The 130138-nt window shown below is 35.5% G+C and overlaps 7 protein-coding genes across 8 annotated transcripts; 3 read left to right on the top strand and 4 right to left on the bottom strand.

Annotated features, from left to right (window-relative positions):
* Nucleotides 1–5331: 5331 nt before the first annotated feature.
* On the bottom strand, nucleotides 5332–22338 carry LOC138315884 (type 2 phosphatidylinositol 4,5-bisphosphate 4-phosphatase-like). Its single transcript, XM_069257201.1, has 8 exons — nucleotides 22197–22338; nucleotides 16155–16336; nucleotides 15212–15318; nucleotides 14985–15084; nucleotides 14533–14585; nucleotides 13203–13293; nucleotides 9291–9345; nucleotides 5332–9030 (listed from the first exon to the last, which is right to left on the bottom strand). Exons 1-8 carry the CDS (start codon nucleotides 22279–22281, stop codon nucleotides 8942–8944), a joined length of 762 nt encoding a protein of 253 aa, XP_069113302.1. The 5' UTR covers nucleotides 22282–22338; the 3' UTR covers nucleotides 5332–8941.
* A 3280-nt stretch (nucleotides 22339–25618) lies between these two features.
* Nucleotides 25619–39149, top strand: LOC138315880 (CCR4-NOT transcription complex subunit 10-like). 2 transcript variants are annotated; one of them, XM_069257194.1, is made up of 17 exons: nucleotides 25619–25725; nucleotides 27676–27961; nucleotides 28347–28497; nucleotides 29079–29137; nucleotides 29661–29789; nucleotides 30246–30329; nucleotides 31174–31432; nucleotides 33502–33704; nucleotides 34218–34333; nucleotides 34509–34637; nucleotides 34744–34821; nucleotides 35071–35184; nucleotides 35573–35703; nucleotides 35969–36034; nucleotides 36254–36375; nucleotides 37248–37320; nucleotides 37541–39149. In XM_069257194.1, the coding sequence occupies exons 2-17, from the start codon at nucleotides 27689–27691 to the stop codon at nucleotides 37660–37662; spliced, it is 2109 nt and encodes a 702-aa protein (XP_069113295.1). In that variant the 5' UTR covers nucleotides 25619–25725; nucleotides 27676–27688; the 3' UTR covers nucleotides 37663–39149. The 2 variants fall into 2 exon arrangements, with proteins under 2 accessions (XP_069113295.1, XP_069113294.1); XM_069257193.1 differs by having other exon boundaries at nucleotides 29076–29137.
* A 14570-nt stretch (nucleotides 39150–53719) lies between these two features.
* LOC138315879 (E3 ubiquitin-protein ligase TRIM71-like) lies at nucleotides 53720–67583 on the bottom strand. Its single transcript, XM_069257192.1, has one exon. It carries the CDS (start codon nucleotides 67217–67219, stop codon nucleotides 64796–64798), a length of 2424 nt encoding a protein of 807 aa, XP_069113293.1. The 5' UTR covers nucleotides 67220–67583; the 3' UTR covers nucleotides 53720–64795.
* A 6162-nt stretch (nucleotides 67584–73745) lies between these two features.
* Nucleotides 73746–81687, bottom strand: LOC138315881 (glucose-fructose oxidoreductase domain-containing protein 1-like). Its single transcript, XM_069257196.1, has one exon. It carries the CDS (start codon nucleotides 81470–81472, stop codon nucleotides 80285–80287), a length of 1188 nt encoding a protein of 395 aa, XP_069113297.1. The 5' UTR covers nucleotides 81473–81687; the 3' UTR covers nucleotides 73746–80284.
* Nucleotides 81688–81855: 168 nt separating this feature from the next.
* On the top strand, nucleotides 81856–91040 carry LOC138315882 (peptide methionine sulfoxide reductase-like). The gene is made up of 5 exons (XM_069257197.1): nucleotides 81856–81976; nucleotides 87100–87260; nucleotides 88594–88845; nucleotides 89271–89415; nucleotides 90551–91040. The coding sequence occupies exons 3-5, from the start codon at nucleotides 88664–88666 to the stop codon at nucleotides 90623–90625; spliced, it is 402 nt and encodes a 133-aa protein (XP_069113298.1). The 5' UTR covers nucleotides 81856–81976; nucleotides 87100–87260; nucleotides 88594–88663; the 3' UTR covers nucleotides 90626–91040.
* An 8487-nt stretch (nucleotides 91041–99527) lies between these two features.
* Nucleotides 99528–116892, bottom strand: LOC138315878 (N-acetylgalactosamine-6-sulfatase-like). The gene is made up of 14 exons (XM_069257191.1): nucleotides 116746–116892; nucleotides 113366–113489; nucleotides 109624–109698; nucleotides 109289–109391; nucleotides 108544–108687; nucleotides 107997–108063; nucleotides 107587–107714; nucleotides 106084–106220; nucleotides 105676–105779; nucleotides 105101–105237; nucleotides 104597–104699; nucleotides 104322–104440; nucleotides 103367–103484; nucleotides 99528–102951 (listed from the first exon to the last, which is right to left on the bottom strand). Exons 1-14 carry the CDS (start codon nucleotides 116848–116850, stop codon nucleotides 102865–102867), a joined length of 1551 nt encoding a protein of 516 aa, XP_069113292.1. The 5' UTR covers nucleotides 116851–116892; the 3' UTR covers nucleotides 99528–102864.
* Nucleotides 116893–117151: 259 nt separating this feature from the next.
* LOC138315876 (zinc finger protein 341-like) lies at nucleotides 117152–129730 on the top strand. Its single transcript, XM_069257190.1, has 12 exons — nucleotides 117152–117240; nucleotides 119103–119177; nucleotides 119415–119617; nucleotides 120031–120135; nucleotides 120874–121135; nucleotides 122343–122605; nucleotides 122933–123199; nucleotides 124439–124570; nucleotides 125070–125269; nucleotides 125494–125654; nucleotides 126155–126355; nucleotides 126889–129730. Exons 1-12 carry the CDS (start codon nucleotides 117210–117212, stop codon nucleotides 128001–128003), a joined length of 3015 nt encoding a protein of 1004 aa, XP_069113291.1. The 5' UTR covers nucleotides 117152–117209; the 3' UTR covers nucleotides 128004–129730.
* Nucleotides 129731–130138: the final 408 nt, after the last annotated feature.

Raw genomic sequence — 130138 nt, 5'->3', positions numbered from 1 at the left:
GGGGGGGGGGCTCATTGGGTTAGAAGTATTTTGTAGTAGTGAGAGTTACGGATGGGGGGAGGGGGCACATTGGGATAGAAGTAATTAGAAGTGATGAGATTTATGAGTACAGATGGGGGGAGGGGGCACATTGGGTTAGAAGTGTTTAGTAGTGGTGAGAGTTATAGATTGGGGGAGGGGGCACACTGGGTTAGAAGTATTTTGTAGTATTGAGAGTTACGGATGGGGGAGGGGGCACATTGGGTTAGAAGTATTTTGTAGTGGGGAGATTTATGAGTGGAGGAAGGGGGCACACTGGGTTAGAAGTGTTTAGTAGTGGTGAGAGTTACAAAAGGGGAGGGGGGAGAGGGGACATGGGGTAAGAAGTATATAGTAGAGGTGAGAGTTACAGATGGGGGGGGGGGTCATTGGGTTAGAAGTATTTTGTAGTAGTGAGAGTTACGGATGGGGGGAGGGGGCACATTGGGATAGAAGTAATTAGAAGTGATGAGATTTATGAGTACAGATGGGGGGAGGGGGCACATTGGGTTAGAAGTGTTTAGTAGTGGTGAGAGTTATAGATTGGGGGAGGGGGCACACTGGGTTAGAAGTATTTTGTAGTATTGAGAGTTACGGATGGGGGGAGGGGGCACATTGGGTTAGAAGTATTTTGTAGTAGTGACAGTTACGGATGGGGGGAGGGGGCACATTGGGTTAGAAGTAACTAGAAGTGATGAAATTTATGAGTACAGATGGGGGTATTTAGTAGTGGTGAGATTTATGAGTATAGATGGGGGGAGTGGGCACATAGGGTTAGAAGTATTAGCGGTGAGAGTTATGAGTGGGGGTATCTTAGGGGAACTAATGTAGGTCAAGTTGGTGCTATATTAAAGTTAAGTAGAATAAGTGAGAACAGAATGACAGATGGAGGGGAGATTCTAGTAAAATACAAACAAAATATATATATTTATATATATATAGAAGTATTTTGTAGTAGTGAGAGTTACGGATGGGAGGAGGGGGCACATAGGGTTAGAAGTATTTAGTAGTGGTGAGACTTATGAGTACAGATGGGGGGGGGGGGGAGGGGGCACATTGGGTTAGAAGTATTTAGTAGTGGTGAGACTTATGAGTACAGATGGGAGGAGGGGGCACATAGGGTTAGAAGTATTTAGTAGTGGTGAGATTTATGAGTACAGATGGGAGGAGGGGGCACATAGGGTTAGAAGTATTTAGTAGTGGTGAGATTTATGAGTACGGATGGAGGGGAGGGAGCAGGTTGGGTTAGAAGTATTTAGTAGTGGTGAGACTTATGAGTACAGATGGGGGGAGTGGGCACATAGGGTTAGAAGTATTTAGTAGTGGTGAGATTTATGAGTATAGATGGGGGGAGTGGGCACATAGGGTTAGAAGTATTAGCGGAGAGAGTTATGAGTGGGGGTATCTTAGGGGAACTAATGTAGGTCAAGTTGGTGCTATATTAAAGTTAAGTAGAATAAGTGAGAACAGAATGACAGGTGGAGGGGAGATTCTAGTAAAATACAAACAAAATATATATATTTATTGTTTTAGGTCACCTGAGACGAAGATTTGGTAGAATTAAATACTCTTCATAGATAGATAGGCATCAAGGCCCTCTACAAAAATTGTGAATTATATGACTCTGGGGTCTCAGGTTTCCCCATAGGGAGGGGATTAAGTTTACTGTAGTTTATATAGTGAAAACACATTTTTAATAATTATTTGGTCATTTGTATTAGGAAATTAGTCAAGTGTTGTCAAAATTATCCCTATGGGATGACCATTGAATCCTATTAACAAATTTTTCATGACTGACCCCAGGGGCCTTAGGGGCGGGGCCAAAAGGAGTCAAATAGGCTAAAACTTAAAAAATCTTTTTTATGGAATTCTGGAACTGGTAGAATCCAGTACTCTTGATAGATGGAAAGGTCTTAAAGTCCTTCACAAGCTTTGTAAATTATATGACCCTGGGGTCTCAAGTTTCTCCCTGGGGAGGGAGTCAAGTTTACTAGTTTGTATAGGATAACACATTTATGAATATTGTTTGCTTAGTTTTCATAGGAAATTAGTCCAACTGGGTTAGAAATATTAGCCTGAAATAGCATATTAACTTCATATCCATTTTGGTCCAGGTCGACCCCCCAGAGGGGCGGGGCCAAAAGAGGTCAAAATGGCTAAAATTTCAAAAATCTTCTTCTGAATTCAGATTTGATTGAACCAAATAAATTCATAGATTAAAAAGTCAAATTTATAAAATCACTGACTGACTTCAAGGGCCTGATGGGCCAATACGTAGTGTTTAGATGTATCTGAACTCAGGTGACCGTTTAAGTCCATGTGCCTCTTGTTATATGAAATAACAGAGGGCAGGGGGTTGTGTCATTGCTGTGTGTAACCAAAAGGTAGTGCCACAGTAGTTTGTCAGTCATTGTTACCTTTCATTATTTTGTGATTTACCGATGTGATTAAACAGGTAAGAGGGAAAACTAAATGGCAAGAGAGGGTATACATGGAAGCTTTTGTTATGTAAAAGTAGAAGTTCTTGTTATATGTAAGAGTCCTGTATATATATAGATGTTTATCATTGTTAAAACTTGTAGTTTAGAATCTGATACAATATGAATATATAACACTCATTGGCAGAGACTCATGGTTGATTACACTATGCTAATGATAAATATAGCGTAGCATAGTGCAAGCAACCATTGGTCTCCAACAATGTATAACACTGTAGTATAGTTACATTGGTGCTTGTGGACGTGTTCAGATATACTACATAGGTTTATTACTATTTAGATATCAGTCTACATATCAGATTTTATGTGCAATAATAAAACAGTATTCTATATAGTATTGAAATTATAGTGACTCTATTTGCCAACCATAAGTATGTTAATATTCAAATTACATTAGGGCTAGACACTTAAGCGTAGGGAAGGGAATAATTTCAGACAGATTTTTTGCCCAAGTAGGATATGAAATTTCAAAACTTCATTACCGGTAAATGAATCTTTAATAGGATGTCCCTTATTTTGGTATCTGCCACTATTTTTTTATAGCAATAAGCACCGATTTGAGTCAGAACTTTGTCACCTCCTTATATAACGAAGGTCACAAGTTTTTTGACTTGGTCATTTTTTGACATTCAATTTTTTTTTTTAATCCCAATAAACTAAATGCCTAGGACGTCATAGCAAGAGCTATTGCGGATCACATTCCATTATAAAACTGAGTTGTTGGTTCTGCCAAATTGGTTGTGATAAAACTGCTCATTCCAGTCTGTTTAATTTTGTAGAAAAATAGCATACATTAAATTAGATGAGGATGACATAAGTGTATGGTGCTTAACTAAATACATTTCCTGTTTTTTGTTCTACTTGTAATAGTTTTCTGCCTAAATGAAGGGTTTGCTTATTGGCCTCCTTAACTTCTGTGTGTCAAAATCTTTTTTTTAAATTTGTGATTTCAATTTCTAAGTTTAATCCGATTTTGTTTCACTCTTGTCTTTTAGTCCCCAATAATATTGATGACATGTATCAGACTTTGATTAACTAGCTGACTATTCTATAGGAATAGGAAAATTGATGCTTATCATGCATTCTGTGTATTGATTGGGGTTTAGCTTTTAGAAATTATCAAAGCAAGGACATAAGTAATAAAGAAAAATACAGTTAATTTTCTTGACCATTTGGTAAAAAAGTAGTAGGAATATAAATAATTTGACATTAGGTTGAAACATAATTTGATTGAATTATCAGTAAGCTCTTAAATAATTGATTAAATAATATTTATTTGTTCATAATAGTTAATATCCAGTACTACTTGTACTGAAACACTGTCCTTGGTTGACATTATAATTATTTTTCCAAACTTTAAAACCATTTAATTTCAACTGCTTACAATTCAATAATGTCACTTTTATTTTTCTTGCCTGTCATGTTAACAACATTTCTATTGTTAAATAGGAAGTGTCAAAATAAAACTTGTTTCATTTTACACGTCTGACTTGTTTATTAGCCCACCTTCTGGCCGTTCACATTTCTTTTTACCGCAATTTCTCAGAAAATACTGAAGGGATCAGTCTCAAATTTCACCGGCAAGTTCACCGAGGGCCCTAGTTGTGCATATTGCATTTTGGGACCAATTTGTGGACAAGATGGCCGATAGGTCGCAATCTTGAATTTTGATAGTTGAAGTTTGTGACAGTTTTTTCTCAGAAAGCACTGAAGGGATCTGTCTCAAATTTCATGTGCAGGTTGCCTTACGTGAACAAGATGGCCAATAGGCCGCCATCTTGAATTTTGAAAGTTGAAGTTTGTTACTGCTATTTCACAGAAAGTACTAAAGGGATCTGTCTCAAATTTCAATTTCATGTGCAGGTTCCCCTAGGACCCTAGTTGTGCATATTGCATTTTGGGACCATTTGGTGAACAAGATGGCCGACAGGCTGCCGTCTTGGATTTTGATAGTTGGAAGTTTGTTTCCGCAATTTCTAGCACTTACTAAAATCAGTCATTATATTTTGCTGGTTCTTCAGAGAGCCATGCGTTGTTGTGTTGTTGATGTCTAATATCTTGTGTAATTTGGTGGCAGTGAATAAGCTTTTCTGACATTTGGCAAATGGCATTTTCTTTGATATTCAATGAAGTAGCCACCAGTTGCTTAGCCTTGAAATTCCCTGGAAGAATTACTTCGCAAACTGAACCATAATGAAGCCATACTGAAAATGAATTACTTACCATATGGTGCTCTGAGAAAGCTCTATCATGAATTTATATTGAGCATCATGCCTTATATGATTAACAACTGTTTACCTTAACGTATGTGTTATCTCCCTCATTGTGGACAGGGACTTGACACGAATGTCCAACCTCTGAACACTCTGGATGATTACATTTTGATCTACCGGCAGGGTTATTGATGATGGACCCAGTCCAATCCCACTACATTACTCCCGCCTTTTGACCTTGAAAACGCATGATACCCTTCTACCAACACTATTGTTATTTAGTCGAGAGCAAGTTTTGAATCAGGAGAAAATGTATTGGCCAGAGTCAGGTTCAAACCCAGAACCTATGAAGGCTAGTTAGACTGATGGATCACCCTGGTTAGTGATGATCAAGACAACCTTATGCTGTTGTACAATTATTGCAATGACTAAAGTACATTTAACTATTGTATTTGTCATCCTTTAAATTCGATGATGACATACACACGGTCCCCATCATTACTGTGAAGTTTCCTCTATATTTGTCCAGTAGTTTAGGAGGAGTTATCCGGACTAGATACGGAATGACATACAGACCAATAGAAATAATAAGCGCTTGATCATTTAGTCATATAAAAGCACTTTATTTAGGATATATAATGGTAAAACAGTTCACATGTGACAATTCCGGTCACAAACCACAACAAGCCTTTGTCATTGATTTAAATCTTCTAGAAGAAGATAAGATTAATTTTGCATATTCATCACTAGAAATCTGAAACAATATAATGTTATGCCTTAATTGGGGTCAACTGGAGCATTTAAATATCTTGTTCAAGAATGCAAAACAGTGGTAGGCCTAATCATGACCCATTGATTACTAGCCCATTATTGAACGTTGAAGACAACCATGCCTCAAAAAGATGAGACAGAAACAAATGGATTGAAATGCTGATCATTATAGACAACATCCCACAGATGTCATGTTCTTGACACTATGGGTTAAAAAGTTTCTAAAGAGGGGCGTTGGATATTTTGGTGACCATTATACATATGGGAGCCATTGCCATGACCTTTTGTCTCGATCTGCATTGAGGTTTCCTTGTGATCCTGATAGCAGGAGTAAATTCTAACCTAGCTGAACAGTATACGAAAGGCTCCTATATAAGTAGGAAGATCCTGTACTTTCTAACCTAGGAGACTGTAACTAAAAGGTCAAAATACAGGTCACAAAGACCTAGTTTTGATATGCAACACATCACCTCACCTAGAATTCATACTGTACGTTAAGTTTGAAGTTCAAGTCTTTTATAATATACAAGTCAAGACAAGCTTTAAAATGTAAATAAAACATTGATCACCTGCTTTTGAAATAAAGTAAAGTTCCTGTGTATTAAAATAGAAGAGATACAGTCGAATAAGCTTAATGCTTTAATGTGGGTCAAAGGTCAAAATATATGTCATAACAACATGATTTTGTTATGCGACACACTACCTCATCTTGGAAAACATCATAATGTAAACTCACGTAACATTAACAATCAACACCTGTGCTCAAGAAAGATAAACCAACATTGCTACAAGAGCTAAATTGACAGAGGCTAACTCGATTTGCCTTCTGAAAAGATCTTCTAGGTCACAGATGAAAGAGCTTAATTGATGCATGCAGTGCGAGAGCCCTCCTGTGCGAGGACATTATTGTTCGGGGAGTTGACCCCAGGGCACCCCAACCCTGGCAGCTCTCACCAAATTACCGATGTGTATATACATTTGTTGCAATGCCACAAATGTATATCATACACAGCTGGGGGAATAAAATATTTGTACTGTAAAAAAAAAAAAAAAAAAAAAAGATAAACCAACATTGCTACAAGAGCTAAATTGACAGAGGCCAACTCGATTTGCCTTCTGAAAAGATCTTCTAGGTCACAGATGAAAGAGCTTAATTCGAGAAGCAGAAGAGCTACAAATCGAGAATCGGAAGGTAGGTTCTAAAAGTAGAAGAGGGTAAATCGAGTTAGGCTCAGAACTGGACATAAGTGGATCTGATAGGTATCTTAGTAAACATATTAGTACACGGAATATTTCATATTCTGTACAATCACAGCCATAATGAGCCCACTACATAGTCTTCATCTCGCACAGTAAATCTTCCTCATAAATCATTGTCAACATAAATCTCTTTTGTTCTTTAATTTCAGTTATTTATCACATTGAACCCTATTTACAGTTAAAGCACTTGTATATTTTTACGTTTTTGATTTTCAAAACATTGTAAAATTCACTTCCACAGTCTTATTTGATTAATTTATTTGTATATTAGTGTTGTCCGCTGTTCTCATTATAAGGAAGATTTACACACAAATGATAAATTTGTAATAAATTTAATTATAACTTGCACACTATAATACAATAGCCACACTCGCGTTATTGTAGATACATCAACATTGAAGCGACTGATTTTGTATGAGGACATTTTATATTATATACATAACAACAGCAACAATAAGCCAAACACCATGACAACAACACTGTAAATCATGTGTGTACTTAGGAAATCATAGGAGTATTAGAATGGCAGGTTTTATGTAAAGTTTACAAGATGAACTGATCAAAATAAATTGTGCATCTCAAACATGATCATCTACCACGTGTACCTAAGTATATAACCGGATATAGCAAATATTTTCATTATCTTCTAATCAATGTATAAGTACATTTATCATAGCACTGATTCATGTTCAAAAATTTGTGACAAAAGTATTCTCCTTTTTGTAATGTTAGAACATTTTAATGGAGACAAAAGGCTTATGAAGACTTATACCACAGTAATACAAAGTTTTAACTCTACTTTCCTAAATAATACAAAGCAGTACATGATTTAGTGTTAAAATCAACCTTTAAATAAATAATATTTGCTCACATATACTTGAAGGACATATTCGATAATTTCAAAACAACAACAAACAAACAAATATGATGTCTCGGACATCAATCATATTGCACCAAAAACACAAAAAGCAACTACAGTATATTGTATACTTGCCATAGGCTAAACACACCACTTTGTTAGAATTACTAGATAAACATCTTCAAGTAACCTTTATTCCATTTTTGCATATTACATAGTTATCTGCCCTTGTGGTATCATAAATTAATTCAATCAATACATACTCCACAAGGGCAGATAACCCTGTAATATGCAAATGCACAATAACAAATAAGGCTTCTCACAAAGAGTTCTCTCTATCATTTAACTATATTTCAACAACTTACTTCTAGTATGTATTGTTAAATTAATGAAGACTAATTTCTGCACATTATAAATCATCAACCATCAAAAAATCCAGTACATGTATTGATGGACATTTACTAACATGTTCATCAAGGTTAGCGATTGACATTGTATTAACAATAATTATCTGAACATTTAAAATTTTGTTCTTATAAAACATTTACAGTTTGAGAGACATTTACAGGGAAAAAAAACCCAGATTTTATATCCACAGTAATTTTGACCGACACACAATGTACCTACACAATTCAGTTATTACCATAAACTCTCTTTGGCTCTTTACAACATTGACAAGATTTGTTTTTATGTACCGTGTATTGAATAGCAAATGTATTTCAAGAATAATAAGCAACTTCAGATTATCTGCTTAATGACACCTAAACACGGGGGTATAAATATCCGGGTGTGAAAAACAATAACTGTCCTCTTACTTCATCATTTTTCACCACAGAAGCATCACATGATTAGCATTTAGAACTTTTTTTCATTCTTCATTTCTATACAGAATCTTGTGAATGCACTAAATTTTGAAATTATGAACATGGGAAATTTAAGTATGAAATATGGTAGACATAGTATTTCATGATAAAAATGAAAAATTTCATATTTAAACTAGGTAATCCCTTGAGATACAGAAAAAAACACTGTGACACTTGTCTTGATTTCAATGCTTCTTATTTTTAACTGTAAAGACTTAAGAGACATTGTTTCTTGTCCTTGATCATAAATATCTGTTATCAAAAAACTTCATAGTGAAAAACACAATATCAAAATGGCATCCAAAGTAATTACCGCAAAAAAAAATGGTAAAAGATGTTTTTATAATAATAGAAAATTTTGAACATTGTTTATATATCACCATTCAAAGAGAAGATTTTTGATAATGGTATCTCTGTGACGTAGTCTTTTTCCTCCATGATCAGTATCGGGTAGGTGTTTTACGCGGCTGATTCCACAACATTGCTGACTTTCATAGCCGCGAAGTATATCCCCCTCATTATAAATATCAGACCAGTGAGGAATGCTCCTGAAAGTAAGATTCAACAGTTATACTAACAAGACACTAATTCACTGATATATTACATGTACAACCATAATAACATCATACAGGGCTAGAACTTCAAAAGCAAAATTACACATACTTTAACCAAGTGACCACTGAAGCTTGTCATTTCAGGATTGATGTCATTATTTTTTATTTTCATCAGGTTTTATTTTTTGTTTGTAAACTTGTTAAAATCCTCAGGGATTCTTCTGAACTCATTTTTACAAGGAGATAGCGCTTACCTATCCACACTGTGTAGATACCACCACTTTTACTCGCCAACTCATAGGTACCAACCTACAAATGAAATGATAAGGTGTTGTTAAATAATCATGATTTTTATTTTATGACATTTCCCTATAATGCCTCCTACTACCAAATTTGAATTGAAGATATCAGAGGTATATGACTTAACTATGTCAATTTTATATAGCTTTGCATTGGCTGGTTTAATGGGAACATAACAGTTGTTGCATGTCAAGAGGGCTGTTAGAAAGATCATTCTGACTTTGGACCATATTTTAGAGGTTGTTGGTCAGGTTGTGAAAGGTGTTTGTAAAAAGGTGGTAGTTTACTGTATAGTAATGTCAGTGCCTTAGAACACCAGTTGTCTGAGAGGCATTGGTCATTTGAATAAGGATGGTCATGTATGAAAGAGATTATTGTTCCGCAGTCATTAATTCCAACCCTTTCCCCATCCCCACTAAAAAAACTAGCTGATGAATTACAGTGACTCATTCTTCTTACATTAAAATCTCAATTTTACAAGAGTTAAGTAGAGGGGTAATTCCCCAATCACTTACAACAATGGAGACAAATCCATCTAATGTTAAGTAAACAAGAGGCCCAGAGGGTTCATTGTTTCTTTTCTGAAGGAATTTGAATATTTACCTCTAATTCCCCTATTTGGCCCCACTCTTTCTGCTCAAGGGGGTGAAAGCCAAAAATTATAGGAATTCTGTTAACCCCAAGGATGTTTCTGGGCCAAATTTGGTTAAAATCCAAGCAGAACTCTAAGACTAGTAGCGATTTATAGGATTTACCTAAATTTCCCTATTGGGCCCCGCCCCTCCTGCCCCCAGGGGGTCAGATCCAAAATTTATACAAGTTCTATTCCCCTTCCCCCAAGGATGTTTCTGGCCAAATTTGGTTTCAATCCATGCAGAACTCTAGGACAAGTAGCGATTTATAGGATTTACCTCTATTTCCCCTATTGGGCCCGCCCCTCCTGCCCCCGGGGGGTCAGAGCCAAAATTTATATAAGTTCTGTTCCTATTCCCCTAAGAATGTTTCTGGCTAAATTTGGTTACAATCCATGCAGAATTCTAGGACAAGTAGCGATTTATAGGATTTACCTCTATTTCCCCTATTGGGCCCCACGCCTCCTGTCCCCAGGGGGTCAGAGCAAAAATTTATACAAGTTCTGTTCCCCTTCCCCCTAGGATGTTCCTGGCCAAATTTGGTTACAATCCATGCAGAACTCTAGAACAAGTAGCGATTTATAGGATTTACCTAAATTTCCCCTATTGGGCCCCACCCCTCCTGTCCCCGGGGGGGTCAGAGCCAAAATTTATACAAGTTCTGTTCCCCTTCCCCCAAGGATGTTTCTGGCCAAATTTGGTTACAATCCATGCAGAACACTAGGACAAGTAGTGATTTATAGGATTTACCTCAATTTCCCTTATTGGGCCCCGCCCCTCCTGTCCCCGGGGGGTCAGAGCCAAAATTTATACAAGTTCTGTTCCCCTTCCCCCAAGGATGTTTCTGGCCAAATTTGGTTACAATCCATGCAGAACACTAGGACAAGTAGCGATTTATAGGATTTACCTCAATTTCCCTTATTGGGCCCCGCCCCTCCTGTCCCCGGGGGGTCAGAGCCAAAATTTATACAAGTTCTGTTCCCCTTCCCCCAAGGATGTTTCTGGCCAAATTTGGTTACAATCCATGCAGAACACTAGGACAAGTAGCGATTTATAGGATTTACCTCAATTTCCCCTATTGGGCCCCGCCCCTCCTGTCCCTGGGGGGTCAGAGCCAAAATTTATACAAGTTCTATTCCCCTTCCCCCAAGGATGTTTCTGGCCAAATTTGGTTTCAATCCATGCAGAACTCTAGGACAAGTAGCGATTTATAGGATTTACCTCAATTTCCCCTATTGGGCCCCGCCCCTCTTGTCCCCGGGGGGTCAGAGCCAAAATTTATACAAGTTCTGTTCCCCTCCCCCCAAGGATGTTTCTGGCCAAATTTGGTTAAAATCCATGCAGAACTCTATGACTAGTAGTAGTAGCGATTTAAAGGAAATGTTGACGGACAGACGGACGACGGACGCCGCGCCATGACATAAGCTCACCGGCCCTTCGGGCCAGGTGAGCTAAAAATCAAAGTGCCAAGGCCACTCATAGATGCTGTGAATGAAGGACTCAAACAAAGGAATAAAGAAATTGGTTTTTCATTTTAATACCGGTATAGAATTTAGTAAACTATACATAAGTGTGCAGTGTTGAATTTCGGAGTTTAATAAAAACTATTTACGATATACCATATTTATTTTATGTTATTTGAAGTTTTTCAAGAACAATAGGTTGAATAATTTATTATCCTGAGATAACTGTAATAAATTTTATTTCTAAATTATTTTTGAAATAACGATTATAACACCAATGAAACCGTTCAGAATCTGAGTATCATTTTTTTTATAAATCTTTATTTATTAAATTATCAATTTCATCAATGTCTCTTCAAAGACAAAAAAATAATAAGTAAACATTTTCGTCACTTAACATTGAAGAATATTTTTGGAAAACGATAACATTAGAAATATTACCATTTCAGGATATGTTTTTGTTTCCTTTTTAGAAAACTAACATGGGTTGCTTTGACGACTTTTGACTAATAAATCATGGCCAGATACTTTTGCCAAATAATAGATACATTATTTCATTACGTATATCACTCTGATTTCTTTTAAATTCACAAGAACGCTAGCCGTTAACATCAAGAAAACTTCATATAATGTATCGGACTTTAGCAAGTCTTCGTAAGCCTAATAGTAACTGGTTGGCGAGATATTATCGTGCAGAACATTTATCATGAGTTTTCCTTTGCCGCCTTTTGACTTATAATAAAACATGGCCATATACGTTTGTCAAGTAAAGGGTACATCATTTGGTTACTTATAACAGTCAAATTTCTTTTGAATTCATAAGAATGCTATCATCAAGAAAACTTCCTGCAATACATCTGACTTTAGCAAATCTTCATAAGGCTACTGTACATTACATGGCAATATAAATTCATTTGTCACTTTAAGTTGCTTGTACATAAATAGATCTATATTATCATTATATTTTGTAAGTTTATGTTGATAGATTTGGTACTTCTTCCCTTTCAATATACCGCAGTTGTCGATAAACAAAAGACAGAACTCCCAGTGAGAGACTATTAACTTTTACTGCGCAATAATATCTCAGATATAGTTCTTCAATACAACCAACACAAAAAACTTTATAAGCGTTATAAGAACTTTCTTTTGAAGTTACCTTCCTAACATTTGAGTAAAATAATCGATATTTAGCATGAATTACGTAAAATTAAGATAAACATACACAATCCAAAATCCACCGAAAGTCTGTCGTGGAGGAAGACAGCGAAGAAGGCGTTGTTCCTGATTTTTGGGAGACCAGTGTTCTCGGAGTAATACAAATATCATAGAGTCCCAACTGAACACTTAAAACACTCCATCCATGGTGTATACGTATGTACAAATTCTATGTCTGTGGTTTTGAATATTGGGGTTTTATTTTTTCATACCATCAAGTATTACGTGAAATGAACAAAACAACTTTTAAATTTCATCACGGAGTGGTTTTATTGTTTTGATGTGCACAGGCTCTCCGATTGTACCTAAGAATGCTGTTTCACAGCATCAAAAAGGTATGGAGGAACCTGCATGCTCTATGAATAATATGGAACTTATTGTTTCAACCTTGACATGTTACCTTGTAGTCTGACAAGCTTGATCAATATAGTAGTTGATATCATTTGATTTATTTCTGTATCTTTTCATGTAGATCAGGTATACCCGGTATCAGGTACAAAATAGCAATCTTGTCCATTCCTTCATTCAGAAGCTTTAATAACTAGACAATATTTACCGTAACTCCGATTCCAGCTCCCAAAAATATCAGTCCAATAACAAAGCAGATGGTTGCCCTTCTCCTGGCATACTCTGCTCCCACAGACGACCTGCAGATGTCAATACATAAACATAACAAAACTTTACAGATAAAGTAACATTCTTCTTATTTAAAACTTCAAACCACACTGTACTGTATTTTTCCATCAGCTCTATCTTTCTATCTTCTGTGAATTGTCAAGCACAGCATTATGAAACTGTAGTCATATGAAAGAGTTGTGTGCATGCAAGCAAATTAATTAAAAAGACCAAATGCACTCCCGTCTGAACAAATAAAGTTATTCTGATCGAATATGTGAATAATGATCATATTTAGCACTGAATCATGGAAATGAATAACTCTAGGCCAGAATCATATTATGATAAAGATGTGACAATAGATTACCAGGATTAAGATGTAGGCCAGAATCATATTGTGATAAAGATGTGACAATAGATTACCAGGATTAAGATGTAGGCCAGAATCATATTGTGATAAAGATGTGACAATAGATTACCAGGATTAAGATGTAGGCCAGAATCATATTGTGATAAAGATGTGACAATAGATTACCAGGATTAAGATGTAGGCCAGAATCATATTGTGATAAAGATGTGACAATAGATTACCAGGATTAAGATGTAGGCCAGAATCATATTGTGATAAAGATGTGACAATAGATTACCAGGATTAAGATGTAGGCCAGAATCATATTGTGATAAAGATGTGACAATAGATTACCAGGATTAAGATGTAGGCCAGAATCATATTGTGATAAAGATGTGACAATAGATTACCAGGATTAAGATGTAGGCCAGAATCACATTGTGATAAAGATGTGACAATAGATTACCAGGATTGTAGGCCAGAATCATATTGTGATAAAGATGTGACAATAGATTACCAGGATTAAGATGTAGGCCAGAATCATATTGTGATAAAGATGTGACAATAGATTACCAGGATTGTAGGCCAGAATCATATTGTGATAAAGATGTGACAATAGATTACCAGGATTGTAGGCCAGAATCATATTGTGATAAAGATGTGACAATAGATTACCAGGATTAAGATGTAGGCCAGAATCATATTGTGATAAAGATGTGACAATAGATTACCAGGATTAAGATGTAGGCCAGAATCATATTGTGATAAAGATGTGACAATAGATTACCAGGATTAAGATGTAGGCCAGAATCATATTATGATAAAGATGTGACAATAGATTACCAGGATTAAGATGTAGGTCAGAATCATATTGTGATAAAGATGTGACAATAGATTACCAGGATTAAGATGATCTACTTACACACTCCTACAGTGAGGACATCTGGCTAGAAGGCTGCTCCCCAAAGTGTTAAACTGTAAAACAGATGTTTAAGGTAAGTACCGTCATCATATCACAATGTAGTATAGATCTCTTATTACAACTATACAACCTAAACTAGAGTACTGATGATAATTCCAGACTTCCTCTTTCCTCAGTTTGGAATGTAATATCTGATCTTGATATCTTGGTATTTTGCACCCTCAGAAACCCGGTTTCTGGTGGTAGAGAAGGAGACTGACCGCCTGATGCCCTAACCTACAGGCGAGAGACTAGTGGTGTAATTATAAGTCACTTTTAACACAAATTTTCTAAGGAAAGAAAGGAAATATATTCAAAACCAATCTTGATAAAAATAATTACAGCAACAGAGACTTTTGTTGGGTGGATTTTTGTTTTATGGGTGTCATTTTTTAAATACTGAAAATACCTACCAAATATATGTCCCCACAATGGGCACACCGGATTCTCTGGGTCCCTGGTGACCGCACTGATACTGTGGAAATCATATTTCCAAGGGTGATGATTCTACGACTGAAAGGACAAACCCAAAATCATTCAGAAAGATTTACTGGTATCTAATTATCTATATGAATTGATTGCTTCCTACAATGTTATAAATCGAAAATAATGTATAAATGATGAAGATATTTTGACTCACCAGTTTGGCCTAGGACAAGCAATTCTTTGAGCTGTACTTCGACAAATCAGCAAACAATTGCATGGACATCGCACATACTTTTTACCAGGTGGAGGCGCTTTGATTGGCTGATAAAAAAATATTGACAAACATCAAAGTCATGAAGCTAAATTTACCGTACATGAAGTTACGCAATCAATCATCATCCTATATCTATAATGTAAAAAATGTGTAAAATTTCAGAATAAAAACAAATGTAAATTACTATAACTAACTTCCAGAACACACCTACCATCTTCAGCACAATCATCACCCAACAATGGAAGTAATGCTATGCTTTGCGGCTCCTTTTTGGGTATTGATATAGTTATTCCTTTACTTCCAAACAACTGCGGGCGCCGGAGATAATGCTATGCTTTGCGACTCATTGTTGGGTATTGATATAATTATTCCTTTATCCCCCCCTCCCCGCAGTTGGTATAAAAACCCAAATACATCACGGTCAAAGTATAACTTTAAATGTATCTGAGTATTTTAAAACTGAAAAAAAAATAACAGAAATAACAAAAATAAACTGTAATTTGGTTTTTTGGACTGAGTTCCCTTGGTAACAGAAATTTTTTCAAAAATGAAAGGTCCGCAATAGCAAAAGGCACAACTAGGACACATGTCTGAAATATACAGAAAGTTTCATGGAGCTGTGTTGAACGGTTTTTGAGTTATAGCCTGGAAAGAATCTCAGACCGACGGGCGGACGGACTCAATTTAATATCCCCCTCAAATGAGTTTCGCAGGGGATAACAATGAAAGAATAGGAATTGCTTTATTACATAAAAGTCTGTATCCAAAATCTTCCTTCTAACACACAAAACAAGTATGATCTTGTGTATTTATTTTGCAGTTTTTACCTATCTTCGAAATGAGAAATATAATGGAGCGAGTATGGAAAGGGGAGATAACTCACCGTGGCCTCTTTACACACTGTACATTTAACAACATGTTGGTTTGTTTTTCCCTCTATGTTTATGAGTGCCTGACACACCTTACAGTTCACCATGGGAATGCCCCCCTGGGCTGTGGGGGTATAAGGGGGAGGTAACTCATCAGGGCCTATCGGTGGAACAGTCACACTGTCTCCTGATGGACCTGAAACAGATAATTTTGCAGAATAATTGATATTCAAACAGAGACACTTGAAATTTGTAAGAAATATGTCGCACACTGAAAAGGATTTAAATCTATATGCATCATTTTGTTTCACATCAGTTATTTAAAATGACCAAAGAAAAAATAATTTAACTGATTCAGTTACAGCAAGTTTAAAATAGTCCTGCATGCCCAATACAGCATTACTTTAACTGAAATAAAAAAAAAAAATTACAACAAAATATAATATCAATCCCTTCAATGTTTTATTACTTCTTGCAATTTTTAGCTCACCTGGTCCAAAGGACCGAGGTGAGCTTATGGGATACCGCAGCGTCCGGCGTCCGTCGTCCGTCGTCTGGCGTCCGTCAACAATCGACTTCTTCTCCATAACCTCTGGTCGGATTTCAATAAAATTTGACTGGTAGCATCCTTATGGGCTACTAACTGAAAATTGTACAAATGATGGGGCTGACCCCCCAGGGGCCTGAGGGGCGGGGCCAAAAGGGGTCAATTTGGCTATTTCCATATAAACGACTTCTTCTCTGAAACCAAGCATGGGATAGCACCCATAATGCAATGGTAGCATCCTTACATGGTGGGGATTCAAAATTGTACAAATGATGGGGCTGACCCCCCGGGGGCCTGAGGGGCGGGGTCAAATGGGGTCAATTTGGCTATTTCCATATAAACGACTTCTTCTCTGAAACTAAGCATGAGATAGCACTCATAATGCAATTGTAGTATTGTTATAGGGTGGGGATTCAAAATTGTACAAATGATGGGGCTGACTCCCGGGGGGGCTGAGGGGCGGGGTCAAAAGGGGTCAATTTGGCTATTTCCATATAAACGACTTCTTCTCTGAAACCAAGCATGGGATAGCACCCATAATGCAATGATATCATCCTTATAGGGTGGGGATTCAAAATTGTACAAATAATGGGGCTGACCCCCTGGGGGCCTGAGGGGCGGGGTCAAAAGGGGCCAATTTGGCTATTTCCATATAAACAACTTCTTCTCTGAAACTAAGTATGGTATAGCACCCATAATGCAATGGTAGCATCCTTATAGGGTGGGGATTCAAGATTGTGCAAATGATAGGGCTGACCCCCCGGGGGCCTGAGGGGCGGGGTCAAAAGAGGTTAATTTGGCTATTTCCATATAAATGACTTCTTCTCTGCAACTAAGCATGGTATAGCACCCATAATGCAATGGTAGCATCCTTGTAGGCTGGGGATTCCAAATTGAGCAAATGATAGGGCTGACCCCCGGGGGCCTGAGGGGCGGGGTCAAAAGTGGTCAATTTCCATATAAATGACTTTTTCTCTGCAACTTAACATGGGATTGCGCTCATAATGCAATGGTTACATCCTTATAGGGTTTGGATTCAAAATTTTGCAAATGATGGGGCTGACCCCCCCGGGAGCCTGAAGGGTGGGGTCAAAAGGGGTCAATTTAGCTATTTCCATATAAACGACTTCTTCTCTGCAACTAAGAATGGAAGAGCACTTATAATGCAATGGTAGCATCCTTATAGAGTTGGGATTTGAAATTGTACAAATGATAGGGCTGACCCCCGGGGCCTTAAACGGCAATAGATGCGAGGTCAAAAAGGTCAATTAGGCTACTCTTTTTCTAATTGTCAGAGTCTTGTGATAATTACTAACAAAAAACCAGGTGAGCGATACAGGCCCTCTGGGCCTCTTGTTTATAAAACATTGTCATGTTATTCTAAATGGACAAAAATAGAGTCCAAATTTTTTTATTGAATTTTTTCAACATATAACATTATAGTAATATATAAGTGTATATGAACATACATTCTAACAGGTAATTAATTGACAACTCTATATAAAGATACATACATGACACTATAGATTAATATACCCCTACTTTATTTACGCTATATAAAAGTTACTTGGTTAAAATGACTAATTCACTACTTTTTCCCAAACCCTCGCTCAGCTGTGTGTTAGTTTCGAACTAACACACACCCAGAAGCTAGCACACACCAGGACTCGGCTATTTCTGTTTAATCAATCAGATTCGAGGTGGGCGGGTCATGTTTCCGATCACGTCATCTCCGTTAACGTAATCAAACGACATTAGTATCGATAGGAAACTGTTACCAAACACAATGTCATGTTTATCGTGTAAGTGAGAGGATTGTAAAAAATGTTAATGGGATCAGAGGACAATATCTTTTACATGTACATGTACGTACAGTTGTTATGTACATGTTTAGGCTACCTGTAAGTGGTTAACGTCTCAGAATTTCAACAATACATGTTTATAAATTAAGTATTATGCCTAGTGGAGAAATCATAGCAGAATCAAATTATATCCTTCAGTTTGAATAGAAGCAAAACAAAACACATATAAGAGAAATACATTTTAGTCTAATCATAGCTTTTATATACACCGGTATCATAGCTTTTATATACACCGGTATATTAAAACATTTAAAGTATGAGGTTGAGTGATATATCAAGTTTCTGGTTTCCCACGAACTTGCCTAATTCCCTCTGTTCCACCTCGGGAAATAGACAAGTATCGGGAAACCAGAGACTTGCTATATATCCCTCAACCCCATACTTTAACTGTATGCATGGCCACCAAGCCCTTAGCCTAAGTTCTTGATAAGATTTTTCAGCAGAGTTCTAATTCTAGATTATCTCCCCTTGTTTGAAACTTATCAAGCTTACCAGACTTTAGCAATGTTTTCGATACTCTACTAGAATCTAGTGACTCAACTGGTAACCAGTCAAACATGATACATGTCATATTCTCTTTAAAGGACATATTCATCAGAGGCAGTCGTTTTTAATGACCTTTACATTGACATTTCGTCATGTCTTTGGCATATGTATCCTTTATAATCAGTTTCTCACTGTCACTTCATTGCATTGTTCAAAAGAAAAAGAGAAATATGCTATGATAAAAATTAAATTTCACACATTATATATATATATATATATTCAGTGGTTATAAGCATCCAAACAAGTCTCTCTGCCAGTCAACATGTACTTAAGATTTAGACCATGGCCAGCTTCTATAAGAAGTTCCTGCATTTGGATGTAAGACTGATAAGACACTAAAAAGTTATGCATAACTCTCGCACATGTATGGAATATAATGACTATTCACCATCTAGTTCTGTTATCATTCTTTGGTAGCTGTTATAATACTTTTGAATTTTTGACCAAACATTGACAACATATCAAGATTCAGTAGCAGAAAGGGAAATCATTGCTATCAGAAACATATGTGGGAATATAGGTCACTCGCCTTATATATTGATGCTAATTATTTTAGTGTGTGTGCCATAATTGCTGTGGTCCCTTTCATTGTTTCTATCTGTTTGATATGACACCGGTAGGGTAGGGCTATGTATATGTGTATTGTGATAGCGGCTTTGGCTTTCGTTTGTATCCTTGAGCAGTCTAGGTTAACTTGGTGTTTACCCTCGAGACTACAGGCCAGGGGGAGACACCCCCCCTACCAGGCGCTGACAACAGTTGCCACACAGTGCTGATAACAGCACACGTACCTATGTACATACTTGCGTTAGGACACTTAGGGTGTTAAACGTAGATTTGGGAGTGGGGCTGTTGTGGAGTTAGCTGGGAGGAGGGAGGGAATAGGAAGGGGTGTTGGTCATCAGCTAGGCTCTCGGTAGGAACTTGTGGGGGCTAGTGTTATCGTTAGGTACTCTCTGTAAATACTTCTGTTCTCTATTATTACTTTGTTATTGTTTACCTGTATATTATCTATTACTTAGTATAATAAATCTCCATTTAACCTTATACAATGTGTTTGTTGACATGTAATTAAATTGCTCCGCCACATCCTTATGAACTTGGAATTGAGCTGTCTGTAATCAGCTCACCGTGTGTGCGTGTCTCTACTCTCGGGATTCGTCTGCTGACCGGTGCCGTGGGGATTGTAAATCAAAACTATACAATCACACCTTTTGGGAACTGACGTCCCCTTGACGCTGGTCCCGGGAGTGGGGACACGCTATTACAAAATCAAACATAGAAATTGGCAACTTCGCCATTTTTACGTTCGGCAGATGTACCTCTGTATGGGCTTCAGAGGTTTTAGATTAAAGATGCTCCACCGCCGACAAATGGTATTTTTTCACTATCAAAAACAGGTGCAAGCGATTTTGTATTTTTCTTCAGTTACAAAAATTTCTTACTTTACACCATTACCACCATTGAAAAGTTTGAGCTTCTAATTTTATGTCAAGTTAAAAATATAAAATATAATTAATTGCAACCCGAAAAAATTCTGACGCACTATATCCTATATGGAATTAAGTACTGTTTGCGCATGCACCAAAGGCAAAATGAAAAAAATATATATTATTTTTGTGTTAATTAGACCTACATAAACACGATTGAACACCAATTATTGTTCAAATAATGAATATCATTTATGCTCTGTCGGCGGTGGAGCATCTTTAACTTTCAAATAGTTAAATACAGCAGAATAACTTTGAAATGTTATAAAAGTTCAGTAATTTTCAGATGGTTTGAGTACAATTTTGGAAAGAAAAAATAACATTTTAACTTATATATTCATAAAACAAAATGCACTTCCGGTGTTGAATGTCTGATTTTCGAAAAAGCAGGTAAAATTGCCAATTTTTATGCTTTCAAAAATCATATTAAATAAAATCAATTGGAAAACCATGATATAATGTTTATTTTTTGTATTGATGCAAAAATATCATGTTTAAAAGAATACACTTAAATGTAGTTAGCCAAGGGAAAATGCCTATAAACTGGAGATCCCTCTGCCTGTCAACATAGACAAAGAAGGAGTCTGTTGCTATAGACGACCATTATCAGTTAATCTGCTTAAATTTTTTGGTTTCATATCCAATAAAAAAACCACTTGATGACGGAACTCTGATAGTGGAAAACTTAAAAAGATTACCTGTAATTCATTATGTTTCTCTAGATTACTTTTTACTGGTGCTGGTACATTGCAGATTACTCCGATATACATTGTCTATCTAATATTATGTATCTGACATTCTGCTTATGAGATTTTGAGTTATAAGACTAATAAACAAATTTGTGTTATTGTAACAACTCCGACAGTCCTTTCATTTTAAAATAATTAATTTTCTCGTTGTTTCTGGCTTTCTGATTGGCCTATTCATTTTTTTTCATTCCACGATGAAAAAAAATCTGAGAATGGCGCGGAAACCCGACGTTATCATGACGTCACAATAGAAACATTGAGGATGCGTATTGATTTTGAAAAAAATAATCCCTTGGAAAAAAATAAATTAAATCATACGTGTAAATGTATATCATTTTATACAGTAGCCTGGAAAATTAATTATAAACATTGAAGCCACTAATTTTTAATTTTATCGGTTATGAAATAAATTTTGTTTGCAAACTTTTGTGAGAATCTGCTACGCGGATTCACACAGTTTGCAAATAAAATTTCTTTCATACCCCGATGAAATAAAAAATAGTGACTTCAATGCTTAAATAATATACTAATTTTAGACCATAACAAAACATCAAGATTATAAACAGGTGTACATACATGTTAAAAATGTAATGAAAAGGTCATAAGATCTAGGCTACTATAATTATACAACCGTATGATGAGTGGGGTCTGGGCAGTTTTGATAACGATATAGGTACACTCTATGTCACTGTGCAGTAACGTTAAGCCTACACACATGTGAACAACAATCATGCAGTCATGTGCACACATTAAAATTAATAGGGCCTATCATGATCAATATTATCGTATCTTATACCCGTTCAAACTTGACATAATATTGTCATAAAAGTAATATAACATAAACACATTCATGTATCATTACCTGGTGTCGCCGAATATGCAGGCGGACTACCCAATCCGTGAGGATCCGGATTGTTTACAAGAAGAGGCTGTCTCTCGTCCGCCATCTTCCTGGTTTACTAAACTCATGTGATAAGTCATGTGACTATAATGAGCGTAAAACGTCATAGACTTGCGCAAGCCCCATATCATATTTTCAGAGTGAAATATAAGGTATATATGTGATATTTTCACCCGAGTGAAATTACTTTAGAATGAAGATGTTAAAAATGTTACATGTAGAATATTCCTTGTTTCTTGGCGAATAACAGTTATATTTCATCTCGTGGTGTGAAAACTGATATTCTCCACCCCAGTCAATGAAATATAACTGTCATCCGCCAAGAAACAATGAATATCCTCTGCCGTTATATTGGTCTCGTTACTTTCCGATCATTTCTCTACCTATTTTGATTTTTGTTCTTAATATTAGACCAGGGATTTTATCTACGTCCTTGATTAGGCCCAAAAAATATAATATGACTGTTTAGGGTTACTTATTGGTAAAAAAAAGTAAGGTCGGTAGGCCGGGAGTAGTTTTTTTCCCCCAGTGTTTTTCATTCTAAAATAATGGAGTCTGAGATCGAAATACCGACTTTTATTTTTTTCGTAGACAAGTGGGGTAAAAAATTAGGGTCGGTCGGGTTACCCTAAACAGACATATCATTATTTTTTTTTTTTTTTGCCTTATGTCCTCGGATAGACCCTAACTCGTACAAAGCTAATAAAAGTAATTTTACGAATTTTATAAGTTGCCATATCTGGGCGAAAAAATGTGACCTCGCCTATTTTTTCTTCAGTAATCTATTGAAACCCGTAAGGTTTGAAGAATTAACCCAGAAACACACATATATATATGTATATTTGTTTCTGATTAACCTGCGAAACTAATTTAAATTGATTAAAACAATCATGTACAATGATGCCGCATTAGAGATGTTACTTTATGCACTGTAAAATTCTTGGTTTTTGTATGCCATCCTGTATGTCTACCAATGTCCTGTATATGTAGAGGGACCTAATTAACCTCGTTCAATCATAGGACCCACTATATATAGACTAATATATAGAGAAAGGTAAGTACTCGTGGCTCCTTTATAGCCTTGTTTATGGGTCTGTTCTCGTGTGTGTGTTTTGTCTTTATTCCGTGAATATAATAATCCATGGTTAATCTGCAATATCTTTCAGAAGGTTCACGTTATCTCGTTGCATACACAAAGTATCTTCAATGATTATACTATAGTCATCCTAAATGTGTTAAAGTTCTTATTTCATCCATGTTGATATGTAATACACTGTGATTTCTTGGGTTCAATCTTGGATTGCAAGATCTGCTTGCAGCTCATATTATTTAGATAATTTAATCATTTGTTAAGTTCCGCTTATATTAGGATTAGCTATTTAAAATATTTCCTCAGTCCTCAGTAATTGTCGTGATTTGTTTAGCCATAGTCTAACAATATATATCGCTCCCCTCTCTCAGTTCGGTTTATTTTTCCGAAGTTGCCACACCCCTACTTATCTTCACCTATCTAGCTTTAAGCTTACTTACCGTAACCCGGGTAGGCTGGTGGGACGTCATCATTTACCTCCATAGTGGCCTAACTTAGTCAGTGTTTCACGGGATTTGTTGTCACCATCACCTATATCTAAAGGATGGCCAACTTTTATCAGTATATTATCAGTCGTATCATTGCTCATGTGTGATAAATGGCGGACCCATATATCTCTATTTCGAAATGACGATTTCTTACGCCATGGCATAGTTGTTTGATTGTTTGGTGTTTGTTGTTTTTTGTTTTTGTTTTCGGTCCCTTCCGAGTAAAAAAACCATCGAACATTTGTTTGGAAACTGTACAACTAAATGAGAGCAGGGAAAAACGTAAAATCTACAAAACATCTTCTATATTTGATCATTATATGTATGGATTCGAGATACCGAAACGACGTGGGTTAAGCAAGATTTTCCGTCGATTAATTTAACCCCACCCTCCAGTGATTATGACGTCATATTTTGATGTGATTTTGTGACGTCACAATCACTGAACTAATTAAGGATTAACTTGAATAGTTTTTTTATGTTATGGAACACAAAAATCTGTGTGTACACTAAACTAAACTGCAAAGCGGTTAATGGCGAGAGTACACTCAGACATCCTCGATACTCCAGGGGTTCCGATCACTTACGATCTCTACACCCCTGGACTATCTCATCGTAAAACTGGAGGCAACAGAACAGAACAGGTAATTTAGTCCTTTGATGTACATCAAAAGAACCGTATAACGGTACACTGTGGTTGATTATGTGGCTTTGAAGTTGGGCGTCGCTCTCTCTGTAGTCTTCAAAGGAAATCTTTGCTGGTCTGTGATTGGTCAAATATTTTCAGCTGAGTTGCCTTCAATTTCACAATGAGATAGTCCAGGGGTGTAGAGATCGTAAGTGATCGGAACCCCTGGAGTATCGAGGATGACACTCAGATGGAGGCGAGTGATTTTTTGAAATTTTCATTTTCATAATTTATAAATACTGTACTGGTATGAAATATTAACAGTTGCATACATTTTGATATTTGTTTATAGAAAACTTTTAAGTTCCAACTAAATGTATGAAAATAACTATGGCTAATTGTATAGTAATAACGCCGTTGAAAATGTCTGTAATATGATTAAATGATGGACGTAGGCTACAAGCCCCTATTGTCTATATCCATATAAAATACAGAATTAACAATAAATTCGGGTGTAAAACTGTTCATATATCAATGCTTATATTTAAATTATTATTTTTACAGTAATTATCCTGCATTATTTCGAATTCTTTCACATCTTGGGAAAGACTGTTCCATTTGTCAATTACACAAAAGCTAAAAGAAGTGTTTCCGTATCTTTACTTTGTATCCATGACCTCCGATTCTGCTGTCGACATCCTTTTTGTGTTACACGATTGTCACAAATATTGTTAATAATCTTGAAAGTCTTGAACTTTCTCGATGCTCCAGGGGCTACTATTACTGACATAATATCCACCTCTGGAGTAGATCTATCTTGAAGGCACCAGAAAACACATGCAGGTTTAATTTTTTCATTGACGTACAACAAAGAAGTTCTCGGTAACGGCACACTGTGGTTCATTGTGATGCTTTAAAGTTTGGCATCTCTCTCTCCCCCACCCCCCTCCCTCTCTCTCTCTCTCTCTCTCTCTCTCTCTCGCGTCTCCAAAAGAAGTCTCTGCAGACCTGCAATTGGTCTCTTTTCTCCTGAACTGCCTCCAGTTTTTTCTATAGGATATAACGTAAGTTATAGTAACCTTCGGTGTGTCGAGGATGGGTCTCGGGCAGTAAAGCGAAATATTAGAATTTTATGTAGGCCTACAGGCCCCTGTGTAATAACATATCGTCCGATAGGTGGCGCTCAACAATCGAAGAAAAAAACATGGCGGCGCCCATGTAAGCGTTGGCTCACTGCTGAAAAGTTTTATTTGCTGAACCGTATTTTATGCATTAAGCACAAAGGCAAGTACACGTTTCAGCATTTTATGTTTTATTAGAATTTTCACCAATATTTTCAAAATATTTTTTATGCTAAAGAAACGTTGAAATTATTCTTGTGTGACATGCAGAAACGCAGGTTTGTACAGTACTGTCAGTACTAAAGCATTCTGTAACTGTCGGCATTCTTAGAGCTATGACCACGCTCTTTGATCTGATAAAGCGATATGTTATTTTGTTAGTTGATCGAAAATCAAACGCATTCCAATTACTTCCCTACTGGACTGATGGTATGATTATTCGTTCTAAAATTCATAAACACCATCAAAATGCCAAGACTGCAAGAGAATGAAGCCTTTTGTTAATCAGTTATTAGAACAGAAAAAAATATGATAATGTTAAAGGAGAGAATCTGTTGATGCTATCCATAACCGCCTTGAAACTGAAACTTTGAAGGAAATGGCCAATTAAATTGTGTATAATTTAACTCATGGAGCTGATCCACTCAACCTTCATCAAAACTTTCCTGCAAATTAATGTATTAGCTCAGTTGTTAATGTACAATTGATGTAAGAGGAATACATGTTGATGTATATCTGAGATCTGTGGATCACCAGTGGTGGTGTGTATGGCCCTGGCATTACACAGTAAATAAACACTCTGGATACCTTGTGGATGTAGTCTTAGATGTCACAGTGTTCACTGATCAAACCTAGCCTTCCTCCTTTGATTGACAGGGATAATACCACTGTACTGCATGAAAATTGTAGTTTTTACTAGTGAACAAAATATACACCCTCTTAGATTACTCCATGGACTTTTCATGAACTTTCAGAAAGAAGTGATATTTCAATATGATAGATAAATATCTCAAATGGACCAAACTGCATAACATTAGATGTAGAGAAAATAAATCCAAATTTTTGAACTTAAATTGTAGCATCAATTTGTAAATCTGCTAATCTAAATTTATAAGATAAAAAAATGATAGAATCTATGATGGATCTACAAACATCCAATTTCACTTGATTCAGGTAGCAAGCTTAAAGTTGTATGGTCTATAACTTTTGCTCTTTTTGTCATATAGTGAAAACTGTTTAAGTGTTATACATATTTTTCTCCGTCTGTCTGAGTTTTAAACTTTCTAATTTTACTACTTTTTATACAGTTGCAACACTGGAAGTATTTTCAATTATAAAAAAAAAAAAATCTTTTTAACGTGTACACATGAAAAGTAGGCTCTAAAAGATGCTGAACCATTCCAAACTCTTCCGAACATTGTCTCGACAATTTCGAAGTAACACTAGAGTTGTGAAATGAAGAGAAATGTCAACATTTTTTTTACAAACAAAACATGCGATTGAAGGCGTCAATTATCCAATGTTTAAGTGACATATCGTTGCAGTGAAATTAGCATGCAATATAACTTAAATATTACATGTGTATACCCCTATCAGGAATAGGATGGCGACTTACTTCATGGTCATCAGCCCTTCTGTCTGTCCATCTGTCTTTTTATCATGCTGCACGTTATCATGTCTGGGCTCTAGCCTATAAGAATAAGGCATTTGAATCCAATCATACTTTGTATATTGGTTGACCACCTAGGTGTGAATGGTGTATCACTTACTAAAACAAGGTCACTGATTGTATATTGTGACCTTGGACTTCCATTTAAGAAAATATGTTAGGCTAAAAAGATAAATAGCCTTTAGGCTTAAAAGGATGAATTTGTAAGCGGTTATAAATTTACTTACCGGTACTAATATTCATCAGAAAAAAAAAAAAAATGAATTATGAAAATAGATATTAAAGTCCAAACTAATTGTGCAATTATTGTCAAAAATAACCATTTCTGTCTATATATTTAAATGTAAATTTGTTACCACATAAAAAATGTATGTGAAATTGTGAATAAGAAAATATTTGAAATTATTGAGGTCTACTTGCTGATTATATTGCCTTTTTGTTTAGATCTATAACAGAGATGACTGAGAACAAAGAGGATCCTGTGGAGGCTGTTGAAGCCCCGCCCCCAGTTCCATCAGTCACCGAGCAACAGAAGGAATTAGCCAATCAGGCGCTTCAGGAATTTAATCAAAAACAGTATGGTGCATGTTGTAACCTCATGCACAAATTGATAGCTCAGAGGAACATGGATCCAAAAGTGGTGCACAATAAAGCTGTGGCTGAATTCTACCAGAGTGGCTTTCTCACGACAGATGAGTTCCGTGATAGACTCTCGTCTGTTTGTGTTATGGTAAGTTTTGAAATTTGATCGCAAGTTTATCATTTATTTGTAGCTAGCATAATTATAATTTATACAAATTTAATCCAGATGATTTGCAAACTCACTGTACTACTGTAAAACACTGTCTTGTCTTGTTATCTTAAAGTTATGTTTCATGTATGGAAATAGCTCAATCTTAATTTGAAATTTTGACAAAACAATAACTGCAATAAGCTGTTCTTAATGTTCGCAGATTTTAAAAACAAATTCAATTCCCTTTTTAACAAAGATATTAATAGTAAACAATAATTCATTTAATGTTGGCTATGCTAACATCAAAAGCCTTGAGAGCCTGGATAATCTTGTTGGCATTAAAGAGTACAATGTAATTCTAAATATATAATATTTTGTGTAGGCTAATGTCAACATCAACAACAGTGAAAGTCTGGAGGATGTTGACCACAGTGTCATATACTATAACCAAGCAGTAGTTCTCTACCACCTCCGGCAGTACAAAGCTGCCCTCAACATCCTAGACAAGCTCTTTCAGTTCATTGAACCTCTCGGTAAGTAATGGTATCATTGACTTGAACACTCTCTCAACCATCATGCATTGTCAATTTATCAATAACGCACAATGAAGTCAATTAGAGTTGTGAATTATGCATTAAATTAAAAAATCTAAGATATGGTTGCATCAGTTATTCCTCAATCCTTATTGTTTGATAAAGTGAGGTACAGATTTCATTTTCATTGGTTTGCCATTTGAAAGTATATCAAATAATTCATACCTACTTTCACTATATAACTTATTCACAATGAAATTTTTCTCTCTTCCAAATTTCTGAGTTTCATAACCCTTCTAAGGTCTTTAATAAAACATCACTGAATTTCATGTTTATCAGCAGCTTGATACTTATTTGTTTAAATTGCCATTAGAAAAGTACAAACTTGATTGTATTTCATAGTTACCAAACTAAAATGTTTGATTTATTGATGGAACTGATAAGCAGAATCAAACTAGATCCTTGGTGACCTTTAATACCAAAATGCCTCTTGCGTATGTTATTAGTATATTGGTTATGTATTTTTTGAACTGTATTATAATCTATCCTGTTTGTCCTCTCTTCCTGGTCTCCTATAGAAGAAGCTTTAGCTAGAAAAGCCATGATGCTGCTTGTGGAACTGTACCTGTGTACTTTCCAGGTAAAGGTTAAAGAGTGATGAACTGCCAATATTGATTTTAACCTCTATACCAAGACTCCTCAATATATCTTAGTGGGAAAATGTTTTTTTAAAGAAGTCAATAATTACATGTATCGTGACAATCAATATTATCATTCTTAGTAATTTTGTTATAATATTTCATTGTGAAAAAGATATTGAAAGATAATTAACTTTTGCTTCCAGAAATATTTTATAATTTTGAATAAATTAACCGCAATGTGAGGGGGAAGACATATAACGTAGGTGCTGTTAAAGACTGGAGGAGCGCTGCTCATAGGAAGCATTGCATTGCTGTTAAAGACTGGAGGAGTGCTGCTCATAGGAAGCATTGCATTGCTGTTAAAGACTGGAGGAGTGCTGCTCATAGGAAGCATTGCATTGCTGTTAAAGACTGGAGGAGCGCTGCTCATAGGAATCATTGCATTTTCATTTTGTCAAGTCTTTTTCTATCCCCATGATAATTTTAAGATGACTTATATAATGTTTCACTGTGTATTTACAGCCAGAAAAAGCTATTGGAATGCTGAGCTATGCAGAAAAAACAATGTTCAATGGAAGCAAAGAAAAGACAGAGAAAGATAACAAGGAAGATTCTGAAGCTTCAGAACAATGGAAACCAAAAATTAGCATGGTACTGGAACTTTTAGCACATGAAGATCTGAGCCATAAATATATTGTCTGTCTAGTTCTGGTATGATACACCAGTTGTTAAGAGAGTTGACTGTTTGACAAGGGAGTAGACAGATGGTATGAATAGTGATAATATGCAGTTGTTTTATAACTTCATGTAAACAGTCGGTCAGAAAACATTTGGTATCAAACAATTGAAATTTGTGTACATTAAGGCAATTTTAGGTAATAGTTCACTGTAAACCTAAATTTAATGCCATTTTGAAGAATTTTTATTGTAATCTGAATTTAGGCTCAAAATAACAGCTATGTATATATATGGTATCATCACATTACTTCATATTTGTATGACTTCATATAAATTGGCCTATTGACAGATATTTTAAACCTTGGTTTAGAGTTTGTGTTGCTTCACTGCAAATTATTTATCAGCATTAAAATCAATTTCAAATTTCAGTTCAAAACAAGGTGCTTACTTATGATGAAATCCATGAAGTCGTGTAAGAGAGAGATTAAATCATTGATGACGACGCAGGCAGTGGTAAGGAGATCTCACAATATAATCTAATTAATTGGTATGAAATCACAGATATACAGACAATGATAATATTTAAGGATTAAAGTATCTTTCTGTTGGTTTTATGGAAGGATAAAGTTGAGTAGGGTATTGATATTTGGAATGGACCGCGAAATGGCGGGCATTCCTGCTAATTTATCAGTAAACATACAAATAAAATGAGTTCCGTCTGTTGAAGCATATATCTTGGGGTTCCCAATATGAAACTATATGTCATTTTATTTATCTGATGTTAAAAACTCCACAGTGCAAATCAATTTGATTTTAGGCATTTGCATAGATTACCCATGCTTACGCAATTTACAACATGGCAGGATATTTAACGTAGTTTTGATGCAGAGTCTGAATAAAAAAGCCTGCATCAAGGAGATGTGACAAATGCAATCACTGTAGATTACAAATAGTAATGTAATGTCCTGCTACAAGTTTTGGTAAAACTTGTCCTACACAAATACTGTTGTTTTTCTGACATATCTTCTCCAATTGCCTGCAACCAAAATGTTACAAATACAAATAGGATGTACATGTTGTAGCGAACAACACAATGTTACTGACACAAGATGTAAACATTGCGACGTCATCGGAATGTGCAAAACTGTACATTGCACAACATTGTATATTTATCATAAGCACAGAAACATTGCTCAAAGAGATACAGTAGTAACACGATTTCTGATTTGATAATGCAAAATTTGACTTTGCAAAATTGACCAAAGCTCGAAAGTTAGTCTGAAACTAAAATTTGAATGTACCTTAGTATTCTATATATCACAATGAATAATGTATGCTTTTTATGGTGATTTTACAGAATACATCAGTGATATTTCTGAAGAGTAACTTTGAATATCTACGGGGCAATTATCGAAAGACAATTAAAATGTTGGGTCCCCCCTCATTTGTGCAACTGTTCACAGAGTCAGGAGAGTGCTTGCCTGTCATGTACTATAACAATATGGGATGTGTGCATTTTCACATGCGAAAACATCACAATGGAGCATTTAACTTCAGAAAGGCAATTCAGGAAAATGAAAATGCAATCAAAGATTTAAGAAGAGGGGCAGAGCAGCGTAAGTTACTTCTTGTTACATTTAATGTAGCCATTAGTATTTAGATCTGATGTTTTTGTGCATTGGTAGGATCAACTCTTCTTAAATTATTCATATCTTGCACTGGGCTCACACTAACTTTCCAGTTTGCTTAGCAAAAGTTGCGAAAGTGATTTTTTCTCTTTAGCAAATAAGAATTTCATTTAGCAAATTGTGCATTCACAGCATTTCATAATGAAAAACAATCAATTACTAAGAAGCATCAAATAATGTATTTTATGCATCAAGTGAAAAGTACACACAAACAAAAGATTCTGATCATTCATTAACCATACTCCGTCGTGCGTATTGTTACTTTACATCCCTTTAGCATTAAAAAATATATATATGGTATATTAACTGAATAATTTATCAACTGTTTTAGACTTACTATGAAAGTAATGTGACTGACAAAACTATGCTTGAAGCTTGTGTCCGCGTGATTGGATATCAGATGTGTAAAGAAAACTTTAGCATTTTTTAGGAATTAGGAGGAATTTATTTTAGCAATTAGCCAGATCGATTCTTTATTAATGAAAATGCGAATGGGTAGCGTGAGCCCAGTTGCATTTTAAAGTTGGACTAAGGTCATGATGTTAACATTTATCAGAAATCAGTATGCTGCACATTTGGTCAAGGTAGCTACACAGTTCAGAAGTTGTGTTCAGAGCATAAATTATTTCAACATGTAGTAATGCAATGAATAAATGATATAATTATTTTACTTAAATATGATTTTATTCCCATTTAAATTATGTGCACTGCTATTTAGAAAGCATATACAACATGTGTACATGCATATATAACATATGTACATATACAACATGTGTACATGCATATAAAACATGTGTACATATATACAACATGTGTACATGCATAACATGCATATATAACATGTTTACATATACATCATGTGTACATGCATAACATGCATATATAACATATGTACATATACAACATGTGTACATGCATATAAGACATGTGTACATATATACAACATGTGTACATGCATATATAACATGTGTACATATACAATATGTGTACATGCATAACATGCATGTAAAACATGTGTACATATATACAACATGTGTACATGTATAACATGCATATATAACATGTGTACATATACAACATGTGTACATGTATAACATGCATATATAACATGTGTACATATATAGCATGTGTACATGCATAACATGCATATATAACATATGTACACACACAACATGTGTGCTTATATACATATATAGCATGTGTACGTATACAACATGTGTACATATATAACAAGTGTTCATATACAACATGTGTACATATACAACATGTGTACGCATCAACATGTGTACATATACACCATGTGAACATATATAACATGTTTATAAAATTTTATTCAGTTACATCCAACATAATGATTTATTGCAGACTTTGGATAAGTTTGTTCATTAGTTGCTTACTCACAGTATTATTCTGTATTTACTTATTACAGAATTATCTGCCCTTGTGGGTAGGTATTGATTGTGGCATCAAGTGTTTGCAAACATAACGATATACTTTTTGGAGAACACAATATGAATTGCACCCACAAAATCACAAGTCATAATAGATACCTACCTGCAAGAGAGCTAACTCTGTAATATGCAAAGACGGAATACAGAAATAATATGCTAGAGTTTCGTTGTGTTTTATGTACGGCAATTCGTTTTAATATACCTTTTACATACGCAGGTAAATGGCTATAGTCTGTTTCGCAGAAGCAGACATGTAACACCTTGTAAACACTTTATATGAGGAAAAATAAAACAATCGCCTGTTCCTGATAAATTAATCTCCAAGAGACTTGTTTTGAAAAGGAATTAACGAAATTATGCATCTGCGAATAAAAGTTGGTTAATTTCCCAAATGAAGATTTTACATCAACCTCTATTTCTAAGTCCAAAATTCTGTGAAGACTCTACAAATAATATTAAATATAATAAAATCATTATCTAGTCTTTGTAAATAAAGATACTACTCAAATGGCTAGAATGTTCACAAGTGAGTTATGTTTGCTACAGATAAAAACCTGAACGGAAAGCCGTTAAACATGATAGGTGTGAGTCGACATTACGAGCTGCTCTACAACATGGGGATACAGCTGTTGCATTGTGGGAATCCTCTGGGAGCGTTTGAGTGTTTGGTGGAGGCCGTACAGGTGTTCAGGGTCAACCCTCGACTGTGGTTACGTCTCGCTGAGTGTTGTATCATGGCAAACAGAGAGGTGGGTACAAAGGGTGTGGCAAAGAGTTTTCTCCCTTCAGTCATGGAACTTTGTCTTTACTGACAAAGATAGGTAAATTACCTCCCTCCATATTTTGTACTATAGAAATGAAAATCCTCTCCTATATTTTCACCAAAGAATTGGAGACTGGAGGGAATACATTGTTCCAACATCCATCCAGTCCAATCCAGTCTTGTCATAAGTTGCTTCATATATTAAGGAGGGCAATATATGTCAATCCACAAGATTATGATAACAACACTTCACTATTTGAAATGGCCTTTTATTTTTGGACAAATTAGAAAGGACTAAGACACATATCATCCACTTTCATATATGTCTTTAGTCATTTCTAGTGTGTCCAACATAAAAACTTTAAAAGACATTTCAGATAGAGAATAGGCGCTATCTTGTTTATATATAATTCTATCCTTGAAAGGTTGAAATCAAGATTGGATGTGGTTAAATTCATAAACAGTATGTTGTGTAGTAATGCTTCTGTGTTTTATTTAGAGTAATGATGATGACAGGAAACTGGAACGAAGACTCGAGGTCATACAAGGGTCAGATGGAAGTGGTATCCATAGGAAACTACGACTTGGCCCAGGTATTCACAAAAACCGGGCAAGGTAAGTCACCTTTAAAACACAGCCAGTCAGGCCACTTATACTTGTCTTCCTAACCATTACAAATAAATGGTAACTGTTTTAAAATCATTTGAGCTTCATTTAAGTAAGATATGCCATATATTATGCAACTGTACAAAATTGTGATGCAATTTTCCTTTTTATTTTTTTTATTCAGTCCTGGAACCCCAGCAATTCCTGCCCCAAACCTTGAGTTTGCCGCACTTTGCCTGAAAAATGCCCTGCTCTTGCTACGAGATGATCCCCTAAACACACAACCCACACAAACAGAGGATCAAGATGGAGTGTGAGTACATTTATTACAATATTGTTCCTGTAAACAGTCTTAGTTTAAATGGAAACTGTTGGTGTGTGATGTATCATTGATAAGTTTACTCTATCCTCCTCTTCAGTAAGACTCCCCCTGAAATGGTGCTAGTTCCTGCTCCCCCAGGTAACCCAATGAGAGCCATGGAGGTAGCCAATCTCAGGTAGGCTAACAAACACTTCTGATATTTTTGTTTCAGTCACAAAATTAATATACAATGTACATTTATTTGTTGGTTCTATATTTCTTAAACAGACTTTTAACCAGTATCACATAAAATTTCTCTTTGAACTTGTATCACAGGAATTTTTTTAAAAATTTTTTTATTATTTGTATCAAATAGATAGTCTTTATCTTGAATGTATTTATCGTTTAATGGCTATGAATCTGTACCTGATAATGTTTTTGACAGGTGTTCCATCCTTGCGTCAGCAGCTTATGTATCCCTGTGTTTATATGACTATGCTTTGGCTCTGCAACATGCAGAAAACCTACTACGCCAACCTAGACTATCAGGGGCCCAGAGGTATGTTATTGTATCATCAGGCATAAAAAATACTGAATGTTACATGGAAGTTTCTCTGTCTATTTCAAACTCAACTAGATTAATACATGTACATGTATATGTTGATGGAAGGATTTTCAATTAGATATTATAATCAAGTTTGACAGCTAATTGGGCTAAGGTGTCCGACATTCCACCACTAGCTCTTCTCCTCCTGGTCCTTAGTCACATCCTTACCTGTATTATGTTACTTTAGACTTAAGACTTATGATTTTTCTCTGCAACCTCCAGCTTTCTACCATAACCAAAACTTTAGTCATTTTAAAAATCATCATAGGTGTTAATTAAACATAAATCACACAGTCAAGCACACATATTTGTCTAAATGAGATCATCATTGTTTGTCTAGATACCTCGGCCACCTGTACATGGCAGAAGCCCTTGTTGCCATGGATAAGATAGCAGATGCAATTCAACATCTGAACCCGGAGACTGTGGTGGACATCAGTACAAATCCACCGGAACAGAAATCTGACCAAGGTAAACTTTGACTTCATCATTTGATGCTTTTCTTATTGTATTAAAGACCTTCCTAAATTTCTGGAAAATAAGTATTTCAAATGTTTGACTTAATTCTTCTCCAAAATTCCCTTTTTCCGAAATTCTTGATAAAAACAACTTTCTTATTTCATCCATGTGACTTTTCCCCCAACCAGAAGAGCCCCTGGTATCTTGTAAATTTGACACTTTACTAGAACTAGTAAACGATCATTGATATAAAACTTTTTTCCAAACTCTGCTTCAGATAAAAATGACAAGGGAGACAAATTGGACAAAGGAGAAAAAGACCAAGAATCCTCAGAAGCCAAAGGTTGGTGAACTGAACCTAATTGATACAAATGTGTTACTAAATTAATGTCTGTTCTCACTAATAAACAAATGATTTTCTTAGTAAAAGCCATGGTTCTCTTCAACTTTCTTTTCCCCAATAGAGGCTGTCCTGATGAAATCTGTTTAAGTTCTCTGTATCTCTGTATTGTATTTTTCGGGTAAAAAGTTGCACCTATGTGTAATCCTTGTTGAATTTCAGGTTCTCTGTATCCGTGGTCGCCAAAAGATCTGACGAAAGCTAAAGCCATCATGCAGTATAACCTGGCTACTGCTCACGCTATACGTGGAGAATATGATAAGGCAATGGCCAACCTAGGAGAAGTGAGTGGCGTGGTCTTTTATAATGTAGAACTTTAGTTTTTGTTTGTGTTCATTCTATACATGGATAGTGGCTATATCAATAGCAACAGTATATGATTATCAGAGTTATTTGAAGTGAACTGACTTACATTTAAGATTAAATCCTTCGATTTAGATACCATGAACAGCTGAATCAGATTGTATACCAAAGTGTGTATACTAAAGACAAAACAAATCGCCTAGTTAGGTCATCTGACCCAAAGGGCCAGGGTGACCTTATGTCATCAAGTTTCTACCGTCGCTGTCCGTAAACTATTCACATTTTGAACTCAAGTTCTACCTGTGCGTTTTAGCTAAAACTTGCATGAAATGATCCTGACATGATTCTGACAAGGTGTTGTTATTTTTCGGGTCAATCCGAAATCCAAGATTGCCGCCACAGCCGCCATCTTGAAAACACATTTAGAACTTCTTCACGAGTTCTACCTGTGGGATTTGGCTGAAACTTACATGAAATTATCCTAACATAGTCCCGACAAAGTGTCTTTATTTTTCGGGTCGATCCGAAATCCAAGATGCCATTGTGTTGACAATTTTCATAAAACACATTCATTGTATTTTAGGTATATAGACATGAATTTGGAGAATTACAGTACTTCCCCCTCTCTCCCTTACTTCACATCATTGATGTCTAATTTAAATGAAGTTTGCCAACTTATATATACCTCTATAGTGTGAATTATGTCAGGCTGCATGTTCTATAAAGGACAAAGTGGAAAGTATACACACATCATATTACAATCCTTGTTACCTGTTTGGAAAGCATATTGGAGGCTGTCTGATTGTTGGTGTCTATATATAAATACCTGTGTAACTGTGGTTGAATATTTCAGAGCTCAAACTATATCGGGACACCTCTTCCTGCCCAGATGTATTTCCTTAAGTTGTACTTGGACCTCATCGAAGGTAAATTTTCCCAACCTGACCATCCTTTTGTTAGTCTTTTTGGTCTCAATAAACTTCTCTAGGTAAAGACATGTTTATTTGTAAAAGAAAGTGCATCTTTATAAGGTTAGGATTTCTTTCTTTTAGTTATTTTCAGCAGTAAGTAGATGAATTTGTGGGGCAGATTTTACTGGAAAATACTTAACTAATTTACATAATTGTCTTTTTCTTCCATTTCAAGGTCGAAGGAAGATGGCACAGATTGTCATCAAAGACCACTTTGGTCATGTGACTCCAAATCGAGTTGAGATGAAGATCAACTCCAAACCTAACAACGTACGAAATGATGTGCCAATGCCATGATGACGGGAGAGTGTTACAGAGACAGACCAAAATGGCATGGCATCAAGGCTGTGTTACCATGGTTATTAGTGTTATAGAGGTGGATCCTTTAGATATAGCTTGAGTTGTCCCCCTTTATCAGAGGCACTCTGATTTTGCTGAACTGTTCATTGTTATTAAGCATCAGCTATACAGATTGTTAAATATCTAAATCCATTGCAATTTTGCAACAGGGTTCCACATTGTTGAAGAAAGATGCTTATACGAGAATGGATAGTCATCCGTTTAGGAACAAGGTCCTACCTTAAAGGGCAACTGTTTAAATGATGGATGTCATTTCATTCGACAGAGAGGCTACTGGAATATTGAGGATCACATTTATATCAGAGAAGGGGTAAAGGAAAACTATTAAGTCAGAAATGAGTCAATGTGGGTAAATTTGGTACACAGATTAGCAAGACGGATAATGGTGGTAGAAATAAATTTTAGGTAGGTCAGCAAGGTCATAGAGACCAAAGAGGTCAAGGTCAGCTATAAATACATGTGTTAAAAATCAACAGAGGTTCAACATTGGTTATTCTTGGTCACAGAGGTTTGTGTATGTCACTGAAAAAATTAAATCACATATGCAACTAAGTGTAATGTTTATGGAATCCTTTTTAATTTTGTCCCAACAGGTCAAAGTTCTATCAAAGTGCTAATGTTTGTTCTCTCCTGTATTGTTATGTATGTTATGATCTACTTTTTCCTTCTCAGTTAACATCGTTCCAGTGATCTTATTGTAGACCTCCTTGGTGGTTTTTGTGTCGCCTGCAATGCAAGTGCCAAACATAGGTATCACTATGTCGGCGTATGAAAATTGGGTTCTGTGTGAAAACTGAAGTATTTATTGTCCGAATTCAGCCAAGCTTGGTATATTGCTTTATATCAATGAGATCTCGGATAAGTTTGATACTGCTCAAAATCCGTCAATATTTGCAAGAGTTACAGGACTTTGAAATCGTCAAAACAGATAAATCCATGGTTTCTGCACGATAACTTTGATATTTATTGTCTGATTTTAACTAAATTTAAATTGTTATGCAGGCGACACATCCACTTCCATGGAATTCTTGTCTTATTTTAGGGTTTTATGTTGAAAAAATCTTAAATCTGACAATGAACAAACAATTGAATATATGAACTCTGTGATATGATTGCTTCATTAACAATTTATTTTAGTTGATTTGTATAGTGTTCAAGTCAAATGTGCTCATATTCTTATAACAATTTCTTTTATAAACCTCTAAAATGGAGCCTATCAAAAAAAACTAGCATGTCTAGAGCTTGCTGTCTGTGACACAGAGACCTGGCAACCAGTGATTTGAATTCTTCAGCATGAAATGACAGAGAGAATTTATCTTGAATGTCGGTTATAAATTATTTGAAATGATTATGTTGGTAATGAAAGCAATGGATCAGATTTGTGTATAAAATCTGAAAAGGCAATAAAAATACCAGGAACAATTTTTGAGCTTTGCCTTTGTATTACAACTAGACGATCTCATTATTTAGATATGTGTGACTCGATCTACCTGTATTTATTTTGCATTGAAAGACCACGTTATTGTGAAAAAACGTCATGTGCGTTGATAGATGGAGTTCCATCGCATTGATAATGTTAATCAAGGGGAAATTACTCGTCTTGGCTTATGGATATTTGTGTTCTCGTGTTGTTTCTCGCGTGGATGCGCGATCACGTGAATGAATTTAAATGGCAGTTTGTAAGAGTAAGAAAGATCACATGATAAAACAACTTCTGAAAAATACAGACGTGCCGTTCATTATACATGCCATGTTACGTTCTTTCTGTAATGGCCAAAATGGCGTTCTAATTTTGTTTAAATTTTCTATATTTTAAGTTCAGATTTAGCCACGCCGTACGTATTTAGAAGTAGAAGACATTGTTATAGGTGGTTTTATTTTCCAGTGATTATTATCTTATTGTTCTAACAAAGTTCGTTCCTGTGTATGTTATTGTTAGGAAACGTTCGGTACAAATATCTTCCAAGTCCACTTAACCAGGATTTTTTTATATAACAATACTAATAGTGTATTATTTGGTTATGAATTAGAAAACTATATTGCCGAAGAACTTTGACCTTAACTGCATTCCTGACATTTTTAAATATCGACCCCGTATTTCGCCTAGCTAGTACGCAAATGTTTGTTTCACTGTGGTCATAAATGGGGTCAACGCTCTGACCGATTTATCAAATGAACAATCAGCATTAAATGACGTCAGTACAATGTGTGTAAACATGCACAAATGCCACAGAAGAATGTTTCCATTAATTTAGAGACGGACATTTTGTGGCAAATGTTAATTTTCGTCAAAACACTTTTATATAAAAAGTTTAATTTTATTGTAAAAGAAAAACACCAAGTAATCTACGAAAGCAATATCATCCATTTTTGTTGTTTTGCTGAGGGTTTGTCGTTGGTAAGTACCTAGTAAGAAATTTTGCGTAATAAGGCCACGCTATATACATATGCTTGATCGGGGCCAAAAGTGGGCGTTACCTTACTGACCACCACCGCGTCATGTTGTGAGTTGTATAAAGTAGGGCACGCAAGAATTGCAACGAAGGACTTTGATATCACTGTTCTAAAATAGAGTTAAAAACAGTTTCTACAGATAGCAAAACACACCAGGTAAAAAAAATGCTAAATCATGTAATACATATCTGCATATATTAATTAGTTTTATTTTCCAAGGATTTATATTTGAATTATTTCTTTGCATATTAAATACAAGAAAAATACATAAAGTATATATAAATCAAGGTATAAGATTTTATGAATAATATCTAAAGATAATAATCTTTAAAATACACAACTTAGGGACATAAAGGTATTTATAGGTGTATGGGTCCAATTGATTTTATTGGTTATTTCTCCGCAGCGCCCATTTATATATACGTCCTTGGACCAAGCACAATATTCTGATGTCCAGGGAGCACGAATGCGTTCAACTTTCCCACGATCAGATTACGAGAAGGAAACGCCAATTAAATCATTAATTAGAAATTTTAGTCACTGCCCCATAATTCATTAAACCCCGGGGTATCTATAAACGATTTTATTCTTAGTCTGTTGGTGTCGCTGTATTTTCAGTGTAAGTTGTGAGCGCTCATCTTGTGAGACAACCTTTATAGAAACGATGTCTTAGTCAATATGGTTATGCTTCATTTGATGCCATAAACCGATTCTATGTTTGATAAAAGTTCGAAATTATTACCGTTACTTATACATACTATTGCACTAAGATGAAAGGTATAGACACATCATTTTCTATTGTTTTGATCAATTTACAAATTTTAGAATGAAATAATACTATTTATTTTCTAATTGTTGCTTCATCGTCCGTTTGTGTAAATTTAAAATAAAGCTTGTCATTTCTGCAATAAAATATAAAACATTTTTTGAGATAGAAGGCAATGACGAATGAATTTTGAAGCTTTTGTCATTTACATGTAAACATGTAAACCCGCCTGAAACTCATGTATAATTTAAAAGTTCCTATCAAGTATTTGATCTGTAAATTCGTTTGGAATATTTATAGACGAATATTGAAACTTCTGTTTAGCTTAGAAAGTATTAATTGATCGAAATCAGCGGCAAAACAATATAATAATGTGCTGCCTTGTCGAACACTCACACATAATCGACATATGAAATATCAAAGGTTGTGCCAACTTGTAATTAGTTATACTTAGATCCTAATTTCCACGAGTGGACGGGGCCATCTTGACCATAAATCAATGAAATAGACACTCTCCCATTATACATACAATGACCCTCTGTTACCTTGGTGTTTGACCACTATCCAAAACAGACCGCTTACGTAATAGATAATAACATGTTGTATGGAGTCTAATTAGAACGCGTAACAGGAAATGGGATCAGCTGGACGCTTATATATTGACCGTTGTACCTCACGTGCACGCATGTGTAAAGGATACACAAACTGGTCACCGCGGGAAACTGACCACCCAGAGGAAAAAAGAAATGACCGAAGTCCATCTGGGTGGTGATTAAGTTACACATGTGGTCAGTGCGCGAAGCTGAGATCATGGCTTGTTAAATATAGACTGACCACTAGTTTTTAGAAGAAAAATACAATTGCTCATCATGGTTGTTATCGTTATTGTTTCATATTTATTATAAGAATATTATAATTACATAGAAAACATGGCTTCATAAAGTCTTGTTCAAACTAGGGGGAGATAATCTAAAATAATAAACTTAGTGGTCGGTGAAATGTTGCATTCCTGTAATAATTTGTGTGCACAGAAAAGCTGTAATGTATGTTAGACTGGCTGTGTTGAGCCCGGGACCGTGTTATAGACAGGATCCAATACGGATCTTATATAACATGTAGGTATATGAAGAGTTGCCATAGGCAGCCGACAACTGTTACATTTTGAACCGTGTGGTCTGCTGCTGCACTCTTATTGAGGCGTACTTGGCCAATCACCCCGAATCACGACAGACCAACATAAGTTACGACGGCGCGAGTTCGATCTCGGATTCATCTTGGCCCAATCCTGCGGGATTCAAAAAGTAAAACCGACAAAATCAATTTAGATCTAAAATAAATTCGGCGCAGAGTTGGTGGAGGCTGGGGCAGAAGGGCTGAGGGTGTGTTTAACTATCGATTTTCCTGGAAATGGGTGTAGAAGGCCCTCCGTCAACGTGAAGCAAGAGGTGTTCACAGTAAAGGGAGAACACGTGAATTAGGTGTCAGAATAAACAGCAGTACCGTAGTAGATAAAAAATAATCAAAATAGTATTCTAGACTATACACGAAGATTGCAATCCACACACAAGATGTAAAATGGCTGTGTAGACTCAGAAAATGACGATTTAACTTTATAGACAAGTGCCTAACTATTATATTTACAGTTTCACGAACATTCATAAACTCAAAATTCTTCATTTCAAAGCACTGCAGATTTTAAGGAAGGATTCTTAATTAGTAAAGGGACTCTTAAGTTGAGTAATGCTCGCGACATTGAGCCCAGATGCAAAAGAGCACCAATGATATCCTTATAGACAAGGACGTATAAATCCTTGTTATAGAGAACAAACATAAAAGTTAGTTAACGCTGATATATATATAGCGATCGATATTCCCAAAAAAGAGTATGTTTCGTCCAAAATGCACCAAACGACTTTACCAATAATTTAACTATACTGCTCACAATTTTATTGTATGGTTTTTATTTATAGTTTTGTTTTTCATAGCTTAATTTCTTGTTATGTATATTTTATCAAATATTTGTCAAAATAAGTTTCTTTGTGCTCCAAAATTATATAGATACACCACTGAAATCACTTTTTATCCGTACTGCCCTGTTAACGTAAAATTGCCATACTTGCTGAGAATCCTATAAGGACATGAATAACACAGCCACTATGTCTGTAGATTTTTGATAAAATACTGACAGATTTCGAACCCAATATGTAGTGTTTGTTTCTCTACTCACAACAGCGTCATCACCGCACGCGAGACCGAGTGGTTAACTAGAATAACAATTCAATTTACTTAATTAAAGTGCATCCGTAACGGGAATTATATTTTGATATATTATTCGGTGAGATTTCATGACGAGAATGTTGAAAACCGCATGAAAATCGGCCGACTGGGGCTTTAGGTGCGCTTTCATGAAAAGTCACATTATCTCTAACAGCCGTAATCGCTATGAATATCGGACTTTCTCCAATCAATGACGTACTTATCAAGCCTTATAAAACTATTATCTGAAGAAAGTAAAAGTCGATTTTGAAAGATTTCTTACAGAACAATATATAATTGTCGAGATTTATTTTTTTATGTCAGGGTCATCAAACGATGTGTTAGTTATAGGTAGTTGAGGAAAACCGGAGTACCCGGAGAAAAACCAAAGTGTTGGTTCTAATGATTATGTCTCGCTGAGTGTCGGTATTATAGCAGAAATTCAGTGTTGTAATTCGTTTGTAACGTTAAAAAAATTCAGTAATCACATAAGTAGATATATTCAATTTACATGGAATTTGACGATTCTCATGTTCTTTAATGCGTTGTTGAAGACAGAGAAACGCACATGTGTCCTATCAATCTTGACCTTTACATGTTTGGCGAGGCAATACACCAATAGTGTAATATACAAGTACAGTACACCTATTGTGTAAATACAAATACAATACACAAATAGTACAATACACAAGTACAATTCACCAATAGCGTAATATACAAGTACAATACACCAATAGTGTAATATGCAAGTACAATACACCAATAGTGTAAAATGCAAGTACAATACACCAATAGTGTAATATACAAGTACAATACACCAATAGTGTAATATACAAGTACAATACACCAATAGTGTAATATACAAGTACAATACACCAATAGTGTAATATACAAGTACAATACACCAATAGTGTTATATACAAATACAATACACCAATAGTGCAATATACAAGAACAATACACCAATAGTTCAATATACAAGTACAATACACCAATATTGCAATACACCAATAGTGTAATATACAAGTACAATACACCAATAGTGTAATATACAAGTACAATACACCAATAGTGTAATATACAAGTACAATACACCAATAGTGTAATATACAAGTACAATACACCAATAGTGTAATATACAAGTACAATACACCAATAGTGTAATATACAAGTACAATACACCAATAGTGCAATATACAAGTACAATACACCAATAGTGTAATATACAAGTACAATACACCAATAGTGCAATATACAAGTACAATACACCAATAGTACAATATACAAGTACAATACACCAATAGTGTAATATACAACTACTATACACCAATAGTGTTATATACAATTACAATACACCAATAGTACAATATACAAATACAATACACCAATAGTGTAATATACAAGTACAATACACCAATAGTGTTATATACAATTACAATTACAATACACCAATAGTACAATATACAATACAATACAAACACCAATAGTGTAATATACAAGTACAATACACCAATAGTGTAATATACAAGTACAATACACCAATAGTGTAATATACAAGTACAATACACCAATAGTGCAATATACAAGTACAATACACCAATAGTACAATATACAAGTACAATACACCAATAGTGCAATATACAAGTACAATACACCAATAGTGCAATATACAAGTACAATACACCAATAGTGCAATATACAAGTACAATACACCAATAGTGTAATATACAAGTACAATACACCAATAGTAAATATACAAGTACAATACACCAATAGTGCAATATACAAATACAATACACCAATAGTGAATATACAATACAATACACCAATAGTACAAGTACAATACACCAATAGTGCAATATACAAGTAGAATACACCACAATAGTGCAATATACAAGTAGAATACACCAATAGTACAATATACAAATACAATGCACCAAAAGTGTAATATACATGTACAATACACCAATATTGTAATATACAAGTACTATACACCAATAGTATATTATACAAGTAAAAAAAAACCAATAGTGTAATATACAACTACAATACACCAATAGTGTAATATACAAGTACTATACACCAATAGTACAATATACAAGTACAATACACCAATAGTGCAATATACAAGTACAATACACCCCAATAGTGTAATATACAACTACAATACACCAATAGTGTAATATACAAGTACAATACACCAAAAGTGCAATACACCAATAGTGCAATATACAAGTACAATTCACCAATAGTGTAATATACAAGTACAATACACCAATAGTGTAATATACAAGTACAATACACCAATAGTGTAATATACAAGTACAATACACCAATAGTGTAATACACATACAAGTACAATACACAAATAGTACAATAAACCAATAGTGTAATATGCAGGTACAATTTACCAATAGTGTAATATATAAGTACAATACACCAATAGTGTAATATACAAGTACAATACACCAATAGTGTAATATACCAGTACAATACACCAATAGTGTAATATACCAGTACAATACACCAATAGTGTAATATACAAGAACAATAAACAAATAGTGTAAAATACTAGTACATTACACCAATAGTGTTATATATACAAATACAATACACCAATAGTGTAATATACATGTACAATACACCAATATTGTAATATACAAGTACTATACACCAATATTGTAATATACAAGTACATACACCAATAGTACAAGTACAATACACCAATAGTATAATATACAAGTACAATACACCAATAGTGTAATATACAAGTACAATACACCAATAGTGTAATATACAAGTACAATACACCAATAGTGTAATATACAAGTACAATACACCAATAGTGTAATATACAAGTACAATACACCAATAGTGTAATATACCAGTACAATACACCAATAGTGTAATATACAAGTACAATAAACAAATAGTGTAATATACTAGTACATTACACCAATAGTGTTATATATACAAATACAATACACCAATAGTGTAATATACATGTACAATACACCAATATTGTAATATACAAGTACTATACACCAATAGTGTAATATACAAGTACAATACACCAATAGTGTTATATATACAAATACAATACACCAATAGTGTAATATACATGTACAATACACCAATATTGTAATATACAAGTACAATACACCAATAGTACAATATACCAGTACAATACATCAATAGTACAATATACAAATACAATACACCAAAAGTGTAATATACAGGTACAATACACCAATATTGTAATATACAAGTACTATACACCAATAGTATAATATACAAGTACAAAACACCAATAGTGTAATATACAACTACAATACACCAATAGTGTAATATACAAGTACTATACACCAAAAGTGCAATACACCAATAGTGTAATATACAAGTACAATACACCAATAGTGTAATATACAACTACAATACACCAGTAGTGTAATATACAAGTACAATACACCAAAAGTGCAATACACCAATAGTGCAATATACAAGTACAATTCACCAATAGTGTAATATACAAGTACAATACACCAATAGTGTAATATACAAGTACAATACACCAATAGTGTAATATACAAGTACAATACACCAATAGTGCAATACACCAATAGTGTAATATACAAGTACAATACACCAATAGTGTAAGATACAAGTACAATACACCAATAGTGTAATATATAAGTACAATACACAAATAGTACAATAAACCAATAGTGCAATACACCAATAGTGTAATATGCAGGTACAATTTACCAATAGTGTAATATACAAATACAATACACCAATAGTGTAATATACAAGTACAATACACCAATAGTACAATATACAAGTATAATACACCAATAGTGTTATATACAAGTACAATTAACCAATAGTGTAATATACAAGTACAATACACCAATAGTGTAATACAAGTACAATACAATAGTGTATATACAAGTACAATTAACCAATAGTGTAATATACAAGTACAATACACCAATAGTGTAATATACAAGTACAATACACCAATAGTGTAATATACAAGTACAATACACCAATAGTGTAATATCATACAATCACAAGTACAATACAATACACCAATAGTGTAATATACAAGTACAATACACCAATAGTGTAATATACAAGTACAATAACCAATATGTAATATACAAGTACAATACACCAATAGTGTAATATACAAGTACAATACACCAATAGTGTAATATACAAGTACAATACACCAATAGTGTAATATACAAGTACAATACACCAATAGTGTAATATATACAAGTACAATACACCAATAGTGTAATATACAAGTACAATACACCAATAGTGTAATATACAAGTACAATACACCAATAGTGTTATATACAAGTACAATACACCAATAGTGTAATATACAAGTACAATACACCAATAGTGTAATATACAAGTACAATACACCAATAGTGTAATATACAAGTACAATACACCAATAGTGTAATATACAAGTACAATACACCAATAGTGTAATATACAAGTACTATACACCAATAGTGTAATATACAAGTACAATACACCAATAGTGTAATATACAAGTACAATACACCAATAGTGTAATATACAAGTACAATACACCAATAGTGTAATATACAAGTACAATACACCAATAGTGTAATATACAAGTACAATACACCAATAGTGTAATATACAAGTACAATACACCAATAGTGTAATATACAAGTACAATACACCAATAGTGTAATATACAAGTACAATACACCAATAGTGTAATATACAAGTACAATACACCAATAGTGTAATATACAAGTACAATACACCAATATTGTAATATACAAGTACTATACACCAATAGTGTAATATACAAGTACAATACACCAATAGTGTAATATACAAGTACAATACACCAATAGTGTAATATACAAGTAATACAAGTACAATACACCAATAGTGTAATATACAAGTACAATACACCAATAAATATACAGTACAATACACCAATAGTATATATACAATAATACACACAATAGTGTATATACACCACCAATAGTGTAATATACAAGTACAATACACCAATAGTGTAATATACAAGTACAATACACCAATATGTAATATACAAGTACAATACACCAATAGTGTAATATACAACAATACACCAATATGTAATATACAAGTACAATACACCAATAGTAATATACAAGTACAATACACCAATAGTGTAATATACAAGTACAATACACCAATAGTGTAATATACAAGTACAATACACCAATAGTGTAATATACAAGTACAATACACCAATAGTGTAATATACAAGTACAATACACCAATAGTGTAATATACAAGTACAATACACCAATAGTGTAATATACAAGTACAATACACCAATAGTGTAATATACAAGTACAATACACCAATAGTGTAATATACAAGTACAATACACCAATATGTAATATACAAGTACAATACACACAATAGTGTAATATACAAGTACAATACACCAATAGTGTAATATACAAGTACAATACACCAATAGTGTAATATACAAGTACAATACACCAATAGTGTAATATACAAGTACAATACACCAATAGTGTAATATACAAGTACAATACACCAATAGTGTAATATACAAGTACAATACACCAATAGTGTAATATACAAGTACAATACACCAATAGTGTAATATACAAGTACAATACACCAATAGTGTAATATACAAGTACAATACACCAATAGTGTAATATACAAGTACAATACACCAATAGTGTAATATACAAGTACAATACACCAATAGTGTAATATACAAGTACAATACACCAATAGTGTAATATACAAGTACAATACACCAATAGTGTAATATACAAGTACAATACACCAATAGTGTAATATACAGTACAATACACCAATATGTAATATACAAGTACATACACCAATAGTGTATACAAGTACAATACACCAATAGTGTACAATACAATAACCAATAGTGTAATATACAATACATACACATCAATAGTGATATACAAGTACAATACACCAATAGTGTAATATACAAGTACAAACACACCAATAGTGTAATATACAAGTACAATACACCAATAGTAAATATACAAGTACAATACACCAATAGTGTAATATACAAGTACAATACACCAATAGTGTAATATACAAGTACAATACACCAATAGTGTAATATACAAGTACAATACACCAATAGTGTTATATACAAGTACAATACACCAATAGTGTAATATACAAGTACAATACACCAATAGTGTAATATACAAGTACAATACACCAATAGTGTAATATACAAGTACAATACACCAATAGTGTAATATACAAGTACAATACACCAATAGTGTAATATACAAGTACAATACACCAATAGTACAATATACAAGTACAATACACCAATAGTGTAATATACAAGTACAATACACCAAATAGTGTAATATACAAGTACAATACACCAATAGTGTAATATACAAGTACAATACACCAATAGTGTAATATACAAGTACAATACACCAATAGTGCAATATACAAGTACAATTCACCAATAGTGTAATATACAAGTACAATACACCAATAGTGTAATATACAAGTATAATACACCAATAGTGTAATATACAAGTACAATACACCAATAGTACAATATACAAGTATAATACACCAATAGTGTAATATACAAGTACAATACACCAATAGTACAATATACAAGTATAATACACCAATAGTGTAATATACAAGTACAATACACCAATAGTATAATATACAACTACAATACACCAATAGTGTAATATACAAGTACAATACACCAATAGTGTAATATACAAGTACTATACACCAATAGTATAATATACAAGTACAATACACCAATAGTGTAATATACAAGTACAATACACCAATAGTGTAATATACAAGTACAATACACCAATAGTGGAATATACAAGTACAATACACCAAAAGTGTAATATACAAGTACAATACACCAATAGTACAATATACCAGTACAATACATCAATAGTGTTATATACAAGTACAATACATCAATAGTGTAATATACAAGAACAATACACCAATAGTGTAATATACAAGTACAATACACCAATAGTGCAATATACAAGTAGAATACACCAATAGTGTCATATACAAGTACAATACACCAATAGTGTAATATACAAGTACAATACACCAATATTGTAATATACAAGTACTATACACCAATAGTATAATATACAAGTACAATACACCAATAGTGTAATATACAAGTACAATACACCAATAGTGTAATATACAAGTACTATACACCAATAGTGTAATATACAAGTACAATACACCAATAGTGTAATATACAAGTACAATACACCAATAGTGTAATATACAAGTACAATACACCAATAGTGTAATATACAAGTACAATACACCAATAGTGTAATATACAAGTACAATACACCAATAGTGTAATATACAAGTACAATACACCAATAGTGTAATATACAAGTACAATACACCAATAGTGTTATATACAAGTACAATTAACCAATAGTGTAATATACAAGTACAATACACCAATAGTGTAATATACAAGTACTATACACCAATAGTGTAATATACAAGTACAATACACCAATAGTGTAATATACAAGTACAATACACCAATAGTGTAATATACAAGTACAATACACCAATAGTGTAATATACAAGTACAATACACCAATAGTGTAATATACAAGTACAATACACCAATAGTGTAATATACAAGTACAATTAACCAATAGTATAATATACAAGTATAATACACCAATAGTATAATATACAAGTATAATACACCAATAGTATAATATACAAGTACAATACACCAATAGTGTAATATACAAGTACAATTAACCAATAGTGTAATATACAAGTACAATACACCAATAGTATAATATACAAGTACTATACACCAATAGTGTAATATACAAGTACAATACACCAATAGTATAATATACAAGTACAATACACCAATAGTGTAATATACAAGTACAATTAACCAATAGTGTAATATACAAGTACAATACACCAATAGTGTTATATACAAGTACAATACACCAATAGTGTTATATATACAAATACAATACACCAATAGTACAATATATATGTACAATACACCAATAGTGTAATATACAAGTACAATACACCAATAGTGTAATATACAAGTACAATACACCAATAGCGTAATATACAAGTACAATACACCAATAGTGTAATGTACAAGTACAAAACACCAATAGTGTTATATATAAAAATACAATACACCATTATATTAGTACAAGGACATCGATATTGTAACACAGTATGACATTGTTGATGAATTGTGTATTGAACTTGGTTTATAACAATGTTGATGTACATATAAACAACGTGGCTGTATTGTGTATAACAATGTTGGTGTATAACATTGTTCGTGAAGTGTGTATCGGATACTCGATGTTATATCCACGACAAGTGATAGTGGCCCCTGAAATATCGTGGATGAACGTGAATTGGTGTTGTACAAAACGTTTAGTGTGGCAAAACATCATAGTGATTTATACACCGACATTGTAATATACATTACATCCACTGACTTTGCAATTAAAACACAATTCACTTTTGATTCTATATTCTATAGCTTCGTATTTCTGTATGTAGACATGGTGCAGGATTTCTCATAGGAAGTTGGCTCACAATTTCCACATATGACAAGGATAACTCGATCGGCCAGGTTTGTTATTTAACCGTTAATAATCATTTGCACACTGTTTGCCACGCCATTATTGTAAAGCATGTATCGAAATCGAGAGATTGACACACTTAAACATACATAGGCCACGGATGTTCAATAAATTACATGTACGTGTCACTTGAATTAAAGCATTCATCTCTCTTTTTCACACCAGCTCAGCGTGGCACGTTCGCGGACCAGAATCCATTCCAAGACTTGCTGCAGTGTGTATGGACACATTATAATACTGTGGCCCTGAGTGATACGTAGTCTAAACTTTAGGAAGATTTTGCCGAGGATAAAGTAGGTAGAAGGAATATGAAAACTTGTAGAATTTATGGAAGCTTGTTAAATCTGTACTGTTCATGTGATATAACATCGATGTCAATTTATACCAAATAAACCATCCTCGGTACTCCAGGGGTTCCGATCACTTACGATATCTCGGGTCGGAAACTTTGGGGTATCGAGGATGCAAATGAACTGACGTCTAATTATATCAAAATGAATATCTGTCAATTCAGGTCAATGTTAAGCATTTGTCCATTTAGAAGGTCAGACAAATCACTGATGTCAATTCAGGTTAGAACAAAACATTGATGTCTATTTAAGTCATACAAATCACTGACGTCATTTTAGGTTAGAACAAACATTGATGTCAATTATGGTTAGAACAAAAAATTGATGTCTATTTAGGTTAGAACGAATCACTAACGTCAATTTATGACAGACAAATCACTGTTGTCAATTTAGGTCAGACAAATCACTGACTTCAATTTAGGTCAGACAAATCAGTGTTGTCAATTTAGGTTAGAACAAAACATTGACGTGTATTTAGGTCAGACAAATCACTGACTTCAATTTAGGTTAGAACAAATCACTGACTTAAATTTAGGTCAGACAAATCACTGATGTCAATTTAGATTAGAACAAAACAAATCACTGACTTCAATTTAGGTCAGACAAATCACTGATGTCAATTTACGTCAAACAAATCACTGATGTCTATTTAGGTCAGACAAATCACTGATGTTAATTTAGTTTAGCTTTAACTTAGCTAATCAATGAAATTTTTACTTAGTCAGTGCTTTAAATTGTGGTCGGATAAAAATAGAGCACTTGAATGAATCCATCATGTAGGAATTTACTTTGACATCAGTTGTATTTGATTCCATCCACCATACACTGTGTACCAGGTATGTTCAAAACGATAATTACATGCACTGGAAAATTCTAAAACTCAAGATGAGATCAAATAGTGGGATCATCTGAAATTTTGCTATGAAAGTATTCAGCTGAATATCTATAAGAGACAAAAATTATCATTACGTAAAATGTACTATGGTTTCCCTTTTCATGTTTCAATTCATTGAGTTGATAAAATACAAGGTATACAGAACTCACTGGTAAAAGTGATTCAATTAGATGTTTTTTTTTACAAATATCATGGTAGGTTTATAATCCTTGTATCTCGGATAATTTTATTACACAACATGAATATTATATTATGGAAATTTATGGTAAAAGTAAAGCCTGTGTTTTGCAACCATATAAATATACAAAATCACACCTTTTGTCCCTAAATTCCTTTTGTCCCTAAATTTGTTTTGGAAGAAATAAGTGTTTAAGGTTTCTTTTTGTGGTCACTGTAAATGTGTGCTTTGGGGCTCATAGCTCATAAAAGTGACACCTGTTTGAAATGTTTTACCAGCGAGTTCTGTAGCCTATAAGTAAGGCACTTCATAAAGAGGCAACAATCAAAACAATGGTTCAGGAAAGAGGATTTATTTTCAAACATTTTTATGTGACAATTGCACAGTGACAGATATAGACAGACAAAACAGTGTTTAGAACAGTTTGGGATAAGGACTGAGAAAACACACACACTAAATAACATAGGTGTTCACGACCCCAACACAATGCATCCTGGTTTATGGTTTTTGCAACCTTACAAGTGATTCGCCCCTTCTCTTGTAGAGATGGCACCTCATAACAAAATCAAAACCAGCACCATTCACTGCTAATAGCTATCAGCCCAACATCTTCCTTACTAGAAAATAGTCTTTTTATAATTTTCCTTTCAATCTAAATGAAATAAAATGACAAAGATAAAATCAACTTTGAGAAATGTGTTTTCCTTTTTTGAAAATAATTTTGCACGATACAAAAAAATTAAAATTGGATTTGGTTTTTTCAAGGAAAAATTTATTTAAATAAATTAAAATCCTTAGAGAATATGGCATGTCTTTGCTTTGCAAAATACAGATGAGCACTCCATATTGTGTATTTCATATTCATGATAGCACATGCATTATACAAAAGCACATATCAATTTTTTAAAGTGATTTTTTCCACTTTTAGTTTTCTTTACCTATATGGATAAAAAATTATGACTTTAAAAATCCAACACAAAATTGTTGAGTTATATTTTAGTTTCCTTAATACCCAAATATTAAGTCAACAAGTTTACTTTTTACGTCTTTTCACACACAATCCAAATTATGGCATTATCTCTAAATTCTTTTGAAGATTTTTTCTTTGTAGCCATTTCAAACTTTCTATATTAAAGTGGTCTGAATATACGACAGAGATTAAGATTAAAGAATGATGAAATAAGAACATAATACTTTATCTGCAAGCTACTCACAAACAAATTACACATCAACTGTTCAACAAGCAAGTTCTCACTGGGTATAGAGTTTAGCTAAGCTTTTAGTACAAATACATGTACAATCAATGCTTTTCAAGCAAAATGAAGAACATTGGTGGTTTTTTTCGCAAAAAAAAAAAAAAAAAATGATGCTGTTTCTTTCTCCAAAATATTTCCAAATGGCAGTACACGCCGCTCTGAGCGGGGATATACACACTCCTCCACAAACATGCATGCAAAATGGTCTTTGACCAAACAAGAAACAGAACACTATAGAGTAAAAAGAAAAAATATGTATATAAAAAATCAATTCAAACACTATGGCATGTGACTGCAAAATGCAACCCTTGAAACATTTCACAAGCTATGGACATTAACTGAAATATACACAATTTTTGGCGATACCATCATCAACACACATCGCTGCCTGAGTTACAATTTGTTGAAATGCGCAATATGAAGTTATTTTTTAACAAGAAACTAGGTAACAATGTTTATATATATGATACACCTATCAGTGTTGACCGAGATAGCTATGGAGAGGTAATATGTTATCGTACTAGATACACGTAATAACAGTAGCTTGAAGCAAGTAGATTAACGATTATACATGCTTAAATAGGAGTAACATCAATGACCTGACTAATAATAGTAACATTCTTTAGTGTCTATACCCGTTTTAATGATAAAAACAAGAGGTTTCTAACATAATGCTGGATATCAAATTTTATCAGTTACCTAACTTTCCTTTTTCTACACAAGTTAAAAACAATAGACTTTTCCCAAAATTATGATTTGCCTTTCTAAAACTAATTTCTTTCCAGTTGTTTGAGAAATTTTGGCATTTTTAGGAATTTTGGTTTCTTGACATTGTTTCAACTCCAAAATTTAGACTAGTCTTATTATCAGGTTCTGAAATCTCAATCGTTCCCAATTGAAGAATGCAAAATTTAAGTCCAGAATCCAACTCATGTAATTAATATCAATTCAAACAATCAACAATATCCACAACTTTGCCAAAATATTTTCAAAACAAAATAAGCTGAACAGCTGCAATCAGTACAAACATTTTTTCTTCTTCCATCGATATTTAAAATATCTGTGGAAATTCAGAATTTCCCGACCGGGGAACATTGTGTAGCTGAGAACAGAAGTGATCAATAAAGCATACATAATCTATTGTTTCTACATATCATATACAGGTATACATCACTCAAAACAACATATCTGTCACTTAAAACAGCTCATTTAAAATACATACAGAGGCAACCTTAAATACATCTCTGGTAGTATTTATAATTCTATACAAGGTTAAAATGATACTTATATTTGTAAACTAGCAATCGAGGAAACAGTGTATAAAACCACGCCACAGTAAACATTTACTGAGATAGAACACAAACTAATGTATTAGTCTTGTTTTTAAACAGACAAGAGTAATTCTACATTTTATCTACAGTGTTTTACGACTTTTGAACAGACAATTGAACAAATTTTGAACAGACAGTGAAATTTCAGTCTGTCTTTCCGTTTTTAACGTTATCTCAATACCAAATAAGGGAAAGTGGTTTCTTATCATTATCCAATCAGAGGCCAGATATGCCTGCAGCTATGTGCTTATATACGTTTTTGGCTGGTAAATTTACATGTATACTGTGAGTAAGCGTTATAGATTTTTTTTTTCAATTCCAACCTCTACCCTCTGATTCCAATATTGACTCACTTTTCTTATTAGATTGGCAAGTCTATTATCAGTCTGGGGAGGAGCAGACTTCTTTCTACCTATAGATTGCTGGGGACATGGCCAAATTTTAACATATCTTGGGAAATGTCTGCAGCAATCTTATATTGTAGAAATAGTATCTGAACACAGCCACCAAAAACAAATTAGATACATTAGTGAAAATATTCAACTTGTTGGTGGTATTTTTTGCTACGTTAAATCAACTGAATAGTAATATTTTTTACATTTTAGTAAGTTCATATCATATTGAGTAATCCTCTTTCTAAAATGTTAAATTTACAAACACACAACTAAGAAATAAATGAAATGAAGTAAAAAGAAAATGTGCTTATTTATCTTAAAATACAAACATGTCAATACAAAGAAAAAATTGAATAGTATTAATTGGGCAAAGAAACAAATGCTAACATACTACTTAATTAAACATGGTACATCAAATGAAACATAATTATTCTACTCAGGTTTAAAAAGTGAGAAATCATACATGGTTCACATATAAAATCAAACAGACTAAGCAATGGTCTACATTCCACACATATTAATTATACAAAGGATCACAGCTGCTGTACATATCACCCTCATCAACGCTAGGTACCGGCTATACATTAGCATGACATAACATTACTGTCTTCAGTAACAATACTGAGGCAGTGAAACTAGAGGTGAACAGCAAATGATTTTTAAACTTCTAAATCCCAGGTAAATTAATAATAGGGTTTTAAATCCTGGTCGGTATGTTTTTCTTTTCTTTTCATAACACCTTTTTTTTAACCCTGATTTGAGTCCAAAGACTCACCTTGAAAGGCTTTGCTACTTTTCAGTAACAAGCATTTTGCTTCTTTATACATTATATAAAAGATTTTTTTAAATATTTTATCAACTTGCAATGTACATGATTTTAATTTTAATAGTAATTCTATACTTCCCATTATATAATAGACTAGAGAAACTGAAATGATGAAAGTATGATTTATTTCTAAAAAATTCTGTCTGCATTTTGCTAATTTGCCAGACTCTGATCATGAAATTGTTAGTTGCCAATAGCATGTCTGTTATCATCAGCATGTTCTGTCACTTTAATGGAAGCTTCAGTCAATCCGACTCGCCACTCCACCACAATTCTAGGGGTCTAATCGACCCTCAAACATTTTTTGGTCTCTCAACGCTAATGTTTTAAGTTACGACAAAAAAACATGCAGTAATTAAATGATAAAATTTGACATTAAGTTAACGCAGGTTGCGACATGCATGCTGCAAGCATGTCAGCTACAAGCAGTGAGGGGGAAGAAATGCAATTGTCATTTTAAATGAGCGGTTAATTTTTAGGGCATTACAGTGATATGACAGCAAACAAGCTTGCTAATAAATGACCTTGATCATCTTCAATTTTCACACCACTTAGCAGCCAAGCTGTGACTTTTCCTAACAAGTTTTTTTTTGTCAATATGCTAAAATGCATGTCCATTAATAAATGATGAGGCGATGTGCTCTTACTTCACAGACCAGACTAGAAAGACTTTAAATCTGTGTATCTGGTGATGTGAAATACATAGACATGGTATGATGATACATATATGTATTTGTGATCCTCTCCCACACGAGAACCCACATATGTATTTATTATATACAAAACATCCACTGGCAAACAATCTTGTTTCTGTACATCACCATAATGATAAACATTTATAATTGCAATATTAATGTAGCTTTAAGCTTATGATTTCTTACTAATAACGCTGCAGCAATTTACAGTTGCTGATGTAAAGACGTTTTAATTGATAAAACACATTATAACTGCTATATATATGCATTAATAACAGATGCTAACAATTACGATCAGATTCAATGTTCTCTTCAAACAGTTTGAGGTAAAAGTATCTTAGAGATCAGTCTGCTGTTTTGCATTGTTTTAGTCACCAATTTAAGAATGAATGACATTTGATTTTTGAAATATTGAAAACAAGGCTGCTGTTTTGCAGCAAAAATGTGAGAGCTCAATAAATCTTTTAGCCAAAATGTTGTTCTTGAATTATCATTTCATAACTCTTTAAGAGTTTTTTTTAAATGGTTTAAGTACTTAACAAGTAGGTTCATAATTTGTCCTATAGATACAATAATCTAATAATGATTTCACAGCTTCCCCTCCCCCATAACTATCTCATAGACTTCTTTATTACAAAACTTTAGTAAATTCACAAAATTGCTCAATATGTCAAACATAAGAAAATATCCAATAAATTTTGAATATTTTAGCAAGCTGTTTTATACCTGGTAACATTATCTAACTAGCTACTGAGGTTATAGTCACAACAATTTTATCCTCCCTTGTATTGCCTCGGAACATTTAAGGAAGATCAGAAATTGTGTAAATGTGGGGTAAGCTTTGCTTGTGAATAAACATGAATTCCAGGTATATAGGTACCAGTACAACACACCACTATTTACAAAAGTGGGCCCCTGGAATTACTGTATAACAGTAACAACGATCAGAGTTCACCAACTGACATCTTATATAAACTACACACACTATATATATAGTAATGCTACATACTCCAAAAATAAGGAAAGTGAAGAATCATCTGAGGTAGATTTTGGTTTTCACAGTTACTTGCAAGCCTGCCCAACATAACAACCAGCTATGTACAAAACTTTATATATTTACATCAACATATATATATATATGACCATGCATTCAAGTGTTTACTTTCCCTTCTATCAATTAACTTTCAATGCCTTTCCCACTTACAAATATTTTACTGTGTATTACAGATATATTCACACACCTACCAAAAACTTTTATTGAAAAATAAATATTCTTCAAATTTGTTGAATATATGGTACTGTAATTTCTTTTTCTAATTTCAACACCATAATAATTCCTTTTTTAACATCTGAGGAAAGAATATATATTACATTGCTTTTGAAGCAATTTCAATATGTAATATTTAGTTATTGTGTTTTGTATAAGTAAAACGTGTTAATGTGCACATGAATTTAATTAAACAATTTACACTGATGCAACATTAAAATGTGTTGAAGTAAAGTAATGTGACATTCTCTGTAAAATGGTTTACAATACAAATATATTCACTCCCTATCTTATTTATTCTTTTTATCTATTATTATTACATCCCAGTCCACAAGGTGTTGTTATATGTGAAAGTGTATCCTACATATGCTGCTTAAATGTTTCATTTTTATGTAATATATAGTGATGTGTTATAGTGGAAGTAAATTTCATGCTGTATTGTAGTGTGTTACATATTTTAATGTGTTATTGAGCTATATTTGTCATTGAAGGGTTATCCATTCTTGTTTGAAGGTAATTGATCTGATGTAGTCCCTTAGATCATTATCAAACTCATAACCTTCTTCACAAACAAATGGTGTTCTGATTATAAGAGCAGACAACTCCCCCAAAAAAAAGTTGTCACAGGGTAATATGTAACATTATCTGGCGTTATGTAACAACAAAACAAACTGAAGCTATGCTTTGTAATACAGGATACACATCATAGTATGGGGATGGCAGATCCCAGATCAGGAAGACGACAGATATCACATTACATACAGAACCCCCATCCAGCCACAGAGCCCTCCCCACAAGTTCTAATGCAGGTGACATATGTTTGAAATCCCTGTGGGCCATACACTAATTTACACAACTTTACATAAATTTTCATTCCTTAGTTTTTCATTCCATTTTGATTAAATTTTGACAAATCAATATAATTACCCAATGTTTCTATTGTGAATGTCTTTTTCTGTAACAAGTTAATTAGCAAACACTTCATCAGCAGGAGAGATGATGTCAAAATCTTCAGCTGTAAACTATCAGGAACAATTATTTTCAAAATTCATTGAGTACATATAAAAAAATGTGTGTGAAACTGTTATGAAAAATCTGTATAACATACTTAATGTAGTATAAATCTATGAGAAAATAGAGACACTATCATGCACTATTCCTTACTATGAGTGTCACTAATATTTACAAAGATTTTTTATACCAGGACTTTAAATTGTTTTTTGTTTGAGACCAATACTTACAACTTATCAAATTGTGACCACTTTTTAAGAGATTTTCATTTCAATTACATATCTAAACCTTATCACTAGCTCTGTCAAACTAATACATGTGGAACCATTTTACAGTCACAAAAGCTAATCAAATTTCCACTTGAAAATAAAGAAATTGATTACATCAAGAAATGTCTCCTGTGCCTAAGCAAAACAAAAATTTACCAATGTTTCCTCAAATGAAAAATCAATGAGATGAACACCTCAGCTAGGTTTATACAAGTACATGTACAAGTCGACATGTCTGTGAGGCTGTAACAGTCTCCAGGGTTAGACTATACATCTAAGTTAGGCACTGCCTTCATTGTATCGCTACTTAGTTTTGAACCCTCACAAAGACATATAATGCTCAATTCAACAGCCATTAGAGGAGGAAACAAAATCCACAAAGATCAATAACATTACTTACATATATATGAATATACTTGGTCACCACTCACATACAATATCTTACTCTCACCGGTGCATTTGCTTGATTTTAATCACAGAGCTGTGAAATCCAGGTTATGTTTGGGTAATAACAAGGGTACCACGACACGCATGCTCGACTGGTTTTGGGTACTTACAGCATATATACCAAGACTGTTTTCCTATTGGGAACTAGTCATTATCAATGACTAGATCAACTCAGTTATAATGCAATGTAGATTTCATCTACAAAATTTGACTATGTGATGCTGCAAGTTTGTTGCCCCAAGCTTTGATTTTGATAGAAATTATGATTCTTCTTTCTCTTCACAGTGTTCTCAATTTTTAGTCAGAAACAAGGATGACTTAATACATCATATGTAATATTACTAGCATGAAAACGTCATTACTTAAACTTTAAGTTTAAGACTTTCTATCTTTGATCATCAGGAATATTTTCCCTTTCTTTTATTTCTAGCTAAATTTGGCATTGGGTATATACTTTCAATCTATAATGCTCTGCTTGTAATCCCAGTGTCAACAATACTATGCCAAGCTAAAGTCAACAAACTATTAGATGGTGGAGTTAATGTCCAGTGTGGTGGTCAGTGCTGACCAGGCATGGTATGTGTACCCTACAGCAGTATTTAGCTGTGGAGGTCAACAACAGCTAGCTAGAGTGACCAATGTGACCTAGTACATACACTCACATCACAAGTATGTGTGTGTGTTTACCTACAGGTTTAGTACAAAGAGTACATGTTGGTGATATATGCTAGAGTGTTGCATACATTTTGTTGCATATCGCCTCCACGCCTCATGTATTGTAGTACCATATTCTATCCAATAAGCACAACTCTGACTTATTTTCAATGCCACTTACAATGACTTAAATACAGACTGAAACTGACACTGTGAAAACCATAAAGATTTCTCTATTTGATTTCTTTTGTAAATTGATTTCTGGCTTACGGACGGTGCAATAATTTTGTGAAATGTTACTCCAATTTTGGTCATAATAAGCATCCCTTCATTTTTCAATTTTTAACAGCCTTGGAAGCCTATTGGATGGAATATGGTAATAATAATCTATATCATTAAATCATATCATTAAATCAATGTATTTAGATGCTTGTTCTGTGAGTGTGGTATAGAAGTTCTGACAGAGATACATCTCAGAAAGATAAAACCATTAGGAAGACACTCCGATCATATCGACTTTCTAACTTATTGACTGTCTGACTATAAAAGTTTTACTTTTTCACATTATAACATAGATTTTTTTAAGACTACCAACATTTACCACAAGTGAAATCACAGTTATGCACTGTTTTCAACATTTCTTATTATTTCACATTGTAATTCCACATTCTGAAAACTAGCACAAGATACAAGTCAAGTAGAACAGTAAATGTAATACTTCAAATTAAAACATAACTCTAACAAATAGCTATTGTTATAAAATCAGAGGTCTTGTGTTGCTGACTGAAGGGAGGATGTATCAGCTAGTATTGGTGTAAAGTGTTCTGTCTTCACTCTCACATAGACCTAGCTATACATGGCTGTAGGTATACTATTGATTTTTACACACACACCCTGCACATCTTATTACAGATGACCTCCCTGCTCCATGGAATCAGTTTCCTAGGCTCTCCTATACTGGATTTTAAACAAAATTTTGGATATCGAAGGTTTCTTGAAAATTTTGCTATTCGTATATTTTTAGTTGAACATGTTTGCCATTAAATGAGGTAATTTTAAAAAGCTCATTTTCAATAAAAATATCCTTTGACAATAAATTCCAAATGCATAGCCTTATTTTTATATAAAGTACTGTTTCATAACATTTAAGTTTTTCGATGTTTACTTTTTTCAAATATTTATAATTAGCGGAACTGATTTTGTCTTAAAATTGAATTTAAGATATTGAGCATTTCATAAATTTTGGAATTATTTATTATAAAAGTATTTACCCTATTACTGTGTTATTTGTTTCACACACCTATCTAGTTATAAAATAGGTATACATAAATATATATAGCAGACAAAAAGCTTCAAAGAATGATGGAAATCTAACGGACTATGTTTGAAATGAAAATTTTAAAAGCACAGAACATGATAAACAATTTCTCTTATTTAAAACCGAAAGTGAACATGCGTTTAAAATACATATATATAAAATTAAGAATTAGCAAACATTTAAGCAATGACTGACATGATAATGAGGTAAAATTTATAAAATTGTTTCATTGAAAATTAACATTTGCTTATATATATATATATATATATATAGAATGAATGCTATATAGATCATCGATCATGGAAGTTGTCAAGGGAATATTGTTAAGCACATGAATGTTTGATAAGGGCAACATGTTTAGGGTACTGTGTAAATTTATATAAAGCACTGACCATTTTCATAAACATGGGTGGTCACCTGACCCAGCTACTAAGCCCTGAAACCATTGGTCAAACGTTATGTAAGAGGCTGCCTGCCAAGCCTGCCCACTACTCAGTCACCACTGGCCAGTGGCCTGGTACATAGGGCCCATTGTATACAAGTATATGTATTATCAGTATTGGTGTTACTACCACATGGCAGCACAAGAGTGAGGTCCCCAACAGGGAAACTCAAAATCAATTTCATATCATATGAATTACCCTTTATGCCATAATTTCAATTGTTAAGCACCTATTAATCTATTAATTTTTCCAAAGCAAATTAATTTCAATGTGTTAAAAGACATTTCATGAAAATTAATATGTTGATTACATGCAACTGTTGGTTTTTGATAGTATTTATGCAGGTGAAAAGCCTAACTACAATAAAATATATATACCTTAAAAATTTGTGACAAAATTGCAAAAATAATATAAAAATTGGTAAACATGCTGATTCTTAAACAACCCAATTGATCTTATTTTTTGATGTAGCTATTCTAATGTATATAAATGTCAACTAATTTTCTAACTTATAATCAATTTTTTATCTTAAAAGATTTTAAAAAATGTAGGGGAAATGGGATAATTTAGTAATAAATTTGAATTCTAATTATATATATAAATATTATATATATAAATATATGCCAATTTTTGCTCTATTCAATGAATGAAAAAAAAAACACTACTCTGAAATATTAATGCATGTGTTTGTAACATTCATAAGGCCTTTCGTTTCCATCACGGAGTTTACAACTCCAACATACACCAATGGCAAATCGTGTCAGAGATCTACTTGCCATATAAACTGTAGTAGATTGAAATGAATACAGTTAAAAATTTATGTAAACAACATATAAAATATCCCTCCTACTCCTGAAATGTTCGTGGCAATCCAAGGGCTCTATAATGTTCACCAAAGTACTGACTATCTCTATTTATCTTTAAAACAAATTTATTGCCACAAAATATGGAATTTTTCATGATAACGGAGCATGACAACATAATTCAAAACCAATGAGGTAGTAGTCAGAAAAAATGTAATAAGGGGAGGTAATTAGTTATAATTTTTCTCTCTTCAAAATATCCTGTAATAAAAAAATTGAGTTTTCTGGCATAGAGAGTTCGGTCAAGACATTCAATGCTAGGCATTACAAGGTCAGTATTGAAGAAAAAATGTGAAAATAAGAGGAAGAAAAAATGTGTAAAATATAAAACAGTTACTGGAAAAGTAAAATGTAAAACTGAAATATTTTTTCTTTTGAATAATCCAATAAATAATCTCCAGTTTCTGATATTAATAAACTATACAAAACACATAGAATGGCATGGTGACAAGGTTACTAGTAATACTACACTCTAATATTTTATCCCTGAGCTTAATGTTTGCCTTTGGCAGTACAAAACCTGAGTTAGCAAATAATGAAACGGTACATCTGAGCAGCAATGCAAAAAGCATACCCTTAAAGGGTAGAAGCTAGCTCCACGACACATACAATGTACCAAGTGTTTTTATAGTATTTCTTAAAATACCTGTAAGCGATTGTTTCCAAAGTCGACCACAATAATGTAGCCTTCTGGAGAGACACATAGACCAGAAGGACGATCGAGCTGCCCGGGGCCTGATCCAGGGGTTCCAAATTTACATAGGAAATTGCCATTTGGTTGGAACACCTGAATACGATGGTTCCTAGAATCAGCCACGATAATGTTCCCTTCCTGGTCCACCACCACACCTTGTGGTCGCAGAAACTGACCATTTGCACTGCCCTCAGTTCCTAGAAACCTAGCAGTTTGAAAGTCTGGGTGTATTACCAGAAGTCGGTGGTTGTTGAAATCGGTAACCACCATGTGACCCTCGTTGTTGAAACACACACCACGTGGTGAATCAAAGTGCTTCCAAAGAGATCCTTCAAACCCGTATTTGTTCACAAACTGTCCGTCAGGAGAAAACAGTTGAACTCGATGATTCCTAGTGTCGGACACCAGGATCTTACCTTCACTATTGACAGCTACATCCCAAGGGTAATTGAACTGGCCATTTTTATTCCCCTTTTCACCAAACTTCAACAGAAATGTTCCATCTATAGTGAAAATCTGTACTCTATGGTTGTCTTTGTCTGCCACGATTATTCGCCCTTGATTATCACATGCAACGCCTGCGGGGCGATCAAATTGTCCATTTCGCGTACCTGAAGTTCCGAACCTGTGACAAAATGTGCCGTCAGAGTTGAAGACCTGGATACGATTGTTACTTCGGTCTGCGATAACAACATTTCCATCACGATCACAACAAACACCCCAAGGTCGACACAGCTTTCCCTCTACCTCTCCCTCGCCTCCGAACTCGAACAGCATCGGTCCGATTGTTGCGTAGTTCCGTCCACTGCGTATATTGACCGTGAAAGGACTCTCTGCTATATGTTTGCCATGTATTGTCACTGATATGATATGCTGTCCTTCAAGTTGTGGACGATATGTGACTGCATATGTGCCATTTTGTCGATCTATGACCTCTGCGCGATAGAAAGCACCGTCTGAACTATGAATGATGCATTCCACTGGATCCCCGCCAATTACGCGAGGCTCACCGTGATGATCTTTAGTATGAATCATGAAAAGTGATACTTTTCCTTTCAAAGCCTTTTTTAGTCCGTCACCAGTCGCAATGCAGTTTGGTGCATATGCACTACTACTGATGATCCCCATTTTCCCTATAGCGTTGTAAAGTGCCAAATCTGGAGGTGTAAACATTATACAGTCATCTTCGTGTGGCTGTAAATGACCACGTAATTTTCGAACATTTTGCATTTCTGCAACCATTTGGTCTTTGGTTTTGAGTATATCAATCTGTGTACCCGTATTTAGAAGTTTTTCAACTTCGTTGACTGTTTGCATAAGTGAAGAAAGTCCTTGTTTAAGATCATCAACTTGTATATGTAGTGATTTTCCTTTGACCTGGCGAATTTTTTCCACGCGTCGTAGTAAATCGCGCTCCCTTTCCTCTAACGCTGCCATGTGTCTGCGAATGATAGTTCTCACTTCCGTCGTAACTGCCTGAGTTCTAACTTCCACACGCTCAGCCATTCCCTGAGTGAGCTCAATACTTTCTTCAAGAGCTTTGATCCCTGCTTTGGCATCTGCGAGAAGTTTCAATGTTATTGTTTTGGAATTATCAATTGCATCTTGAAGATATATGAAATTATGTCCAACATGTTCATTCATGGTGCAGTCACCACATATTGCCCTCGAACAGGTATCACAGTAAAGACGCAGAATTCCGTGCTCATGTCGCGTACAGTAACTATCCTGGTGATCGGGATGAGCAACCGCTTGTTGCTGATGTTTTTGTTGTTGATATTCCTGTTGATGCTGCTGCTGCTGTTGTTGCATGGATGGTGAGCTTAGTCGAGGCTGGCATGTTGTACCGAGGTTTAAAATGCTGCTTGATTGTAGATTTAACATCGAAAAACGTTCAATGAAGTGATCTTTAGTGAGCCTAACTCTTTGATGTGCTCGTACACAGTTATCACACAGGTACTCGCTACAGTTCTTACAAACGCAAGTTGCTTTGCTACCCTCGTCACACGAGTTACACCACTTTGTACCTGTTATGGGTCGTTGTCGTTCCAAATCTAGAGATGAGTCTTCTATATCATGTTGTGATGATACCATCACGTCAAAAATGTTTGACACGATTAAGTTGGAAGGCAAGCTGTCGATCCCGCCCGAGTTTAGGGGGACGACTTGGTGACATGTCGGACATTCTAGGGGTCCCGAAAACTCCTGTCCTGGTTGAGACGGGGAGGGACCCTGGTCCCGTGTGGCCTGTTCAAGGCATCGCTTGCAAAAGGAATGGAGACATGGCAAAATTCGAGGGTCGTCAAATCGGTTGTGGCAGAGAGGGCATCCCAACTGCTCCCCAATCGAGTCGGCATATGCGGCCATCGGCGAGGTAGAGCATGAGGTAGATTGGTTAAATCGAACGTAAAAAGTTTATCCTTACATTGCGTGTGTCTAGCGTACGTAACCGAGAGTATCAGAGCACCATTCGAAAGGGATCGAGGTTGGTAACCTGCCAACCACGGAGTTCTCCGGCTAAGAGTAGGTCATAGTCAACTTCTGATGTTTCTACACAGTTTTAGGAGGTCAGTGTGAATGAAAGTCATATAAAATGGTGTAAACTTACGTATCGATCACAAATTGGGCGAGTAATTCATAGCACAAACGCACCTCATCTCAAAACGAGCAATGTTGTCCTCGTTTCCTCTGTACGGCGCCATCTTCCAATATCATAAGTGGGCGTGCCTAACCTACTTTGCCACGCTGTCATTCATTTCCGACAGCCAATGAAATCGCTTGACACACCTGTTATCATTTTCATTCATGTGGTCACTTTCAAAATTACATAATGACCCCTACACTTTAGTGCTACAAATTAGATTCAAATGATACTTTTTACAAGGTTATGTTGAACTTCGTTCTTCTCTGTTTGAAGCGAAACTTTAGAAAACACTGATTATGTGACCCCAGTTGTGTTATGCAGTAAATAATGCAACGAAATACAGATTTCCCCGTACAACACAAATAAGGGGCGGGGTGGGGATCACTGGGGCATATGTTATGTAATAGGTATATGTGTGTCCATTACTTGATCCATGTCCATGGTGCGGGGCTGACCAGGTTCTGCTTGAGTAGCTACGCTATCTGGACATAGCCTTTGGCACTATATACATCTGTGTGTACAGCGTGTGAGCGCTAATAAATCCAGCGATCAGAAAACGAGGTCACTCTGGAACCTATTTACATTACCAGGGATGGTAATTTACAAAATTTTGGTTGAAGTCATAAATTATCTTTACCTTAAACATAAGATGATTGTACTACATCTAGATAGAAATATGACACTGGCTTCTGCATAACTTAATTATTCCTAAAATTTAGAATTTAGAACTTAGATCTTGACCACGGGCATCGATTAACTTTGTACACACTACTAGTTACATGTCTGCATGGCGAGAATCAAAAGATGATGTAGGCCTATCTAAACTTAAAGTAAAAAAATATCGAGGATCTTGATTTAAAATCATAAAACTTTCGATTAAAACTGAAAAAATGCTCATTTGATGTTCAATTCTAAAATCGACAATGAAACTAAATTCAAACAGGAATTAAATGAGAAAAAAAAATCTATATAATATAAAACCGGTATTTAATAATTTTAATCTTTTTCACGAAAATTATATATATATATAATATTTGACCATTGCTCTATTGTTTAAATATCTATCTGATCAAATGTTGCTCTGATATGTAAAATGCAGGCTCTATATAAATTGGAAATACTTATATTACTAGATATGTAATTTAAGATTTAAACAATTGTCCATCTTCACAAGACAAGTTGACAAATATTAACGATGTTGGTCAGTTCTCGTTGGAATATCAAATTCGCTGACTGCTAGCCGACTTTTAATAAAAACAAGGATTTAGTTGATAATCTACGTCCTTGATAGTAACTGTAACCACAATAATAAATCACAATATTAAAACTCAGATACATTTTTGTGCTTAGCTTTTGAAAGGATGGTCATCAGTAAAGAACTAAGATCAAATTATCGTAAAAATATCCAATGTAAAATCTTTTTGTAAAATACTTGTTTATATAACAACACACGATAAATTATATAGTATACCACATCAAGGACGTATATAAATCCTTGACCACATATACTATTTTTCAGTAATGAACAATATTATACATAATAGATATATATATGACAATGAAGAAGACAGTTAGCCGCATCTTTGGTTTATTCTGTTTCGGGTAAAATTTAGTAGAGGGAAGTTAGCGCACCAGACGAAAAACCATCGATCTACTATCAGTACATGTTTTCACAACTTCCCCACGTAAGTTTCGAACTCAATACACTTTATTAGTTGTTATCTTGCTCAAAAGTCAATTTGATAACAAAAAGTTCATGCTTTTATTTAACTTAATTTTCACTAGTATTATTGTATACAATTGATAAGATTTTTGAATTGAATCTTTATTCTATTATTTATCTTTTATGAGTATTCCATTTATGAATGCACATGTCACGGCAACACACAATAATTATTTATACAATTTTCTAAAGTATTAAAATATGGCTGATCATGTTTGTCTTTATCTACGAATTAATTTCAATTTCAGTATTGGTTTGCATCTTTTATATCAAAATTAAATGCTACGATATCATTTTAAAATTCAGATATGATAATATACATGATATTGTACTATGGTGCATCCTATGAAAATGTTTTGTTAAATTTACAATAAATACAAGAACCTTTTAATCAGTTGAACTGCCAGTATCTTATATCTATATCTTTTTGTCGTGTAATTGTATACACAGTGTATCTGGACAGCTGTCAATCAGTCGTTCGATTATCCTATTCACAAGATCCATCCACCCAGTAGTATGTCAGTACAGATAAAGATAATTAATTGTCGACGAGTACATTAATTACAATGGTTAACATAACCGTTATCGGGGGGGGGGGGGGGGTCGTAAAGGGTGGTCTAACTTTTATAATTAATTGATATAATATAATTCAAATTTCAATAATCGCATTTGTCGATCAGCCTGATCAGGGACGTGTGTGCACTTGATACACATGTACTCATCAGAGATGTTTATTCGTTAATGTCCAGGTTATATCATGATCTGTGTAAAAAACACTTTAATTGAAATAATATGTTCATTATTTTATAAATATCGAACGTTCTTTTGATTTGGGAGGATGACATAACTCAGTTTGTACAGAAACACACACATATATATATACATATCTAATCAACATGTGTGTTTCTGGTTTCTAAAAAGGGTATTTAAAATGCCTTTTGCCAGTTTGAATCGTTCAGGGATTGAAACGCTAAATATATGATGTACACGCGTACATACTGATACTATGTACGTGTGCACTGATACACGTGTGTATTATGTAAGTCTCAATATCTGCATTAAATATTGTGTGTGCAATTAATGTGTCTGCTTGAAATGTAGACATGGTTTGTAAAACTATACAGAAAGGAACCTTTTGTGTAAATTGCTCATTGTATTTTAAATAATGGCATTAAAAGCTTCATGTATTGCGTAGTTCCGTCAATGTGAGTTACGTCAAATGGATGACGTCATAATGTAAATATCGTGTAAAATTATGCATGTGCATGCTGAATATCTTTATAATCGTGTGTATGTACATGGTAAACCCCAACAAAGGCTTCAAAGAAACATCTGCTGCTACTGTGAAATATGATAGGATTTGTTCATTATTCAGAGATAATTTTTGCCTTTATATTTATGGTCCCCTGATGTAGGTGTAAGTATGACCCAGTTCTGAGTACCCAAGGACATGCTGGTATAAGCTCTGACGAGACAATGCGTTCGACTGAGCTGACGGATCGATACTGTAGACCACATTTCGTACCACTGATATAACGTTATCCGGGCCTCCGGTCCTCTCCCCTTCGTCTGGGTAACGTCACAGTATTTTACACTTCATGCAACTGTCAAGGCGCGAGATCGCCGAGTGTTCCGCTATTAATGACAGAAATCGTCATATTCTACATCACTGGCATAAACAGCAGGGACATGCCCAAATATGACTATATATAATCGCTATAGAATATACATATGTACATATTCTCGAAAGTGAACATTCCCTCCGAGTTAGGACAACAACAAAGCGTCAAATATTGGAACAAAGATAAAGCTGGGTTAATGAAATCTACATTTGTCTTGATCTATTTAATTTCTGAAAACTTTTAAAATCACTAACCTTTATAGTCTTTGCCATAATTAAATTATAGACCAATGTAATATCACTCAACGAAATTAACCGCAGCTATATAAAATCTCGTAGAAATCCATTTTGACGTCACGGAGCAGACAATGACGCTATACCTGCATTCCATGGAATCTTCGTAACATGAAGGCTAGACTGGCCTCCAGTCTGTAGAATATTAAAAAATCACTAACATTTGGCCAGACTATTGTTGTCTCTACTACATGTTTGATTCTAAGTTTCAAACTAGGGGGAGATACTGTAGAATTAGACTTAGAAAAAAATCTCATCAACAACCGAGTCTGGTGGCCAGTCTGAATTAAACAGCCAGTGGTACTATTTATTTACAGAATTTTAAATTTACATCATACCAAGGTTACAAAAATGGATATGATATAATCAATTTTAAAATTAGATCGTCAGGTATTTACTATTACGTCATTTTTAAGCATTGAAATGTTTCTAGTTGGCAGTAATTTAAATGATGAATGCCAACTGGACAAGGGTAATTCAATTAACCGCGCTTCATGTCGAATTTCCCGTTGTACAGTTGACATTCAATAAACAATTCACTGGAACCATTACAACAACATCCCCTGTTACTTGTTGGTAGGACAATACCACAGGCGTTTGGATCTATAGACATACTACAGTACTACATATATATATAGACAAAAATGTCTATAGAGCCAAACGCCTGTGACAATACGGCGATTTCGAGAGACCCAAAACGACGTGGGTGAAGTACAATTTACCGTCGATTTGTCCCAAGTTCCGCTGATTTTGACGTCACGAAACTCGCGTCAAATCATGATGTCATAACAACCGGATGGTGGGACTAATTAAGCATTAAACTATCTTCATAAGGCATCTATGGTCTATATAGATGCCAGAGCTTTGCAGACAATCTTCATAATGCGCGCTAGCGCATTGTGAGATGATTGTCCGAAAAGCTCTGGCATCTATATCTAGACCATAGCAGCGCGCATTATGAAGATTGTCTGCAAAACTCCGGCATCTGTATAGACCATAGATGCCATACCAAGATAGTTTAATGCTTATATTGACATAATCAACTCATTTTAGGGCCTCTGCATTAACATTGTTTAAGCTAGACCAGGAAAACTGTTTATCAACGACGATTTAATCCACAAGATAGAACAGCCATTTTACGGTGATCAGGTCAACATAAGTGACGTCATTATGGTCACGTTTTGGGTGTCAGTTATACCGTCATATACTTCACTTTGACTTAGTTAGTTTATATAGTAGAAGTGACAAGTAAATGTTAAAAGTTTTTGTTTTTAATTCACGCCGTTTTCCTTAAAAATACAACGTTATGTTAACAAAAACGTGCGCAGCAATTGATGCATTAATAAAAGCACATATATTATCCGGTAAACATATTCATGTTGCACTTTCAGAACATGATGTAAATCAAATTCATTGTTCCTAGAAAAAAGAAAAGACAAGTGCAATTTTCCAATCAAATTAACCGCCCAATTCCACAGTGATCAATCATGTCAGCATATCGACAATCACTTAGGTAAAAGGTGCAGGTATGTTTGGCTAGGCGGTGCCGTAGATCGCGAGTTCGTGGCCCAGATAGAACGCGAGTAAAAAAATAATAAATTGTCGTCCTTTGTTAAATTGTGTTTCTGTGATATATGTATATTTCTTCAAAATATTCCTAATCAAGTTTATTAATTTCTTTATTATCTTTGTATATTCAAACATACGATTCATCTTAACATTTTCTAAGTTAGAAAGAAGTTACTGATTTTCAACAAGTCTCGATAATACAAAATGTAAACGATCGCTTCCCCATGCTTCATCCTTTACGCATATACATAACTCAATTTGCCCCGAGATGGATCATTAGACCCCACGATGTTAGCGTTAATACACATAGCATTCAACTTTGTATGATTGGCAAGTCAACGTTTGTATATTCTCTTCAAAGTCAGATCGAAATAAGCAGGTTATGACATATTTTTTTAAAGGTTATGTCCTTGAGCCGTAAACTTCTTTTCTCGTTGAAGAGAAATTAACTCTTTCATCTCAAACCAGTTGTTCTTTATCCATGCATTGGCTGTTTTCTCTCTCTCAAAAACTCTAAATGTATTTGACCTCGATTAGGAAAGTAGGTCAAGGTCATTCCAAATGACCATCTTAGATTTTGGTAATTGAAGTTTATATCATCTATTTCTTGGAAGTTCCGTAACTACTGAAGGGATTTTTCTCAAATTCCATTTGTAGGTTCCCCTAGGTCCATAGTTATGTATATTGCATTTTGGGATTGATTAGTTAACAAGATGGCCGACAGGCAACCACCTTGGAATTTGATAGTTGAAGATTGTTACCACTCAAACCGCTATATTTCTCAAAAAGTACCAAAGGGAACTTCTCAAATTGTATTTGTAGTTCTGAGGTTGAAGTTTGAAAAGCAGAGAAAAGATCCCTCTTCCATTGTCAGACACATATCATTCTTTGATGGGCATCAAGATCCATTTTGGATCTCTTGATTAGTTGTAAACACCACAACCTCTCTTGGACTTTCAGTGATATATTACAGTTCCACCATATAATGAACTTGACAGACACCATCAAATAATGGTGGAAGAGAAAAGAATAAAAACACCTACAAGTTTTAGTAGATTTAATTCTCAACATACATTTCTATATAGGTAAGTTTAACAGTAAATACTGACAACAACGTGGTAACTAATGGCACAGTCCAATGGCATAACATGGAATTGTTGTAGTGTTGGTCCAACTTGGTCAACCTTAATGGTCAAAAACACTGGTTTTATATCATCATATTGGTGTGTATTAAAATGAATATCATTAACAGATAAACCAGATAATAGTTGTCTTTCAAGTTAAACCAGACAAAAAATATTACCATTTTACTAGGTACTGTTCATGTATTATTACAGTGCAATTAATTATCATATACAAATGTACATTGTACATAGTCTAATATCAACAGCTATAACATTGATTCCTGAAAATTTTCTCTTAATATTAGATTAAAACAAGAGGCCCAGAGGGCCTGTATCGCTCACCTGGTTTGTAATGCCAAGTAATGTTCTGAATACAGGTTCATTGTTTCTTTTCTGAAGGAACTTTAATATTAACCTCTAAATCCCCTATTGGGCCCCACCCGTCCTGCCCCCGGGAGGCCAGAGCCAAAATTTATACAAGTTCTGTTCCCCTTCCCCCAAGGATGTTTGTGGCCAAATTTGGTTACATTCCATGCAGAACTTTTTGACTAGTAGCGATTTAAAGGATTTACCTCTATTTTCTCTATTGGGCCCCACTTCTCCTGCCCACAGGGTGTCAGAGCCAAAATTTATACATGTTCTGTTCCCCTTTCCTCAAGGATGTTTATGGCCAAATTTGGTTACAATCCATGTAGAACTCTATGACTAGTAGCGATTTAAAGGATTTAACTCTATTTCCCCTATTGGGCCCCACCCCTCCTGTCCCCCGGGGGGTCAGAGCCAAAATTTATACAAGTTCTGTTCCCCTTCCAAAAAGGATGTTTGTGGTCAAATTTGGGTACATTCCATTCAGAACTCTATGACTAGTAGCGATTTAAAGGATTTACCTCTATTTCCCCTATTGGGCCCCGCCCCTCCTGCCCCCGGGGGACCAGAGCCAAAATTTATACAAGTTCTATTCCCCTTCCCCCAAGGATGTTTGTGGCCAAATTTGGTTACATTCCATTCAGAACTCTATGACAAGTAGCGATTTAAAGGATTTACCTCTATTTCCCCTATTGGGCCCCGTCCCTCCTGCCCCTGGGGGATCAGAGCCAAAATTTATACAAGTTCTGTTCCCCTTCCCCCAAGGATGTTTGTGGCTAATTTTGGTTACAATTCATGCAGAACTCTAAGACAAGTAGCGTTTTAAAGGATTTACCTCTATTTCCCCTCCTTAGGGCCAGGTGAGCTAAAAATGTTTACACTTTACAGTATTATTTTTTATTTTATTTTTTGTAAAAATAAACTATTTTTGTTCTTTTTACATTATAAATTTTGTCGCTCTATGAATGTTAACATCAACAAACCAGTGTTTTGATTGATCTGTTCATAGCATTTAAATATAATAAATTGTGAAAAATACAAAAGTGCTTCTTGTTATCAACGTCAATCAATACGTGGCTATTCAACAGGAAAATTTGGAAACAATAGATGATGACAAGATCAAGCTTATTATGTCTTTTTCTTCATCTCCTTATCAAAATTTTAAACATATAATTTATTTAAAGATTTGAAATTAATTTGTGTTTGTGTACACAGGCAAAACTCTTTAGATGTAAATGTTATTATTAAGAAATGTGTATTAGCTAAAGCAATTAGTGGTTTTCTTTAGACAACAAGTTTTTAAATATCAATTATTCATTATTTGTGAAAATTAAAATTACAATAAATTACATAATCCTAAACCTCTCCTTTATCCATTTTAAGTAAGGATCCCAAAACCACAATACAAAATGAGACAAATTTTTGTATGCAATATACGAAAATCAAAGCAACAATACACTATACAATACAATACAAATTGTAACTACATCCTTTACCATAATGATATTCATTTACATTCAACAAATTCTGTTTTTATGCTTTATTTAAACAAGCCCACAGAAAAAAGGTAACAAATATCCATGAAATCAAAGTCACTTGTCATGATGTTAATTCTGAACACAATCATTGTATTGCACTGTTACTTCAGGTAATCTGTAAACATGTAGAAATCTGTAGAAATGGTTGATGAAATCAGATTCTTTCTTCACACATATATGAACAAAATTATTATGTCTATATGCAATTATACAAAGTCAACATCGGACATCCGGAATTCTATAACTCTGACACTATACTTTTATCAAACAAACTAAATTTATTTGAAAATTTTATCTTCAAATAAGCCCATTTTTTCCCAGCTCTTTGAAAATGATAATTTTAGGGAGAGTTATTTGGTAGCATAATTTGAGCAAACATCTGTATTAAACATTGTGTAAAGTGGTGGGGACTGCAATGTTCTTTTTGATATGTAACATTTTTAGCTGATTGCCTTACCCAAACTGCAAGTCTTACAGGGACATATTTGTGTGCGAAAGCTTATTTATCAATTATAGATATAGTATGTTATATAGCACATGTATATACATACAGTGTATATACTTTGGTTCAGAAGCTGTAATGCAATTAGGATGTAAATATAAATCTAGGCTATCTAAATTTCATAAAAATTCCATAAAAATGTGTACAATAAATATGGGCTTATTTGCAAATAATTGGGTAAATAACATGCTTATTGCATTTCTTATTTTGTCATAATACCAAATTCTTAACTACTATTGCAAGTATATTTGAATAAGCATGTTACAATACATTACAACACAAAGCTAACCAAACATCTAATACCAGTAATTATAAATATAGTAGTTTGTGTCTCATGGCTGGCTGCTGTATGTCCATCACAGTTACTTCCCTTAGTATGACTATTTTTCCGACACAGCCGATCTGTATACTCTAGGTTCTTTCCCTGCCTGCTTCATGATTAACACTGTTGTACTGGTTACCTTAAAGGGCAGATTGTTCTAATGAAATAGCGGAATTTTGACAAAGCTTGTAACCAGTCACAGCAATGTCCCAGTACCTTACTTAAATTAACAGTTTACATCAATTTTAATATATATCCCGTAAGTGCATATCCACAAGGACATTTCATCAGAAAGCTATGAATGTTCAATCCATGAAACTGTCGGACTATTGTGCGACTACATTGTATATATAACAACACATCTAATTACAGCAGCCAACCATATATGAAATAATGCAGAGATTCATAATGTGTCTTAGTATAGTAACATAAGTACAATATGCCAGTGATATAACTTATAAAGTAAACATACAATCATATACAGCTACAGCAACATCATCAAATGGACATCAACAAAAAGTAACAAGTTACGAACACTGAAAGAAGAAACAATAGTTTTGTATAGGAATGTAGGTTTTAAGGATGTACCATCTGTAACTTTGTTCAGAATGTCAGAATCAAATTGATCATGCAGTTAAAGCAAAATTGTACAAGAAAAGAAATTAAATGGTCCATAATTTAATTTACTTGAAGATGCTGATATTCACTGTTACAAAAGATAGCCCACCATCTCATGGTGGTGGGCTAAAAAACATATAGTAATAACAGAATTACCTCACCTTGTCTAACAAGAATAGTCCATTCTATAGATTTAGTCACTATAAACAAGATCACATAATACCTCACCCTAAATACATATGGGTTGACACATTACAATATAGTACATACATATATCTAGTACACTATGATAATGGAAAATATCAACATTTCAGATCCATTTGTAGAGACATATCATGTTCATGTATTCAACATGTACATAAAAATTGGGACATTTCATTTCAGTTTTCCACCATTGAAACAATAAAGAATCTTAATCTACTTTTGGTGTGATGTTATTAGCTAACAAAATAAAATGACATAATATCTTTCTGTTGGACACAAAATCAAATAAACGTTAACTGCTTTACCACAGAAACTGTTCTTTAATGTTGATGTCCTCATACATTGGAAATAGGGATGTTTAGTTCTCTTTTTCTTGATAATGATTAGTTACTTTGTAGTGAAAATATTTAGTATCCATATTTAGTATCTTTATTCATACGGATGAGTAGTATCCTTGGGTATGTAGACAGTATTTAGTAAACTTGATTACATTGATGTTCATTTTGGAAATGTTTATATCAATGTATGAATCTTCTATGTTATTTAACTGTAGGTAGTATAAATAATGTCATGATAAGTTTAAAAGATTACTAGCTACAGAGAGAATGATCCTCACTACACCAGGGGTTACTATCATTGTCGTAATATCCACCCCTGGACAATGTCATAGTAAAACTGAAGGAACATAAGACACAGGTAAGTTTAGCTGAATTTGGTTCTTTGGTGTATATCAAAAGAATCAAATAACAGTACACTGTTTTTTCTCATAAGCTGCCTCCAGTGTAACTATGAGATAGTCCCGGGTTGGATATAATGTCATAGATGGTAACTCCTGGAGCATCAAGAATGAGAGAGAACATAAATGTTATAAATGTTTCTGACGAAAAACATTGATAATAATTATAATAAATCAGCTCTACTAAAAATAGCACTAACTCTTGTCAGAAGTTCACATAAAACTATAAAGGTCATGATAAACAACAATTTGTCCATTTAGTCAGTCATTAATTACATGTACATCATACTACATAATCAAATACATGTACTCAGTGCTCCAGTTAAGATGAGTACACGAGTAAAATACCCATTGAAAATCTGCCAATTACCCTTAAAAATTGTATGTATGTGTACAAATTACCCAAAATATTACTCATCCCAATTATTATGAGCGCTTACATCCAGAAATAAAATAAGAAGAAATGTAGTAGAATCAATTCCAGTCATTTTTCCAGTCTGCATCAACTGTGCTCTTGTTCTAGATAGATATTCCACAGTTGCTAGTTTATCATCGATTACTTTACACTATAACCGCATAGCTTTTATCGAAATGTCTCTGTTAAGTTTTGGGTTCACACAGAAACCAGAGTTTTAACCCTCTCCTTCAAAGTGCGAGCACAATTACCCATCCCTCTAAATTATATGGAACACTGCTGTACAAGGGAAATAAACATCCACATAGGATAATTTTTCACTAAGTCATAGCTATCAACAATTTGTTACCATCCATACTGAAAGACTGTCACCTTTACAAATATACCATTAAATGGACAGACTAGACATGGAGTCAAACACAGACTATATTAATCATACAAATAGATTTTAGCTATCAACTATGAACAAAGATTATCAACCATACAATCAGTGTTGCACCATCAATCAAACTATTAGACACAATTAATGAATTAAAATGTTCAATAAAGTATTTGTTTTTCATTTTGTAAATTCATTGCGTTTTTACTTTTCAGAAAATAGGTTAAAATGTTTTTTATAAAAAAATGTCAATATACATTTGCAATCTTTTGAGGAATTTTACAGTACCGGTCATGGTACATACTTTGGTCTTCAATTTGAAATATTATAAAAGTATTGCCAGAAATTTTTCTTGTGTTTAATATGTAGTATAACCACATCAATCTAATCACCAACCAATATCAGCATATTTTTACTTCAGTTTTCCTGACGTAAAGAATTTATTTATTTTTTAATGTGTTGTGTGTTGAAATAGTTGTTAAATTCAATGAGTAATACAATATTGGATCACATAAACTGCTACTCTAGACATGAGCTTGAGATGGCAATTAATATTGCTGCACAACTTCCTTTTCAATTTATAACATCTTAAATACAAGTGAGACTTAACCAGTGGAAAACAATAAATGATTACTTCAATTTTCAATTGTGAAAAAAATCAGAAGGTTAATTATCATCTACCTGATATATATAATAAAGATTAGTGACCAGTATCTTAAAGATGCTCCACCGCTGACAAATGGTAATTTTTCACTATTTTTCACAGGAGCAGACGATTTAGTATTTTTCTTCAGTTACAAAAGTTACTTACTTTACACCATTACCACCATTGAAAAGTTTGAGCTTCTAATTTTACTTAAAGTTTAAAATTATGAAAAATAATTAATCGCATCCCGAAAAAATTCCGTGGCACTATATCCTATATGGAATGAAGTACTGATTGCGCATGCACCAAAGGCGAAATAAATTATTACGTAATATTTTTTGTGTTAATTAGGCATATATATATACGATTGAACACCAATTATTGTTCAAATGATGAATATCATTTATGCTCTGTCGGCGGTGGAGCATCTTTAAAGCAAAACATTAATTAGAAGTTTCCCAGAAAAATACTGAATTTGTCTATGACACAGATTTTTATTAATTCAGTACCATACCTAAACCACAAAATTTGGAAGTTCTTTTCAATCAAACTACATGTATATCTCATACAATTAAATCTTTCAAAATATTTTCTTATATGTTTCATTGTTCTCATGACAATAACTTGATTTTTGTTACTGTATGCATGTGTACAATATCAACTTAATAAATAGTGATATGAGATTTTCTCTGGTAATATATACAGTGTTAATTCTGTAACTTCTTCAAAGTCTAGTGCAGTGAATATGTACTGCTACGGATAGAGGAGGACAAGAATGGATTAGGGTCTGGTTCTTCTTTCATCACATTAACCTTCATCCATTCTTTGGTTTTATTTGATTTCCTTATGGCATCAACAACAGTCTGAACATAAAGTGAGTCTTCAAAATTTGCTGCTTGCAAAACAGGATCCTGACAGTACCTTTGTCGTTCTTCTTCCTTTTCAAATGCATCTTTCACTGCTTCAATCATTCTTATGATGCCTTTTAAATATGGTGTTGCAATTTCTGCCCTTGTTTTATCAGAAACTCCATGTCTTTCCTCCTCTTTGAAATTGATAGGATCAAAATGTATGAGTCTCTCCTTCTTCTCTGAATGCTTCTGACCATAAAGGTCTGCACCTTTGGCAATCAAACGGCCCTTTGTGCCAACCATAAGTATTTCCTGGTGGAACACGCCAGGTATATGACTGTTAATGGTAACAGTAGCACAGGATCCTTTGTCAAGTTCCATTTGAAAAGAGCAGAAATCATCACTTGTTATTTCTCTGATTCCTTTAATTTTTTCAGTTTGTTTTGTGTATGTTTTCAACATTCCATGGACCTTTGTAGCCTTCTGTCCAGTGAGATAAGAAATAACGTCAATTACATTGCTTCCTATTGTATTTAGAACACCGCCTCCCATCATTTCGTCACACATCCAATCGAACTTTTCCTTTGGACTGGCTTCAAAGTGTATGTTAACTTCACAAATAGTCATTTCTCCAATGAAACATTCTTCCATCAATTGTTTCATCTTGCAGATTGTTGGTAAAAAGCGCAGTCCGAAAACAATGAATGACATTAATTTCGGATAGTATCTGGAGGCATTGACCATCCTCAAAGCATCTACCTGGCATGGTCCTGCTGGAGCCCCACACAGAACATGCTTTCCTATTCCCAACGCTTTCACAGCTATAGGGGATTGAAGATGAGGAGGACAGCTTATAACCAGGACATCTACGTCTCTGTTTAGCAAGACTTCGTCGACCCTATTTGTACTGAATGGTATGTGTAACTCTTTTGCAAGATCGTCTGCTTCCTCTTTCGTTCGACCCCATAGCGCGGCAACATGAAATCCGCATGATTTCAAGAGTGGGACGTACGACCGTATGGATGTTGTGGTACCGATCACGCCAATACCGGGAAGCATTTTCCGCATTCTGCTTCATTTACTAAGGCAGTCGACCATTCGTCCGAAATATCAAAAGCTCTTCTATCGTATACCGACCAGTTTTTCTAACTAAACAAAACACACATAGAACTAGCGGAACTTTTCCTCGTCCTCCTCGAACAAAATTTTCTTCCGAACTCTCTTGACAGGTAATCAAAGTCAATAAAATGCTTTCCTCCACTACCCCATACCTGTTAATTGAAAACGTTTCCGTGATGCTACCAACATCAGAGATGTCGTAAACTGCAGACATCATTTTATTCCAATAAGCTTTTTAAAAAGAATACTTCGATAAGGATAAAATTGATATTCAATATTTTATATCCGAAACATGTTTTGTCTTAAAAAAAATTTTTTTTATTGATTATCAGATATCTTCCTACCATTGACGACAATCACACAAGTCTCATATCATGTGATATGCTGTTTCATAATTTTCGTGTTGTGTGTCGGTTAAGAGACAGAATTATATCGAGGTTGTCGACATCTAAGGTATGAATTCGTTTTTTATGTAACAAATGTGTCACATAAACTGCTAATGTCAGCTCATTTTTAAAGTATGATATTATTTTCCCAACAATTGCCTCAATATTTAGATCTGTTTTGTTGGTTGTAAATTTTGGTTACGTAAACAGTCACAGTGTATGTCGTCCTTGTATAACCTAACTTTTTAGAGCTACAATAACTGTACTATCCTAAATATGTTTATTTTCAAATTTAATCCATGAAATAATCGATGTACAGCGCCATGACAAAAGTATTCGCGATTTTCCAAGATGGCGGACGTCATTTCATTAAGCATCGCTGACGGAAAACGTTATATAAACAACATTAAAATAATTGCACTTACCTAGTATTTTGTGAGGTGACCTTTGGACTTGACAACTGCCAACAAACGGCGAGGTATTGAATTATATGAAGATCTAACGTATTGCAGAGTGAATGAAACCCATATATCGGAAATCGCTAGAAACAGCTGGTCTGCAGATCCGATGTTCCGGGCGTTGTTTTGCAAAGTCCTTTTGATTCTAAGCCACAAATTTTCAATAATATTAATGTCTGGTGATTGTGCAGGCCATATAATGGTTGATATATTATTTTGCAGCTTAAATTCGTTTGTAACATGTGCCCGATGTACGGTGGCATTGTCGTCTTGGAATCTATATATTTTGTCGGCGAAATGCTGAGCGATAACAGGCCAAAGATTATCATCTAGTATATTTATGTATTTCTGGGCATTTATATTTCCGTCAACTTTACAAAGAGTTCCTACACCATAATATGTGATGCATCCCCACACCATAACAGATATCCGGCGCTGACGGGGAGGGCACATGCACTCTGGTAGAAAAGATTCACGGGCTGTTCTCCACACATATACACGGTGATTATCACCTATTACAACCTGACTTTCATCAGAAAATATTGTAGTTTTCCAATATTGTTCCACACTAAGTCGTCTTTTTTCTAAACACCAGCTTAAACGTTTTTTTACGATTTACTTCCGAAACAGCCATCTTTTTTCTGACAACTCTGCGCTTCAAATCCTTTTTATGAAGAAATCTTTGAACAGTTCGACTATTTACTGTATTTTGTATATCCAATCTTTCATTTAATTCATTAGTTATTTCCGTCAATACTTTGCCTCTGTTTGTTTTTGTGTAACGAAAAAGCCATGTTTTGTCTCTTGTTGACAACTTGGACGGCCTACCTGTTCTTGCTTTGTTTTCCAGAGTTCCACTTTCCAAATACCTTTTCCATATGGATCTAATCGTAGATTCTGGTATTCCTGTTGCCTTCACCAACTCTGAAGTTTTATGTCCGTATGACTTCATTTCTATTATAACTTTTTTCATATCAGACGAAACTTCCGCCGATTTCCTCCCCATCTTTACGTGGCTTTGTTTACGTTGGTATTTTAGTAAGCTGACATCTGTCTTTGACAAATGACGTCAGTTACATCATCTGCGATGTCATATAAAAAAATTAGCCAAAAAAATACATTTCTGTACGAGTTATACCCCTTTAATCGCCCGAAGCTCACAGCGCCGGAGCCGCCATTTTAAAAAATCTTGAATACTTTTGTCATGGTGCTGTAGTTGACGCATTCAGTATTTTTAGCTCACCTGGCCCGTCCTTCCGTCCGTCGTCCGTCCGTCCGTCAACATTTCCTTTAAATCGCTACTAGTCATAGAGTTCTGCATGGATTGTAACCAAATTTGGCCACAAACATCCTTTGGGAGGGGAAACAGAACTTGTATAAATTTTGGCTCTGTCCCCACCAGGGCAGGAATGGCGGGGCCCAATAGGGGAAATAGAGGTAAATCCTATAAATCGCTACTTGTCCTAGAGTTCTGCATGGATTGTAACCAAATTTGACCACAAACATCCTTGGGGGAGGGGGAACAGAACTTGTATAAATTTTGGCTCTGGTCCCCCAGGGGCAGGAGGGGCGGGGCCCAATAGGGGTAATAGAGGTAAATCCTTTAAATCGCTACAAGTCATAGAGTTCTGAATGGAATGTAACCAAATTTGGCCACAAGCATCCTTCAGGGAAGGGGAACAGAACTTGTATAAATTTTGACTCTGGTTCCCCTGGGGGCAGGAGGGGCGGGGCCCAATAGGGGAAATAGAGGTAAATCCTTTAAATCGCTACTAGTCATAGAGTTCTGAATGGAATGTAACCAAATTTGGCCATAAACATCCTTGGGGGAAAAGGAACAGAACTTGTATAAATTTTGGCTCTGGTCCCCAGGGGGCAGGAGGGGCGGGGCCCAATAGGGGAAATAGAGGTAAATCCTTTAAATCGCTACTAGTCATAGAGTTCTGAATGGAATGTAACCAAATTTGGCCACAAACATCCTTGGGGGAAGGGGAACAGAACTTGTATAAATTTTGGCTCTGATCCCCCAGGGGCAGGAGGGGCGGGGCCCAATAGGGGAAATAGAGGTAAATCCTTTAAATCGCTACTTGTCGTAGAGTTCTGAATGGAATGTAACTAAATTTGGCCACAAACATCCTTGGGGGAAGGGGAACAGAACTTGTATAAAATTTTGGCTCTGATCCCCCGGGGGCAGGAGGGGCGGGGCCCAATAGGGGTAATAGAGGTAAATCCTTTAAATCGCTTCTTGTCATAGAGCTCTGAATGGAATGTAACCAAATTTGGCCACAAACATCCTTTTGGGGAAGGGGAACAAAACATGTATAAATTTTGGCTCTGGTCCCTCGGGAGCAGGAGGGGCGGGGCCCAATAGGGGAATTATAGGTAAATCCTATAAATCGGTACTTGTCCTAGAGTTCTGCATGGATTGTAACCAAATTTGGCCACAAACATCCTTGGGGGAAGGGGAACAGAACTTGTGTAAATTTTGGCTCTGACCCCCCGGGGGCAGGAGGGGCGGGGCCCAATAGGGGAAATAGAGGTAAATCCTTTAAATCGCTACTAGTCATAGAGTTCTGAATGGAATGTAACCAAATTTGACCACAAACATCCTTGGGGGAAGGGGAACAGAACTTGTATAAATTTGGGCTCTGACCCCCCGTGGGCAGGAGGGGTGGGGCCCTATAGGGGAAATAGGTAAATCCTTTAAATCGATACTTGTCATAGAGTTCTACATGGATTGTAACCAAATTTGACCACAAACACCCTTGGGGGAAGGGGAACAGAAATTGTATAAATTTTGGCTCTGGCCCCCCGGGGGCTGGAGGGGTGGGGCCCAATAGGGGAAATAGAGGTAAATCCTTAAAATCGCTACTAGTCATAGAGTTCTGCATGGAATGTAACCAAATTTTGCCAGAAATATCCTTGGGAGAATAAGAACTGAGTTTGTATAAATTTTGGCACTGGTCTCGGGGGGCAGGAGGGGCGGGGCCCAATAGGGGAATTATAGGTAAATCCTATAAATCGGTACTTGTCCTAGAGTTCTGCATGGATTGTAACCAAATTTTGCCACAAACATCGATCCTTGGGGGAAGGGGAACAGAACTTGTATAAATTTTGGCTCTAATCCCCCAGGGGCAGGAGGGGCGGGGCCCAATAGGGGTAATAGAGGTTAATCCTTTAAATCGCTACTAGTCATAGAGTTCTGAATGGAATGTAACCAAATTTGGCCACAAACATCCTTGGGGTAAGGGGAACAGAACTTGTATAAATTTTGGCTTTGGTCCCCCGGGGGCAGGAGGGGGCGGGGCCCAATAGGGGAAATAGAGGTAAATCCTTTAAATCGCTACTAGTCATAGAGTTCTGAATGGAATGTAACCAAATTTGGCCACAAACTTCCTTTGGGGAAGGGGAACAGAACTTGTATAAATTTTGCTCTGGTTCCCCGGGGGCAGGAGGGGCGGGGCCCAATAGGGGAAATAGAGGTAAATCCTTTAAATCGCTACTAGTCATAGAGTTCTGCATGGTTTGTAACCGAATTTGGCCACAAACATCCTTGGGGGATGGGGAACAGAACTTGTAAATTTTGGCTCTGGCCCCCTGAGGACAGGACGGGTGGGGCCCAATAGGGGAAAAAGAGGTAAATCCTATAAATCACTTCTTGTCCTAGAGTTTTGCTTGGATTGTGACCAAATTTGGCCATAAACATCCTTGGGGGAAGGGGAACAGAACTTGTATAAATTTTGGCTCTGACCCCCTGGGGGCGGGAGAGGTGGGGCCCAATAGGGGATTTAGAGATTAATATTAAAATTCCTTCAGAAAATTACTTGGCATTACAAACCAGGTGAGCGATACAGGCCCTCTGGGCCTCTTGTTCTTTTTTTTCTGTAATTTGAAATGCTCACCTTTTTAACTTGTCTCTTTTAAGTATGGTTTATTAATGCATAAATGCATTAGTTGTACATTTTAAAAGAACTGTTGGAAATGCAAGATGACAGAAAACAATTGTATTGTATCGAAAATAATCGAAACTAGGGGTATGTATTTTGATACATATCGTATTGGAGTACTGGTGTATCGTTGCAGCCGTACTACATGTACATGTATTTATACTAGATGGTGTTGAAGAAAATCTGTGTGTATGAAGTAACAAATAGACAGCAGGAAGGAAGGTTGTATTAAAGGTCATGATTCATAAATGACATCAGGATACATAGCAACTTCCTAAATTGATTAAAGATGCTCCACCGCTGACAAATGGTATTTTTTCACTATCAAAAAATAGAACAGACGATTTGGTATTTTTCTTCAGTTACAAAAGTTACTTACTTTACAACAATGCCACTATTGAAAAGTTTGAAGTTCTAATTTTACTTAAATTTAAATTATAAAAGATAATTATTTGCACCCCGAAAAAAATCTGTGGCACTGTATCCTATATGTAATGAAGTGTTGATTGCATTTGCACCAAAGGCAAACTAAATTATTTTATATTATTGTTTGTGTTAATTAGACATATATATATACATGATTAAACACCAATTATCGTTTAAATGATGAATATCATTTATGCTCTGTCGGCGGTGGAGCATCTTTAACTACCAGTACTTCCAATTAAATATGAATGTTCCTGAAACAACTACCTGAATTATATGTGTAATCCTTTGTACATAGCTTACTTTCTAAGATAGCATTGTTATAGTACGATCATCATTATACAACATTTGATTTGTAGGGAATGTCTGAGGCTGTCAATGGAGATAGACTTGAGGAGGCCAGATTTGCCATGAGCTGATTCTGGTTCCCCGAGGCCCAGTTTGGGTGTGTCCCTGGTGTGGTTAAAACCCGCGTTGGATTCACAGGTGGATCAACAAAGGATGCAACCTACCGTAATATGTAAGTTATTAGCTCACCTGGCCCGAAGGGCCGGTGAGCTTATGTCATGGCGCGGCGTCCGTCGTCCGTCCGTCCGTCCGTCCGTCCGTTAACAATTCTTGTTACCGCTATTTTTCAGAAAGTACTGAAGGGATCTTTCTCAAATTTCATGTCGGTTCCCCTAGGACCCTAGTTGTGCATATTGCATTTTGGGACCGATCGGTCAACAAGATGGCCGACAGACGGCCATCTTGGATTTTGATAGTTAAAGTTTGTTACCGCTATTTCTCAAAAAGTGCTGAAGGGATCTTTCTCAAATTTCATATACAGGTTCCCCTAGGACCCTAGTTGTGCATATTACATTTTGGAACCGATCGATGAACAAGATGGCCGACAGGCGGCCATCTTTGATTTTGATAGTTAAAGTTTGTTACCGCAATTTCTCAAAAAGTACTGAAGGGATCTTTCTCAAATTTCATATATAGGGTCCCCTAGGGCCCTAGTTGTGCATGTTGCATTTTGGACGATCGTGAACAAGATGCCGACAGGCTGCATTTTTGGTTTGTTACCGCTATTCTCAAAAGTATCGAAGGATCTTCTCAAATTTCAATATGGCCCCTAGGACAGTTGTGCTGGACCATCTGAACAAGATGGATTTTTGAAAGTTAAAGTTTGTTACCGCTATTTCTCAAAAAGTACTGAAGGGATCTTTCTCAAATTTCATATATAGGTTCCCCTAGGACCCTAGTTGTGCATATAGCATTTTGGGACCGATCGGTAAACAAGATGACCGACTTACGGCCATCTTGGATTTTGATAGTTAAAGTCTGTTATCGCTATTTCTCAGAAACTACTGAAGGGATCTTTCTCAAATTCCATGCATAGTTTCCCCTTGTACCCTAGTTGTGCATAGTACATTTAAGGACTGATCTATAATGCCTTTCGGGACTGATCGGTAAACAAGATGGCAAACCGGCCGCCATCTTAGATTTCATTGTTGAAGTTTGTTACCACTATTTCTTAGAAAGTACTATAGGGATCTGTCTCAAATTTTATATGTAGTGTGTTTGAAAAAGTTTGAAAAGCAGGGAAAAGATCCCTCTTTCCATTGTCAGACATAGATCATTCTTTGGTGGGCGCCAAGATCCCTCTGGGATCTCTTGTTACATATATACATCTAAAATCTAATACTTGTGGATATGAAACATGAAACATGAAAATGAAACTTGAAAAATGTTTAAATGATTTTATAAGGCTTGAACATATCAATAAATTTCTAAATATCTGAAAGATCCTTTATTTATCGTAAAATGAAAATGATGTGAAGATGTTGTCAAATTATGGCATTTTTCAGAGGTGATCACACTGAGACTGTGGCCTTGAACTTTGACCCAGAAAAGGTCAGCTATGGTGAGCTACTGGACATGTTCTGGAAGTATCACTGTCCTTATACTCGAAACAACAATCAATACATGTCGGCTATCTTTTATCATGGCACAAAGCAAAAGATGATGGCAGAGGAATCTATGCAAAAACTTCAAAAGGAATCCTCAAGGCCAATAGCTACCAAAATCCTTCCTGCTAGTGTTTTTTACAATGCTGAGAAGTAAGTGTCAATGTAACATTCATTACAGATTATAAGTAATGAGAATTACGCTTAACACTTTCCTTTCATACCAAATAGGAGACGAAACAAATCAATTTTCTAATTATTTTGTATAATTAGAAAATTAAGTTCATTATTTATAAACGGTACCTTAACATTTTATGGTTGATAACATTTATCACTGTCTCCCCTACACTAAAATGTTCTTTATAGGTATGTAGTGTATTGTAGTTGTCTGCTTAGTTTGATATAGTTGAGACTCATAGCAAGTTACTTTGTGTAAATGACATGGTATGTAAATATATTGAAGTAAAGGTTTGCATGTGTTGATATGTTGTAGAGTTAGTGTTAAAAATCGAACAACAAACAGACAAATACATTTACAAACAGATGATCTAAAGCCTTTTCCTATTTTTAAATTGTAGCTATCACCAGAAGTACATCCTCAGACAACACTACCAGGTTTTAGACAAACTGAATCTTTCTGATAAAGCCATCATAACATCTCATGTGGCTGCTAGGCTCAACGGTTATCTGGGAGGCTATGGTTCTATGGAGCAGTTTGATCAGGTAATGATTTACAATTAATCTGATTGGGTGTCTTGTAACAAACAAAATACCTATTTTAACAAGAACTGAATTCATTTATCATATACATGTATCAGCAGTTAGTTACTGATAGATTCTCCCCAATTAAAAAAAAAAACAAAAGTCAGACAAAATATCAAAAAGAGGAAAAAAGAAATCTTTACTAAAGTAGGTATCTCTGAATATTTGAGTGGCTGCAATGCAATGTTCAGCCACTCAAATATTCAGAGATACCTACTTAAGTATTTTACAGGAAACTTATCATAAACTCGCTACATACTTCTGAAACTTAAATGATGATCAGATGTTACACATATAAGTAGGTAGGAGGCCTCAGATATATGAACACCTGGATATTCCGCAGGAACAACTACATGAACTCCAAGTGTTAAGAACACGCTTTCTATGCCATTGTATCCTATTGAAAAATGAATTTGATGCTTTATATCCCCACTATCTGCCTATTTAAATCATGTTACTCATGACTGGGAAGATTAATAATAAATATTTAGAAGTTTTTCTTTTATATTACTATATAATTATATAGAACCCATTCAGTTTGATTTCACAGACATTTTCCTAACTCTTGTTGAAGATTCTCGATTTTTAGAGCCTCTACTTAAACTAATGTCATATTCAAGTTAAAGTCTAACTATTCATGTTATATATTTGTTATACTGTCTTTCTATTGATGATTATTTGAAATTATTCTTGTGTTATGAATTAACATCATGATCGAGTCTCTATGCTATAGTAGTCAACTTGATACCATACATCAAGAACATATATATGTATATTACCAGTAAATTATAATATTATCTTGATAAAACCTGATAACTAGTACAATAATCCTCATAATGTAGATATGCAATTGTAAATGTATTAATTGCTGTAGCTTCAAATGTATATATATTACCTTGTATTTAATCTTTGCATCTCAGTTTTGAGGAATAAAAGAAATGATGATGATGATGATGATGATGATGCAATTAAAAAATAATATTTTCAAAACTGATAATAATATGGGATTATTGCACTTGAAAATTTCTTATGTTGCGATACATTTTCATTTTAATACAAATGTATTGCATATACAATGTATATTTTTTATTGCCAGGAATGCAGCAACTTTGGATTATCGGAAAAGACACTTTCAATCATCAGGACACAGATCCAGAAGAGGTGTATATGAAAAAATTCAAAACTTTGACAATTTAAACGCTACAAATATCAGAATAGTTTGACTTCTTGCCTAGCTTTACCCTTCAAGAATCAAGACAGCATTCCTGTTTTTCAACTCCAGATATTGAGTCAACATGCAATGATATTTTTTTCTTAATATGAAATTCTGTTTTGAAGATTTGTGCTTCATATTAACCTGTTAATGATTCGTCATACTGAATCTACTTTTTACACGACACCTGTATATTGTCTTATCAGCCATATAGCATAACCCATTCAGACCATTAAATGAAGGTCAAAGTTCAAATCATTAAGACTTTAACCTGATGTATCACATGGTTCATGTTTTAGAATATATAGCTGATATGACAGTATTTATGGTGCTATCTGTGATATTAATTGTCCAATAAATTTTATGATTTTAATCACTTTTTTCTTGTTCTCCTTCAAAAATGGGGATGAAGTGAAAGACATTATACAATGTACAGAAGATGGACCATCGGCTTAAAACATTCCAATACATGACATAAATCCTTCCATTTGATATACAATGCCAGGCTGCCACATATCAAAAGGCACAAGTTAACCATCCTCAATACTTCAGAGATTATTATCACTATCGCGACACCATTGGACAATGGCAGCAAAACTGAAGGCATTTCGGAGAAAAACTGACCAATCACAGTCCTACCTTTGAAGATTACAGAGACTGTGATGATTTATTTGATTCTTATCATGATCAACAAAGGACTAAACTACCTACCTCATCTGTTGTCATACACGGAGCCTTCAGTTTCACTATAACATAGTTCAAAGATGGACATAACAACTGTGATAGTAACTCATGGAACATCAATTAGTGTAAACAAGATATATAATAAAACCTCACCTTACGACTACCACAAAATTACGACCACTCCGCGATTACTGGCTCTTGTTTTCAGTCCCTATTTTATTTTTAGCTCACCTTGCCCTAAGGGCCGGTGAGCTTATGTCATGGCGCGGCGTCCGTCGTCCGTCCGTTCAACATTTCCTTTAAATCGCTACTAGTCATAGAGTTCTGCATGGATTGTAATCAAATTTGGCCACAAACATCCTTGGGGGAAGGGGAACAGAACTTGTATAAATTTTGGCTCTGACCCCCCGGGGGCAGGAGGGGCGCAGCCCAATAGGGAAAATAAAGGTAAATTCTATAAATCGCTACTTGTCCTAGAGTTCTGCATGGATTGTAACCAAATTTGGCCACAAACATCCTCGGGGGAAGGGGAACAGAACTTGTATATATATAAATTTTGGCTCTGACCCCCCGGGGGCAGGAGGGGCGGGGCCCAATAGGGGAAATAGAGGTAAATCCTATAAATCGCTACTTGTCCTAGAGTTCTGCATGGATTGTAACCAAATTTGGCCACAAACATCCTTGGGGGAAGGGGAACAGAACTTGTATAAATTTTGGCTCTGACCCCCCGGGGGCAGGAGGGGCGGGGCCCAATAGGGGAAATAGAGGTAAATCCTATAAATCGCTACTTGTCCTAGAGTTCTGCATGGATTGTAACCAAATTTGGCCACAAACATCCTTGGGGGAAGGGGGAAAGAACTTGTATAAATTTTGGCTCTGACCCCCCCGGGGCAGGAGGGGCGGGGCCCAATAGGGGAAATAGAGGTAAATCCTATAAATCGCTACTTGTCCTAGAGTTCTGCATGGATTGTAACCAAATTTGGCCACAAACATCCCTCGGGGAAGGGGAACAGAACTTGTATAAATTTTGGCTCTGACCCCCGGGGGCAGGAGGGGCGGGGCCCAATAGGGGAAATAGAGGTAAATCCTATAAATCGCTACTTGTCCTAGAGTTCTGCATGGATTGTAACCAAATTTGGCCACAAACAGCCTTGGGGCAAGGGGAACAGAACTTGTATAAATTTTGGCTCTGACCCCCCGGGGGCAGGAGGGGCGGGGCCCAATAGGGGAAATAGAGGTAAATCCTATAAATCGCTACTTGTCCCAGAGTTCTGCATGGATTGTAACCAAATTTGGCCACAAACATCCTTGGGGGAAGGGGGAAAGAACTTGTATAAAATTTGGCTCTGATCCCCCTGGGGGCAGGAGGGACGGGGCCCAATAGGGGAAATAGAGGTAAATCCTATAAAACGCTACTTGTCCTTGAGTTCTGCATGGATTGTAACCAAATTTGGCCACAAACATCCTTGGGGGAAGGGGAACAGAACTTGTATAAATTTTGGCTCTGACCCCCCGGGGGCAGGAGGGGCGGGGCCCAATAGGGGAAATAGAGGTAAATCCTATAAATCGCTACTTGTCCTAGAGTTCTGCATGGATTGTAACCAAATTTGGCCACAAACATCCTTGGGGGAAGGGGAACAGAACTTGTATAAATTTTGGCTCTGACCCCCCGGGGGCAGGAGGGGCGGGGCCCAATAGGGGAAATAGAGGTAAATCCTATAAATCGCTACTTGTCCTAGAGTTCTGCATGGATTGTAACCAAATTTGGCCACAAACATCCTTGGGGGAAGGGGGAAAGAACTTGTATAAATTTTGGCTCTGACCCCCTGGGGGCAGGAGGGGCGGGGCCCCCAATAGGGGAAATAGAGGTAAATCCTATAAATCGCTACTTGTCCTAGAGTTCTGCATGGATTGTAACCAAATTTGGCCACAAACATCCTTGGGGGAAGGGGAACAGAACTTGTATAAATTTTGGCTCTGACCCCCCGGGGGCAGGAGGGGCGGGGCCCAATAGGGGAAACAGAGGTAAATCCTATAAATCGCTACTTGTCCTAGAGTTCTGCATGGATTGTAACCAAATTTGGCCACAAACATCCTTGGGGGAAGGGGAACAGAACTTGTATAAATTTTGGCTCTGACCCCCCCCCCCCCCGGGGCAGGAGGGGCGGGGCCCAATAGGGGAAATAGAGGTAAATCCTATAAATCGCTACTTGTCCTAGAGTTCTGCATGGATTGTAACCAAATTTGGCCACAAACATCCTTGGGGGAAGGGGAACAGAACTTGTATAAATTTTGGCTCTGAACCCCCGGGGGCAGGAGGGGCGGGGCCCAATAGGGGAAATAGAGGTAAATCCTATAAATCGCTACTTGTCCTAGAGTTCTGCATGGATTGTAACCAAATTTGGCCACAAACATCCTTGGGGGAAGGGGAACAGAACTTGTATAAATTTTGGCTCTGACCCCCTGGGGGCAGGAGGGGCGGGGCCCAATAGGGGAAATAGAGGTAAATCCTATAAATCGCTACTTGTCCCAGAGTTCTGCATGGATTGTAACCAAATTTGGCCACAAACATCCTTGGGGGAAGGGGGAAAGAACTTGTATAAATTTTGGCTCTGACCCCCTGGGGGCAGGAGGGGCGGGGCCCAATAGGGGAAATAGAGGTAAATCCTATAAATCGCTACTTGTCCTAGAGTTCTGCATGGATTGTAACCAAATTTGGCCACAAACAGCCTTGGGGGAAGGGGAACAGAACTTGTATAAATTTTGGCTCTGACCCCCCGGGGGCAGGAGGGGCGGGGCCCAATAGGGGAAATAGAGGTAAATCCTATAAATCGCTACTTGTCCTAGAGTTCTGCATGGATTGTAACCAAATTTGGCCACAAACATCCTTGGGGGAAGGGGGAAAGAACTTGTATAAATTTTGGCTCTGACCCCCTGGGGGCAGGAGGGGCGGGGCCCAATAGGGGAAATAGAGGTAAATCCTATAAATCGCTACTTGTCCTAGAGTTCTGCATGGATTGTAACCAAATTTGGCCACAAACATCCTTGGGGGAAGGGGAACAGAACTTGTATAAATTTTGGCTCTGACCCCCCGGGGGCAGGAGGGGCGGGGCCCAATAGGGGAAATAGAGGTAAATCCTATAAATCGCTACTTGTCCTAGAGTTCTGCATGGATTGTAACCAAATTTGGCCACAAACATCCTTGGGGGAAGGGGAACAGAACTTGTATAAATTTTGGCTCTGACCCCCCGGGGGCAGGAGGGGCGGGGCCCAATAGGGGAAATAGAGGTAAATCCTATAAATCGCTACTTGTCCCAGAGTTCTGCATGGATTGTAACCAAATTTGGCCACAAACATCCTTGGGGGAAGGGGGAAAGAACTTGTATAAATTTTGGCTCTGATCCCCCTGGGGCAGGAGGGGCGGGGCCCAATAGGGGAAATAGAGGTAAATCCTATAAATCGCTACTTGTCCTAGAGTTCTGCATGGATTGTAACCAAATTTGGCCACAAACATCCTTGGGGGAAGGGGAACAGAACTTGTATAAATTTTGGCTCTGACCCCCCGGGGGCAGGAGGGGCGGGGCCCAATAGGGGAAATAGAGGTAAATCCTATAAATCGCTACTTGTCCTAGAGTTCTGCATGGATTGTAACCAAATTTGGCCACAAACATCCTTGGGGGAAGGGGAACAGAACTTGTATAAATTTTGGCTCTGACCCTTGGGGCAGGAGGGGCGGGGCCCAATAGGGGAAATAGAGGTAAATCCTATAAATCGCTACTTGTCCCAGAGTTCTGCATGGATTGTAACCAAATTTGGCCACAAACATCCTTGGGGGAAGGGGGAAAGAACTTGTATAAATTTTGGCTCTGACCCCCTGGGGGCAGGAGGGGCGGGGCCCAATAGGGGAAATAGAGGTAAATCCTATAAATCGCTACTTGTCCTAGAGTTCTGCATGGATTGTAACCAAATTTGGCCACAAACATCCTTGGGGGAAGGGGAACAGAACTTGTATAAATTTTGGCTCTGACCCCCCGGGGGCAGGAGGGGCGGGGCCCAATAGGGGAAATAGAGGTAAATCCTATAAATCGCTACTTGTCCTAGAGTTCTGCATGGATTGTAACCAAATTTGGCCACAAACATCCTTGGGGGAAGGGGAAAAGAACTTGTATAAATTTTGGCTCTGACCCCCCGGGGGCAGGAGGGGCGGGGCCCAATAGGGGAAATAGAGGTAAATCCTATAAATCGCTACTTGTCCTAGAGTTCTGCATGGATTGTAACCAAATTTGGCCACAAACATCCTTGGGGGAAGGGGAACAGAACTTGTATAAATTTTGGCTCTGACTCCCGGGGCAGGAGGGGCGGGGCCCAATAGGGGAAATAGAGGTAAATCCTTTAAATCACTACTAGTCATAGAGTTCTGCATGGATTGTAACCAAATTTGGCCACAAACATCCTTGGGGGAAAGGGGAACAGAACTTGTATAAATTTTGGCTCTGACCCCCCGGGGGCAGGAGGGGCGGGGCCCAATAGGGGAAATAGAGGTAAATCCTATAAATCGCTACTTGTCCTAGAGTTCTGCATGGATTGTAACCAAATTTGGCCACAAACATCCTTGGGGGAAGGGGAACAGAACTTGTATAAATTTTGGCTCTGATCCCCCTGGGGGCAGGAGGGGCTGGGCCCAATAGGGGAAATAGAGGTAAATCCTATAAAACGCTACTTGTCCTAGAGTTCTGCATGGATTGTAACCAAATTTGGCCACAAACATCCTTGGGGGAAGGGGAACAGAACTTGTATAAATTTTGGCTCTGACCCCCCGGGGGCAGGAGGGGCGGGGCCCAATAGGGGAAATAGAGGTAAATCCTATAAATCGCTACTTGTCCTAGAGTTCTGCATGGATTGTAACCAAATTTGGCCACAAACAGCCTTGGGGGAAGGGGAACAGAACTTGTATAAATTTTGGCTCTGACCCTTGGGGCAGGAGGGGCGGGGCCCAATAGGGGAAATAGAGGTAAATCCTATAAATCGCTACTTGTCCTAGAGTTCTGCATGGATTGTAACCAAATTTGGCCACAAACATCCTTGGGGGAAGGGGGAAAGAACTTGTATAAATTTTGGCTCTGACCCCCTGGGGGCAGGAGGGGCGGGGCCCAATAGGGGAAATAGAGGTAAATCCTATAAATCGCTACTTGTCCTAGAGTTCTGCATGGATTGTAACCAAATTTGGCCACAAACATCCTTGGGGGAAGGGGAACAGAACTTGTATAAATTTTGGCTCTGACCCCCCGGGGGCAGGAGGGGCGGGGCCCAATAGGGGAAATAGAGGTAAATCCTATAAATCGCTACTTGTCCTAGAGTTCTGCATGGATTGTAACCAAATTTGGCCACAAACATCCTTGAGGGAAGGGGGAAAGAACTTGTATAAATTTTGGCTCTGACCCCCCGGGGGCAGGAGGGGCGGGGCCCAATAGGGGAAATAGAGGTAAATCCTATAAATCGCTACTTGTCCTAGAGTTCTGCTTGGATTGTAACCAAATTTGGCCACAAACATCCTTGGGGGAAGGGGAACAGAACTTGTATAAATTTTGGCTCTGACTCCCCGGGGGCAGGAGGGGCGGGGCCCAATAGGGGAAATAGAGGTAAATCCTATAAATCGCTACTTGTCCTAGAGTTCTGCATGGATTGTAACCAAATTTGGCCACAAACATCCTTGGGGGAAGGGGAACAGAACTTGTATAAATTTTGGCTCTGACCCCCCGGGGGCAGGAGGGGCGGGGCCCAATAGGGGAAATAGAGGTAAATCCTATAAATCGCTACTTGTCCCAGAGTTCTGCATGGATTGTAACCAAATTTGGCCACAAACATCCGTGGGGGAAGGGGGAAAGAACTTGTATAAAATTTGGCTCTGATCCCCCTGGGGGCAGGAGGGACGGGGCCCAATAGGGGAAATAGAGGTAAATCCTATAAAACGCTACTTGTCCTAGAGTTCTGCATGGATTGTAACCAAATTTGGCCACAAACATCCTTGGGGGAAGGGGAAAGAACTTGTATAAATTTTGGCTCTGAACCCCCGGGAGCAGGAGGGGCGGGGCCCAATAGGGGAAATAGAGGTAAATCCTATAAATCGCTGATTGTCCTAGAGTTCTGCATGGATTGTAACCAAATTTGGCCACAAACATCCTTGGGGGAAGGGGAACAGAACTTGTATAAATTTTGGCTCAGACCCTTGGGGCAGGAGGGGCGGGGCCCAATAGGGGAAATAGAGGTAAATCCTATAAATCGCTACTTGTCCTAGAGTTCTGCATGGATTGTAACCAAATTTGGCCACAAACATCCTTGGGGGAAGGGGAACAGAACTTGTATAAATTTTGGCTCTGACCCCCCCCGGGGGCAGGAGGGGCGGGGCCCAATAGGGAAATAAGAGGTAAATATTCAAATTCCTTCAGAAAAGAAACAATGAACCTGTATTCAGAACATGACTTGACATTACAAACCAGGTGAGCGATACAGGCCCTCTGGGCCTCTTGTAGTTTCTTCTATATGTCTTTGTATTGGTCGTTACAGTATTACGACTACACCGCTATTCTGCATTATCACCAGTTTGCATTGTCCCCGCGACCACTCATGAACACTAATTGACCCCTTGAATATGACCATAGGCACATTTACTTCTGACTTCACACCTAGCGGTGCCTCACTTTCCAGCACACAACAACCCATGAACAACTGCCTGCAGGTACATCAGTCAGTCTTTTGTGTCAACACGATTTAAGTAAATGTTTCAGAAATACATGGTTTCTCATTTATCTAAGGTGATGAGACGTGATAATTAAACTGATATATTTTGAATTATAACACGACAGAAAGTAATGTCTATAAAAGTATTTTCATTTGGAGGTCAATTGATTGTCAACAATAACTTAATCAGTAGAATTTAGTTTTAGATTTAAATAAGCACACATCATAAAATTCATTTAATAAAAAAATATGGTTATGCTCTAGAAATAAAGGGTAAAGTCAATGTCTCTAATTTATCAAAATCGAAAAATTAGAAATATTTGTAAATTATAGGTTTTAATTAGCTACACATGCATTAAAATATGATACACATTTATATCATATATTTCATTATTTTTTTTATGTTGTAACAAAAACTCTGCTGTTTAGGAATTCAAATATTTGATATACATTATGTACCGGTCAGCTAGGATACAGAGAAACTGTTCTTGGTCATCAGAGAAATCTGGTCAACCTCAGAATTAAGACCACCTCGCTATTAATTAAGACCACTTTTACTCAGACCGCTGAGTGGTCTTAATGTAGCCTTAAATGGTTCAGGGGAAGTAACTCAATACTGTTCAGAAAATTGACAAACTTCACAAATCCTAATTGAAAGCAGAAAAAGATTCCCTTGATATGTGTAAAGGTTGATTTTTTAAAATAGTAAAACCAGTCATTGCATATGTCTGTACATCCAAATGTGTTTACTGTCAGTAATACGACCTTTAACATGATCAAAACACTGTTCAATCTCCATATAACCTGCCATTAACAGGAAGGTATTGATTGTGACATAATTACTGTGAGAGAAAAAAACATCATTCCTAAACACTGTTCAATCTCCATATAACCTGCCATTAACAGGAAGGTATTGATAGTGACATAATTACTGTGAGAGAAAAAAACATCATTCCTAAACACTGTTCAATCTATCCTAAACACTGTTCAATCTCCATATAACCTGCCATTAACAGGAAGGTATTGATTGTGACATAATTACTGTGAGAGAAAAAAACATCATTCCTAAACACTGTTCAATCTCCATATAACCTGCCATTAACAGGAAGGTATTGATAGTGACATAATTACTGTGAGAGAAAAAAACATCATTCCTAAACACTGTTCACCTGCCATTAACAGGAAGGTATTGATTGTGACATAATTACTGTGAGAGAAAAAAACATCATTCCTAAACACTGTTCAATCTCCATATAACCTGCCATTAACAGGAAGGTATTGATAGTGACATAATTACTGTGAGAGAAAAAAACATCATTCCTAAACACTGTTCAATCTCCATATAACCTGCCATTAACAGGAAGTATTGATAGGACATAATTACTGTGAGAGAAAAAAAAACATCATCTATAAATCCGATGATGTGTGGTGGAAAAAAATAATGTATGCTCTGAAAAATATGAGGTCAGAATCAACAACTTTCTGCAAGGGCAAAGAACTCTGTAACATGCAAATATAAAATATGGCACCATGATATTATATACAAGTTAAACTGAATAGCTGGGCAAAGAAAACCAGTCTAAATGTGTTCATTGGCCTTCCAAAAGTTATTACATATCAAAACGACTGTCTAGTTCTGTTTACGTTTTCCAGTTTTGATCATCGAAATGATGGAAAAGTCCCATGTAAATTTAACACATTTCAAAAATAACTCTTTGAAGTGAGGCTGCGTGGAAATGCCAACACGGACATAGCAAACAAGGAGGATATTATAGGACTTTTAGCTCGCCTATTCGAAGAATAGGGGGAGCTAATGTTGTCACCCCGGCGTCCCATTTCACGTTAAAGTTTTTGAGCAAGTTTCTGTTTCGTTAATTGTTTAAGCTTAATAGGCGAGCTTTGCTGTTCTCCAACAGCTCTTGTTATAATAAAAATTAAATTCCGCACATGCAGAGCAATTTTGACAGGAAATGCTATTTTTCTATTTCATCAGAAATGATATTGGATATATTACATGTAACACCATTTTTACCGACATTAGCCTTCCCACGCCCAACTATTCACTTTAAAAGGAATAAGTTATCATATAATCTAGGACACTAAAGCTTCAAATATAAGTAATGTAAAGATGGTCATATTTTTGCCATTTGTGAAAACTATCAATAATATCAAAATTGAATTATAACCAAACAGCAAGAGAAAACCCTCAAAACAAATTTATTCCTAACATTCGTTAAGACAAAAGTGTTGAACATATACAAATACAATAAAATTTATATCTAATTGAATTGTAAAACATATATATCGTAGTAAAAATAGAGTATCTTGTTCATAAGTTAAAGCACTTTTAGCTTGCATATAGATTTAAAGATGACCTTGACTTAAAGCCAGACTTCATCTGTCATGATAAATAAACTCAGTACCATCACGTTCATCAATATTAAAATTTTAACAATAAACATATATGCATTTGTTTATAGTATTTTGACATTGAAATTGATGATGGCTAACTTCTGTTTAAAAAAAATTCTGTACTATTCCAGCAGGTACACAACGTCTGTTAAACGTCGTAGCAACGTTAGATTTTGGTCATGACGTCAGTAACCTTTATACAACGACAAAATCTGACGTGTAGGCAACATCTAATTTGACATCATAATGTCAGATTTTAGTCACTGTTCAATTAAGTTTGATATATTTTATTTAAAAAAATGCACTTATATAGTTCATATTGATCACAGAAGGTCTTTATGTCAGAAAATATACCTGTACATTTACAACATCATGTCAAACCCTGACGTCTAAAAACTTTCACATCCAACTTGTATCTGACCAAATCCAAAAAGTCAAGTGCCTGCTGGGATCTGGTGCAAAGACAATTGTTTTGGCATAAAAGGCCAGTATGTTAAAATTTGAAGAAGAAAAAAAGAAAGAAAGTATAGTGCAATCAATGGTATCTATTATCAATTGATTGTGGGTGAGATTGTACCATGAACAACATGTAAAAATTAGACAGACCAAAAGACATTTTCATCTGTGTTCATTGGTTGAATACTCTGAAAAATTTTATCACTATTTTGCTTTAAATGTTTGAAGTCACCTTCACAAGAAATATTATAAAATTTGCACCTGATTGACCTTGACAAACATCTATACAGCAGTGGGTTTGGGTTTTATTAGTTTAATGTCTTATTAACAGCCAGGGTCATGTAAGAATGTGCCAGTTCTGTTAGTGGAGGATAGCCAGAGTACTCCGAAAAAAAACCCACTTACCAGTAGTCAGTACCTGGCAGCTGCCCAACATGGGATTCAAATTCGCGACCCATGGGTGGAGGACTTTTGGTAATATGTCGAGACATCTTAACCACTCGGTCCCCATACAGCAGTGGATATTATGGTCCAGACAACAAATAATACAACCAGGAGAACAGTGCCAATGCCAGTACAGGAATAGGGGTAATTTCCCAACCCGTGATTCTTAATACATGTATGCTATAGTTACCAAGATACACCTTAATATATAATCTGCTGAGTGGAAAGTCCCTGTGAAAATCATTTGTTTGTGTTTTACATTCTATCATTCATATGTAAGTGAAATAGGCCTCAACTTCCTGTTTGAAGATGGAAGACTACTTGGCCACTATCCCTTTGATGATGAAAAGGTATGGCACTAGTTGAGTTCGCCATAATAAATTTAAGAAGATATCAAAGAAAATAGGAATGTTCCATTCAATTTTGGAGAAAAAATCCTATTGTAAATGAATGTATGAAAATATATTTACACATGTCAACTTCTTATATTGGATAGGTTGAAATCTGAATCAATTTGAAGCAGCCCAGAAATTCACGTATATGCACAATGAGGTAAATTACACATGGAACCAAAGGTTTAGAGATTTCTAAAGAAAATGTGGAAATCACTTGCTCTCAAAATTGAAACCAATTTAGAAATTCTCTTACACAAATCATTATAGAAACATAACACATGTACACAATTCAGTAAGCTGACTCAAAAATCAATGCATCTACAAAATTCTATATGGCATTTATCGAAGCCAATTTTATCTGCGATATCTACCCGTAGTACATATAGGGTATATGTCACCTAAAGTCAAAGTTTATGAGAACTCTGTTACACTGCATTACATACAGAGCACCTTTCACCTAATGAAGGGACAATTCATCACCACAACCAAGAATTCCGCACTACCGGTACATTATTTTAAATTTTTCAAACTAAGGGGAGATAATCTAGTACCTATACATCTATTAGCATTCCGCTGAGAAATTTCTATACAAAAGCTTAGTGGCCAGAATAAGACCATGATGCTGACATTCCACATTAACAAAACCCTGAGACTTTAATGTCGATCTCTTAATGCAACATACACAAGTCTCTATCACAGTTCATATTTTAAAAAGTTATTATAAATAAACATAAACTTTATACACAATGAATACATAATAAAGTTTGATAACTTGTGCCCAATCCAGTTATAAATTTCAGATACACTAAAACATGTTTACATCAAATGTAATACCTACATCATTTCATTCAGATCCTGTTCCTCTTTACTATGGAGAAAGGTAAAATCCAGTTTCTTCTATTCTAAATGAGTTTTATGTTGCATTAATGAAATATTTTTAGAAGGAGATTATTGTCTGCTAGATACTGAGATTCTGCTCCATAAGAAATATCAGAATCCCCTACATTGTGTCCAGACTACAGGATCTATGTAATATCTTGTGATATCACAGCATTCTTTGATGATTCCCTAATGAGGCCATGTACACTTGTAAGGTTTTGAGGCAGGTGGTGTCAAACACTTGTTTAACCTTTCACAACCAGGAGGTGACCAGTTCTAGAAACATAAAAGAAATAACAGTAAAATAGATTATTTTAATTCATGTCATGCTTCAGAGTTTACCACTGATCCACTAGCATTCCAATGGTCATTAACCCTTACTTTAATCTTAAAATTCACAAGGGTGAGAACATGTACATAAGGCCTGCATCATGCTTGAATGGCGGATACCCGAATTCAATCAAAGTGAAAAAGTTTTTAAGAAGCTAGCACTTTCAATAAAAACTCTCAATAAAACTAAAGCTTATATTGGTCCTGCAGCATATACATACCATCAAGATGGTAAATGTATTATTAAAATTTAAACCATTGAACAAATGCAAATCCGTTAATGGTTACTTTCATTAACTTCTGAAAGACTTACCTATTTTTGATATACACACATGATACAAGCAATGACCTTTGACCTTACCATAACAGCTTCATCACACATGTTTAACTGTGGTGTGCCTGGTACTAGATGCTTGATATGTGTTGCTACAGCAGACTGTATCTCTGGCATCACACTCCGGTACTCCTCTGAATTAGGTCTGAAGTTCAAATTATCATCTTTTATTATTCAGAGTTTTCTCCTCAGAATTAATATTACATATGTGTCAATGAGAAAATTTTGTTTTGAAATCAATTGTGTTACTCTATAAGACAATTAAATGATTTCACAATTAATATACTTCATATATGTAAATCCCTCGCATCCAGTATCATGCAACACTACTATTTTCTCTTCAGTGTAATAGGAAAGCAGTATATGAGTGTGTGGCCCACATGATGTTAGATGTGGGGTACTGTACATGTGACTGTCACTCGGCGATAGTTGCTTTGACCCCTTCATGGTTTTTTTTTTTATATAAAACATTCAATTTGGAATTTGTTTGAACTTCTTTGTTGAATATTATAATAATTATACAGTATGGCAAAAGTGAAGGTACATAGAAGACGAATATGTTTGAGTGAGAGAAAGTTATGTGATGCACGATTGGTACATTAGTAACTGTCAGATAACTTTACGCTTTATACAAAACTATACACTACACACAATAAATGATACGATTAATATTATTGTGTTGTGTTTATTGTCGGAGGATGAGGTATTGGAGAGAAAGGATGTAAGGACAGACACAACTTTATTTCCTCAGATAGCACTAGCATAACAGTAGATCATTACTATGGCTGAAAATCCATTTCATAGAGTTACTTCCCTTGCATGTATCTATTATGACATTATTATTTTGTGAGTAAAACTGATGTTGTGTTCGCAAACACATGGCATCACAATCACTACCTATCTGTAAGGGCAGTTAACTGTAATACTGTATGCAATTACAGAACATCAGATAAAATCTATACAAAATGAAAAAATAAATTACTTGATGAAGTATTTCTCGCCTGGGTCTCTGTTGATATCAAACAGTAATGGCGGGTCATGCTGAGTCTGGTCATGTGTTGTGACATTCTGTATCTCCTGTCCTGGACAAAAGTTCACTCCCTATGAAAACAAATGACAACACTTAATAGGACATTAAGATGATTCCAGGTATAAGACAGCAAAAAGAAATCTTTAGTGATGAACAGAAACGTTTAGCAGTATCAACCTGTGTCCAGATCACTTAAACTGATATTTATGATGTATATACATACTGACCCTGTTAAATTCTTGTATAGAGTTTGTCCACGTCCAAAGATGAGCCTTATATTGACCCAGACGCACTGCCATTAATGTATTTCCTCGGTAATAAAACAGTGGCCTGAAATATAACATCACATATATGTATGTATACCCTGTATTAAACCTAAGAGATCCCAGAGGGATCTTGGTGCCCTCCATAGAATAACCTATGTCAGTCAATGGAAAAAGTATATTTTCCCTCTTCATTTCAAATAGGGTGAATACACATAGGGAAACTTCACAACTTCTGTAATCCGTTCAGTCACTAGTACCGTGGTAGGAGAAGTTTTAACATGAGGACTCACACTTTGTCATATTTGAAACCTGCCCATGTGTATGAGAAAAGAAGTTTAGCGAGAAAGTAGATTTCTAGTATAGAGCATTCTTTTCATTGTTGGCTAATCAGAAAAAACATGCTTGTCTTAGAAAATAATAAGAACATGATATTCCTTGATACATGGATTTAGAGATACAAGTTACCTTTGAACTCCAGTGTTTTGGAATAGTGTATCCTTGAGACTGATTCCATCAATAATTCGGTCAGAAGGAGGTTTGAGTCCAAGGAAGTCTAGTATAGTAGGAAATAGGTCCATTAGAGATCCTACCTGATGAGATACCTGTCAAATGTACAAGTTTTATTGTTTATTCCACACACGCATTATCTGCATATCAAGAATTCTATCATCAGCAACACATGAAAAATTCTACAGATTTATCATCAACATATATCACCTGATGGCATACAAGTCAAAATATAAACAACAGGTATATCACTTTTCCACCTGGCCTAGACACACCTGTTCATTTTCTAATGCTTAGTATTACCAACTCTCCATTGTTTTTGACAATTTTATTTCAAATATGTAATCTGATTAATCCCAATGGTTCATTATAAAGAGGTACTGTTTCAGTACCATGTAAAGAAATGAAACGAAAATTGTTATTTGATACACATATGACCCTAGTTTTGATACTTTATCTCAGATGGCCTTACAGCATTAACACTTACAGACTGAATGAAGATATAGGACATCTAGCTTGTGATTGGTCCTTACCTGGCCCGACGAGATCTTTCCCGGCCACCATGCTATAGCAGGTTCTCTCATACCACCCTCGAAGGTTGTCTCCTTTCCACAAAGATATGGACCATTACTACCCCCTGTTTGGAAATACGTTTAAAGTAGAAAGTAGAAAGATAAATAAAATGGCGCCCATTAGGGTGCCATGAACATTTTTCTTTCTGATTTAGTAGTATGTAAGTCAACACAATTAATTAATGTATCTTGCAGCATAGTCTAGTCCATTTTTCACTTCCCATAGAAATACGAATCACCAAGGTCAAACATCATACAACTATCATAAACAACATTTATCTTAGAGGAAGATGACATAAACAATAAATTTATCCAATGTTTTAAATCTCCTAAACAACAACTTATCTACCTGACAATTTTAACATTTACCTGATGTTTTTGCATATGTTGCTGCTCCATTGTCAGAGGAGAAGAATACAAATGTGTTCTTATCAAGCCCAAGAGTAACCAAAGTTTTCAGGATTTCCCCCACAGCATAGTCAAGTTCTCGAACTGCATCGCCATATCTGGTCAGAAAACAACAGTTCATATTCAAACCAATATCCTAATCTACAATTCTGATACCTCAAGGCCTTTATCATAATACATACATTCTAACTAAGTCAAATATGTCTCATGTGTGGGATATTTATCATAGACTTTCCAGTTCTCTAGGCCTCTTAGTTATTGAAAAGAAGTACATTGCGTACCACTACTTCAATGATTTTAGCCAATTTGACCCTTGTGGCCTTGAATGAAAGTCAAGGTCATCTATTTAAACGAACATGCAATTGATAGCCTTTCATCCAATCATGCTACAGGCCCAAAATCAGATCTCTAGTTATTGACAAGAAATCATTTAAAGATTTTAGCCCATTTGAACAAATTTGGTAGCTTTTCCCACCATGCTAAAGTTTCTATATCAGTGTACTGTGCCTTTCCGTTATTGAAGATGAACTTATTTGAATGAAATACCGTATTTTCTCTAATGAGGGCGCCGGGGCAGGGTAAATGGCTAAGGGGGCGCCGTTATTTGAGACCATTTTTAGATGTTTTTTTCTGAAACAGACTACAGTACTCTTGCTTTTAGTTTCGTATTTTTCTGAAACTTACTATAACCAACTTACGTTTTGAAGTCAAGTAAGTATTGAAATTACATAATTATGACAAAATGTATGCACCAGAAGTATTAAACATTGGTTAAATAAGTCTGTTTCATAAAATTTTGGCATTTCATGCTAGCCTGTTTGTTTAACATGCGTACACAAAATGGCGGACGGTTCTTTCGATCGCTACTTTCGTTTTGTGGCAGATGGGAAATACCGACAAGAGCACACAATAAAATGCTTAGAAATGATAACATTCCTGTTATTTTGGAACCTTTATCATACATATACAGTAAGTATTCATAAAACCTGTATAGACATCGCTAAAATGTTGTTGCCAGTTATTCTTCATCCATTCACGTGTGTGGAGCATTCAAGTGACACATTTTGTTTTGAACATGGCGTTCTCGCTGTTTCTATGTGTAAACACTTGGCAAAGATGTCCTAAGTTGCCCAATGCAATAAATTTATAGCTGATCGGATATCTGTTAAGCATCAGATTGATGTGAAACAGTATTATATTAGCGTCTACAAAGACAAATCGTCACAATCTGGCAAAAAAATTGTATGAAATTAGTTGATTTTTTTCAGCAAAAAAACTGGGGGCACCCTTATTAGAGGACAATAATAGGGACAATATGGAATTTACACATGTGCAGTTGACAGCTGATGAAGGATCATGGATGGCGACAGACCAAGTACAACGACTTTACATATACTACAACTACCATTTAATTAGACTTTAAAAACAGAAAAAACAGAACTAAACAGGTTTAACATTACTTACAGACCACGCTGGCTGGTGTTATAGAACTTCTCAGACACATACAAGGGCTCATGTGTGGCATCGGGAGTCCAGTACAAATAAAATGGCTGCTTCTTTAAATGTTGTTGTTTAATAAACTGAATAGCTTCCTGCAAAGATAACATATGTGATACTTACTTAGATACCACAAAGGTAGCCTATTAAACTTGTAACAGGAAAATATAATACATAAGACAGTACTCAAAGCCTGGTCATGATAACTCCCATATATTCAACTGAACCCCAAAAAGAGGGAAGAATGATAACTCCCATATATTCAACTGAACCCGAAAAAGAGGGAAGAATGTAGAAGTATCAGTATTTGCTTTAAATAATTAACACACCAATAAAATGTCTGATGAGACCTAGTACCAGAGCTTGGTCATACCTACATCTAAGTATAACATGGTCAGGTTAGATAATCCAGTCCTTTTGTCAATCTGAAACTCTTCATAGTATCTGTAATGTAAAGGTTTTCATTTCTTATAAGGTATCAGTTATCGTAACTAGTAACAATGTGACATATCAGTACCCATAACATATATTTTGATGTCAGAGTCACTACTCATGAGGTTACAATATTTATGCACCAAGTTAATAAGTACCTCAAATAATAATCAGGGTCATCGTAAGTATCAAATCAAGTAGTGTTAATAACTAAGACCACCATACAGAATCAAGTAGTATCAAGGTCACACAACGAAATCTGGTGATGTCAAGGTCACCAGAATTCCAGAATTCAGAATTCAGCAGAATAATTTTGTTAACGTCACATTCCCTTAATGTCAAGCACAGTCATACTACATAAACACTACCTAACCATGTTAGTTATGTCAAGATCATCATCCAAAGGTACCAGTCTTAGAATAAAAGTCACAATATAAATCATGCAAAATGAAGGTTGTCTGAAGACTGTTTTCCGACAGTCTAAGTACAAACCTGCCAGCCATGACAGCATCCCGGTAGACTGGAATATTAGGAGTATTGACATCATTGTACGGCCCAAAGTGACAATTCGGGGAACCAAACCATTCATCAAAGCCATGTCGTAGGGGATGATACTGAGGTTGCTGACCTAGATGCCTTGAACAAAGATTGTAGCTTTATTGAAAAAGATCAAGATATTTCCATGAAGCAATGAAAATAATTAACTTCTGATGTTTTTGATACCAGATATTGGTTTTGATTTAAAATTTCCAAATTAAACATGAGTTAAAATAAACAAAACTCTGCATCAAAGAAATTAAGCCTATACATTTTACCGGTATACATGATTTACAATGATCATGGACATTCAATCTCACAATTCTAATGAAAAGTCTGTGACAAAGACTGATTTTTAAATTTCAAGATTGCTTAGGCAACAAGTGATCATTGACCATTTTGCTTTACAATTGTTCAAAATGTTGAACACACACACAAGGATTCTGTGATAACAACATGTGAAGCTTCTGCTTTTGGGTATTTTCTTTAGGTGCAGTTCAAACTCCAAAGTTTTTCATTTTTTCTCCTACAGCTTTGTTGCCAGTGACCACTCCAAGGGTAAAAACTATAGAATGAGGTGACCATAAAGCCTCATAGATATAAAGCATTGGGACAGAGATTCTTTGAAGGGGAGACAAGCGAAATGGAAATTTGTCTAAGTTAGGTGACAACCTCAATATCAAAAGCTGAAGTTTCTTACCATTTACCAACAAGTTTAGTGTGGTATCCCGACTGTTTAAGAAGTTCTGGCAGAAGTATCTCAGAGTCAGGAATTCCTCCCATTATGTCTTGGGGTGTGTATGCTGGAAATTGAAAGGAAATAGTGAATAAAAATATAAATATTAAACATTAACTCTCTGCATAAAATAAAGATGAATACTCAACCTAGATCCAGGCATATGTCATCCAGTGCAAATAAGTTTAATTGACTGTTGGGTTTCAAAGATGTATACAACAAGTAACAACAACCACAACTGTATAAACAGTCCCTTTCTCAAAGTTCAAGAAAACTTCAACATTACGTTGCTGACTTACCATTTCTAGCATGGGCATTAGTGGAGTAGAACCCATTTCTGATAGGAAGTCTTCCTGTCATCATGGCTGCACGAGCTAGAACAAAGTTATCAGGGTGATAAGTCATCAATGCTTACAACTGTCATCATGGCTGCACGAGCTATAACAAAGTTAGTAGGGTAATAAGTCATCAATGCTTACAACTGTCATCATGGCTGCACGAGCTAGAACAAAGTTAGCAGGGTAATAAGTCATCAATGCTTACAACTGTCATCATGGCTGCACGAGCTATAACAAAGTTAGTAGGGTAATAAGTCATCAATGCTTACATGAGCTATAACAAAGTTAGCAGGGTAATAAGTCATCAATGCTTACAACTGTCACCATGGCTGCACGAGCTAGAACAAAGTACGCAGGGTAATAAGTCATCAATGCTTACAACTGTCATCATGGCTGCATGAGCTAGAACAAAGTTAACAGGGTAATAAGTCATCAATGCTTACAACTGTCATCATGGCTGCACGAGCTAGAACAAAGTTAGCAGGGTAATAAGTCATCAATGCTTACAACTGTCATCATGGCTGCACGAGCTATAACAAAGTTAGTAGGGTAATAAGTCATCAATGCTTACATGAGCTATAACAAAGTTAGCAGGGTAATAAGTCATCAATGCTTACAACTGTCACCATGGCTGCACGAGCTAGAACAAAGTACGCAGGGTAATAAGTCATCAATGCTTACAACTGTCATCATGGCTGCACGAGCTAGAACAAAATTAGCGCGGTAATAAGTCATCAATGCTTACAACTATCATCATGGCTGCACGAGCTATAACAAAGTTAGAGGGGTAATAAGTCATCAATGCTTACAACTGTCATCATGGCTGCACGAGCTATAACAAAGTTAGCAGGGTAATAAGTCATCAATGCTTACATGAGCTATAACAAAGTTAGCAGGGTAATAAGTCATCAATGCTTACAACTGTCACCATGGCTGCACGAGCTAGAACAAAGTACGCAGGGTAATAAGTCATCAATGCTTACAACTGTCACCATGGCTGCATGAGCTAGAACAAAGTACGCAGGGTAATAAGTCATCAATGCTTACAACTGTCATCATGGCTGCATGAGCTAGAACAAAGTTAACAGAGTAATAAGTCATCAATGCTTACAACTGTCATCATGGCTGCACGAGCTAGAACAAAGTTAGCGCGGTAATAAGTCATCAATGCTTACAACTGTCATCATGGCTGCACGACCTATAACAAAGTTAGTAGGGTAATAAGTCATCAATGCTTACATGAGCTATAACAAAGTTAGCAGGGTAATAAGTCATCAATGCTTACAACTGTCACCATGGCTGCACGAGCTAGAACAAAGTACGCAGCGTAAGTCATCAATGCTTACAACTGTCATCATGGCTGCACTAGCTAGAACAAAATTAGCGCGGTAATAAGTCATCAATGCTTACAACTGTCACCATGGCTGCACGAGCTATAACAAAGTTAGCGGGATAATAAGTCATCAATGCTTACAATGTCATCATGGCTGCATGAGCTATAACAAAGTTAGCAGGGTAATAAGTCATCAATGCTTACAACTGTCACCATGGCTGCACGAGCTATAACAAAGTTAGCGGGGTAATAAGTCACCAATGCTTACAACTGTTGAACATAAGATAGGGAGTTTTCCTGTCATCATGGCTGCATGAGCTATAACAAAGTTAGCAGGGTAATAAGTCATCAATGCTTACATGAGCTATAACAAAGTTAGCAGGGTAATAAGTCATCAATGCTTACAACTGTCATCATGGCTGCACGAGCTAGAACAAAGTTAACAGAGTAATAAGTCATCAATGCTTACAACTGTCATCATGGCTGCATGAGCTATAACAAAGTTAGCAGGGTAATAAGTCATCAATGCTTACAACTGTCACCATGGCTGCACGAGCTAGAACAAAGTACGCAGCGTAAGTCATCAATGCTTACAACTGTCATCATGGCTGCACGACCTTTAACAAAGTTAGCAGGGAAATAAGTCATCAATGCTTACAACTGTCATCATGGCTACACGAGCTATTACAAAGTTAGCGGGGTAATAAGTCATCGATGCTTACAACTGTCATCATGGCTGCACGAGCTATAACAAAGTTAGCGGGATAATAAGTCATCATGGCTGCATGAGCTATAACAAAGTTAGCAGGGTAATAAGTCATCAATGCTTATAACTGTCATCATGGCTGCATGAGCTAGAACAAAGTTAGCGGGGTAATAAGTCATCAAGTCATGGCTGCACGACCTTTAAGAAAGTTAGCAAGGAAATAAGTCATCATGGCTGTACAAGCTATAACAAAGTTAATAGGGTAATAGGTCATTAATGCTTACACAAGCTATAACAAAGTAAGCAGGGTAATAAGTCATCAATGCTTACAACTGTCATCATGGCTGCATGACCTTTAACAAAGTTAGCAGGGAAATAAGTCATCATGGCTGTAAGAGCTAGAACAAAGTTAGCAGGGTTATAAGACATCATGGCTGCAAGAGCTATAACAAAGTTTACGGGGTAATAAGTCATCAATGCTTACAACTGTCATCATGGCTGCACGACCTTTAACAAAGTTAGCAGGAAAATAAGTCATCATGGCTGTAAGAGCTATAACAAAATTAACGGGGTGATAAGTCTTCATGGCTGCATGACCTTTAAGAAAGTAAGCAGGGAAATAAGTCATCATGGCTGTACAAGCTATAACAAAGTTAATGGGGTTATAAGTCATTAATGCTTACACAAGCTATAACAAAGTAAGCATGGTAATAAGTCATCAATGCCTACAACTGTCATCATGTCACGAGCTAGAACAAAATTAGTAGGGTAATAAGTCATCATGGCTGCACAAGCTATAACAAAGTTAGCGGGGTAATAAGTCATCAATGCTTACAACTGTCATCATGGCTGCACGAGCTAAAACAAAACTAGCGGGATAATAAGTCATCAATGCTTACAACTGTCATCATGGCTGCACGACCTTTAACAAAGTTAGCAGGGAAATAAGTCATCATGGCTGTAAGAGCTATAACAAAATTAACGGGGTGATAAGTCTTCATGGCTGCACGACCTTTAAGAAAGTAAGCAGGGAAATAAGTCATCATGGCTGTACAAGCTATAACAAAGTTAACGGGGTTATAAGTCATTAATGCTTACACAAGCTATAACAAAGTAAGCAGGGTAATAAGTCATCAATGCCTACAACTGTCATCATGTCACGAGCTAGAACAAAATTAGTAGGGTAATAAGTCATCATGGCTGCACAAGCTATAACAAAGTTAGCGGGGTAATAAGTCATCAATGCTTACAACTGTCATCATGGCTGCACGAGCTAAAACAAAACTAGCGGGGTAATAAGTCATCAATGCTTACAACTGTCATCATGGCTGCACGACTTTTAACAAAGTTAGCAGGGTAATAAGTCATCATGGCTGCAAGAGCTATAACAAAATTAGCAGGGGAATAAGTCATCAATGCTTACAACTGTCATCATGGCTGCATGAGCTATAACAAAGTTAGTAGGGTAATAAGTCATCATGGCTGCACGAGCTATAACAAATTTAGTGGGATAATAAGTCATCAATGCTTACAACTGTGGAACATAATATTATTTACTGGCTTGATTACAAATGTCTACATGATATTACCAGAACCAAATACAAGTTCAGATATATAATTATTCTGTATGTATACATATATTTGTATTATGCAGGTATACTTACATGGTGAGCACAGAGGATTTGCGGAATAGAAGTCTGTTAACAGCATTCCTTCACTAGCCATCCTGTCCAGGTTTGGTGTCTCCTTGCTGGGCTCACCAAACACTCCAAGGTCTCCCCATCCCATCTGTTCAAATAACAGAATGCTATTACCAGTTCGTTAAAATTAAACCACTTCCTATAGTCAACAAAATCCGTTTGATATCCATATGTTACAGAAATAGGCAAATTGTGGTTTTAGGTGACAGTTTGCAGTATTCAATCTGTCGGTCACAAAATCTGCCTATATATTAGGCCTTCTATTTTTTTTTTAAAGATATTGTATCGGCAGGATTAATTAATTTCATTTAAGCAAAATTTAATAATATAGTATTAAGCATGCTTGGCTTGTGAACAACAAGATTTTATATAACACAACTGATTTTATAGTATGATGTTTATATCTTCGTGTAGTTTCGTAGGTTAATTGTTGTGGTGTGTATAGATGTAGAACTCCAACACAGATTCAGTGGATGGTACGATACGTTTATTGGAGTCTTAGGAATCAACTCTGTACAGAGATTATTGGCGAGTTAATATAGCAGTACATCGGGATATGTCAATATTTGGGTATGAAAGCCAATACCTGGAACAGTTGACCCAACGTAGATGCTGTATTACATAGGGAAACATGTTTACTCATTAGAACTTATCATGTATCATAAAATAAACAAGGACATAGTCATTCAGATCCCCCGCCAATGGAGATATCAAAGCTGAAGTAAGTTTGATTGTAGAGACTTATGTGTATGAAAAAAAAACAGGAAAAAGGAAGTTGAGCTAAAGAAAGATGGAGTATAATTCAAGTAGAGTGGGGCTGCAATTGTTGAATCAGGTATACAGCCTTGACATTAATTTATATTAAGACTATATACACAAAGATGGGTGGAGTTTTGCAAAGTAACATTTACCATTTACCATGATATTTTCAGCAATGTTTCCATGGTAACGGAAAAAGTGCAAAAAATGAAAACCTGAAAATAGCAAAAGGTACTACTAGACCATAAAAAGAAAGTGTCTATGAAGTTTCGTGGAAATATCTCTGCTGGTTTTAGAGTTATGCTCCGGAAATGAACCTGCTACAAAAATATGATATTTTCAGCAATGTTTCTATGGTTACAGAAAAAAGCACAAAAAGTGAAAACCTAAAAATAGCAAAAGGCACTACTAGACCATAAGAACAATGTGTCTATGAAGTTTCATGGAAATATCTCTGCTGGTTTTAGAGTTGTGCTCCGGAAACGATTCTTACACAAAAATCTGCCATTTTCAGCAATGTTTCCATGGTTACAGAAAAAAGTACAAAAAGTGAAAACCTTAAAATAGCAAAAGGCACTACTAGACCATAAGACCAATGTGTCTATGAAGTTTCGTGGAAATATCTCTTCTGGTTTTAGAGTTATGCTCCGGAAACGAACCTGGTACAAAAATCTGCTATTTTCAGCAATGTTTCCATGGTTACAGAAAAAAGTACAAAACGTGAAAACCTTAAAATAGCAAAAGGCACTACTAGACCATAAGACCAATGTGTGTATGAAGTTTCGTGGAAATATCTCTACTGGTTTTAGAGTTATGCTCCGGAAACCATTCGTACGGACGGACGGACGGACGGACGGACGGACGGACGGACGGACGACGGACGGACGGACGACGGACGGACGGACGGACGGACGGACGGACGGACGGACGGACGGACAGTTATATATATTACACCACATTCGTCACCATGTTATACATTATATCAAATTAGATATAATTTGATATAATAAATTATAAAATTTCTAAAATTCTTATCATTGATCATTATACTATATAAGCTATATTTTTCTTTTTTCATTATGCAGTATGTATATATATTATTTATTTACTCATTATCAAATCACATTTTTATGTCCGGAGGTCTGAAGAAAAATAATAAAAATTTATAATAAATGTGTAGCTACCATGCATATAAGACATATATTTGCCTATATGTATGTACCTCATTTTGATTCTTGCTAGGCCCATATATAGCTACATTGTATATCATGCAGTACATGTATACTTTTGCTCACATATATATGTAGCGGGGTTGTATTTTATTAAATTTAACATATATTGTTTGGTATATGCGTTTTGTATATCTGCGAATATGATGTCATGTGTAACCAATTTTTATTGGTTATGTATATTTGGTATGCTTTCTGGCCGCTTGACTGACCAGACAATGACCAGACGTTTGGAATGGTGGTCAGAGAGAGAGGTATGTCAAATCTATTTGTATTAACCTGCTTATATCTATCATTTTCTCCATTTCTCTAATGTCATGTATCTCCTCGGCGTGTCGTTTTTACAATCAGTATAATTATTATTATGTTTACGTTTTTTGATAAAAATAATGTTTATGTGTACGCGGGTTACCCGAGTGGTCGCAATTATACCGGCCGTTCTGATTGTATTTTTATTCATTTACTATTCCAGGTGTTGTGAACGCATTAGTCAAACACTAGTTAGCGTTGTGGCTGGGTCACTTTCTTGAATGCCTTCTGCCACACAGAGATGATTATTATGTTTTTAATATATTTGCTAATTGTGTGTGTCCATTGCGATGGTGACAATGTACTTGCCTTAGCCATATATTATTACGTTATCGTTAGCTTTAGTAAATTATAGTGGTATAGCGCATCGTCTATCCCTAGACCGGATGTTTTTAGTGTGTAACTTATTTCCTGTTGATTGTACATATTTAAATAATCTTAAATGTCAGATCTTTTAGTTTGTCTTGTTTGTGTGATGTATCGCCTGATGTAATGTTATCGTAACGTTAGTAATGTTTGTGTTGTTGCAGGGTATATTTTCCTGTCATAAATATAATAAACACTACTCCTGAACTTGACGAGTTGGGTCATCTTTCTAACCCATACACCATCCGTTTCAATAATGTACACTGCCCTCCAAAATTTCTGTTACACATGCATTTTTACATATATACATAAAGTAAAGACAAATGTAAATCTTGTTAATACAGACATCAGTATATCATTTATCTTCTCTAACTTATTAGAGTTTTCACATAGATAAACTGTCTGCAACTTACTTTTACATATGCAAACAGAACTTTTGGAGGGCTAGATGCCTCTTCTATTTCATCAGGATATTGGAAATAGGCATATTAGGGTATATCAGAAACATACAATGCATATGTAATCTTAATGAGCACATATAAACATGGACATTTATTTTGTTTTGTTGTAGGCCTATATAAGTATTGTCAAAATGGTCAATGTCAGAATGTGATTTTCTGATGTTTCTGATGATAACCATTGTCTGTGGTTTTGTTATATCCTGTAAATTCTGAAACTCACATCGTCCATCAACATGACTATGAAATTTGGTATTTCTTTTGTGTGACCGCCGTTCGCGGATAATGCAGCAAATAGCAACACGATGCACATAATACACCGGTCCATGATACCGCTGGCAGGACTGCAGGCCTAGATGACTACAAATAACAAATCACATGGCTGAAATCACATGACTAATCATGTGATCATACGGATAGTAAGGTCCGTAAAGGGTGACAATCAAATTTCGTTGAATGGATTTTAAGAAATAATGCTTCAAAGAAATACAAGTAATTTTTTGTCATTTTATTACATAATTTCAACATAATAAAAATGGAGAAATATGCCAAATTTAACTTTTCACTTTATCTGAAAAATATATTAGCACATTACTTAAGAAAACCCTTTTGGGCCTCTCTTTCGCTGTTTGTAGATGGCGCTATTGATGGAACAGCAGATCTGAAGGCGAAAACACTAAAGAAATTATGGCGCAAACGTTTTTGGAGCCATTCTCAGGTCATTCACATTTCCAAACTATTCGAAAAATAGTTTCTATCTTAATTTCGCTTACTGTTATCGTTATTTAACTTTACTCCAATCGTTCAAACACGAATCTTGAAATTTGCATGTTGTCGGTGTTCCGCCATTTTGATTTCCTCTCAAAAATATAAAGATAGCTATAGTGAAAACGGCAAATAAAAAAATCCTTCCAGTCATTTGAAAATGTTTCCTCCTAACAGATGGTCTACATATTTTATCAATATTGAGATTAGAATGTTTGTATCGCATTCGAGATGTACCAGAACGTAAATTTATGAAATGTCTTGTTGTCATGAATGGGTGTAAATAACATTTCTGGAATGGCCAACTTACTAGGTTTCAGGGGGGTTACGGTATACAGAATAGCCTCACCTCACTGGGTCACACACAATTTTGTAGGTGTTAGTTACAACAGCTGATTAAAAGGGGCATTAATGACGTCGATTATTACTAAAAAAAACCTGAGCAGCTTGTCCTTATATAGACCTAGATCACTTGTACATATGAATTAGAATTCAATGTCAAAGAAAAAAATAACAAAAAACTTGTCATATTAAGAATCTGGCTGTGAAGAATACTAGGGGTTGATTGATTTGGCCAATAATTTGCTAAGATAAGTGTAAGCTGGCTCAAGTAAATTTAATCAACCTCTTTTACAGAGGAATTAGCTAAAATTTGACAAAATAAAACAATAGTAAACATTTTAAAAAAGGTTAATTTGTGGAGATCAAAGTGGGTCAGTAGGTCAACTCCATAGTGTACTGCCTTTAAAACTGGTCAAAAGAACCTGCACATTACCAAATAGATTTTAGGTCATCAAATGATTTGCAGATGACTTAATGTCATTGTGCTTCATGCACTATACCTGTTGTCAGTGAACTTTTTCATTCAAATTGCTTCTTCTAAATAACCAATAGGCCAGAGTACTGATATGAGACCAGCTAGATGTTACTGGGCATGCTCAGGGATGAAGGACTAACAATTGCTTGTTGAAATGAATGACCTTGACCTTCATTCAAAGTCATGGGTCAATATTGGTCTAAAATATTAAAACACTTCTTGTCAGTATTTACTCGGAGACCCGAAAGAGACCTCACTGTTATTGTTCCTGTAACAATGCTGGAATAAAGGACTTTCATACTTTCGAGGTCCCAGAGGTCAAATGCATGTAGATGAAATCTTTGAATAAGTTGTCAGTAAGTTATAAAGACCTTCAGTATTCAGAAACTGGACCTTTAGACCTTTATGGTGTGGTGGACGAAGCACTTCAAATTTGTTCACTTAAGAATGATCATGACCTCACATGGTAAAATACAATGTATCATCATTAACAGATAAATTTCATCTTTAGAATATTGTCGAAGAAAAGGAAAGACTTTTTAACCCATTTAGTGTTTTGTATTCTATCCATATTTTTCTATTACTGTGTACTTCTACTATATATTGAATTGTATCAATAGGAAGATCATTCTTAAGGCCTCTTGTTTATTAAATCCTTTTTGGTTACAACTTGCAGAGGGAATAAAACAAAACATTCATTTATAAAAGGAAAAAGAGAAATAGCTAAGTGGAGCTTTTAATAAGCTATGATGAAAATATCATCATTTCAATGGGGTTGTGGTTCATGAGTAGCTAAGGTATTTCCACCTATTAATTCAATTAATTCAAGAAAAATATTAATTACCTATTCCTGCTAAAATGATACTAAAATAGGAAATCAGTTTAATGTTTTAGAGAATACCTGTAAATTAAACTATTTCAAGAAATATACTGAAAAGAGAAAAAGATTTTAAAGATTGTTGAGCAGAATGTTTTAATTGCTATGTTGTATTTTACAGTGTCTGGGATGGATTGTCAGACCGCGGTGGCAGTCCAGTCTCTGTTGGAGTCTACAGTTACTGAAGCTTCACCAAGTAAGTGGCCTGGGGACATTTATACATTGTAATAATTGATTCTAGGGTATAGTATGGTAATATATTACATGTAAATGATAAGGTAGAAAGATAAATGAGAATCAACCAGTATAAATTTGTATATTTGTAGTGTTTGTATTTTGTTTAGTTATAATCACAGCCTTGGACTACATGTTTACATTATCCATTTTATACTTTTGATTGTTCATCTTTTATTTAATTTGTTTACATTTGTAGTTGATGAAGATGATGTCTTTCAATGTGGGAAGTGTAAAAAGCAGTTCACTTCTCTTGGTGCCTTTGTAAACCACAAGCAGAGCCGATGTATAGCTCAGAAAACTCTACAACAGATGACAAACGCTATAGGAAGTGCTGTCAATACCGTACCAGTATCATCAAACTTAATTCAAAATGTCAATAAAGGGCCACAACTCATACAGGTATAGAGGCAAATCTTGATTCACTTAATCTTTTTAAAGCCTGGTATACTTATTAATAAAGGATATTAATTGATTCCTCTACACCTTAATGTAGACTATAATGCCTGGTATAATTATTAATAACAAATTTCAATTGATATCTTTATACCTAATTGTAGGCTCTGCCTCCCTGGGGCTTTGATCAGATTGAAATCTAAATCTTAATATCTATCCTTAGTTTCAAACTTAAAAATCATTAAGCCAAATTTTATTAGAAATTTTTATTTGCTATATTATTGATTCAACATATCAATTATGTACTTAACATGGTATTATTAATGACAATTAAGCATATGATTTTAGATGCATCACAAGAAGATATCAATTTTCATTTCTATTATGGTTTGACTCAATGCTGTTACCATGTGTTGTAGACCTCCTATACACCTCAGACCTCCATCACCCAGCTGCCACAGAACATGGTCCTTACTGATGATCTCATGTCTTTTGCTAATGTGGACACATCAGCTATTCAACTGGTAAGACTTCATTATGTCTTCAAGATGTTTAGTTAGATGTAAAACGTCCAAGTATAGTCATACTTAAGCAATTTTTTGTGGCTATTGGTGGCCCTAAAAAGGACCGTTTGTATATTTGAAGACGGAACAGATTTGTCTTCACAATCTTTGAAGGGGTCATAGATACTATCAGCAACATCTTCTCCGCAAAAGCCATAAATTTAGTGGTTTTCGTCAGTGGCATCCAGGATGGCGTTAATCTCGGAGCTGTTGTGGATCAAGTGGTCCTCATGCCCACCGAAAGCAAAATGATAAAAATTGTCAGTAGAGAAGATGTTGAAAGCTTACTTTGATGATGCTTGAAATTATTGCATTATCTTCATTCCTTAGCCTCCTTTAGAGAATTTTAAATTAAAGAATTATCATTTAGGAACATTAATGAAAAGAATTTCCTTACAACATTGATGATATTGGGACCAGGTGACCGTCTCTGTACAACATCAAGAAAATACTGGTAGTACACTGCTTCTTACATTCAGGGAGAAACTGTCAGCCAAAGACCTATGTTTAATGACACAGTTTTTACAAAGAATTACCTACCTTGATGTTCTATAAAGTCCCAACATTAAGAAACAACAAGCTCTGTACACTTGGTATTCTTTCAATTCTTGTAGTATTCTTTCTTGTTAATTTTATGCTTTGATCATAAATCATCAATCAGAACAGATTTCATGCTATGCTCATCTTTTGTTTTTATAGCAAGCCTCAACTTTACAGTCAGCTGGTCCATTCCTGTCTCAAGTGGCAAATTTTACTTCAAGGTCACCAAACAATGTCACCATCCTAAGCCCTGTGACAACATCACTGCCTTCCAGTGGCTCTGCATTCACCAGCACCGTTCATTCGACCAATCAAATTCACCTACAGCCTGTACAACAACAAATTACCTTGACAACACTTCCTGAGAAACCTATAGCTCCTAATATGGGCAACATAGCCAAACCTAGTCCAACAAAGGCAGGTGAGTCGACCAAATGCTTGTATGGTGTCACTATTTGATTTGATTAACTATTCATAAGAAGAATTTTGTTCAAATATGACTACGTGTATTCCAGTTCACTATATACATATCCTCTTTTGAATATGTCTACTGAAATCTAGTTTTACTGATTAAATGTATCCTAAACTTATATCTTCTGAATATACAGTGGAACCTCCCGAAACCGATCATGGTCGGTGCATATAATTTCGGCCGGTTTAGAGAGGGTTAGGTTTGGAGAAGTGAACCGAATACCGATCATCACGATCCGGATTTAATCGATCAGAAGTCGTTTTTTTACATTAGTGCACAGCATGTATGCCTAGTGTTCGTTAAAACCGACCAATATTGATTGTTAATGTGAATGTTATCACAAAAGAGAGAATCATACGTTTAAAAGGAATGGATTACAGCAAACTTGACTTTGTTACCGCTTATAAACGTAGTTTAGTTAGTTAGTTGCGTGAATGTTCTTGGGGATGTTCTCGTCTGCAACCTACATACGACCGATCGATTCCGGTTACGTCAAGAATCAAATTATATGGTCTAATTACACGATCATTATATGACATAGTCATTTTCTAAAACAATACATGGCTTCGGCTTCTTCATACAGATAATTTACGTTATCCGACAACTACATATGTAAATAAAACAAAGTGTGATTTGAATACGAAACTTTCTCTTTATTACTAGCTCTGCTTGTTTTCCTACATTAAACAAACCGCGTGCACATGGTAGACCTTCGTTAGATATCTAAACAATAGGCATGATTAAATAATTACACCACCATCTCAGGTATAATTACTGTGTACCTATAGCCTTCCAATCGGTATACATGCCCAAGGACATGACATGCATTAACTATGGTACAGGTATGTGTGTATTTCACGGTCGGTTGATCAGACCTCAATGCAATCTATCGGTGTCGCTCAGGGTAGGCCGGTTTTCAGAAGTGTATTTTAGTTACATTTGACTATTCCGATCTCAAAATCGGTCCGGTATTCAGAATTGGGAGGGATCGGTTTTGGGAAGTTTTATATACTATTAATAAAGAGGAATTCATTCCGTACATGACATCAATGTTCGGTTTCTAGAGGTGATCGGTTTTGAGAAGGTTCGGTTTTGGGAGGTTCCACTGTACATAAGATTTTGTTGAAAATACATAGCATACATTTCACTCTTACAGGAAGAAAATCTGCCCAAGCTAGTCTGGTCACAGTTGTGTCAGCAGACTCTCTAGTGAAGCTAAAACGTAGTAAAAATGGTAACATGGTATTGGACGAGAAGAAAAAACTTCGCTGTAACTACTGTGATAAAACATTTTCTAAAAACTTTGACCTTAACCAGCATATACGGGCACACACAGGAGAAAAACCTTTTCAGTGCATTGTTTGTGGACGAGCATTTGCACAGAAATCTAATGTCAAAAAACATATGGCAACACACAAGGTAAATACAATATTGTAAAATACTAGAATTTCTATTACTCTATTGATAAACCAGCCACATTCAAGTCTGGTTAATGTGTTATATTTTATATAATTCATCCACCTTTTGAAAGAAGCTTTAAAGAAAGATCAGTTGGGCAGTATGAGCATAAGAATACAATGTACATGTATTTGATTCAAAGGAAAAGATGTCGGTTTTCACTTCTGTGATAATTATCTGTAAGTTCTTAACTTAATTTACCTTAATATCAAGTTGTGTTCTTTTTGCTTCTTTTTTATTTTATTAAGTTAATTACATTGTATTCATCAAATTCTTTTGCTGTTTTAGGTATGGCCTGCGGGTGCGGGGTCAACCTTACCAAGTCAGCCCTCACCCCTTTTGATTGAGGAAGATGAGCCTCCTTTGGACTCCACCCTGGATCCTCCTCCATCTCAGGATCTGAACCATAACCAACTGCTGGCTCATGAAGATTCTCTAGCTCATGTTACTGATGTCCCACAAGTGGTTGTCATGGATAATAATCCTATGGTGGATCCGACCGTTGTTGATCCGTGTGGATTACAGGAACCTGGGGGGCAGATGTTGGAGGAAAAGGTAACCAGTAGCATCATTAACGTACAGTACTTCATGAAATATTTATATACATGTCACATGAGAAAAACCACAAACAATTTACTTGTTGGTTTGTTTTACATGTTTATTAACCAGATGACGCAGACGTGGAGATGGACGACACAAAAACCCTTGAAAAATATAATGGCCTGTATGAGAACAATGATATGTATACATACATGTATGTAGCTTACAAGTATTTGGTATATGTCAAACGAACAAAACTGTCAAACCGTCATATATTTACAGTTTGCACTGACATGGACTCAATAACCATGCTTTCTAGTTTTATCATTATCAGTGTATAATGATAACAAAACACGCGCTGCGATTCTGTTGTTACGGGAATAGTTGATGGTGTAGCAACGCAGGGTCATGACCCCACTTTTGGTGGGAACATATGAATGACTCGATTCCAATCAGCTGTTCAATCGAATTCTTTGACTAGACGGGAGAGAAAAAGATATTGGTATTTTAAAAAAAAATATACAACTGCTGCAAGAATAAATAATATTCATTTACTTGAAAAACTGTAAATATAAGGAATATATTTTTATTTTGTTGAGGTTATGAGGGTATAATGATAATGGAGCATGTGTAAATTATGTAACCCCGGCAAAGAATTCCTTAAATAACTATAAGTCATATACATACATGTATATATATATATACATACCATATATAGATGTTACTTCAATGAATATGACCTTCCAAGACCTTTCAGAGTCTGGTAAAAATGGCTACGACTACTTGTCACCTTCCGTTCTGGACTCCAGAGGATTCGTCCTACAGAACGGTCATCGTAGGTTTGCTAGATACAGTGTTACATTTGCTAAAACATTTCAATAGCAAGTATCAATAGTATCTTCATTGTTAAAAGTTATATTTAGATCTATTCTTATAGAGCATGGACAGTAGGAATGGAATTTTCTGTACCATGAAAACTTCTTTGCATACTATACAAATGTACATCGCACTTGTCTTATTTGTTAATTTTTAACGTAGCTTAATTTGATTCAGCCGATTCCAGTTACTTACAAGATAGCCTTATTGATAGGAAAATTCAAAAATGATATTTGTTACACAGCAAGTGTGACATTTTTCGATAACTAGTACAATGTGTACATTGTTGCCTTCTTCAGACAAATGACCAGGCAGACCTATAAAACAAATAATCAGACAAAACCATATTTCACATATTTAGTTTTGTTGTATTTTTAGCCACCAGATGATGCAGAGAACACGAAGGTGAAGGTCGTTGTAGACAACTCGTACCTGTGTCAGTACTGTAATGCAAAGTTTAGGACATATTTCCAGCTCAAGACACACATGGTCCATCACAAGGACCAGCAGGTAGGATAGACCATGTAATGGTGCATTCTGTAGCTTCTGAAAGGATCATTGTCCCCATGGAGATGACTAAAGTTGAACTTTTAAAATAAATGGGGATTGATATGATATTATTTGTATCGACCAGTAGATAAGTGGCCTAATTATGCTAAACATTAATACGAACATATCCTGTCAATCATATAGAGATTGAAATTTTGACTTCCAAAAAAGCCAATATGTTTAAACAAATATTGTATTTTACTTTCAACAATAGCATTAAAATTAAAAGCACACAAGGTGAAACAAGCTAATTAGGTGACACCTACAATCTAAAATAAGATATTTATATCGCTCCTTATAGATGGTCCACTGGTGGACTTTGTTAGACCATCAACCGTCTTCTATGAGTGGACAGTTAACAAGGAGCGATAGAGATCTAATTTTAGATTGTAGGTATCACCTCATGGCCACATAGCAACTAGCTAGGAAGACATGTACAATATGTGAATTTTATGTGTAGGTATACAAGTGTGTGGTAAAGGAATGCCATGATACCTTTAAAGATCTCGACTCTTTCCTGGAGCATATTAAATCACATGAAGAAGACATGACCTACAGATGTCATATGTGTAACAAGTTCTTCTCTACCTTGTATGACCTTGGGGTCCATCAGTACACACATAGTCTTTACCCTAATCAGGGGATTAAGCCTGGCCCAAGGTGAGTGTAAAGCACTGATTTAGTGATTGGAACTTCTTGCCAGCTTCATGCCATTGAAGTTTGGTTGGATTTTGTTCTATAAATAATAGCCAAAACATTTAAAGGATATCAATATGCTATGTTTAGTTGGTGTAGGAAAGCTGAATTACCTGGGACAAAACATCAAACTATGACAAGTATGGGACAACTGTATAATAAATTTTTGTACATTTTGTTACTTTCAGACATTTTCAGTGCACTAAATGTATGAACAAGTACTCTACTCCAGAGGCCCTGGAGCACCACTTAGCAACCTCGACCCACAACCACTCCTGTCCACACTGTGAGAAAACATTCACATGCGAGAGATATCTTAGACGCCATCTTCCCTCCCATGGATCTGAGGGTAGGTCGCTAAATAATATTTTTTACAGGAATTCATAGGAACAAACCTGTGATAATGTACCGTCTAAAGGCCCTTTGAAAACCAGCAGTATTGTAATCAGATCTATACAATTGCTCCACTTATAGAACTGATGAAAAAGGCAGAAATGATCCACTCTCCATGGTATACATTTTGTTTCCAGTATGTGATCTGAAAATTGACACCACGAGTCCCACACAGTAATAACTCCTACATAGCTACCTTTTAGGCAACTTCTGAAAAAAATCATGTTAAAATCAGCAATTCATTTATTAATTTAGAAACAACTGCAAATCATTATCACAACATTATATAGGAACTAAATTAAAAGTCCATTTTCATTCTACCCCTTAATCATATTTGAGGTTAAATTGAAATACATGTATCTTCGGCCAAAGAATAAATATACCTGTTTTATTACTCTAACTAATTAAGAATTTATTTTATCTACATCATGTCACCCAAAAAATTTTTCCGTGCAGGTCAGTTTCAGTGTCCGACATGTAGCAAGAGATTCAAGGGAGAGCACTACCTTAAAATGCACATGTTAATACACAGTGGGGAGAAACCATTCCAGTGTGAAGTCTGTTCTGCTTCTTTTAACCGGAAAGACAAACTGAAACGACACATGCTGATACATGACTCTAATAAACGTTACAGGTGTCCATTCAAAGCTCTTACAGGTACGCTATTTTATCATTATGTATTATTTTTGTATTTATTCCTTTCTGTAAATATTTTTATTTAGTCTTATTTTGGCTACATTCAAGCTGAAAAAGAATGAACTAAAACATACAGTTGAAATTAATCCTAACTCATTTAATTATTCTGTAGCCAGAGTATTCAATACTGTTCAGTACTGAATATCCTTGGCTCATATTGGATCAATTATATATCAAAATCTGTATATATATTTATATGTCTGTAATATACAGGTAGAGGAATTATTACACAAGCGGTAGTCACACTGTTCATAAAAATTTTTGTATGATTAGTGAAGCACATAAATGGAAACAAACATGTCTAAACTATGTATTAATTCCATCTTCCATTTATTACAATTCAGTACAAGCCAGGGTAAGCCTGCATGGTGATATATACAACTATTAGTGTGACTTTTGCATGTGTAATAATTTCTGTACCTGTATATTAAAGACACTTATATGCAGATTAATATATCTGTTATTAACTTGATGTTCTTTTTTTTTATTTTCAGGATGTCAGAAAGAGTTCAATCGTCCAGACAAGTTGAAATCTCACATTCTTACGCACAGTGGAATAAAGCCGTACAAATGTCGTGAGTGTGGTCGTTCATTTGGCCGTAAACCACATTTACGCGAGCATGAACGTGGACATAGAGCAGACTTCAAGTTTAAGTGTGAAGCATGTGGAAAAGGATTTTTCCGGCCTAAACTTTTTAATGATCATAAATGTCATCCCTTAAAACCAGGTCAGGCTCATGTTTTTAAACCACGAAACAAAAGGAAAGTTGGTCGGCCTAAGAAAAGAGTTCCATCTGAAACTGACAGTGTTCAAGCGGAAAATACCACAACCCAAGATAATAAAGAAGAAAAATCCTCAGCAACTCCAGATGCTACAGGAGATGCACACAATGTGATAGTACAGAAGGAAAAAGGCAGGAATGAAACTGGTAGTGTATACATGAATGAACAACTGGTGGGCATTACTGAACAAGATCAAGGGGCAGATATCTCCACTGGTGCTGATAAGCGTATTTCACGGAACAGTAATGTAAATTCATCAGGTAAAAAGCCAGAATTTTGTGTAAAAGTGAGCGTTCCACCTCCTGTACCTCCTCCGGTGGCTCCACGGTATGTTACTGTACACATACAGAACAGTAGCACAGCAACGGGACAGGATATACAGACACATCTGATGCCACATCCCTCACAGCAACTAGTGTCTCACCAGACTGGGACCAACTCTAACATGCAGCCTATCACCATCATAGAGGCCCAGCATGTTCCCATGCACCTTCCCATGATGGCGGGACTAGATAACAACACAGTAGAGCCCATCACAATGCAAATGGCGACGGTTAGTGGTGCAGAATCTCTAGCACAGAGTGTGGCAGCCGTAGGTGGCGTTGTCAGTGAACTTATTCCTGTGGCGGTTGCCATGCAGGACAATCCAGACTCCATAGTGGCCACCCAGGTAGTTGTGACCTCCAATGGGGCGAGTGACCATGGTTACATCACCTGTCCCACACACTTAGATGACTATGGGCCGTCGGACGGGGATCTTGTGTTACAGGGAACTGATAACTTTCTAAAAGCCCATGCTGACATGTATCAATCTGCTCCACAGTAGTATCTGCTTAGTGTCATTCAATCACACCCTTTGGCCTTATCAAGATTCTCTTGGTACAAAACTAACATCAGTATTGATTACTCATATCATGTTTCATTTGAATATCATACTACATAATTATTATCTAGTTAAATAACATTTCTTGCATTTTTTCAATTTTGCTCAATTAGGATCTTTGCAACAATTTCCGATTATATTATTTTACAATATTGATATCAAGTTCATGCTCAAATTCTGGTGAAATAGAATGAAATATAATGTTGATTAAATTTAATAAAAAATGTTGATTAAATTTAATTAAAATGCTTTTTGAAAGGTGTGCAAGGTTATTATGATTCATAAATATGTCCAACTTTATTGTGCATGTGATTTACTATAGAAAAGTATTGGCCTAAAGATGCGCTGTCACTAACAAATCTGAGACTACAAGTCTTGAGACTACTAGATCTGAATGTATACCCAGGTAATTTATAATGAAGTTGAAATTTAAGATTGTGTTGTTTTAACAAAGGTATCCAAGTATGTATTTCTTATTCTCAATGCAATGACAGCTTTTATGTACCAAACCCATTTTCAATCTGATTGAAAATAAGATTCAAACTGTTCCTATTTTGATTTCTAAATTGTTACCCTATCAATTTGACACTGATTTAATTGATGACATAAATTGACACAAGTGTTCAGAGTCTGTTACTTTAGGAAATTCCTGTATAGATATTGTTAGTGTCCAATTTTTGTTCATTTATGTTATACATTTTAATGAAATGAAAACTAATATACAATTTATATATACACTTTATTGTGTGCTTCTGTGGAGCATCCGTGGAACTTGATCTACTAAAAGTTTATTACACAGAAGTGTTGTACAGTGCATAATTTGCATGATTCAAAATTTCATTTCTGGACTTACTGGCTACGTGCACCAGATATGAGTTTTGATATTCTTCAGATTTAAATTCCTAAGCCAAATTTAAATGTATTGATAATTTTGATTTTCTTAAGACTGGTAGCCTGTCCAGAATATTATAATATGAATTGGAATATATTTACAGCATGATGAAATTACGAAATTGAATTTGAATATCAGTCTATGAGCTTCATGAAAAATGTAAGAATAGTTGATAGAAATTGATCAAAGTTTGAATTTTTAAGAAGTGTCATGTACCTGTACATGTACTGAACATATATGTTGGTTTCATTAATTTCCTCTATATCTTGGTACTCTGACTGTTGAACTCTGTTAGAATGATCAAGCAAATGTGAATTTGGTTATCTTGAACTTAAAATTACACATAATTTTCTATTAATTATATATAAATGATTTAATTATAACAGGAATACCAACTCAGTAGGCTTAATATATGTTTCCCATGCTTACAAATTTCATTGACAAGATGTTTACAAGATGTTACCCAGTATGATCAGATGGTCAAATACATGTTTCTGTTGGTGACAAATACTGAAGGCAGATATAAGTGTTGTCGTTGAAGTTACTAGTGACTTGGTGCATGGTTGATTACATTATATTATTTTGAATTTGTGATTTAAATCTTGCACATTTCATTATATCGCAGCTTAATATTCAGTGCATTTTTGTAGTATTTAACTGAGGATGGTCATGAAATAGTACATATAAAACAGTTGCCTTAAATTTATCATATTTGTTTTAATTTATTGATGTTTAGTTATACATTGTATATGTTCTGTTTAATAAAATGCATTCTGAAATTTTACTTTCACTTTGTGCTCTTCTGTTCACATGCTTCATTGTTTGTTTAGCATTAAAAGCAAGTGTGTATGTAGATTATGATAGGATTTGTGTATGTTCACGTGGCTATAATAGTATATGTAGGGATTCTTGTTACACAAGTCATCACCATTAGATAACATGTTATGATGAATACTTCATTAATTAGGTCATATTTTACACAAAAATGTAATATGTATACAGTATTCATAATCAAATAGACACTGTTGATATTTTCATACATCGCACAAATATGCAACTGACAGCATGTAAGTAGAAGTCCTCTTATATCCTATCATTAGACAGTGAAACGATCACACATAAACAAAGTTTTAAGTAAGATATAAGCCTATCTTGTTAAATATTGGACAGTCTTGGGTACTAACTA

The sequence above is a fragment of the Argopecten irradians genome, chromosome 2 (assembly GCF_041381155.1).
Source record: "Argopecten irradians isolate NY chromosome 2, Ai_NY, whole genome shotgun sequence".
Lineage (NCBI taxonomy): Eukaryota > Metazoa > Mollusca > Bivalvia > Pectinida > Pectinidae > Argopecten > Argopecten irradians.
The sequence above is the reverse complement of the archived record's forward strand: the minus strand, read 5'-3'. Positions and strand labels throughout refer to the sequence as shown.

Excerpts from the sequence above, each read along its gene's own strand:
- LOC138315884 (XM_069257201.1), bottom strand. The coding sequence starts at position 22,281 with ATGGCGGACGAGAGACAGCCTCTTCTTGTAAACAATCCGGATCCTCAC. Across the intron at positions 16,337-22,196 it reads TGCATATTCGGCGACACCAG|GTCCATCAGGAGACAGTGTG; the intron begins GTAATGATACAT and ends TATCTGTTTCAG. Across the intron at positions 15,319-16,154 it reads CAGTGTGTAAAGAGGCCACG|CCAATCAAAGCGCCTCCACC; the intron begins GTGAGTTATCTC and ends TTTTTTTATCAG.
- LOC138315880 (XM_069257193.1), top strand. The coding sequence starts at position 27,689 with ATGACTGAGAACAAAGAGGATCCTGTGGAGGCTGTTGAAGCCCCGCCC. Across the intron at positions 30,330-31,173 it reads TGATGACGACGCAGGCAGTG|AATACATCAGTGATATTTCT; the intron begins GTAAGGAGATCT and ends GTGATTTTACAG. Across the intron at positions 34,822-35,070 it reads ATGGAGGTAGCCAATCTCAG|GTGTTCCATCCTTGCGTCAG; the intron begins GTAGGCTAACAA and ends TGTTTTTGACAG.
- LOC138315879 (XM_069257192.1), bottom strand. The coding sequence starts at position 67,219 with ATGGCCGCATATGCCGACTCGATTGGGGAGCAGTTGGGATGCCCTCTC.
- LOC138315881 (XM_069257196.1), bottom strand. The coding sequence starts at position 81,472 with ATGCGGAAAATGCTTCCCGGTATTGGCGTGATCGGTACCACAACATCC.
- LOC138315882 (XM_069257197.1), top strand. The coding sequence starts at position 88,664 with ATGTTCTGGAAGTATCACTGTCCTTATACTCGAAACAACAATCAATAC. Across the intron at positions 88,846-89,270 it reads GTTTTTTACAATGCTGAGAA|CTATCACCAGAAGTACATCC; the intron begins GTAAGTGTCAAT and ends TTTAAATTGTAG. Across the intron at positions 89,416-90,550 it reads CTATGGAGCAGTTTGATCAG|GAATGCAGCAACTTTGGATT; the intron begins GTAATGATTTAC and ends TTTTATTGCCAG.
- LOC138315878 (XM_069257191.1), bottom strand. The coding sequence starts at position 116,850 with ATGGACCGGTGTATTATGTGCATCGTGTTGCTATTTGCTGCATTATCC. Across the intron at positions 108,064-108,543 it reads GATGCTGTCATGGCTGGCAG|ATACTATGAAGAGTTTCAGA; the intron begins GTTTGTACTTAG and ends TTTACATTACAG. Across the intron at positions 105,238-105,675 it reads GAAAGATCTCGTCGGGCCAG|GTATCTCATCAGGTAGGATC; the intron begins GTAAGGACCAAT and ends TACATTTGACAG.
- LOC138315876 (XM_069257190.1), top strand. The coding sequence starts at position 117,210 with ATGGCGCAAACGTTTTTGGAGCCATTCTCAG. Across the intron at positions 117,241-119,102 it reads GTTTTTGGAGCCATTCTCAG|TGTCTGGGATGGATTGTCAG; the intron begins GTCATTCACATT and ends TGTATTTTACAG. Across the intron at positions 125,270-125,493 it reads GGGATTAAGCCTGGCCCAAG|ACATTTTCAGTGCACTAAAT; the intron begins GTGAGTGTAAAG and ends TGTTACTTTCAG.